A 120,189-nucleotide genomic window follows, 5' to 3' on the forward strand; every position below is an offset into this window, starting at 1 on the left:
GGCAGTTCAAATAAAATGAAGTTATGAATGTTAGGGTTGGCCAAGATGAAGCATGTAGGACCTAAAATTTGCTTAACAATTTCCTGATCGTGGATTTTATTTAAGAGTAATGATATTTTGACATCCATTTGATGACAACTTTGTTGACAAACTTGTTTTTCTCACTTCTTATTGGTCAAAAACAATGGAGAGAGAAAAAGGAAGAGAGAGAATAACAACATCATGTGAGTATGAGCGAGAAAGTTGTCCAAAAGTTGTCAAAAAGTGGTTGTCAAAATATCATTTCTCTTTATTTAATTATATAATCATAATTTAATTAGTTTGACTTGAATTTTTAGACTAAGATTATTGGTTTTATTCCTTCAATATATATATATATATATATATATATATATATATATATATATATATATATATATATATATATGAATTCCTTCAAGTTTTTATAAGAAAATACAAACAAAAGAGATCTAAAATGTTAAATAATTTTGGTCTAAATTAATCATTACTAGTATGTACTACTATTATTTTTCTTATTTTGATTTTTGTATTTGTTTGAATTGCTGGTGTAAAATAATATTACTACTATATGTGAGTCACTTTTAAGTCATTGTTACACTTTTCATTTATGATAAGAGTAATGATATTTTGACATCCATTTGATGACAACTTTGTTGACAACCTTGTTTTTCTCACTTCTTATTGGTCAAAAACAATTGAGAGAGAAAAAGGAAGAGAGAGGATAACAACATCATGTGAGTATGAGAGAGAAAGTTGTCCAAAAGTTGTCAAAAAGTGGTTGTTAAAATATCATTTCTCTTATGATAATGTTGAATATGAACCTATACTTTTTGACCAAATGAATATATATAAACACTTGAAAACAATAAGTTGATAATAAATGGAAAGATAGTATTTTTTTTCTTCAAAAATTTTTTATCTTTCCATTTATTTTACTTTTAAATTTGTGTGAAGCAAGCAAATGTGTGGTTATTGACTGGAATTGAGTTGAGTCTGTATAATAACTTTTCTTTCATGGTGGTAGAAATGGTCATTTCAATTTTTTTATGAGAAATTCTTGTATGGTCTTACCCTTAACACGTCATCCTTGAGCCCAACCAATCAAATAATTTCTATTACCAAAATAGGAATACAAAAATATTGCCTGCTAACCCACGGTGATGTTAATCTCTCTCTCTCTCTCTCTCTCTCTCTCTCTCTCTCTCTCTCTCTCTATCTCTCTCTCTCTCTCTCTCGGAACCACTCACGCTCCTTTTCTGTTACCTTGTCCATCTCTTTCATCGTACCAATAATTCAAGTCTCATGATTGTGTGGAGAATTCAGGTTTTTCTAATTCCAGTCTCATAAATAAATGCAAGCCCCCAAATCCAAATCTTCAATCCTTTTTCAATAGCAATTCACTTGTTTGACAAACAACTCCTCTCTCAACTACTACATACAATAGCTTTGCAGAAAAATCAACTGAACCAAAATGGAAGAAAAGTTGTATACCAATACACCACGTGAAATTGTATCTTTTAGCCTCAGTTTTGGGATTTCTAGGATGAAGTTTTTGTTGATTAAAAGTGTTTAAATTATTAAATTAAAGTGAAGTCAGACATGTTTGATCAGAAGTTTTCTTCAACAAAAAAAAATGTTTGATTAGAAGATGATGTTGTTGGTAGTGAACAGAATGTCTTTGAAACCATTTTAAGAGAAGTTGTTGAGGAATTGTAGGAAAGCACCGTTAAATTAGTGATATTGTTAAGTCATGTGGGTTTGAAAGAATGAGAGTGTATAGATCGTGTTGTATTTTCCTCAGAAAAATTATTATTTTTTTTATTTTATTAATTAATTAATTAATAGAAATTATTTAATTGGATGGGCTCAAGGATGACGTGTTAAGGGCAAGACCATGCAAGAATTTCTCTTTTTTTATATGAAATTCCGTTATTGAAGGTGTCTGTCCAAAAAAATACCGATTCGGTCTGGGTTCGTGGCAGTATATATTTTCTTGTTACCATAAATTAGTGGAAGGATTTTTATGTTAAAACACAATCGATTTTAGATAATAAAATAAAATTATAATACAATGAAAGCACAAAGAGAAAGAAACATTATCTATACCTTTTAATAAAGACAATACTTTTTTGGTGTAGCTTTTTTTTAAATGCCAAAAATGCCCTTTTCAGTTATTTTTTTTTCACACTTAAAAAAACTTCTCATGCCACTATCACAGTTTAATGCCGGTTACTTTCCATTAACCTCTCATCCCACATAAATGATTTTTTCCTTCCCACAAACTGACTTCGGGCCACACATTTTCTACATACACTAATTAATTCTACCATTTTTTTTCATCAACAACTGTTCTTTCCATTAATATTCCTGATTGCTTCTCTTTTGTTTCTTATCTCACGGTTTGTTTCCGTCAAATTATACATTGTGTATTGTTCAATATATGACTTAGTTTTTTATTTTGGTTACATATTCATGTCTGGGTTTTATAGAAAAACTAACTATTACGGAACTTCATTATAAAGAATTGCATATATTTATCCAGTTCTACCCTTAAATGTCATGTTATTCTTTCAATTGAATTGGTTTAGGTAAGAGAAAATATTTGCACAGTAATGAAGAGATTTGCAAAGCCTTTTAAAGAATTTTCTGCGCTAAATTGCCCGTATAGGTATAAGATTTTTTATACAACATTCCTTTTGATAAATTCTTTCAAAGAATTTATCAATAATGTTGTATCATATGAAGAGATTTTTGATGTTAAGAAGTCTTTTAACATGTTTTCTAAAAATCTAAAGATCTAATGCGTTGCACACCAATCATATACCACCTCATGCAAGGCTTATTCGTTTGCCATCATTTTCTCCAATTTCTTATGTTCGAGTTCAACATATTCTATTTGGTTGTTATTGATTGGACGCAGGGACTACGAGCAAATGAATTGGTTTTAGGAGAAGATTGCGAGGATGACTCAAACTAACTTTGGTGTGTATTTCTCTTTTGATATTAAAAAGTATAATTGATCTCTAGAATCAAGAGAGATGGGCTCGATAGGTAGTTTGGATTCGCAAGGAATGGCCTGAAGATAGCAAAAAGAGGAAGTAGTAGGAAATGTAACAGCAATCACCATTGCTGCAATCCGCACAACAGTTGTCGTTGGAACGGGATTTCACCTTTATCTTTTTGTAGTTTAAGGTTCTTTTTTTTAACAATCTCTATATATATAGATATATTTTTAAGAACAAATTATATTGTTTGTTTCTATTTCTGCTTATGTTTTCTAATCATTTGTTTCCATTGATTTTCATTTTCATCTTCTATTATTTTCTAGAAGATCAAGGGCCTGTTTGAAATAGTTTTTGTTTTCAGTTTTTGAAATATACAAGTCCTCTTCTCACAATAGTTATCCTTTTACATGTTTTAGTTTTTTAGTCCCCAAAACTAAAAAGAATTTTAATCAGTGATATTTTATTTTTAAGTTTTTGGATTATTATTATTATAGTAGTGTTTTGTCTGTGCAGGTTTTGATTAAATATTCATTAAAGTTTGTGTTTTCCCACAAACATATGATTCTTAACTGTTCTGTATTCCATTCATAAAACAATTAGCAGAGTGGTCTCCGTGTTGGAGTTCGTGCTTCATAGTTGCTCCCGAAGTAATTTCACTTTTAATCTGAATTATCAAGAAAGGATAAAGGTGATATGATTCGATATAGGTTATAGGTATCATAGAGGAGAGTTAATATAAATGCAATCATTCTATCCATTTTTTTCAATGGTACAAATTTATTCTACCTATTTTAAGATAACAAACAGATAGTGGCAATGCATTCTTTTTGGTGTGGCTTTCTAATCTTTCATTAAACAATTATTTGTTGCTGTTGGTGTGTCTTTTGGTTGTGTATTTTGTTTTGTGAATGCATTGATTCAAGAAATTATAAAATACAAATTTGAATCATTCATATTATAACATTGACACAACTTGGGTATATCCTTATAAGGAGAGGAGGAAAAAGGTATTTGATGCAAGAAGTGGTTCAGGACTAGAATCTCGGAGAAAGAGGAGTATAGACATAGTTTTTAATCAGTTTTAGTGGTTGTATGAAATAAATCTTTAACAATCAATAAAGGGGATTATCCCTTTATGCTTTGGCTTTTTCTCTTGAAAACTATACCCATACATGATTTTTATGATGAGAATGATTGTCTTACATCAGTTAAAACCAACGGTGCATGCAGACGGTTACTTAACTTCTTTATGTTTCGTTTCAAATCACAAGCAAAGAAGGAGCGACTCCGAGTGGTATATGTCCTTGACGGCAACGATATTGAAGACGAGATAGAGATAGATATGGATAAGTAAGGTAACAAATGAGGAAGCCTACACAGTGAAAGCAAGACAGTGCGACATGTCCATGGTGGCTGAGGAATTTTTTAAGGTTTTTTGCTTTTAAATTTTGTTTTAAGGATTTTGATTTCTGTTATCATGGCTACTTCTCTGTTATTTTTTTTTATTTCTTTTTGGATTTCAATTTGTATTTATTATTTTTGGATTTAAGGGATTTCAAGTTCACAAGTCAGTGAAGTCACCACACCCTCTCTTTTTCACTGTGTATATTCATTCTTCCTATAATACTTTTCCACTGTCAAGCAATTCAAAGTGAAAAAGTTCTGACAAATACACATTCGAAGCTTGAAAAGATCAGCCTCTTATCAGAGAGAACAAAAAACAGGGTGAGACGTAAAGAGAGAAGAACAAGAAGACAAGGATAACGGCAGTGAAAAAGGGCCATGGAAGAACGGTTATCCTTTTAGTATAACCATCAAATTTTCTCTAACCAAGGAAACACAAGGAGTAGATATTAGGAAACATAAGGTGTAGGGGAAAACTCAAAAGGTAAGTATACATGTTTTGAAATAAACTTTGATGAAGTGATTATGTAACAAACTTTATTCCTCTTCAGAAATGCAATGTCTTAAAGAAATTGTTTTTGAATGGCAAAGTGCTAAAAGATTAGTTGTGCATTTGGAATAACAATCAAAGGTTTTAGATATAGGCTTGATATGTCTAGAAGTCTTAACTCAACTGGAAAATGCCGAAATTGCAAGGCCGAACGTCGTGACTCGGGTTCGAACCCGGGACCTCACAGTTGTGTGTGAGTTTATTTTTAGTGGCTTACCACTTCATCTAAGACCAAAAAAAAAAAAGAAGATATAGGCTTGATATTATAATTTCCTTATGTTTTATTTATATTTCTATTTTATTGTGAGCATGTTTGGATAGTGTGTTAAGTGGGAGATATGTCAATTGCCTTATGTTGGAGTAACAATTACGGTGTCTTCATCAAACCCAACCCCATAAATGTCACTCATGTTTCATGCATATTCAACCTCCATAGATAGATGACTATGCATCACAAAACTAAGTATACATTAAGTAACTCCATGTTAAAGAAATTCATGAATTACATATCTTACATTTTTTATCAAGTTTGATCCTTCTTCTTTTGATCAAGCTTTATCATTCTTTTAATTCTAATAAATTTCTCCAAGCTATATCATGAAAAACTAAACCAACATTGATGTTGAAAAACATACTGTTTATTAGTTACATGCATTGGCGCAGTAGAAAGAGCGGACAGACGGGCACGAGAGTGCCCGTCTGGACGCTAGTTTTCTCGTGAAGGGAACATTCACTCTCTTATGATAGAAAAATATTCTCACCACCAAAGGATACAAGATATAGAGACGAAAACAATTGCATAAAAGTATCAAAAACATTAAAGAAATCCACTAATGGATTTTGGTATGTTTTCCGACTCTTTTATAGAAATTCATAACATGAGAATCATGATATCAAAATCTTAAATAAAATTTTGCTAATTAACACTCTTGCCCTACAAAAACCCGAGCCAAAGAGACCCTTATGTTACACCTCCTCTCCATTACCGGCAATCAACCCAAACCATTAAAATTCTGCGCTTCAATATTTTTTCACCTGTATCATAACAAATTTGGACATGGATCAATTTTAAATTCCAAATTTTACACTCTAATTTCCGATACATATGCAATAAAATGGGATAATCATGCAAAACATAAGAGAGGATAGCGTTGAAGAATCTACGACTTCTATTTACATTAACTTGTTGTTTCCTTTTCAAGAAAGGTGCTGAAATTCATGGTATTTCAACAATACAATAATTGATTTACGCCATAGAATTTTTTGTTAACTAAGCATTGAGTTTGAGAAGATATTTTCTACAAAACTTATGTTGTATTTCTTAGTATGATGAACATTTCTAACCTTTAGGGTGTGTTTGGATGGAGGGTTTAGGAGGGGAAGGGAGGGAGGGTTTAGATTTCATTTTTAAATTACGGACACCATAAAATATTTTTTGAAGAGCTAACATATTAACATGATAAATGATCATATAATACTTCAATCACACTTAATTTATTTTAGAGAAACATGTTATATAGTCCGTAATTTAGAAAAGAAAAACAAACCCTCCCCTCCATTCCCCTCCTAAACCCTCAATCCAAACACACCCTTAGTGTATGGGTAATTACTAGTAACTTTCTTAACTTTGTTTCTTAGTTGCAGTTGCAAATGGTCGAAGTGGACCCGTGAGTATGGGCTCGTCATCTCCAAATCCTTCATGCCCATTTGTTATGTGTGGATGGAGAAAATATCTCATATTGTCTATACTCTATACTCCCTCCGTCCTGGATTAACCGAATCAAAAACTCATTTCACACGTATTAAGAAAAATATATAAATGAAGGAGAGAGAAAAATAGTTTTAACTTTTAAGTGCACTCGTTAAGTATTGATGCATTTTCCACTATCATAAACGTAAAGTGGAATATATTGAATTGAGAATGATGAAAGTATTATTAGTTAAAGTTATAAAGGGAAAAAAGTAATTAATATTATATTGAAAAATGAAATGACTCAGTTATTTTGAGAATTTTTTTTTTTTTTTTTTTTTGCAAATGGCTCAGTTATTAGACGGAGGGAGTAGAAGACTAATACTTAAAAATCTTCGATTAAAGTTGTTTCTCATAACGATAGAGATGATGACTTAATCCATGTCAATTTGGCAAAAAATAACATGTTGGTGCCTTAGAAATAATCTTATAATTATATTTATTTTGTTTTCATCAAATCAATGCGAATGAAGTGATTGTATCAAATGTAAAGATGTGGACGACTCTGAACTTATAATCAAAGTCGACCAGGTTGGTCTTTTCAATTGTTTTTTTAGCAATTTTTAGATATTGATCCACAATTACACTATGTGGAACTTCTCCACCCTAACAATTGCATTTTTATGCATCCAACCAATATTCACTCTTGGCCGTTGCTGGTTTCTTGCAATCTAAATATAACCCTTACAATATTTTTGGAGTGAATTAAAGGTGTCATACGGATCAGGAGGTGGAATTTTCTTTGAGGGATCTCTTTCAACATTTGCTCTTTCATATGCAAAAACATGAAATTGAACTCTTCACGATATCGTTAAGAAACTCAATTATCCGTCAACTAACGGCGCGACACCATATTAGTAACGAGTTTGTATCATTTTGTATGTTCCATTCTTAAATGGTATATGCAGTGTGAGTGTGTGACCTTGACCTTACCCAATCCATACACCTTTTTCATTTACTAACTTGACCCACATAAATGCCTAATTAGCTAGCCATGTGTCAGTGTGAAAGTTACTATATCCTTGCTGATAAAGAGTCTCATGCTAAGAGTCTCACATCGGATATGAGATAGTTTGACAACGTGTTTATTAGTAGGAGCAATTCTCATCTCTCAAGTCGGTTTTGTGAGGTTGTGTTAGGCCTAACCATGATTTTTAAGACTTGCAAACAAAAAATCAATTTCGGATAGTAGCAACTAGCAAAGACACATTATTTAAGAAAAAAAATTAAGAAAACTCTTGCTCAATTGTTACTCAACATTTTGAGGACTAGTTGTTGAATTTGAAGGTACACATCGTATGGAAATTTTTTAAATTTGATACTTGATGTCTATTGTATCCATTTCTTATAATTATTTTTAAAACAAACCAAATATTAAATCTCAAGGTAACTTTGTTTAATAATAAGCTGCAGTATTCTTTTTTGGGTCAAGTACAAATAAGTACAACACTTCAATCTAAGAAGAAAAATATCATTGATAAATATATAAAAAAATCTGATAGTAAGCTGAAACTATAAGAGCATCTCCAATGGGGGGTCCTTACTTAACAAGGACCACTCCCCGTTAAGGACCCTCCATTGGAGGAAGAAAAAATGAGTCCCCGTTAAGGAACGGGTAACTATATAAGGACCCTCTCTCTCCTGGGTAACTAACGGGTCCCACGTTTAAAAAAGTAATAAAATGTGTACTACTTGGTCCCACTTGCATAAAGGAGTAATAAAATGTGTAGAGTAAATAGGCAATTTCCCCCCTGAAATTGCAAGGTTTGTCAAATACCCCCCTGTAGTTAACGAAACATTAATTACCCCCCTGAAATTGCATAACGTTAATCAATTTACTCCCTCCGTCAATTTTTCTGTTAACTGTTTACGGTTATGATCAATTACCCCCCTGAAATTTTACACTTATGTGCAAAATGCCCCCTGAACTTGAAAAATTAAAAAAAATTCTGGAAAAATATTAAAAAAATTAAAAAATTCTGGAAAAATGAAAAATCAATAAAAAAATTGAAAAAAAAATATTAAAAAATTCTGGAAAATTGAAAAATTAATAAAAATCTGAAAAAATTTAAAAATTCTGGAAAAATTAAAAAAATCTGAAAAAATTTAAAAATTCTGAAAAAATTAATAAAAATAAAAAATGATTAAAAAAATAAAATAATCTAATAAAATGAAAAAATTATGGAAAATAAAAAATATTCTGATTAGTATATATGTCGAAATTTCGAAATTCTGGAAAAAATGTATTTTTCGAAATTCCAAAATTTTGATTAGTATATATGTCGAGCTTAGGTTTTTTCAGTGTATTTTTTCCCTTATTCTCGGTTTATAAATACACAAAAATTCCCGGAAAAAATACTAATGAAAATTTCGAAATTTCGAAAAATACATAAAAAAATTTCCCTTTTTTATTTTTTTCATTATTTTTCATTTTATTAGATTATTTTATTTTTTTTAATTTTTCCAGATTTTTTAAATTTTTTCAGATTTTTTTTATTTTTATTAATTTTTCCAGATTTTTTTTCATTTTTATTCATTTTTCAATTTTCCAGAATTTTTTAATATTTTTTTTCAATTTTCTTATTGATTTTTCATTTTTCCAGAATTTTTTAATTTTTTTTTAATATTTTTCCAGAATTTTTTCAATTTTTTTTAATTTTTCAAAATACATAAAAAAATTTCCCTTTTTTATTTTTTCATTATTTTTCATTTTATTAGATTATTTTATTTTTTTTAATTTTTCCAGATTTTTTAAATTTTTTCAGATTTTTTTTATTTTTATTAATTTTTCCAGATTTTTTTTCATTTTTATTAATTTTTCAATTTTCCAGAATTTTTAAATATTTTTTTTCAATTTTTTTTATTGATTATTCATTTTTCCAGAATTTTTTAATTTTTTTTTTAATATTTTTCCAGAATTTTTTCAATTTTTTTAATTTTTCAAGTTCAGGGGGCATTTTGCACATAAGTGTAAAATTTCAAGGGGGTAATTGATCATAACCGTAAACAGTTAACAGAAAAATTGACGGAGGGGGTAAATTGATTAACGTTATGCAATTTCAGGGGGGTAATTGATGTTTCGTTAACTACAGGGGGTATTTGACAAACCTTGCAATTTCGGGGGGAAAATTGCCTATTTACTCAAAATGTGTACTACTTGGTCCCACTTGTAAAAAGGAGTAATTGATAAATTATTTTTGTTTAATGATATAAAGATAGTGGGACATATTTAAGTACTTTTCATTGGAGTCCTTATTAGTGTATTACCATTGGAGTCATTGAGTCCTTAATAGGTACTTTTATTTAAAAATTATAAATACGTGATGTGTCACGTGGGGTCTATTTAAAGAGTCCTTGTTAGGGAATTACCATTGTGGATGCTCTAAGCAAACGTTTTATCTAAGTGATAGCTATGGATCATAGGATTAACCAAGAACTGATTTTGGAATGAATATCTGATCGATCAGTTATATTCACCATGATGTCATAGAACTCAAAACAGGTGTCATGATATAACTTGCAGTTTTTAAAATACAATAATCAGGTTGAATATATATATATAAAAGATTCCTCAAATTTAAGGCTTTTAGCCACATGGCACGAGTTATTAATAATATTTGTTCTTTCTACATGCCTTTGTCCCCTATTATGGATAAACTGTGGGTGGCAGTGGCATCAGCGATAGAGAATGTATGTAGTGATAGGAAAGCTGTGGCATTATGGTACTGAAGATGGCTGCCTGCCAGTAATGGGAAGAGGATCAAGAGATTATGTAATATCAGTCTAACTCAATTTTATAAAATCAACTTTTCACGATCTAAATGTTATTTGGCTCCATGTCAACACATAATTGTGATATCATCTTAAAATTTTAAATAGAAATAAATTTAATTTAACTCTATAAAAATGTTTCAGGATGTGAAAGGTATCATATCACTAGAAATATGCTCCTTAGCAGTCGATTTAGCAATTGAAATTTTTTGATTTCTATATTAAATGAGTTAAGTCTCTTAATTGGTTGTAAATGAGTTTGCCACCAATTTGTTAAAGTCACTAATAACTCGTTTCAGGATCTCATTTTTGGCGTTCAGATGTATGTTTGACATAAAAGCAAAGAAGCTACAAAATAGATATACAACTTTATAGTTGATGCACATTTACTTTGTTTCACCGTAAAAACAAACAGCCAATATTTTAGGGACCGATTTGACATTTTTTGTATCTGAATCCATCACTAATTAACTTAATCACTGTATAACATTTTTCTTTTAGTTATAAGCTCTTTTAAAGCCTAATCTCCCTTCAATGTATACGTGAGACTTGATAATTTTTTAATACTACTTACTATTCATGATTTTGCAAAACCAATAAAAACAAAAATATCACCTCTAGCAGTATCTATCATCTATATATGCAAAAACCAGTGCAATTTATCGTAATTTGGTATATATGTAATTTTACCTGGCCCAAAAAATATATAAAATCCTATGGTGAACTATTCTTTGGACTGATTCCTAGAATGTCAACACCCGGGGTTGTTTTGTATAAGCAATAGCTATCTACTTTCTCTTACCCAATGGGAAGCAATTCATCCATTTCCCTCTTGTCCAGAATTTATCTATATCCATTTCCCTCTTGACAAGAATCTCAATTTTCACCTTTTGTTTTGTCCACAAAATGGTTATATAGCACATGAAATCCACATAATTTAATGCAAGTAGTTTGATACACAGTGTGTGAATGTTGTAAACCAATGAGAAATTTGGTTACGGTTTGAATTTGTTGATAAAATTATTGAAACACTACTATACCCCCCCGCATGTAATGGTTGATGAATTAGAAAAAGAAGAGAGGACAACAGAGAAGAGAATATGGGTAGAATACCACAGCCGGTGAGATGAAAGCAACCTACGGAGAGGGGACCTCAAATAGCAGACATTATTGAATTATTATACATGTAACACAACAAATATGTCTTATTCAAAATTTTAATGCACAAACCCTAATGGGTCCATAAGAAATCCTATAATTAAAAAGACAACCAATTAGAATTCAGAAAATAAGATTAACTTCAACTCTCTAGCCAATCAACACTAAGATGATACCAATTGGTAGGTCCCATTAACCTCCATTAATATTCCTGTAGCAAATTACCAAAAGTGCATGGGCAGAGAGGAAAAAAAAGTACCCACTGACACTAGTGTCTCCTTCATCACATTGTCTAGTTTCAACAAACACAAACCATTAATTGAATCATTTTTTTGACATTTCATTTCAATTCACTTGTAAGAAAAACAATATAGTTTAGTTATATTCTTCTATGATTACAGACATGAAAGGTGATGCAGATGCAGGTGCCTTGGGAGCCAAGACAGCAAGAGCATGTGATAGCTGTTTAAGAAGAAGAGCACGTTGGTTTTGTGCTGCAGATGATGCTTTCCTTTGTCATGGTTGTGACAATTTGGTTCACTCTGCAAATCTATTAGCAAGTAGACACGAAAGGGTTCGCCTTCAAACCGCGTCTGCTAAGGTAACAACAACAGCACAAGCATGGCACAGTGGATTCACAAGGAAAGCAAGAACGCCCCGTCACAACAAAAATTCGTCGATTCAACAACAACAGCAACGTCTCAAGGAAAAAGTTCTTTTCAATACTAGTTTTCTTCCACTTGTTCCTGAACTCGGAGGTGATGAAGAACAAGGACAAGAACTACTTGTTGATATTGATGAGGCTGATGAGGAGCAGTTGCTGTGTCGTGTGCCAGTTTTCGATGTCAGCCCTTTCGATTTAGAGACTTGTACTGTGAAAAATGATGCTGTTGATTTTGAGGAAATGTGTGACTTGGATAGTTTCTGTGAGTTTGATGTTGATCTTGCTGAATTTGCAGCTAATGTTGAAAGTTTACTTGGTGTTGGGAGTAGTGAGATTCGAGAGAATTCATCAGGACAAGTGTTTGATTATAAACAAGAGAATGAAATGGATGCATCCAAAAATGAAATGTTAAAGGTTAAGGATGAAGAACTTGATGATTTAGAATCAGTTTTTGACATGACAAGTGATGAGGTTTTTCATTGGAATATTGATCATAATCATGTATCACTAGCACAACAAGAGAAAGAGTTTATGCCTTTCAGTAATAGTAGTGTTGGTTACAGTGAGAGTGTTATTACTAAAGAAGAAACAAAGAGAGAGAGATTTTTGAGACTAAACTATGAAGAGGTTATTACTGAATGGAGCAGGCAAGGTTCTCCTTCTCCATGGACTACTGCAAACCCTCCTAAGTTCAATTGTGATGATGATTCATGGCAAAACTTATTGGTACTTCAACTTTTCATTTTTTTTTCAATGATCTCTCTCTTACACTACTAAAAAAGACATTAAATTAGTAACAAAAATTTAGTGATAACACAATTCAGATATTTTATTTTAAACGACAAGGGTTGAATCTCAGTAGATCGTGGTAGCAAAGTCACTGTACCACTTACTTGTTTATCACTGAATACATACATAGATTAGATACATGTATATGATATTTGACATGTAAGTTTTGTGAATATTGATTTCAGGGTTCAAGTGGTGTAGATGGAGAAGTAAGAAGCTTAAGGGGGCAATTAATGGGAAGTGGTGGAGATGGAGGAAGAGAAGCAAGAGTATCAAGGTACAGAGAGAAAAGAAGAACACGTTTATTTGCAAAGAAGATAAGATATGAAGTAAGGAAATTGAATGCAGAAAAGAGACCAAGAATGAAAGGACGTTTTGTTAAGAGGACAGCATGTTTTGCTGGAGGAGCTACTTCTTTTCCAACTAATTACCACTGACATGAAGAATATCATCAACTGGTTATTAATTAATTTCCATGTTTGCTTTTCTGCAAACTTGGATTGATTAATATTTGGTGCATGTGGCTGTGTATAGTATGTATTTTAATAATAATAATGTTTATTAATTACTTTACTAGAGTTAATTGCTTGGGATGTTTCAATCTATCTCTAGCTTCAGGTTTAATTAGTATAGTACTAATGGTAACCCTTCAATTATGAGCTAGTTGATGTGGCTGTTAGTTTTTGTAAGCCTATTATTATTGTTCCTTACAAGAAGTTCACATTCAAATGTTGATGTTATATATGGTTAATTGGTTACCTAGTTGGTTATTCCGGCAGGCTACTAATGAACTATGTTTAGCATTAGATTGACATGACTGTTAATTCTTGTAATGTTGAAAAACTTGATTGCAACGAGTGTATACACTTCAACTAGTGGTCCTCCTAACTAAGCTACTTAATCATAACAAGTTTTCAACTAATCATAACTATCTGTAACCGAATCTTAGTGTATGTTTGATATCACGGTGGTATGCCAGAATCACGCTAATCCACCGTAATTTTGCATAAGCTACTGTGTAATTTTTAAAAATTACAGACATGTTCACTGTGATACCAAAGAAGTTTAAACAATATTCAACTAATTATAACAATGGGTAGAAAAAGCTACCATTCCACAAAATGTTATTTTTGACATGTTTTAAAGTTTGAACATATTCTTCCTGGTTTGTTTGTGTTCTACAAATAAATTTGCTAGCCTTGTAAAATAATAACTTTTTTTTTTTATAAAATTCAACTGAATTTTCAGAGAATGAACTAGGAATCGATATTGTTCAAGAGTCTGTCAAGAATATCTAGTGTTAGAATTCCTATTGGACAGTACCTTTTCTATTTAGACCCTACTTACAGTTGCAAACAATTCAATTAAACTGTCGCACTCACACAACTATTATGGGCTAAGTCTAACGTTCACAATTTAGTGGATTCCATTTTCCAAGAATTAATGGAAGTCAAGAAAGATAGAATTAATCTTGTCAATCTAGCTAACAAATATTAAGTTGATCAGAGTGACACTGTGACACTGAACTTAAGTTTATTATGCATGATTTTGTGTTCATGTCTTGTAGATGGAAAAAATTGCGATTAAAATGAGAGACCTCATTGAAGATGGTTATATAAATTCTCGACGGAAATTAGTCATCGATATAGTAAGAATAAGTCATTGGTAAAGTTAGAAATCACTTCACACAGATAACGAGGTTAAAAATATCTTGTCAATCCAGCTCTATGGTTTCATAAAACCATACAAGATTAAGTGTGTGTTTGGTTCAGCTTTGAATATAATTGATTCTGACAGAATTGATTCTGATAGAATTGATTCTGACAGAATTGATTCTGAGAGAATTGATTTATGTTTGGATACAATTATGTAGAATTGATTAAACAAACTGATTTATGTTTGGATACAATTATGTAGAATTGCTTTTGAATGTATAATTACTAAAATAGACATAGCTAAAGGAGAATTGATAAAGAAGAAGAATTGATAAAGGGCAATAAAGGAAAATAATAGGTTGTAATAATAAAATATAATATTTACTGTTTATAATTGATTCTAGAAAAGCTAGAAGCTAGGATTTGTAGCTTCATGGAGAATTGCTTTTGGAGGATAAATGCAATTCTGAAAAGCCAAACCAAACACGTTGTTTTTGGCTAGAATTGCTTTTGACACTGTAGAGAATTGCTTTTGGCTGGGCAGAAGCTGAACCAAACAGGCCCTAAATGACATGCTAGTATATGTTACTACAATTGTCAAATATAGTTGGAATCTCTTCCAATGAGTGCATGAAAATAGATTCACTGATATTTTAATAATCTGCAAGAAGTTTTTTAATTAGAAGTAATGGGTACTTGTAATGACACGAGAGTCAAAAATAGAAGGTTTTATCTACAACCACATGATAATAATTAATATTGATGACCTCTTGTAAATAGAAAAAACCTTAAGATGATGTACATGTTTATGTCTTTATGATATCCCAAGAGGTACAGAAGCGACAGCTCCTGAAATGCAAGTTTTGTTCTCTTTTCTATAAAAGCATTGTGGTCCAAAAATTTGGGGTCAATGGGCCAGACTTTGTGAAAATGAAATAACAGAAACTTCAAAAAAGTGATGGCACAGAGCAGAAACTCAACATGGCTGATGGGGCCCTCATACAACATGTAATCATCATCATCATCATCATCGTGTCACCCTTTATAAGGTCCAGGTCATCAGAGACTACTTGCCTCCCATACCTAAGTATTTTATCTTAGGGTCATCTGCCCTTAGGGCACAAGTTAAGAAGCTAAAAAGGGAATTGAAACATAACTTTTGTATTGAAAAGATAAAATTTACAAATTTTAATTCATTGAATGCACAATTTTTAAGAAATTTTTTTTATGTTTAGTTTCTTAACTTATGCCCTAAGGGTACAAGTTAACATTTTCCTTTATCTTAATCTAAATTTTGATATATATTTAAGGTCAAATGCATCTAAAGGTCCTTTAAGTTTTTCATTTTACCCAAAGTGGTCCTTTAAGTTTCAAAAGTCTCAAACAAGTCCTTTTAGTTTTTGAATCGTTTCAAACAAGTCCTATTGTAGATAGCATAATTGGTAATTGCTTCCTTGAACTCATCTTTGGTACCAAATCTGGCTCCTAATAACACCCACTTAAAATTAGTCATCTTTTTAGGCATGACAAATGGTGGATAATGCTCTTTGTTGTTATCATCTGAATCATCACTATCATCCTCTAAAAGGACTTGTTTGAAACGATTTAAAAACTAAAAGGACTTGTTTGAGACTTTTGAAACTTAAAGGACTTGTTTGAGGCTTTTGAAACCTAAAGGACCACTTTAGGAAAAACGAAAAACTTAAAGACCTTTAGATGCAATTTGACCTATATTTAAAAACAAAAGGTATATGAATATGATAGTTTGAGTAAAAAAAAAAGAAGTATGATAGTCTCCTGCAAATATTTCCCACCAAAGTTGATGGTATTTATGTAAATATATCTATATATTTACTTACAATTTAAAGATTTAATGCTCGTATCTAAGGATAATTCAAATATCAAATGAGTTCAAAATTGTTTATCCACATATCTTAACAATCTCTATATTAAGCATCATTAACCACTATTATTTCAAATGAAATTAACTCGACTCATTTAATTTGTAAGATTGCAAGATCCTTTTGAATTCATAAGGTGCTTGATGATCCAATTAACTTCTTACTGAACGTTTTCTATATTTTACTAACACAAGATAGGATATCAACTTTAATTTTATGTTAAACAACCTAATCAATATATGCAAGCACCAATTGAAGATTATTACTTGGAAGCCATGGAAATTGCAAGTTCTGGTGTTTTCTTCAGCATCCAAACTATATATATTTGAAGAATTTAGTGATTCTTATTGGGCTACATGCCCTGAAACCAGAAAACCAGTAGCTAGTTATTTCAAGGTGTTAGTGTTCCTTGGACTGTCTTTGGTTTCTTGGAAGTCAAGGAAGCAACTTGTGAACTTCAATAACTCACCTTTACCTCAACTTCTCCTTGATGTTCTTTAGATTGGTCTAGAATTTCCATACTCCTCCAATGAATTACATTTATTATGACGTTGCATACCAATTTGTTCGAACCCCCAGCTTCTTTTAACGTTCTTTAGAGTCCATATCTGCAGCATGTGGTCGCATGCAAGTTGATTTTAATATGATATTTTTCACTTATATTGTTTTGTATATACTTATGGTCACTAGCTTGCTGGTATTTTATTAGTGTTAGTTACTAAATATTTGTTTGCATTGTGTGTTTGTTTGACAGGTTAAGTGTATCTATAAGAAGAGAATATATCCAATTTAATCCATACAATTGAAATACCGTATCTATCCATTCTTTCATGTTATCAAATCAAATATTCTAAAATAATCTCTAAAGTTCAAGAAACCCGAATTCAATTTCGGCGTTAAACAATTTTTTAACAATTTTTTTTGTCTAAGTAATTTAGTGGCTAGAAATTCTCCTTTTTAAGAAATCACAAATCGTGTCACGATGTTCGAACCCCCTGCATATATTATGCAATGTCTCTGCCAATTGAGCTAAGCGTATGAGAACATTTTTTAACAAATTTTATTTATCTCTTCTTCCGTCACGTTTTGCTAGTTCTCAAATACATTTCCGAAAATGCCCCAGCGTGACTTAAGTCACTCAGGTGTTAAACCCCACGTGAGTTAACTCGCACCGAACCCCACGTGAGTTAACTCACATTGTTTCCTTTAAGCTTGTTAATGTTGTTTATGAAAAAATAGTTTATAAAGGTACAATTTTCTTTAGTGAGAACTTTGAATTAAGATAAAAACTTATTTATCTTTTTGAAGGTACAATTTTTCATTATAAAGGTACAATTTTTATTCTTCTACTTTTTCATCTTTTTGAGTGTGTCTAAATCTTATGAGTAAACATAACTTTCTCTCAATTTAATTAAACACATAAAAATGACACCATATATAAATACGATACAAAATATTATATTCAATAATCAATTCAAATGTTTATTCATGTATAAATACCAAATAAAGGTATATTAAGTAATCAATTCAAATGTTTATTCGATTGAAAGAGAAAGAGAAAATTAATAAACAAAACAAAAATTGTATAAGAAGGAAGAGGAGGCATTGTGGTGGCCGGACAAGGAGAAGCGAGGCGAGGCGAGAAGAGGGGTAGCATTTCAGTGCCTTTGGGTGCCTTTGTTCCTATCTCTCTTAACCATTCATTCCCTCTCATCTAAATAATTTATTTTAATCATTCATCCAACATTACTCTCATCTAAAAAACAATTAAAGTCAAAGGCACCGAAACGCTACCCCGACTCCCGAGAAGAGATAGAGAAGAGAGGGATGAAGTTTCAAATGAAAAATTGAGAAAATGAAACTCAAAATGACGCATTTGCCCTTGCTATTGAGTTGATATAACAAAACTACCCTTAAGTCGAGTATTCGTCCTCTTTTTTTGTACAAATTTACATGTTTGCCCCTTTTTTTACTCAACCATATTATATTTAATACAATGACTCCTATTCATTTAGCAAAAAAAAAAAAAGAAAAAGAAGAGGTCTCTCGCAGTAGCATGTACCGGAGACAAAGCCAAATAACCACTAGATTATTAAGAGTGAAATGGTTTTATTAAACAAAAGTGAGTAAAAGTTGAATAGATTACGCATACCAATACATAATTTTGAACTTAAATATCTTGAATAATATATTAAAAAAATTATAAAAATTTGATATTTTGAAAATACACATCGAGACATTGAAGGGGAGAAAAACACAAGAAGGGGGGATTGAATTGTGTTGGACTTTTCTTCGGTTTCTCTTGAAACTCAGAACACTTAAGTTCAGAAGCTATAAGGACTGCTTCTGAACTGGGTGATCAGGAGCGTATGCAGCGGAATAAAACACAGAGAAGGGAAAGAAGAAAGACACGAAGCAATTATACAGGTTCCTTCCACAAACCGAAAGTAGTCCTGTCCCCCTTGCACTTCCAAGGAGAGTTCACTAAAATGTAATATCTGATTACAAATGCTCACTGCTAAAACTAACAAGAGACTTCAAATGCTCAAGCACACTTGCAAGAGACTTCCTATGCTCCTGAACACAATCAAGTAATTTGTTGTGCTTTTAAGTATGATCTTATTTTTGAATTGTGAAGTTTTATGTTAATTCATGATATGATTTTCCTTTCGTTATTTCGTTTTATGGCAGTGTTCATTATTTATTTTAATTTTTTTTTTGTCGCAATGGATTAATTGAACCATGCCTGGAGTTATGTATAGTTGATACGAACAGTCTATATTATTCATTGAAATACTAGGTTTCTCTGCTTGACTATTCTTTCTTGCATGATATATTAAAGTACTTACTTCATTAATATCTGACATGAACCTTGCTCTATTATTAGTGTTCCCTGCTTGATATAATTGAGTTTCATATGTTATGAATTGTTTTCCTGATTGGTTTAACTTTATTATCCATAACTAAGCTTTGAAAAGAACGTGGACCCTAAATCTAAAATATTCAACCTTTTTATATATGAATGGATAGATTATATTTAGTAGCAAGATGTTTTTGGTTATATATAATTAAGGTCCTTTTTGTTTTGAGATGCCGAGTCATTGCCTTGTATACCTACAGGTCCTTCACTTGCTAACTTCATTAAGATTGAAGATAATTTATATGTAGTATAATTTACTTACCAAAGTCGATACAAACCGTGATGTTGCTTATTTGATATTTTGACTTATTGATTTTTAATGACTGATTACATGTATATTATTTGTGTACATGTTCATTTATATTTTGGCTAGAGAATTACATACAAGTTCATTGAAGAGTTACTACTATTTTAATCCAAAAGAAGATATTCGTTTTTTTTAAGAGATATTTGATATGATAGTTATAATGAAATTATTTGTATTATTTTTAAATGTGTAATGATGAATTATATAAAGATGTGATATTTGAAGATGTGTAATTTAAAGATGTGTTATATAAAGATGTGTTATTTGAAGATGTGTGATTTAAGGATGGGTTATATAAAGATGTGATCTTGTTATTTATGCACTATATGTGTTAATTATGATGTTTATGATGATGCGATGTTTAAGATGTTGTTGATTATCATTTAATGCTGTTGTACTATGATGCTGATATGAGATGAATTATTTATATGCTGCATATACTGCTGAGTCTTATTTAAGATGTAAGTATCGGTCTAAGTCAAGGAGTTATAAGATGTTCATGAAGTTCTAAGACGTAAGATGTTGAGTCCATGCATACTCATTTAAAGATGAGGGCTCATGCCCTGGAGCTTTTGCTCAACCAGAGACGAGGGCTCATGCCCTAGGAGCTTTTGCTCAATAGCGACGAGGGCTTATGCCCTAGGAGTATATTTATGCTCATAAGCGACGAGGGCTTCTGCCCTAGATTGGTACCACATGCATTTGCATTTCATGATGATTCAAGATGGTATAAGACGATAAGAGTTGCATAGTCGAGTCTAGATGCATTGTCGAGTCAAGTTGTAAGTTGTGATGTTTTAACGAAGTATCTAATGATGAAATATTTGTATGATGTTATGTTACGATGATTATGACTGTTATATGATGATATATTGCTAAGATGGATTGATGTAACTATGTATTTGAATATAATTGTTGAATTATATGATGTTTAGGTTGTTAAATGTAAATGATGATTTATATACTTAATATTATTGTTTGAGAAATCTCACCCCTTCTGCTTGAAAATGTTGCTCTTTGTATGGGTAACTTGCAGGTAATCAAGATTAGGCGTGGTCGTGAGTGGACTCCTCACAAGTGTGTCTTTAGGTGCTCTGATACGTAACGGGATGGAAATTTTGACATTGTTTTCTATTCCTTTTGTATTGTCTTATGAGAATTTATAACGAAGTTGTTGAAATTGAACTTATTTTTATGTTTAGACTATTTATGAGACCTTGGTGCCTAAGACTATTTTTGGATGTTGAATAATTCCGCTGCCAGATATTAAGTACTTTGTTGATTGAATTTTTGAATGATAAATTATTATTTATTCATTTATGATTTTTATGAAATGTGACATTCCGTTTACGATGAATTACTCTGATTTTATTAAGAAATTTTTATGTTGGGAAAATGGGGTGTTACATGTTCCAACAAAATCTAACGACATCTTATATGATATTATTTATCTTTATATATTAGTAGAAAAATATGCTCAAAGTAAGTTATGTCAAAATTACAAATTTCAACTGGGTCATCTATTGTGGGACGGAGGGATTAAATTATTAGAAGGAAGAGAGAGAAGATGGTGTGGAATGTAAAAAGTAAAATAAAAAATAGAGTCCATAGTCTTGTAAAAAACTGGCACATGTAAGCTGTACTATTCTTATTAACATAGGGTGTTCATAGTCTTATTAAAAAACTGACACGTATAAGCCTTACTATTCTTCTCTACCATTTGGAATTAGGTTTCAAAGGGACTCAAGCGGCGGCTAGATCTGAAACTTTATCGGCGGCTAGATCTGAAACTTTATCGGCGGCTAGATCTGAAACTTTTCCAGATCACGAGGCAAGTTCAACTTTTTCTGTCTTAATTTTATATTACTGCGCATTTGGTAGATTTTCAACTCTATTCTATTCTCTTAAAAATGCACTAATTATGATCTAGTTAATTATATAAATACATCATTTTCGAAAATAATTAGGGAAGTTCTCTTTATTAAATTTAATATTATTGCACTTTTTTGCATAACTTCAAATTAGGCAAGTTCTCGGAACTTCAACTTTATTTCCTTAAAAATGATTTAAATTTTTTTTTTTCATCATTCGTATAGATACATTTTTTCACAGATCACTAGGAAAGTTTTATCTCAAATTTATTATTACGGCAATTTTTTCATATGATTTTAAAACACGCCATGATTTATTTTTACTGTATTATATTTGAAATTTATAAAGTTAATATTCCTGGCTATTTATTTGTTATGAATATGTTTATTTAGGAATGGCATTCAACGCTGTTAGAAGATGTTGTCAGGCTATCGTTTCATCCATAAGCTCGGTTAAACCCGTTCATAGGTAAATAACACTATCAATTAGCACTTACAAATATAGTAATTATAAATATTAACTATGTTTAACACTAGTGTAACGATCTGTGCCAAGCACGGGATACATTGATTTTAATTTTTTTTAATGAATTTTGTTCATTAAAATACAAAATGTGGCATAAAACCAACCGATACAAAAAATAGAATATTAATCACATATTTAGTTTTATTTTTTATTTTTTTCACAGTGGTATCTTTTTTATGATGTAGAAAACAGAGAGACAATAGATTACAATAAAGAAAAAAGTGGCAATTTTATTTTTGTAATTTAAGCCGCAAACCAAAAATTTGGCTAGCATTGTGGTATTTTAGATTCATTTTCAAAACTTGAGCAATAATTTGATAGACAAAAGTGCAATCAAGCCTAATTTTACAAAAAAACAATTAATTCAATTATAATTAGTAGGTAATTGTAATTGTGTAACGAACCAAAATTCAAAATGTAATTAATTCAAGTTTTTTATTGTAGTTTTGTAACATATAGAATTTTTAATGTACCATAAAAATCTAAATCGAAACGCCTATTACACTAATAAATATCTGAATCTAACTGACTTAGTATTTTATGATTATATATGGTTGTCCCAAAAAATTGTCAAACAAATAGTTGTTCAAATAACACACCTCATTTTTAGTTTGTATATAAAAAATATTAGATTTTATGATTATTTGATTTCGTTCAAAATTCAAAATATAATTTATTCAAGTTATTTATTATAGTTTTGTAACATACCGAATTTGTTAATATACCGTATAAATCTTAATCGAAATGCCTATTACACTAATAATTATTAAAACGTAACCGACTTAGTATTTTATGAAAAAAATTATTTGAAATAAAAAAAGGCCTTTAATTTTTATATATATTTTAGAATTTGTGTAAGGTTTAAAACACAAGTAAATTGTAAATTGATAATATGAAAATTAAAATATTTTTTCATTGAAGGGTCAATACATGCAAAAATAATGATTTTTTATTGGGTCAAGTAGCTTAGTGGCAAGATTCACACACATTATGTGTGGAGAAGTGGGGAATCCGGGGTTCGAACCCCGAACATTATGTGTGGAGAAGTGGGGAATCCGGGGTTCGAACCCCAGCCCTTGCATAAATATAAATTATCCCTAGTTGCTACCAACTGAGCTACACTTACGGGACGCAAAAATAATGATTTATTCAATTGATAATAGTAATTCCATGACATGGACCTTATTCTGGTGGATTAAAAACAGACATGGAACATTGTCATAATGGACAAATAACTTGAACGCAACAAAGTTATTTTTGAAGACACTATTTCTCCATCTTCACAATCTTTTTAACTGGTTGAAAAATTGCATCAAATGTTTCACAATCATCATTTGTTGGCAACATTATCTTCTTAGGAGGTGCAAATGATTCACAATCCAATTCAATAACACCTTTTGGATCCACAACTGCTAGAGTTGTGGGAATTGTTTCAGAAAACTTATGCATTAAATATCATACATTTGTTATTATTGGTTGTGTACAACTATGCATATCTAAGGTAAATATAATATTAGAGCTTTGTATTATAAAAAGGTTGAAAAAACATATACGATAATGTTGTTGGACTCAATAATGTCAGAACATGATTTATTAAGCAATCCAGAAACATCTCGATGAAATAAAACAAAAAGTGCACTCCCAATGTCATCAATCACTCGAATCATGATTTTGAACCTGCATCAAACGGTTGAATGTGTTAATAACAAACTTAAGGATAGTGCGTTATGCTAATTAAAAATCTCAACAAATTTAAGTTAGCATATACCTAGGTGTGACATTCACAACATGACGATCACACTTTTCGCAAAAGTACATGTTAGAATCAGCATACACATTTTTGTTGCGTGAGCAAGCGGTGTACCACCATCCATCCTCATCAATAATCTCACTTATTGTTTCCAAGACAATAAAAGAGGTGCCTTGCATCATCACCATACAAAATAATGTTATACTAAAAGGCGTACAAACCTTATCAAAATATATCGCTAATAAAAAAAAAAACTTATTAACATTCTTCAACTCCTCAATAGTGGTCCTAGGAGTAAGTTTGAGAAACTCCTCATTTACAGGTATGCGAGATGAATTTGGTAACTAGATCAACCCCGAAGCAGGAGAATTTGTATTTGCACTAAGAAAGCTGTAATAAAAAGTATATGTCAATAATATTATAATTTAATAAAAAATATATATTCAATAAATGAATTATGCAAAAATGTTATATATAAAAAAAAACCTTTTCTTTAGTTAATATGCTTCATCAATTTCAGGATTGAAGGTGATTCTAGTGGAAGAAAATGCATTTTGCAATGCTGGTTTTCCTATCATTAAGATACAAAAGTATATGATTTAAGTGTGTGTGTGTCTATATATATATATATATATATATATAGGTATAAACAAACAATCACAATTGCTAGTAATAAATTATTACCTTGAAACAATTTAACTTTTGTCAACATAATGGCTACAACAACATTTTGAGATTCACCGGACGATAGAAAAGAGTTCAACTTCTCAACATACTCTCCAATTTAAAACGATGCCTATTTAAAATTGTGAAAGATTATACAAATATTAATAAAAATGCAATAATATAGGTCTTAAATAATTACAATTACAAAAAAAAAATCAACGCTACCCATTTGAATCAAATTTAATGACATTCATCTTAGTTTTTACACCTTATCTTTCGTACTCTCTTTCAACACCAACTCCAGTTATGACTCCAATTACATCTGCATATATAACATAGATTAATATATCGATCAAATTACAATTTATTATTATAAGAATATAACGTATAATGGAATGATATTAAACAAAACATTTTATTAATTCAACCGTTAAAATAATTATATAACGACTATAAAATAAACTGTAACATTGAAAAATAAAACTATTTTCACAAAAAAATAATTAAATTATTGTGTTATTTTTGTAAACAAACAATAATATTTCTTCCAATTTACAGGAAGAAAATTATAGTCACTTACCAACCAAATTGTTGTTGTCGTAAGATTCATTGAAAATATCAAGTGCAGGTGTAAACGAATACATGTTTGTTGAGACCAAAGTAGTTTTAGATAGTTTGACTTTTGTGTTGATTGTGAAATTCAGTTTGTATTCGCTACGTTATGGTCGATACGAACCACAATTGCAAGCAACATCAAATGAGGAAATCGTGAACACCATTCCCTCTTGGAGTTGCTCCTTGAACTTGTAGATCAATGTTTTTCTTATAGACGCATCAATTCGATCGCCCTAGATAACAAACATTAAAACACTATACTTTAAACAAACAAAAAATACAAAAAAAAAATGATATGAAAAAAGTACCTTTCGATCCATTAGAACCAACTCCATGCAAAATGGTAGTTTTTTATTTTTGTAGTCTTGAACAAACCAAAAATGAACAACCCTCACAAAATGAACAACTCCATGTAAAATGGTAGTTTTTTTTATTTTTATTAGAAGGAAGAGAGAGAAGATGGTGTGGAATGTAAAAAGTAAAATAAAAAATAGAGTCCATAGTCTTGTAAAAAACTGGCACGTGTAAGCTGTACTATTCTTATTAACATAGGGTGTTCATAGTCTTATTAAAAAACTGACACGTGTAAGCTCTACTATTCTTCTCTACCATTTGGAATTAGGTTTCAAAGGGACTCAAGCGGCGGCTAGATCTGAAACTTTATCGGCGGCTAGATCTGAAACTTTTTTCAGATCACGAGGCAAGTTCAACTTTTTCTGTCTTAATTTTATATTACTGCGCATTTGGTAGATTTTCAACTCTATTCTATTCTCTTAAAAATGCACTAATTATGATCTAGTTAATTATATAAATACATCATTTTCGAAAATAATTAGGCAAGTTCTCTTTATTAAATTTAATATTATTGCACTTTTTTGCAGAACTTCAAATTAGGCAGGTTCTCGGAACTTCAACTTTATTTCCTTAAAAATGATTTAAAAAAAATTAATCATCATTCGTACATTTTTTCACAGATCACTAGGAAAGTTTTATCTCAAATTTATTATTACGACAATTTTTTCATATGATTTTAAAACATGCCATGATTTATTTTTACGGTATTATATTTGAAATTTATAAAGTTAATATTCCTGGCTATTTATTTGTTATGAATATGTTTATTTAGGAATGACATTCAATGCTGTTAGAAGATGCTGTCAGGCTATCGTTTCATCCATAAGCTCGGTTAAACCCGTTCCTAGGTAAATAACACTATCAATTAGCACTTACAAATATATTAATTATAAATATTAACTATGTTTAACACTATTGTAACGATCCGTGCCAAGCACGGGATACATTGATTTTAATTTTTTTTAATGAATTTTGTTCATTAAAATACAAAATGTGGCATAAAACCAACCGATACAAAAAATAGAATATTAATCGCATATTTAGTTTTATTTTTTATTGTTTTCACAGTGGTATCTTTTTTATGATGTAGAAAACAGAGAGACAATAGATTACAATAAAGAAAAAAGTGGCAATTTTATTTTTGTAATTTAAGCCGCAAACCAAAAATTTGGCTAGCATTGTGGTATTTTAGATTCATTTTCAAAACTTGAGCAATAATTTGATAGACAAAAGTGCAATCAAGCCTAATTTCACAAAAAAACAATTAATTCAATTATAATTAGTAGGTAATTGTAATTGTGTAACGAACCAAAATTCAAAATGTAATTAATTCAAGTTTTTTATTGTAGTTTTGTAACATATAGAATTTTTAATGTACCATAAAAATCTAAATCGAAACGCCTATTACACTAATAATTATCTGAATCTAACTGACTTAGTATTTTATGATTATATATGGTTGTCCCAAAAAATTGTCAAACAAATGGTTGTTCAAATAACACACCTCATTGTTAGTTTGTATATAAAAAATATTAGATTTTATGATTATTTGATTTCGTTCAAAATTCAAAATATAATTTATTCAAGTTATTTATTATAGTTTTGTAACATACCGAATTTGTCAATATACCGTATAAATCTTAATCGAAACGCCTATTACACTAATAATTATTAAAACGTAACCGACTTAGTATTTTATGAAAAAAATTATTTGAAATAAAAAAAAGGCCTTTAATTTTTATATATATTTTAGAATTTGTGTAAGGTTTAAAACAAAGTAAATTGTAAACTGATAATATGAAAATTAAAATATTTTTTCAGTGAAGGGTCAATACATGCAAAAATAATGATTTTTTATTGGGTCAAGTAGCCTAGTGGCAAGATTCACACACATTATGTGTGGAGAGCCTAGTGGCAAGATTCACACACATTATGTGTGGAGAAGTGGGGAATCCGGGGTTCGAACCCGGCCCTTGCATAAATTATCCCTAGTTGCTACCAACTGAGCTACACTTACGGGACGCAAAAATAATGATTTATTCAATTGATAATAGTAATTCCATGACATGGACCTTATTCCGGTGGATTAAAAACAGACATGGAACATTGTCATAATGGACAAATAACTTGAACGCAACAAAATTATTTTTGAAGACACTATTTCTCCATCTTCACAATCTTTTTAACTGGTTGAAAAATTGCATCAGATGTTTCACAATCATCATTTATTGGCAACATTATCTTCTTAGGAGGTGCAAATGATTCACAATCCAATTCAATAACACCTTTTGGATCCACAACTGCTAGAGTTGTGGGAATTGTTTCAGAAAACTTATGCATTAAATCCTATAATAAAAAATATGTCAATATAGAGTAAAATAAGTATATATTATAATCACAACCACCATTTTTTTCTTCCAAAAAATCAAATAAAATAAACTTTAAAATGTTATTAAATACCATGACAACATTGTCTTTCTCAATACCAACTGTCTTCGAATATAATATTAGAGTTGAATCCAAAAAGTTAGAGTTGAATCCAACACTCACGTCAACCTTAAACAATAACTCGGTACCAACCAATTGTTCAATCTCATTTGGTAAATCATTAGATAGATCACCCCGCCAAAATATCATAAGAATAAAAATATCATACATTTTTTTTGTTACCAAAAATATCATACATTTGTTATTATTGTTTGTGTACAACTATGCATATCTAAGGTAAATATAATATTAGAGCTTTGTATTATAAAAAGGTTGAAAAAACATATACGACAATGTTGTTGGACTCAATAATGTCAGAACATGATTTATTAAGCAATCCAGAAACATCTCGATCAAATAAAACAAAAAGTGCACTCCCAATGTCATCAATCACTTGAATCATGGTTTTGAACCTGCATCAAATGGTTGAATGTGTTAATAACAAACTTAAGGATAGTGCGTTATGCTAATTAAAAATCTCAACAAATTTAAGTTAGCATATACCTAGGCGTGACATGCACAACATGACGATCACACTTTTCGCAAAAGTACATGTTAGAATCAACATACACATTTTTGTTGCGTGAGCAAGCGGTGTACCACCATCCATCCTCATCAATAATCTCACTTATTGTTTCCAAGACAATAAAAGAGGTGCCTTGCATCATCACCATACAAAATAATGTTATACTAAAAGGCGTACAAACCTTATCAAAATAGATCGCTAATAAAAAAAAAAACCTTATTAACATTCTTCAACTCCTCAATAGTGGTCCTAGGAGTAAGTTTGAGAAACTCCTCATTCACAGGTATGCGAGATGAATTTGGTAACTGGATCAACCCCGATGCAGGAAAATTTGTATTTGCACTAAGAAAGCTGTAATAAAAAGTATTTTTCAATAATATTATAATTTAATAAAAAATATATATTCAATAAATGAATCATGCAAAAATGTTATATATAAAAAAAAACCTTTTCTTTAGTTAATTTGCTTCATCAATTTCAGGATTGAAGGTGATTCTAGTGGAAGAAAATGCATTTTGCAATGCTGGTTTTCCTATCATTAAGATACAAAAGTATATGATTTAAGTGTGTGTGTGTCTATATATATATATATATATATATATATATATATATATATATATATATATATATATATATATATATATATATATATATAGGTATAGGTATAAAAAAATAATCACAATTGCTAGTAATAAATTATTACCTTGAAACAATTTAACTTTTGCCAACATAATGGCTACAACATCATTTTGAGATGCACCGGACGATAGAAAAGAGTTCAACTTCTCAACATACTCTCCAATTTAAAACGATGCCTATTTAAAATTGTGAAAGATTATACAAATATTAATAAAAATGCAATAATATAGGTCTTAAATAATTACAATTACAAAAAAAAATCAACGCTACCCATTTGAATCAAATTTAATGACATTCATCTTAGTTTTTACACCTTATCTTTCGTACTCTCTTTCAACACCAACTCCAGTTATGACTCCAATTACATCTGCATATATAACATAGATTAATATATCGATCAAATTACAATTTATTATTATAAGAATATAACGTATAATGGAATGATATTAAACAAAACATTTTATTAATTCAACCGTTAAAATAATTATATAACGACTATAAAATAAACTGTAACATTGAAAAATAAAACTATTTTCACAAAAAAATAATTAAATTATTGTGTTATTTTTGTAAACAAACAATAATATTTGTTCCAATTTACAGGAAGAAAATTATAGTCACTTACCAACCAAGTTGTTGTTGTCGTAAGATTCATTGAAAATATCAAGTGCAGGTGTAAACGAATACACGTTTGTTGGGACCAAAGTAGTTTTAGATAGTTTGACTTTTGTGTTGATTGTGAAATTCAGTCTGTATTCACTACGTTATGGTCGATACGAACCACAATTGCAAGCAACATCAAATGAGGAAATCGTGAACACCATTCCCTCTTGGAGTTGCTCCTTGAACTTGTAGATCAATGTTTTTCTTGTAGACGCACCAATTCGATCGCCCTAGATAACAAACATTAAAACACTATACTTTAAACAAACAAAAAATACAAAAAAAAAATGATATGAAAAAAGTACCTTTCGATCCATTAGAACCAACTCAATGGAAAATGGTAGTTTTTTATTTTTGTAGTCTTGAACAAACCAAAAATGAACAACCCTCACAAAATAAACAACTCCATGGAAAATGGTGATTATGTTTAACTATGTTTAACATGTTTCAACTTAATTGTTAGGAGGAGTCCATACGATTTAAGGACTCCCAAGAACTTTGGGATGGTGATTATCCCAGGGAACAAAGCATACATGATTAAAAGAGGAGGAAACTACCAAAGCGATCTACGCTTTGTGTTCCATGTTCTCAACCCCCTTTTTGAAAGGGTGAGTGATGTCTTTGTGCTAGATGAGCAAACAATCACCGTTCCTGCAATGCCTTCCAATTCCATTGCTGCAAAGCCTCCTTCCAATTCCATTCCTGCAATGGATCTTACACTGAAGGTACAAATTCGTTGTACATTTATTTATTATTGGTAACATTAATATCATACACACATTGCTTCTTTTCAGTACCTATCCAACAGAGTTAGCTAGTGCTGTTGCCTCACAAAATAAAATAAACATAAACATTGCATTTAAATGCGTATATACATAGAATTCAAACTCTCTAGTAATTTTTACCAATAAGTTCAAATTGAAAGCAATCTCTAATTTCAATTGATGAATGGCTATTTTCTGGAAATGTGTGTCAAAATGATGAATTTTACGAGAGGAATGTAAGTTTTAAGAGGACTTGAAATATTTCCTCAACAGAATGATGATTTATTTCTTGCTTGGATATTTCGTTCAAGAATTTCATATTCCAAAGTGTTATTATCAAGTATTATCAAACACTCATATTAGAGAATTTAAAATGATCTTTCAAGAGGTAGAATTGGTGATATACTTCACCAGATTGTTCCTTTAAATCGCTTTTTTTCCTCTTGCTCATGTATTGCATCTCTCTCTGCCTCATCAGAATGATGACTCTCTTAACTCTTAGCACTGTGTTTTTCTTTCTATCACGTGCCAGCGTCACAACAACACACCTAGTATAAAAAAGGACAATGCAGTAGGGAAGAAGACCCCTAACTACCCATAAAGCAAAGCTACTTCAGAGAAAGGTATTTCTCTGCCCAAACCTTAAAAGGTTGAGGTTGAAATTGAAATTTCCGCAATGATCCCCCTTCTCCCTCTCTATTCAAAACCTAGTAGCATGTGATAGTCATGGAAGACGAGAGAGAGAGAGAGAGAGAGAGAGAGAGAGAGAGAGAGTGAGAGAGAGAGAATATCTCGGATATTCAGAATCTCAAATATTTGGTCCAGTTTGTATATTGAATTGAATATCTCATATATTCACAATCTCAAATATTTTACTCTTAACAATTCCTTATGCCTATATATCTATCAACAGACAGCTCAAAGGAGGACAGTGTGATTGCATATCAACATTTGTCATTGTATGGAAGTTACAGAAATTGGTTTCAAAATTACCTTGAAGAAATAGGACAGATCATGTTAAGCTGCGCAGTGAGGCAGATTGATGATGAAGGCAGGCAGGAAATTTCTGTTGGTGATTTCCAAAATAATGGAATCACTTTAGAACCAAAAGTTGTAACTCTTCATGGGAATCATTCATATACATTGGAACATTATTATTTATTGATAGATAATGAACCATGACATTGATTCAAGTGTATATGGTTGTAACATTTGGCAAAAGGGTGTTTAATGAACCATAGCATTGATTCAAGTGTATATGATCATAACCTTTGGCAAAGGGGTGCCTAATGAATCATAACATTGATTCAAGTCAAAGGGGTGTTTTCTCTCATGTGAAGAGTCATATAATGCACTATAAATGCTTGGCATTTGGGCATTAGTTGGATACACAAAAAACACAAAAACAACACAATTTTGGACAGAATTTTGTTAGATTAACAACATAATTCTCCCTCATTCTCTTACTCTAAATCATCCATCAATTCTCTAATGCATGAGTGAATTGCTGGAACCATAAATTTGTAAAATACTGTTAGGAGATACGCTTGGTGTGGTTGTGCAATACACGTCAAGGAACTCATAGTATCCTGAAGGGGATTCGCCGGTCATTCCTTATTGCATCCAATATACAGTTATTGGTGGGGGCGAATCGAACCTAAAGGTTAGTATGGCAACCCCATACGCTTTGAGTTTACATGCATAACTATTAAACTTTTCAGGTTTCAAGTGCAGCAGCCTCTTCCTAACAATCAAGATATACAACAATCTTTGGAATTTATGTGCACACTTCATCGTATTTATCTTCATCATCTTCTTGGTCAAGTTATTGCAGCAGACCCCCAACACAAGTTCCAACAATCTTTAGGTTCGATTTATGATTTACTTGTGACTAATGGCTGCAATTTTTAGGAGAGATGAAAGCTTACATTTTCTTCCATGACTACGGTGAACGGTAAACAAATTCCTTTTATGAATATATGTTATGGAAATTTATGGATAAATATTTCATATGTGATGTGTTTATGTTAAATTTACATGTGGTTGTAGATAATATATGCATGATAAATTTTGATATGTATGAAATTTATCGTTTGAAATTTGTTTGATGTTAATTTAAACATGAGATAATGTGCATATAAGTGATTACCTATTATGAAATATTTGGTGTTCTAAATGCATGTGTATAGTATCTAAGTAAATATGAATATGTTAGATTTAACATGTGGTGACATATATATACATGATTTAGAAATTGTTCAAGTATATGAATTTTGATGAGTATAGTAATATGTTAAGAATGTTTAAACACTATTTTATTTATGAAAGTAGTGTAGATAAATTGTCAAAATATCAAGTGGTTGCTTTAATGATATTATTTACTTTGTGTAAGAAATTATTATCATTAATATTGTGTTGATATCATAAGTACATGATAATATGAAAAGTAATGGTTAATTTCTTGTTTATCATGATATTAAAATAATTTGGGTATGTTTTGAATTATTGTAAGTTGATATATGTTCATGGAAGAAAGTCATAGAGAATATTAATGATTTTAGTTCATTGTTTATTTTCTTATGTGACTGTTTATTGATATTTAACATTGAACATATTTAAACATAAACTTGAATTTAACACAATGAATTTATGATATATGTATTAGTTATATGATAACTAAAATCAAAATTTTTGTGTTATATTTAATTTTATGTGGAGTATATGACTTACATGTTTAATCCCATCTTATTAAGTTTAGTAATGACATTCTTTTATGATCTAGTTTTATTTTGCTATGTATTTTTAATGCATTCAATGTATGATATATCTTGGCTAGATATAAAAGAAAAGTTGAAGTTGGAATTGAAATGCATGTTAAATATTGTTATAGCAAAGGTGTAATGACATAAAAGTTTGTGTACTATTACAATATACTCAATTGACGAAAGTGTCATGGTTTGATGATAGTTGGTAAATACTATCAAGAGTATATAAGTTGATCCATAGACATAGCTATGAGAATTAAAAATCTATGTGAAGAATTGAATATTCAAAGTTTATAAAAGTTAACAGAAAATCTTGCAATTATTTGACGAAATGATTGACAAGGAATGATGTCTTTGGAAATGATGTTGAATACATTGAAGACATTATTAGGGATGTGGTACAAACGCAAATCTAATTTATCACCAATGGTGGAAACTCAACCCACACTTGAGTAGCATCAAGTCTTGGGTTCAATGGTGAAAGTACACTATTAGAGTGATTGAAGTACTTGACAATAGATACATCCCAAGGGGTAAAAGTACTTGGACCATAAGAAGAAAAAGGGTAGGATGAGGTTTTCCTCTTAATGGACATATAGCATATATTTGCTGGAATGCATACTTATGGGGCATTTCCGATATAGTCTACCTATGTGAGAATGAAGTTTGGCCGCTTCACGGAGTTCAAGGGTTTGACTCTTAAATTCTCATGAAAAGGGATATATGACACAAGGCCTTCTTAATGTGTCATCTTACAAGTCTCTTTATCAATGGTACCGAGATTCTATGTGTAAGTTATGCACACTTGTTCTAATGAATAGTTGGTTCAAAGCTTGCCTACCATACTATTTGGGAATGAGCGAAAACTTAACTTACTAAGTAATGGTTCAAATCGCGAGATACCATTATCTGAAGGCATGGAGTTTCCGGATTTATGTGATTTAGTATTTTGAAAATGGTGGGGGATTGTTGGTGATTTCCAAAATAATGGAATCACTTTAGAACCAAAAGTTGTAACTCTTCATGGGAATCATTCATATACATTGGAACATTATTATTTATTGATAGATAATGAACCATGACATTGATTCAAGTGTATATGGTTGTAACATTTGGCAAAAGGGTGTTTAATGAACCATAGCATTGATTCAAGTGTATATGATCATAACCTTTGGCAAAGGGGTGCCTAATGAATCATAACATTGATTCAAGTCAAAGGGGTGTTTTCTCTCATGTCAAGAGTCATATAATGCACTATAAATGCTTGGCATTTGGGCATTAGTTGGATACACAAAAAACACAAAAACAACACAATTTTGGACAGAATTTTGTTAGATTAACAACATAATTCTCCCTCATTCTCTTACTCTAAATCATCCATCAATTCTCTAATGCATGAGTGAATTGCTGGAACCATAAATTTGTAAAATACTGTTAGGAGATACGCTTGGTGTGGTTGTGCAATACACGTCAAGGAACTCATAGTATCCTGAAGGGGATTCGCCGGTCATTCCTTATTGCATCCAATATACAGTTATTGGTGGGGGCGAATCGAACCTAAAGGTTAGTATGGCAACCCCATATGCTTTGAGTTTACATGCATAACTATTAAACTTTTCAGGTTTCAAGTGCAGCAGCCTCTTCCTAACAATCAAGATATACAACAATCTTTGGAATTTATGTGCACACTTCATCGTATTTATCTTCATCATCTTCTTGGTCAAGTTATTGCAGCAGACCCCCAACACAAGTTCCAACAATCTTTAGGTTCGATTTATGATTTACTTGTGACTAATGGCTGCAATTTTTAGGAGAGATGAAAGCTTACATTTTCTTCCATGACTACGGTGAACGGTAAACAAATTCCTTTTATGAATATATGTTATGGAAATTTATGGATAAATATTTCATATGTGATGTGTTTATGTTAAATTTACATGTGGTTGTAGATAATATATGCATGATAAATTTTGATATGTATGAAATTTATCGTTTGAAATTTGTTTGATGTTAATTTAAACATGAGATAATGTGCATATAAGTGATTACCTATTATGAAATATTTGGTGTTCTAAATGCATGTGTATAGTATCTAAGTAAATATGAATATGTTAGATTTAACATGTGGTGACATATATATACATGATTTAGAAATTGTTCAAGTATATGAATTTTGATGAGTATAGTAATATGTTAAGAATGTTTAAACACTATTTTATTTATGAAAGTAGTGTAGATAAATTGTCAAAATATCAAGTGGTTGCTTTAATGATATTATTTACTTTGTGTAAGAAATTATTATCATTAATATTGTGTTGATATCATAAGTACATGATAATATGAAAAGTAATGGTTAATTTCTTGTTTATCATGATATTAAAATAATTTGGGTATGTTTTGAATTATTGTAAGTTGATATATGTTCATGGAAGAAAGTCATAGAGAATATTAATGATTTTAGTTCATTGTTTATTTTCTTATGTGACTGTTTATTGATATTTAACATTGAACATATTTAAACATAAACTTGAATTTAACACAATGAATTTATGATATATGTATTAGTTATATGATAACTAAAATCAAAATTTTTGTGTTATATTTAATTTTATGTGGAGTATATGACTTACATGTTTAATCCCATCTTATTAAGTTTAGTAATGACATTCTTTTATGATCTAGTTTTATTTTGCTATGTATTTTTAATGCATTCAATGTATGATATATCTTGGCTAGATATAAAAGAAAAGTTGAAGTTGGAATTGAAATGCATGTTAAATATTGTTATAGCAAAGGTGTAATGACATAAAAGTTTGTGTACTATTACAATATACTCAATTGACGAAAGTGTCATGGTTTGATGATAGTTGGTAAATACTATCAAGAGTATATAAGTTGATCCATAGACATAGCTATGAGAATTAAAAATCTATGTGAAGAATTGAATATTCAAAGTTTATAAAAGTTAACAGAAAATCTTGCAATTATTTGACGAAATGATTGACAAGGAATGATGTCTTTGGAAATGATGTTGAATACATTGAAGACATTATTAGGGATGTGGTACAAACCCAAATCTAATTTATCACCAATGGTGGAAACTCAACCCACACTTGAGTAGCATCAAGTCTTGGGTTCAATGGTGAAAGTACACTATTAGAGTGATTGAAGTACTTGACAATAGATACATCCCAAGGGGTAAAAGTACTTGGACCATAAGAAGAAAAAGGGTAGGATGAGGTTTTCCTCTTAATGGACATATAGCATATATTTGCTGGAATGCATACTTATGGGGCATTTCCGATATAGTCTACCTATGTGAGAATGAAGTTTGGCCGCTTCACGGAGTTCAAGGGTTTGACTCTTAAATTCTCATGAAAAGGGATATATGACACAAGGCCTTCTTAATGTGTCATCTTACAAGTCTCTTTATCAATGGTACCGAAATTCTATGTGTAAGTTATGCACACTTGTTCTAATGAATAGTTGGTTCAAAGCTTGCCTACCATACTATTTGGGAATGAGCGAAAACTTAACTTACTAAGTAATGGTTCAAATCGCGAGATACCATTATCTGAAGGCATGGAGTTTCCGGATTTATGTGATTTAGTATTTTGAAAATGGTGGGGGATTGTTGGTGATTTCCAAAATAATGGAATCACTTTAGAACCAAAAGTTGTAACTCTTCATGGGAATCATTCATATACATTGGAACATTATTATTTATTGATAGATAATGAACCATGACATTGATTCAAGTGTATATGGTTGTAACATTTGGCAAAAGGGTGTTTAATGAACCATAGCATTGATTCAAGTGTATATGATCATAACCTTTGGCAAAGGGGTGCCTAATGAATCATAACATTGATTCAAGTCAAAGGGGTGTTTTCTCTCATGTGAAAAGTCATATAATGCATTATAAATGCTTGGCATTTGGGCATTAGTTGGATACACAAAAAACACAAAAACAACACAATTTTGGACAGAATTTTGTTAGATTAACAACATAATTCTCCCTCATTCTCTTACTCTAAATCATCCATCAATTCTCTAATGCATGAGTGAATTGCTGGAACCATAAATCTGTAAAATACTGTTAGGAGATACGCTTGGTGTGGTTGTGCAATACACGTCAAGGAACTCATAGTATCCTGAAGGGGATTCGCCGGTCATTCCTTATTGCATCCAATATACAGTTATTGGTGGGGGCGAATCGAACCTAAAGGTTAGTATGGCAACCCCATACGCTTTGAGTTTACATGCATAACTATTAAACTTTTCAGGTTTCAAGTGCAGCAGCCTCTTCCTAACAATCAAGATATACAACAATCTTTGGAATTTATGTGCACACTTCATCGTATTTATCTTCATCATCTTCTTGGTCAAGTTATTGCAGCAGACCCCCAACACAAGTTCCAACAATTTCCTCAAGGTTCCGTTGTACGTCGCATGGTTAACATCTTGGGGAGCTATGAATCCGAAATCCCATGTAGGTATCTACTGGGATGTAGAAAATCTGCAACTGCCAAAGAAAGTGACAGTTGAAGAGTTTCAGAAGGCAGTTTATTCAGTTATGGAAAAAAAATCAGGTTACAAAGGGAATGTCCGCCACCAAAGATAATGGCTTATGGACATTTGACCGGAACAAAGAAACTGAGAGAGAATATCACAGAAAATATAATGTACATACGTACATTACGAGGTAAAAACGTTGCAGATAAACAGATTAAAAAGGGAATTATAGCATGGGGGTTATCTAAGAAATGGGAAAGGAGATGTTCATGTTTCAAACTCTTCAACAAAGGAAAAGCAGAAGAACAATGGGTTGTGCTAATCTCAGGCGACAAAGACTATAAAAAACCGTTGAGTTATTTGAGAAAAATCGGGTATAAAATAATGCTGGTCTGTGACAAACTTCCAGACCAAATGAAACATCCAGATTTGCATGTGAAATGGAAAAAATTGTACAACGAAGGGCTTGGTGAAATGAGGTATGTAAGAGTCGTCAAGCATAAACCAAAGGAGTAGCCGGGTGATTTGAAAGGAAGATTGAAAATCAAGCTTGACAATTTCAAGAAAAACTTGCAAAACAAGCAGAGAATGTGAGTCAAATCATTTCCCTCCCTTATTTAAATTATAGAATTTAAATTAGATTGTTTTGGGTAAAAGATATTTCCTTCTTTATTTAATGGAAATTCTATTTTGATATTTTGTAACGCAAAATTGCAGACGGGAGGGAAAGATAAAAGTCCAACGGTTCGGAAGAGATAAGAAGTCCAAAGAAACAAACAAGAAAGAATGAGAGTTGTTACTGCTTTAGATTTTCTTTGACAATCCTACATCAATCATGCATTTTTATAATGATGCTTTGGAATATCTGGATTTTGGATTTATACATTTTGTGGAACCTAAGCTAATTTTTTTGTTTGATCGCGACGATATATTACCCCGTTAAGGTATATTAAACCTAGGTTTGTAAAGAGGTTTTCTGGTTTTCCCCTATATTTTAGGGAAAGGTAGGGGAGTCGGTTATTTTCTTTATTCTAAATGAAGAAAAATGAAAGATAGAATGGTAAAACTTCATAGGATGTTGTACCTTAGTCTTCTTATCTTCCCCACTGAATGCTTGTGGATTAGTGTGATACTTCCCTTCAACATCCTGAGCTTCATGGACTATAACTATAAGTTGACCTCCACCAGTAAAGTTAAAACAAATATTAGAAAATGAAATAGAAAATGTTTTCACAATGTGAATGGGGCCTTATATATTAGGTTGTTAAACTATTAATAAGAAAGGAAATCAAAAGCTATTTACATGTGATCATGTTGTTAAAACTTAAATGCTCAGACATTGGTCATTGATCATTCGCTGCAATGGCCCTTTGGTCTCCCGACAGATATTGGAAGTCAAGTTTATTTTTTAAACAACAATGACTCTGATGAGTTTTTTTAATGCAAGGGAAATCTATGTCAATAAGAGTATGCCAGTCAAATAAGGGACATGATTTCCAGATGCTTAGCAGTCCTTAATTCCTAAAAACAACTACTGATATATAAACTAGATACTTATAAATTTCAAGACCTCATGGGAACAAAATAGCATTTCAAATATTCGTGCAGCAAAAGAAGGCAGAAGAATATGATGAAATTATGCAATTTTTATAAGAAGGCACTGCATTGTGTATATGTAATGTATATAGAGATGTCAAAATGAAAGGCCTATTCCAACTCCTCCTTCCATTAAGAATCAAGACTGGAATTTTCTATCATCCAATAAGTGGTTCCTATCAACATAAATTCCAACTAGAAAGTATTCTTTTGTTGTCGAGATATGCTCAAAACAGGTGACAACCATCATCATAACACTATCAACTGATGTACTTATTTTGTCTTGTACTACAAATTCAAGTGGGCAAGCAGAGTAGGCTTTTTTGTGTATGTGTGCAGGGGGTAGAAAAGTCAACAATCACCAACCTTTTCCATGAGACCGACATAGATGTTGGCAAAGCAAGAAAACTTGGAACCAAAGGCTTCAGTGTAATGTGAGGCAAAAGAAAAACTTGCAAATCCACAACCTGGAAACTACAGATATTTTAGCATAAAAAGACAGAAAAAAAAAAAAAAAAAATCATTCGTTCTTTACTAACAAGCACACAAAAAAGTTACCTGAACAGTTGCTTTCAACCCAAATGCCTTAACAGAAATGGTGACATTGGGATTTCCAGCCCATTTTATAGAAGGCTCCATAATCAACTCCTCCTCATCAGTCGCATAAACTTTCATTCCTATTGAGAATGTTCATACAATATCACAAATATGTTATCAAGACAAAAATGGATTGTGTACAAAATAGCAAAGCGGTAATAAGTACATCCCTTTGTGAGCAGATATGAACTATGAAGACATAAAAATAGTATCTATAAGAATAGCATATATCCAATTTAATAAGAATAGCATATATCCAATTTAATCCATACAATTGAAATACTGTATCTATTAATTCTTTTATGTTATCAATATTCTAAAATGAGATCTCTAAAGTTCAGGAAACTCAAATTCAATATGTTACTTAGAACATAAGTTAGTATTTCCTTTTTTTTTTTTACAATATGTTACTTAGGTTTGCCTCTCAATCTGTTATCAAATGTATCACTAATATTATATGCATGATAACAATGAAGTATTAACTAGCATTAACAAATATAGCCTTCCAATTAAGGTTTTATGGTTCAATTTCAAATATAATCGGACAAAATGTGTGTGATTGTCCAACATTTTTTAGGGTCATGCTAACTTGTGTTCTAAGGGTAAAGCTTTCAAAATTAAAAATACACAATTTTCAAGATTTAATTTCTACTTTTGTTTCTTACCTTGTGTCTTAAAACATAAGTTAGTATTTCTTTTTCTTTTTTTACAAGTAAACGAAATGATAAACATAAGTTAGAAATTCACACATCTAATAACTAGATCTTGAATTCGAACCGGTAAAGATATAATTACATAAGGAGAATGCTAAAGAGTGTCCTTAGGGCATTGATTAAGCAACCAAAACAAGTAACTTTTTATTAAAATGAGTATAATTATTATTACCAGCCCCTTTCCATAATCATGTAAGTGATTCATAACACAAACCTTGGCATTCCATCACACTATTCTAATTCTATTACTTAAATTATTATTATTATTATTATTATTATTATTATTATTATTATTATTATTATTATTATTATTATTATTATTATTATTATTATTATTTTGGTCGTTTTTGTTCTATGTGGCGCTGGCGCGAAACGATTCATTGTGACGCACGGAGTCTTTCTCGGACCACTTTCCCTCTCTCTCCTTCCAAACTAACATTACCTAACACACTAACATTTTTATTTATTTTTTAAAACAATATTATTTTATTAATTAATTAATTAATTAAAAAACACATAATAATTACGTACAAAATCTACTGAATGCATGTTTTATTGATTCTCCTCAATCTCCACAACTACCATTCTTCATTCAACGTCAACATTCCCAGGTTTCATTGCATTTTCTTGTTTTTTCTCATTTTTTTTATAATTATTTTTATCACTTTTTACATTCTTTTTATGTTCCCCTAATATTTTATTCTCCAAAATTTTAATAATGTAACATTCTTCAAATGTAGACAAGTCAAATTTCAACATGTATGTTTTGTTCCTTCCTGGTAATTTGAATATTTTAAATAATTTATAAAAAAAATTGCATGCAAACAAAATAGTCCTCTTTACCCCGGAAATTTCTATGACCCCTTTTTCAAGTTTTATTCTTTTGGACGTTTCTTTTGTTTTTGTGACAAAACATTGATTAATTACGTTACAATACAAAAATTGTACATTTTATGTTCTTAAGGGTTCTTTGTTTAATCTTGTTTAGCTATCTAGTCCTTCCTTACTTGCTAATTTGACATAGATGGCTTTTTTAACCAATGAAAGGAATTGAGATAAAAAAAAAAAAAAAAAAAGAGTTTTTGTTGGTGGTAACTGCATATTGATGATTATGAGTACTGTCGAATAGCGGTTATAGCGTAGCGGAATTTGACCTAGTCGATATTGTTCTGTGCATAGTGTTGTCAAATAGGGCTGCTAACTGTTGTGCAGCATAGTTTGAACATACGCAATCGAAGAAACTGATTCAGAGTACCATGAATTGATATGAATTTCAGGCTTTGAAAAGTTCTTTGGGTGATATGACACAAAGGGAATTTCTTTGAAATGTATCTTTGTGGAAATCTTAGGTTGCTTGTCCCACTAGGAACCTAGTAATGAATTCCCCATCTGGCATAAAGACTACAGTACCCAGAGAATTGGGTAGTCCGAAGGACATTTTCAATGGAATTGATAGAATTGGGAATGTAGTAAACAGTCAATGTGAGGTGGAAGGTATGGTGATCATTGGACTTAAACTCTCTTTGTAATTTGCATATTATTCATTTATGCGTTGAATTTGAATTACTCTTCTTTATGAATATTTTCAGCTAAACATCGATCAGTTTTGGTCCAATGGTTAAATAGTCTTCTTCCTTCATTGGACTTCTCAACAAATGTCACAGATGGTGAGTTAAGAGCATGCTTGAGCAGTGGTACAGTTTTGTGCCAGATACTAAACAAACTACGACCTGGTCCCGTAACTATGGTAATACTTTCTTAACTTTCAGAGTTTCAATTTACTTCAACAATACATTGGACAATTTTGCTTTCAGAATTCAGGTATACCTTTCAATCTGGATTTTTTTGTTGTAGGTCAGTGAATCTGATCATTCTCTGCCATCACAATCAGAAAATGTTAAAACGTTTCTGAAAGCTTTGGATGGATTGGGATTGCCAAGGTTTGAAATATCAGACCTAGAGAAGGTATAAGATACCTAGCACCTATTTTTTTTGTACCGTGATTTTATGCATAGATTATTGTATCTGTTGATAATTTAAGATCTTCACGAGCTTATTGCACGCTCCTTGATGGGTTGCCACTGTCTCTTTTGTTGTTTAGGGATCTATGAAGCCTGTTGTGGATTGTCTTTTAATACTCAGAGCGAAAAGTTTGATGAATTCTTTGGGAGATAATGCTTCTTTAAGTAATTCCAATGCATCAAGCCCTCGTGGGTATGGATCTTCGAGTTTTCATTCTTCCCCACCATTTGGTGTGGACAACAGGAAGCTTACATCTGAGTCAAGGTTTCAACGTGTTATGAGTTTTAGCCCTTCTATGGCGGGTCCGGTGAATTTTATTAAACTCATCATCCCCTTCTTTCTGCATGTGCTTGTTGTACATAAGGAGATAATAAAATCCAATTTCATAAACACGGTGACATGTTAATGAGAAAACTTATCTAGGATGTATGTAATTTGAATTCCCTAAGCAATGTTATCTGGGAAGTCCTAACTTGTACTATAAAAACGAAACATTTAATTTTGTAAGACACACTTTTTCTTTGAACTTTAAATTCTTAATTATATATGTGTGTGACTATCTTTTTTCATTTAAATCCTTCTTTAGAAGAAGAGAGGAACGGAAGTGGTTATTTTCCCTTTGTGAAGGACATTTGTAGTGCTTGAAAGTTAAACATCTATGTTGATATTCATTAGACCGATTATATTGCGTTCTTGTATTTATAAGTGATTGGTTCTATTCATTTGAATCTTGTGCAGAACCATCAGCTTCATTAATATACCAGGTTGGTCATAAGTTCCACGAGGTTTTTCAAATTAAACCTGGAAGCTATTCAGATCTTCCTGCCGCAAAAATATCAGAAATGATGAAATCAAACAGTTTAGATGTAAGTTCCTGAAGTCAACCTTTAGATACATGTATTCAGATTAAAAAAATTGTGTGTACATGTGTATATAGATATGCGTGTATTCTTTGTTTGATTCATGACTGATTTATTTTATTGCCTGTTGTTGCAGAATGCTCCCACCCAGTCGCTATTAAGTGTTGTCAATGGTATTCTTGAAGAAAGCGTCGAGAGAAGAAACGGAGAAATACCTCATGTATGGCTTGCAAATGAAAATACAAGTATATATCCATGTGAATGACTTGCACCTCAAGCTCAAGTAATCCATACAGTTTCATAAATATTGTTTGTTATTTTTGTTTGTTTAGCGGGTGGCATGCTTGTTGAGAAAGGTTTCACAGGAGATCGAACGCCGCATATCAACACAAGCAGAACACATACGAACTGTATGTCCGTTACATCGTTCTTAACATCTATGTAATTTTGCTCTTCTCACTCAGTTTCCTCATGTCACTTTCTTACACTGTATTCAGCAAAGTAATCTTTTTAAGGCTCGGGAAGAAAAATATCAGTCAAGAATAAGAGTACTCGAGGCACTTGCATCTGGAACTAGAGAAGAGAGTGAGGTATCTCAAAATATCATTGTCTAGTCATATTTTTAAAAGTGGATCCTTATATATTCCTTCAAATTTTGAAAATTGGTACAAGTTCTATACTTATCAGAGCGAACTTTTGCAACAGATGATTTCTAGCCAGCTTCAACAGTTGAAGGTAATGATTTCATACTTTGCATCATAAGTAATAATATTGATATACTATAGACACGGGATAATACAAGAGGCTTTAATTAGACTATTTTCATGTTCCGACTCTTCAATATAGGATGAGAAGGTCACAGAGGAAGAAAAGAAGGAAAACGAAAAAGAAATAATTAGGTTGACGAAAATGCTAGAGGACAAAAATTTGGAAATTTCAGAATTGAAGCAAAAACTGGAAGCAACCAAAAAAACATATGAAGCGAAATGCTCACAGTTGGAAGAAGAAACCAGGGATGCTAAAGCAGAATTGAGACAGAAATCTCAAGAATATGAGTATCGACTCGAAGAACTGAGGAATGCAGTTAAGGAGATTGAGGATTCTTCGGATTCAAAATATCAGGAGTGGAGCGTGAAAGAGAACCAATTGCAGACTGTTATAAATTGTCAATTTAGTTCCCTACAGGTACACTTAAAAATGTGTCAATGTCAATGTTATAATTGTGGTGCCAAACATTACAATTTTGTGCTTGATTTGCAAACATCCAGAAACTGAAATCATTGTGGGAGTCCATTAAGCAAGATGCTATGAAAGGGAAAACCGTTTATGTAGAGGAGTGTAATCGATTACGTAAGCCTTTGTTGTTAGAATGTCATTTTAGTGCTCCCTTTCATATTCTTCTACTGGGATTTAACCTTTAATCATTTGAATGTAATTTGTTCAGGTGTAAATCTCAAACCACTCATACATGCATCTCAGAACTATCAAGCCGTCCTTGCTGAAAATAAAAAAATGTTTAATGAAGTTCAAGAATTAAAAGGTATCATTATCCATGTCTTTTTTCTCCCTTTTGTATATTATGTAAGTGTAATATGAATTCACACATTGTTTTATGATACAGGAAATATCAGAGTATTTTGTCGAATTAGACCATTCCTTATAGACAAAAAGGAAAAACAGTCTATTGTAGAAGACATAGGTGAAAGTGATTTGGTTGTGGTAAATCCCTCCAAAGAAGGGAAAGATGTACATCGATCATTTAAATTCAACAAGATTTTCGGCCCTGCCGCAACTCAAGGTTTATTTATATATTCTATTCCATTTTTGAGATTAGGCTATGGAGAAGTATTCCTTATATCCAGAGATGAAAATTTTGCATCATTATTCCTGTGTATCGATATTACAGTTTTTCCTTAGTTTTAGTTGTAATGTTTATATTCTGACGTTGTGCCATGATTCTACTCTGAATGATGCACAGGAGATGTATACGCTGACATTCAACCTTTTGTAAGATCGGTACTCGATGGATATAATGTATGTATATTCGCTTATGGCCAAACCGGGTCCGGAAAAACTTACACAATGGTATAAACCCTCTTGACATATTGATTTTATATTTTTCTTAATGCTATTAAAGAAATGCCTTATTGTACAAATCACCTTCTTTTCTCAGACTGGTCCAAATGGAGCAACAAGTGAGAAACTCGGTGTTAATTATCGAGCTCTAAATGACCTCTTCAGAATTTCCACAAGCAGAGGAAGCCTCATAGACTATGAGATTTGGGTTCAAATGGTTGAGATATATAACGAGCAAGTTCGTGACTTGTTATCAACTGAGGAATCTCCAAAAAGATATCCTTTTTTAAAAATATCTTTAGACAATTTTTTCTTTTTTTTGCATTAACTTTCCCTTATTAGCTTTTTCTTCTCTGGTTTCCTTGATTTGCACACACTTGGGATTTTGACTCAATCTCAATCATACGGTATAGCAGTACCAGATGCTAGCATGTTCCCCGTAAAATCACCTTCAGATGTCATTAAGTTGATGGACATTGGACTTAAAAATAGAGCAATCGGTTCAACTGCTATGAATGAAAGAAGTAGCCGTTCTCACAGGTTAAATCTTTTTTTTCTTTCCTTGAAATGAAAGCTTTTTATTATGATGACATGTATAAACATTACGTGCACAGTGTGGTCTCAATTCATGTTCGTGGGAAGGATTTCAAGTCTGGTTCTACCATGCATGGTAATCTTCATTTGGTAGATTTGGCTGGAAGTGAAAGAGTAGATCGATCTGATGTAACTGGGGATAGACTTAAGGAAGCACAACATATAAACAAATCGCTTTCTGCCCTCGGAGATGTAATCTTTGCCCTTTCTCAAAAGAGTCCCCATGTACCATATAGAAACAGCAAGCTTACTCAACTTCTGCAAACGTCTCTTGGTAAATCAATGTTCATCTGCTTAACTTTCGGTTTAGAATCTCTTTCAAGCTTCTACTATATTTTGATTTGAATATTGTCTTTGATTTTACTGCACAGGCGGTCAAGCAAAGACTCTCATGTTTGTCCAGATTAACTCAGACGTCAGTTCGTATTCTGAAACTTTGAGTACTTTAAAGTTTGCTGAGAGAGTTTCCTCAGTTGAACTAGGAGCTGCACGAAATAACAAGGAGACGAGAGAATTATTGGAACAGGTAATTTACCTTGTTCATGTAAATTGAATACGTCGGTGTGGTTATGCGGCGTACTTTCCTTTTGTTTCATGTACTCTGACAATTATTTTCTGCCTTGTCTTACTTTCAAGGTGACTTCTATGAAGAACACTATTTTGAAAAAAGATGAGGAGATTGAGAGGCTTAAATCACTGAACGCCTCCGTCAGTGGTATTTCTAAGAAAATTCAAAAAGTATCAAGTGGAAGTTTTAAGCACCTTGTTGAAGGTGATATCAAACAACGAATGGATGACCATAAAACTGAGTTTCTCCATTCGCCTGAAAAGGCTAGGCGAGTAACTCAAGGAGTCTCAGCTACAGATTTTCAACAAAGATCAAGTGATTTTTCTGACAACAAGGAGTCTCGGCTTAAATCACTGAGCGCGTCCGTCGGTGGTATTTCTAAGAGAATTCAAAAAGTATCAAGTGGAAGTTTTAAGCACCTTGTTGAAGGTGATATCAAACAACGAATGGATGACCATAAAACTGAGTTTCTCCGTTCACCTGAAAAGGCTAGGCGAGTAACTCAAGGAGTCTCAGCTACAGATTTTCAACAAAGATCAAGTGATTTTTCTGACAACAATAGTCTTGCTCTCGGCACAGAAACTGATGGTTCTTCTGATAGTTCCAGTATGAGTGAAGCCAAAAAGACTTCAGATAAGTCGAAGAAGTGAGTAGTGCTTATGCTAACTAACAGCATATTTTCAGAGGAACAACATATGCATCGCTTAGAATTCAAGTTTAAAATTAATGTATATGTGATATTTATTGTTAAAATTTTGATCTGTGTTTTGCAGGTCTAAAGTATTATCCAGAACTGTTCAAGCGGTAAGGAAATTTGGCCGAATGCCATCTACCACATCTGTAGCAAAGGACCCCCCAAAGAAATCATCAGGTATATGCAAGTTAAAATGAAATTGTCTCGATTTATGCTGTGTCTGTCATCCTTGCTCAGAGGTCATGCTATTCTTCACTTTGCTTTTAGTAAAGCATATGAATATTATACTAACAATGAATTTAACTCCTCTAAAGGACTTTTAGGAGATAAAAGTAAAATATATCGATAGTTAATGAATCATCGGTTAGTATTTAATTTGCATACATAACAAATTATAAATAGACTCAAATATCAATTGATGGTTCTCATCAATGATTCAAATATCTTAAAGTGATAATTTACTATATAGGTGTCAAACTAAGTAATCGTGAACTTCTTAAAATGTTTAAATTTTTCAACTTTCTTCACAATTTAATTTCAGGTACCATAAAAAGCCCTAGTATTGGAACACCTAAAGCTCCAAAACGGTGGCAATAAAATAGGAGGCAGTACTTGTAGCTACAATTAAATTGCATAGTCTTCACAATTTGGCACGTGCTATGTAAATACGGATTCAGATTCCACACAGCAACTGCGAGACGGAGTTACTAATCTTGATTGTTTGAACTCAAATCAATGATGAAGATTATTTGAAGATATGTTGGTGCAGGTGTGTAATGTATGTCAACCGATCTCAAATCGATTGCCGAGATCAATTAATGTGTATAATTGTGTCTTTTTTACTGCACTGAATCCAGATTCATGTAAATATAATCAAGTCATTGGTATGTTGGAACTTCTAATACTTGAATTCTTGTCACATTGGTGACATTTTGTGGATGATATTGTAACATATTTTGTATTCAAAACAAGTTCATTCATCTATACAAATGTCATGAGAATTTGCATCTTAAACATAATGCAAACCTGCAAGTTGTGCAAAATCCACAATATAATCTTACTTCATGAAAATGCATTATCACGTCACCAGCTTTAACAAAAGAAATAGACAGAGAGACTAACATGTCCGATGATTTACAATTTAATGGATGTATCTGTGTTTTCTCAAATTTTAAAAGGTAATTGCAAAATTTTAAAATATCAAGGAGTATTTTCCCATTTACTAAAAACAATGAAAAAGATAATTATTGACAAGATTAGTATATCATATCAACATTAGTCGGATGATATTGAAGTCTATTTCTAAACAATTTTTATATTACACAGGTGAAATCCAATTTTTTTTAACATAAATAAACCAAAATTCACTCATACCACAAGGACAAACCCTATTTTTCAGAAAACGCGGGTAAACACTCGTTAACCTTTTTTTTTTTTTTTTTTTATGCATGTTTCCACCAACCTTTAAAAAAACATATTATTTCCCCCAAAGTAAGTCAGGAACAGACAACAATACCGCCACCGCCGCTTTGATCCACGAGCATTGCTTCGCGTGTCCGTAAAGAGTATGTCTCCGGTAAGCCTCCCTGATGAACTTATCAGTGAGATTCTTTCCTTTTTCAATGTGAAATTTCTTATTCAAATGAGATGCGTCTGCAAATCGTGGAATTCTATTATTTCTGATCCTAAATTTGTTAAACTTCACCTTAACCGTTCTGCGCGAAACCCTTATTTGACACTATACTGTCCTACCAATAACATGGTTAGCAAAGTTCTTCCCTTCCCTGTGCGTCGTTTAATCGAGAACGAACATTTTATACGCCTTCCTATGAACCTTTGTTATCAATTTCAACAAGACGATTTTCGCTTTGCTATTGGATCTTGTAATGTGTCTTTTGTTGTTCCTTTTCTGAACCTCGACTACTCTGGTTCCGTTTCTGGAACCCTGTTTTAGGTATAACGTCAAGAAAGTTTGGTCATTTTTTGGCTAAAGCAGATATCGATAGACGGTACAAGTTTGCATGTCTTTATTATGATTCATCGGAGACTTATAAGGTTGTAATGTTAATGTTGAATGAAGCTGAAAATAGAACTCATGTTCAAGTTTTAAGTGTGGGTGTGGGTGAGGGTGATAATGTTTGGAAAACTATTCCAGACTTTCCCGCGGTTCCTCTTCCTTATCGCTATAATAGGCATGGTGGGAGTATTTATGGTGTTTATTTGAACGGTCGTCTTAACTGGTTGGCCATTCAAGATCGTCCTGTTAGTGTTTATGGTTGGCATTGGGAGAATGTGAAGGCAAATGAATTCGTGATTGTTTCACTTGATATGGGAACAGAGTTATAATATACGCAGTTGATGCCTCCCAGTCCTTGTGCTTCTGATGAAATGACATTTCTTAAGGCGCCATATGTATGTATATTGAAGGACTCCTTGTGCTTTTCTCATGATTTCAAAAGAACTGAATTTCATGATTATACTGACTTGGAAAATTGTCAATTGTTGCCATTGCACCTTTCTGATCACAGCAATACACTAATAATATTGGCTAATCATCAAGATTGGCGAGCAATTCTATATAATAATTTGAGGGATAATACAGCAACGCGGACTAAATTTATCGATGAAATAGTGTGGTTCTCTTCCATGGTTTATATATGTTGAAAGTTTGGTTTCTGGCATTTAGAAAGCAAGTCAAGCCATTTGTGGGATGGTTGGAGGAAAGGAAGAAAGAAGCTTGTTGGAGCTACGGTAGTTTCATTCAGTTACAATACTCACTTTGTACAAGCCATTTATGGTCGGTCACTTGGCGTCTTTCTTCGCAACTCTTCTATTTGTTTGGAAGCATGTGAATGTCACTAGTACATTTATTTATGCCTTTTAGTCCATTTCCTTATTCATTTCTTTACATGCCATCTCTATTTTTACTTTTCAACCATTAAGTTTTCAGTTTTTCCTTCTTTCTTGTAATGTAATTATATTGGTGAGTTCAACTGCATACTAGAGTGCCCCAAGTCACTTGTTAACCCTTTGCGTAAATAATGTGAGTTGCACTGGTAAAAGGAAAAGACAAATATATGTTGTACAAAGAACCATCAGAAGCTGTCACTAGATATTGAAACATTTTACTCAAAACTTAAGAACGTGCTGTAACTATCTCAACAATAAAAAATGTAACTAAAACTGGAACTGTTTCTTGTACTTTTATTTGAGGGGCTGTTTCTTGTACTTCATCATGCAATTTAACTTAACACAATCTAAGAATGTGCTGTAACTATCCCAACAATAAAAAATGTAACTAAAACTGGAATTAACTGTTTATTGTACTTGATGCAATTTAGTCCTAAGTTAAGTCCTTTTCCTAATTATAGCTTTTCACGTTGCAACTGGCAAGTGCAAGTGGCTATTTATGTCATAATTTGGCATTGCAGGCCAACTTGTCTGCTACTGAGTGTTATATGCTGTGAATGAAAAAGCCTTACGCAACTTCGCATCTCAACTTCACATGGTCCCATTAATGTTAATCAATAATACTCCCTCCGTTTCAAAATGAGTGTCGCTTTAGCCAAAAATAATTGTTTCAAAATGAGTATCGCTTTCAGTTTTCAATGCAATAATAACTTTTTCTTTTCAATTGTACCCTCCAATTAATATTATGTACACTACTTCCAAAGTATTACTTTTAAAACTAACCAATAGTTAATAAGGATAATTTGGTAAAATAACTATTCTCTTTCTCTTAATCATTGCATTTCTTAATATGTGTGTAAACACCTAAAACGACATTCATTTTGAAACGGAGGGAGTAATATAGTATCATGTTACAACATCAACCACTAACAATCAAACAAACCCACAACACATTTTGTGTCCTCCACACTCTCTCCTTCACATGCATTTCAGACATTGCTGACTCATCATCTCATCTTCAACTCACTTTATTTATACCCTTTCACATCACCAAAAATACTAATCCTCTTTTTCAAACAATTCAATCAACCACAAAATATTAAAATAAAATCCAAAGACCAAGCCCCTCAAATCTTACCACAAAATACGCTTTGATGCTTCCTAAGATCCTCCTCCTAAACCAATAGAATTTCTTTTTATTTATTTTTTAATTTCTTATGTCTTTCTCTTCAGAACACAGTCATGGAACACTAATAAACAGTCAAACATCCTAGATTTTTTTGAATGGTCGAATACATTTTATACAGAAACTTGTCTTTGAGATTATCAAATCAAATAGGCAACAACACCTTCAAAAAGGGCATCCACAAAAACTGATGATGGTAATAATACTAATATAATGTACAAAAATCCAAACATTTATCCTCAATTTCCTCCAGATTACAATTACATGGGAAGGATATGAGTGACAGACACATAACAACTTTAAACTCTCCACAAAACCTAATAACAAGACAGAAGAAAGTGGCTTTTTGCCTTGTTCTTTACCCTGCCTTGTCCTATTTTATTGATGATCGACACCAAACTCATTCATGAGCAACAAACTTGAACATCACAGTTATATACATCATACAGTAACTCTAACAACAGTGAATTATTAAGATTAGATCCTCTTTCCAAAGGAAACAAAAAAATTCCTCTGCTGATTCTTGGTATTGAGTACTCTCTATTATCTATTATCTGTTCTTCAAAATTGCATTAGGCAACAGCAGAGATACTGCAGTTGCTCCTCCTGTCTCTTCTAAGACAGTCAAAACCTTCAATCCTAACAGCAGCTGGGGTGTTGCCGAATTTCATCGGAACTCCACATCCTCGAGCCGATGGCGAAGGCGACGCCACCATGGTAAATGGACTACTAAAATTCCCATTACCAAATTGCTCATCTTGGATTACAGGGTTTGAGGCCCTGCTTGGTGGAGATCCAATGAAATATGGTGGCGACGATGCCAACAAATTAGCCGCCGCCGATCTCTCTGGATAGCAGCTTGTCTGCAAACAAATCAAAACAAATATGAACTATTAGGATAGACTCTTTAAAAAAGATACAATTCATAGACTTTGATAATAAATTATCAACAAAATTTGAGGTATCACAAGAAATCAACATAATTCATGTATACTAATTTGTTTCATAGGAAAATAATAGCACTAAGATAAATATGAACATTGCATAGAAAGTAAAACACACACACATGAGTATAAAGGATGTGAAAATTGATATAGAAATTAACCTTGGGATGGATGATTTCAAGAAGTTCTGCCCCAACTCCTGAATCTTCAATTTCAGATTGGTAGCTGATTTTCAAGAAACAAATAGTAAGAAAGACATGATTTTTATTAAAAAAATTAAATTAAAGAATCAACAAAAAACATGCTTAAAAAAAAAAAATAGAAAACTACCTAATAGGGCACCTCAAGGGTCTGATATGGTTGTTGATGGAAGAGTGATGATGGTTTGATAAACCCAACCTACGCGGCTTAGGACAAACCACTGATTCCATCCTCACCTCCTCATAGCTACTTGTCATTGTGTTCATTTGTGGATATCCATAGTAGCAATTCATCTTCACTTGAAAAAAAAATCACAGATCTTAACAAACACACCTGCAACCACAAATCAAATCATAACAAACAAAAAAACATCATTAAAATCACACAATTCACCAATAAAATAAACTAAATACAATAAAATCATAACCAATTTTTTTGATTTTGACCCACCTTGTTAAACCCTTTTCAACAGTTGAAAAAATGAATTAAAGCTTCAAAATTTAAAACTTTTTTCAATTACACATACACAAGTAGTTAAATTAAATTTATGAAACTCGTGCTATGTAATAAAGTGTGTGCAAAGTAGTACAAAACACAGAGAGAGATAAAGTTTACCTAAGAAAGAAGAAAGGAAAGGAGAGGTTGAAAGAGAAAGAGGATAGGAGAAAGGAGATAGTTGGGTGCTTGGTGGGTATTCATAGTCATAGATAGAGGAAGAAGAATACGCTACAGTGAGTGCATAGTAAGTGATGTAAGACCGCACTTGTTTGTTGTGTTGAGATCTGATGAGATTCTGATGAGTCAACGTCTGATCAACACGTTGAAGTGAATTGTGATTGGTCCTTTGTCTGTTTATATGATTTCTCATTTTTTACCCATTTCAGAGTCAGAGAGAAAGGGACATGACACTCTGTCAAAAACCATTGTGTTCGTGTCGTGCATTGTCCATTGATTCTAAAGCGTGCATATGCTTGATAACGTGAAGCTATTTATTGTGCCTCAAACTGCGACACTATTGTTTTTTTTTTTTTACATTACTCTCTCTTTTCCTCTATTATTATTATTTAAAGGGAAATGTTAACGAGTGTCCTGGGACACTTGTTAAGCACTTTAAATGGTAAGTTTTATATGAAAAGTTATGTATTGAATGCATTGAAAATTGTAATAGTTGACTTTTTAAAAAAATAATTTCTAAATTTGGTATGCTTAAAGAGTGCCCCGGGGCACTCGTTAACAAGACCCTTATTTAAAATATTAATTACTTTTTTGTAAATATTTTCTTATTTACGAGTGAGGACGTTAAAAATAAAATATTATACACAAAAATGTTTCTTTGCTCTCACAATGTTCTTAGAATTTGCAAATACAAAATGTCTCGAAATGATGAATTTGAAAATAAACTAACAACATTGAGTGTTTTTTTTTTTTTTGTATTTTTTGGTTGCCGAAAGTTTTGTGTTCATTGCACCAACTCGTCATAAATAATATTTGCCGTTTTAAAGAAAAAAACTCAATTATGATGAGTTGGTGCAATGAGCACAAAACTTTCGGCAACTAACAAATACAAAGGTGCCCCTTCATAAACGGCAAAAAACTTAGCACAACTCATCACAAAAATGATTGACAAAAAAATCCAAACAACATAATTCATACAAACCACTTTTGTTGTAATTGTATCAAAATATAAATCATTTTACATTCAACTCAATTTTAACTAAAATTAATTCCGGTGTTCTCCTTTTGCATTCCTTGTGCGGGGAGCAACACCGTTGGTTTAGTAATATATCTCATTTTGATTTGTTAAAAAAAAAAACTAAAATCAATTTAATTAAAATTAATTCTGGCCCCTGTATATCCGAACACACGCTTAGTTTTGTTTCTTGCGCTAAGGAGCTACCCATGAATATAGTATAGAACTAATTAAAGAACTATATAGTTTTCTAACAAAAAAAAACTATATAGTTCCCACATTCTTTTTTCTCAACCGTTGTATATGCAAGAGATAGTGAGTTAAAGAGACTTGTAACAAACTAGGAACATAAACTATCCAAGAATAATATGACATGGTTAACTAACTAAACCTTTGATGGTCAGGATGGGGAGACAGAATATGATACATTAATCATATCCTGCTGAAATCTCATGTTTGATGCACCAAAGGGATAGGATAAAATAAATCATTTTCCTATCATATCCTGACTTTCCTTTGTAATTTCTATCCTGAGTATAGGGTGGGTTAGAAATTATCCTGATGGGATTAGAAGATCATTCCTTATTTATTATCTTGATATTCTTCCATTTTTAAAATATTGTCATTTTTAAAATAAATGATAGCATGTATTTTCTATTATAATTAATAACATGCCATTTTTACAATATTTAATTAATTATGAGAGCAATTTTTTCATTTAATTACAATGATATCTTGTTTGTTATCATGTGCGCATCAAACACATGATAGAATTAATGTTTATCATGTCCTTATCATATCCTATCTCTATCCAGCTTTATATCATATCCTGCCGCTATCCTATCCTGACCATCAAACGGACTCTTAAGAACTATATGCATATTTGGGTAATGCCTATTCCATACTCATACTGTAAGAATTAAAGGAGGAATTATCCCAAATAGGCCGTGAAGAATTAAGGGGAATTAATGCCTATTACATACTAGAAAATGTATTCTTTTAAGAATCATAGGCAGTGAAGAACAAGAGAAGAAGAAGCATTGGTTTAACAGAGGAAGAAGAAGAATAGGACTAAGAATCAAAGGAGGAGAAGAAGAAGAAGCATTAGTGTTTAACAGAGGAAGAAGAAGAAGCTCAAGGTATGTTTTGTGAGACAATTCCAAAATGTGATTTTATTTAACTTCATTCTTCTACTGCTTTTGCAAATTATGTTCTTCAATTTAGAGGTAGACTTTGTTTTATAGGAGTCATGTAATTTTTGTTTCTAAAAAAATTGTTTGTGAGGAGGGTTGAAATGGTCAAATTTATGTCATTGTAGAAGTTAAATAGTTTTGATGCTCCTTGTGTTATTATGGTCTGAGAAAAAAATACAAATTTTGAACTGATTCTGGGTGTGTTTGTTTCAGCTTTAAAAAAAAAATAGATTTTATGTTAAAAGAATATAGAGATTTTTTTTTAGAGATTTTTAAAAAAATCTGAAGTTATTTTTGTTTGTCTACTACCCATAAAAATCAATTTTTTCTAAAAAATGAGTTTTAACTTGTACATGTGTTACCTCCTTGTTGTTGAAAAAAATAGATTTTGAGAAAAGCTAATCCTAATAGCTTTTCATTTTAGGATCAAAATAGATTTTTTTGATAAAATGATTTTTCTAAAAATCCAAAACAAACACTTAAAAATGAAAAAAGTGATTTTTTTAAAGGAAAAAATAGATTTTTTTTGGAAAAAATCCAAAACAAACGCACCCTCTATCGTTAAAATTTGAATTGATAGTCCTGATTGAAATTCTAGAAATCATGTCATGTGTAACTCTTGCTAATTAAATCAAGAGTATTTAGATGAAAACATAGTCTGAGATTATCCTTTAAATCTAATATTTTATGTTTCATGGTGATGATGTCTCGATAATTTTTGATGATTTTTCTGTATTTGATTGCTAATGAATTTACATAACTAGGAGAAGTGTGTTTGAGGAAGGATGCAATACCTATTCATCGAATGAATTATTAGAGACATTTACATTAGAATTATTTGTTTCCTTTCTAAGTATTTAGCCAATTTATTATTGATGTTGATGACCATATATATATAGGCACGCTCCATCTATGTATCAATAACAATTATAATTTCATCAATATCAGATTTTTTTCTATCATCAGAACAAGTTCCGTAATATGAATTACTGACTCAGTCCTTGCTATTGTAGATTTTGGTCAATATAATTGCCAAAACTAAGAAAATGCCAAAATGATTAATGAAATAAAAAATTCTCAATTACATTCTTTAGTCCATTTAGGTTGGTCAATTAATGCATAATCTTTTTTCAGAGTGTAAGTAATGTGGCTGATAATAATTTTCAATTTCAGGGATAAAAAATGGGGTACAAGCCGCCTGTTGATGATGACGACGTTGCTCCATCAGGTTGGAAAGTATTGATAGGCATCATAGCTTTTGGGTAAATAATTATATTAGAAGGTATAGAGCTCGCTCGCCGAGCACAAGATATGGCTTGCCAAGCTCAATATATGGCTCGTCGAGCTCAATATATGGGTCGTCTTGCGAGGCTGAAAGAGTTAACATATGATTCATCTCACCCTACTCAATTTGGAGAAACTAGTTGTGTGGTGTGTTTGGATGATTTTACAAACACAAACACTTCTCCATGTGAACATATATGTAAAGAAGGTAACATTTAGGGTACACAAATTGTAAAATTTGTGTACCCATACACAAGTAAACAAGCACCATAGATATACTAATTTAAAATTAAGTGGTTAGGATTGTTTAAGGGCAACCTAATGTATGAGTGGATTGGTGATAAAAAACCAATTTATAATATATACCCCACAAATATCAAGAATATAAATAGTCAAATTACACTTTGTACCCTACAGTTAGAGATAATTAAATTTTAATAAATCGATATATTTAATTGTAAAGATAACTTATTTACCCTTTTGGACAAAACTTATTTATCTTTTTATAAAGACTTAAATTTTTTTTTTGGTTACAAAGGCTAAAATAAAGACTTAACATATTAGTAACTTATTTATACAATTTATATTTTTAAAATAAAGGCTAAAATAAAGACTTAATAAATCGATATATTTAATTGTGAAGATGATTTTTTTTGACGTAACTTATTTATTTATCTTTTTATAAGGATAAAAAAAAAAAATTTGAAAGAAAGAATATAAGGATAAAAATTGATACGTAACTTATTTATGTTTTTAATGAAGATAATATTTTTTAAGACTTGATGTACGAAGATAACTTTCTTCCCTTTTTCTCTAGTGAGCTGTCATCAAAATTCTAGTTTCTTCTTCTTCATCCACCAAAGAGGGATGATTTATGGTCAATTTTTGACCCAAAGTCATCCCTATAACTCGTTTTTCTAATTTCCTTTTATTGAAATAAGTGATTTTCACATCTATTTCGTTTTTTTCGTGATTTCGTTGTCTTAGTGCGACGTTGTTTGTCTTTCTTGTTTCGTTCAGGTATTTGTTCGGTTCACAGATTGTTAGATCAGTTTCGATCACGTTGCAAATCCATAGACATGAGTATTCCGGGGACTTAAATATAGTCATATGTGTAAGCTTTAGTACTTTGCCGTTTTATGCTATTAACATGGATGCTTTGAGTTTGTTCACAGATTCATCCTTTTTGTTTTTAGCGAATTTTCATTGCATCAATGTACTCTATCAATTTGAATGAATGAATATCATTTATTTTTGTCAAAAAAAATGAAGATAATATTTTTTAAGAAATTATACGATTATTTATTTATTTAAGGGATAGCTGCCAATATATATACACACGTTTAAGGAATGATTTAAGAGTTTAATTGTGGTGAGTTCACAGTCCAAAACAGTTCTGCACACACAATTAATCAAAACATTCTCAATTGCCACGTTTGGCCCACATAAATTAAAATCATTAATTGATGTTGCAATTCAGAATGTTTTGATTGGTTGTGTGTGCAAAACTGTTTTGGACTGTCAACCCACCACAATTAAACTCATGAATTAATAATTACTTTTTTTTTTTGAGAGAATGAATTAATAGTTACTATTAGCACATATATTAGTAATATATTTTGAATTTAATTTATATACACACATTGTAAATTTGTTTCACACGTGCATTCAATTAAATCATGTCATAAAAATATTTATGAAAATTATAATCAATCAAAACTTTGGGAGATAACTTGATTTGACCAAGAATGAAGCATGAACTTAAAATGTGATTATCAAAATCTACGGCATAATTATATCTGACAAGCTATCTCTTTAAAAACTTATCAACATGGAAGGAAGCTTCTTCGTACACTATAACACATCCAACCGACTAACAGTGTCACATAGAATCGATCAAACTACTGGAGGTGACCTAATTTGAACAAGAATGAAGCATGAACTCATATTGTGATTATCAAAATCTTCGGTATAAGTATATCCGACAAATTACCCCTTTAGAAACTTAGTAAACAAGGAACGACGCTAATTCGTCGATTCAAACGCATCCAACCGACTAACGATTTCACATAGAATCAATCAAACTGTGGGAGATGACCTGATTTGACCAAGAATGAAGCATGAACTCAAATTGTGATTATCAAAATCTTCGGTATAATCATATCCGACAAGTTATCTCTTTGGAAACTTATCAACATGGAAGGACGCTTCTTCATACACTATAACACATCCAACTGACTAACCGTGTCACATAGAATCAATCAAACTGTGGGAGGTGACCTAATTTGAAGACCAAAACACTGTCAGACTAACCGTGACATCGAAGGCCAAAACATCCCCAAACACCGAGTAATCCCTCCGACTAACACTGTCAGACCAAAACAGACGAGTTAACTTTCCATCTTCATCCACCGTATGTTTCCAAAACATCATTTCGTCATTTGAACACATTTCGTGAAGAAAATCAAGTGCAATTTGAGCATCCGAATATTGCGTTCGCTTCTGCCTCACTTGCTCATTATACATATCACGTTTAGAATAACGAAGTTTATCAAATCCTCCTGCTTGCATAGCAAACAAACAGTAGATGTTGGGAGTCCTAATGCCAACTTTTCTCATCGTATGCATCTGCCTTTTGTCATAATCCGGCATCTCCCTATGTGCTGGTAGCATGCCAGAATACATATCATCCACAAATGCGTGATTGTGTACATCATTGAAATATTTGATATACCAGCGGCGACTACTCTCTTCAATGTGAACCACACATCTTGCCTCACAACCACATCTACTTTTTCGCTTCTGTTCTCGCTTTCTAGTCCCTGTTTTGTCATTCCTTTCTCGCCTTTGCCCTTCCCTATGACACACAAATGTCTGTTGTATTATTTCACCACCAGATTTCCTGACAATCCTACATTTTCTAGCTGAAAACCCTTGATTGCAACCATACCAATTATAAAATTGAAATGCCACCCCAACATCTGGAAAATGGAATCGAATCAATTCTTCTTCACTCATATTTTTAAAGTTAAATTTCCCTAAATCTTGAACACAGTTAATTGCACTTTCAGCATCAAAGTTACACCCACCCCCTGCCTACATTTAGTAAAAATATGTCACAACATTTCATCAATTTAATCAACATTTAGGACATTATTAAACACTATAGATAGGTTAATACACACCTCAGTATCTGAAGATGAACTTTCTGAATCATCCATTTTTATCACTGTTGTTATTAGAAAAGGAAATGCATTGATATTAATGACAAGTTTAACTAATAACATAAACATATAAGAGAATGACCCAAAAGAAAATAATGCTTATTATTCAATTATAGTGCTCAGGTTCACAACAAAACTCAACCAAAATTAAAAGAGGAAAGATGTTTGAAATATTGAAGTGGAAGTGTGATTCAAGAAAGATAGCTTACATATGTGATTCAAGATAGATGGATCTGCTGCGCTTTGCCCCTTTCCACTTAGTCTTCCTCAAAATCGTGATTTCGTCGACCTCCTTGTATGCATCACGTCTTCTGCTTTGGAACAAATATTTTCACTGTAATATATAATAGATATATGTGTATTTATTATATTTTATTAAGTGCAGAGAAATATATACAATTTTAGAAGTGTGGGGGAAACTTTTGCAGTATATTTTATTTTTCTGGGTCATGTCATAATTTATAGAAAAATGGGTCAAGATTTATTATTTGGGCTTTACAACCTGGTATTGCAAGTCAAAAGTTAAACAATCCTAGCCACTTAATTTTAAATACATAAATCAATGGTTTTGGTTTACTTGTGTATGGGTACACAAATTTTACAATTTGTGTACCCTAAATGTCACCTGTAAAGAATGTATGTTTACATACATATTAGAATATGATACATGCCCAGTTTGTAAGGTGAATATTCAGATATAAATAGTTTGCAGGAAAAATATTTTAAATTAGTTTTTATTTTATTTTTAAATTTAGATAGTTTGTTGTTCAAATATGATACTAGTTGTGCCATGTTTATATGGAAGATACATGACTCGTTTATGTCATTGTGTAATACAAAAATATTATGCAAGGTAGGTATTAAGAAAGTTTTTGATAGTCATATCTAATCTTCAGTTTGTCACTCCCTTCAAAATGAATTTTCTTAACTAACATGATATTTGATATTTTATGCATAATTTATTCAAATCAAGGAAGGTTTTATACTCCCTCCGGTTCTATTTACAAGAAACAATTGACCTTTTAAATTCATTGAATAATTGATGTATTTAGTCTATATTCTAGACCAGATATATAAATTATTCAATGAACCTAAAAGTCAATTGTTTCTTATAAATAGGACCGGAGAAAATATAGTACAGTACTAAGCAAGATGGCGTTCAAAGTGTATCATGCATATGGCTTATGATGCAAATTATTGAAGAATATTAGTTTTTCTTAAAAACAAAAGGGTTAAGGAAGGTATGAATAATAGTAATTGGTTTTATTCAGTACGGTGCATTAAAAAAAAGTAATTTAGGTCATTATTGCAACAAAAAAAAATATTAGACACACAGCACGCACGTGCACATGCACACATGTGCAGTGCGTTTCTGTGTGCGTGTGTAATCGTCTATTTATACCAACGCTTAATCATCAACAATTAAGAAATCATCAATATACATTTTATGTGAATAGTTTTTACAATCTAGCCTATCAATTTTTTTGATTAGAAAGACTTGTTATAGTTATTAAAATAAAAACCGAAAAACTTGAGATAATTATGAAATTGTTAACAACGTGGCTCTGTAGGCTTTGTATAAATGGTTTTCTTCAGTATTAAAAAATAAATAATTATCCTCGTGAACTTAACTCAAGTTGGAAGGAACGATGCAAAAAAAAAAACAAAAAAAAAAATTGACACTCAGAGCATTTTAAGCAGTAATAATTTTGGTCAAGAAAAGATTTCTGTTGATATATTCTTTATTTTATGAGGCACGACTTGTCCTTTTTCATAATCTAACCATTCAAAGTATTTTTGCAGCTTCTTGTGAGACCAATTCTATATTAAAAAGCACTTTTGTATTCATTTGTATCTACACCTGGTGTAAAATGTTAGTCATAAACCATATAAACAAAGCATCTACAAAGTTGTATCACCAGATCCCTTGAAGGCTCGGAGGGCGTGAAAATTGTTGCATCTCAACTCTTTCATGGATGAGAATGAACTGGTACCTCTTGTCTTGGTTTCCAGAACTTTAATCGACACAAATTAAGACAAAGTTTGGTTTATAATTTTTTTAATACTACTTATTATTAGTTTAACTTACATTGTAAGGATACTATAATGGGAGGTCCACTTTTAAGAGGTGTTTCAGATGGAAAATGGAAGAGTCTCTCTATTGCTTGTTGATGAGCCTACTACATTTCATGATTCAACCACAAACAACTTTCTTTTGGAAACTCCGTATTCCAGTATAGATTGATTTGGTAAGGAGAAATGTCTTACCAACCGGGTGCCTCTTTGAATTGTGCTTTTTGTGGTGGTGACGTGACGAGGAAATTAGTATTAAGAAATTTGGCATTTGCTCAAAACATTTTGATGGGTGAAATTCGGGAGATAGTTACTGCACTTGAGATATACATAATCTTAAAATACTTTTTCTAGGATATCATTCTAGAATCTTAAAATATTTTGATTATGGATATCCTAGAAATACGGAAGATAGTTACTGCACTTTGGATATCCTAACCAAACAAATTTAAGATCATGGATATCCATAACCTTAAAAAGCCAGACATTCTAGGGTGGTTATCCTTGCTTGCTTTTTTTCAGAAAGGTTATCAAATACCAACTCTCAACAAGCTTCGTCTCAAAAGCATTCTACAAGAGCTTCATTTGAACTCTAAATGAAAAACCATTTTTGTACTAGTCTCTTTCATCAATCTTTCTCATCCTTATCCTCTTCGGATGATAATCAAAATTTGATGTTAGAAACAATCCCATACTCTAAGATACTGAACTAAAAATGTGACGAATTCAAATGTAATAGTGTTTTTTCTTGGGGTTTTCTTCCCATCTTTATGACCAAATAAAAAGAGAAAGAAAACTAGGGATATCCTTGAAGGGTATTTGACCAAATGGATGGATACATACGGTTAATTGAATTCATCATTTGTGGTATTCTGGCTAATCTTATGCATCAAAAAATATGGCAAAATATATATAATCAAGGACGGGGAGCTTTGAGCATAATATATAAATCTTCAATGAGATTGGTGTTAACCCTTGACCTTTGTATGAGGAAGTCCCCCCATCTAATCTAAATTTTTCTTCATAAAAATTACAACCAGTGATTTAATTGCAGTCAACATCTAGAAATAGTATAGTTACAATTTATTACACAATTTTTGTATCACCTTCTACAAAACTTCACATACAACCACTTTGAGCATCAATAATAGAAGAATCTACACCAAATTGAAAGGAGTGGGAGATTCAGTGTCTTTACATGCTGCATCATTTACGCAACATCAGCTGCAGTTGCAGCACTTGATTTCTTTGTTCCGGAGGTAGGAGATTTATCTGCTCCGGTGTGAGACTCATGACCTGCTGAAGCAATGCCTTCTCCATGTCTGGTGTCAACTGCATGTAAGCAAGCAGAGAATATCAATAAGCTGCAGGACAATTTCAAGGGACTATTGCTAATTCACAATAATTACCGCAGGAGGCCGAGGAGGCTGATTAGCAGCACCGATCTGAGCAGAAACCATAGATGATGGTCCCTGAGGACCAGAATGCTGTGCTAGATTCTCCGAGGGACCAGGCATCCAAGAAGACCCTCTATCAATTTGCATTGCATTTCCAGCTTGACTGCTGAAATCAGACCCAAATGGTATATTTCCAACCTGACACAAAAAGCATGACTTCAGTTAAAATCAAAACAAAGTGTTGCTACTCATCATGACAGATGCTGCTTTTCAAGCCATTTTACTTAGATTTACTTGTTTACTTCTTACAGTTAAAATCACCAAAATCAACTTGGATTGAGGTCATTTACTTGTTTACTTCTTACAGTTAAAATCACCAAAATCAACTTGGATTGAGGTCAAAATCCAGCATGCTAGTTAATTAAACAAAACCGACTAACTCAATTGCGAAATAGAAATGCAGCAATGACAAATTTGTCAGGAATAATAGTGTATATTTTTCTCCTCCTTCCGGTGTTAATTGGTTTCAACCTTCAGAATCATCAGTACAATATGACAGCGGAAGAGCCCGTAATCTTCATATTGACATAAACCCATCTTTACCCCATTTCTGATCTATGCAACTCATCATTTTCTTCGTTTCCTTGTGATTTACCTTCTTTTTGTTTGACAGAAATCACATAGAATTTCTGTTAAATGTGATTGCTTTATTTCTGATGGCAGACTCTACCACCTGCATATTTCGCTGACAACTACGGCAATTCACAACCCACTCCTTTGCATCATCACACATCACAACAAACCTTGGTCTCAATTCTTTGGTCCATTTTTTTTTCCACTGCTACTTCACACTTCACAGTTTATGTTGTGAAAAATATATTTCTCTGTTCACATATTTTTAATTTCAGCTGTTTGTAGTCTTTAATTTGGGGTAATTCTGTATTTTTGAATATATTTAAATATAAGTTTAGTATAAATAATTTATCTTCAATATATATTTTTGACATGGCAGACATCCCATTAGGATCCATGTAGCCGACACCACTTGGTGGGATAAGGCTTTGGTTGTTGTTTGTTGTAGACATCCAATTATCTGTCATTCCACTATAGCATTTTCGGAATAAGCCACCAGGAGCAGCAACTCAAGATAAAAAACTATGGTTTCAACATTTCACCGTGAATCTAAAAGGTACTTTCCATGTAAACCAAAGATAATTTTGTTTGTATAAGCGCTACAATATAAGATGCTCCTAACATCGTCTGAAGTGTCACTACTATTAGGCATTAACAGATAGACAAAAAGATTCTGCTGCAGAAAAAATAGGATTGGACAAGTCATTGAATTCATGAATCCAAAACTCATGATGGTGTAAAGCCAATAATATATTTTGATGCCACAGAGCATGACAAACACCCATGGTACCAACATAGTTTTCAAGTCTAAACCAACAGTTGTAGCACAACATACCTGATAAGATGACTGAGATGATTGTTGACTTGGTAGTAGTGCCTGCCCTGGTGGGAACGTAGATCCAACACTAGGAGGTTTTGCACCAGCCTGAAAATTTCATCAATAAATACTGTTACAGTTCAACATGTCATTAGATCATAAATTGTAAACTGAAATATTTGGCTTACATGAAAGATAGGCGGAGGAAGGTTGTGAGAAGCACCACCAGCATGTTGAAAACCTAAATTGGCACCAATCGGTGGGGGATATTGGGGATGGAAGGTTTGCACTGAAGGTGGTCTGGGCTGCGGTGGCAATGGTGGTTGCAGAGGCATATGTGAAAATCCAGGAGTCTGCAATGGTTGATGCGCCTGACTCGAGGCAGTTGGCATTTGAGTTGGATGAAGTGGCTGTGAAGATGAATGAACAGAGGGTGGAGGTATATGTGGAAGTTGTGATGATTGTGGAACAGATGCTGGAGCTACTTGGGGAGTCAGATGCCCTTTAGGCTGTTGTGGCATTTGCAACGAATGTGCAGCTGTGGGTTGAGATTGATGACTCGTTGTAGGAACAGCAGCATATGAAACTGGCACTGAAGGCTGATTTTGGTGTTTCCTGGGAGGAATTTGAGTTTGAGATACACCTGCTTGATCTTGTATGCCACCTTGCACAGGCAATATTGGAGCAGGCTGAACACTTGGTCTTTGTGTCGGCTGTACTGGTTGCTGATTGTTTTGAGGAGCTATTGGTTGAACTTTTGGAACCTAGAAGCAACCATTTATTAGCATGCAAATCTATACCAAAGGTTGTGAAAATGACAGCAAAATAAAGAGAGGAAAATACCGCTTGTTGCGACTGCACCATTCCAAGCATGATTTGCGCCTGATTAGACAAAACAAAATGGACAAAAATCTCAAAGTTAAACAAATAACTCATGAAACTGAAATATTTAAATGAGAATAAATTTAAAATAAAAACAATTAAAATACACACACTACTCTGTTCATCAAAACAGTCTAAAAAAGTGAGCGGCTTTATTCGCATACAGTTGCATATATCAATAAGACAAACTATAATATAAAAAACAAGACAGCATACAGATTTGAAATCTGATTTATCCCTTATACAACTCAAACGACTCCCACTCTTCCAAAGTGTGCAATTCACTTTAGGGGGTCAAATAAGGAATCTTAATCATTGATAAAAAATCAACTGTTGATATGCATAAATAAGACAAACTATAGTATAAAAACAAGACAGCATACAGATTTGAAATCGGATTTATCCTTATATAACTCAAACGACTCCTGCTATTCCAAAGTGTGCAATTCAATTTGGGGGGTCAAGTAAGGAATCTTAATCATTGATGAAAAATCAACTTTTGATATGCATACACATGTATAAAGAATGGCAGATGAGTTAAAATTTCATCAATAGCTGAGATGTCTTACTTTACCGTCTAAAGTAAAATCTAACTTCAGAGGGCTAAATCCGACTGAAAGAGCGTCCGTGAAATAGATAGAAACATTAGGAAATGAGGCAGCCTAAAAAAATCTTCATGTGTAGAACAAATATTTTTGTTTTTGCAAAGGCAAAGAGAATAGCTCATTAAAGATAAATCCACAGCACAAGATGTGCACAAATGGAGACAAAGTACAACAACAACAACCAAGTCTTATCCCACTAAATGAGGTCGGCACAAATGGAGACAAAGTATATAAAAGCTTTTAACATTACAATACGACCCACCCAAAACATAACACAATCTACAACCGAATCCACCCAATCAAACTTCCATCAATATATTACCTCGTTACTGCATAATATTGCAGGAAAATTCATAGTCACAGCCCCTCAACCTAAATGTTATACATAGACTACCACAGCCCCTTTCTAGCAACACCTTTTTGCAACCATACCTTGCACAACCTTAGCTCAGCAACATCTATATTACAAATCAAATACTAATATGCATGCTTACACAAATATATGATCCAAAGTAAGCACAGGTTCGCTACTGCATAATACCTGCCTCGCTCATTAATGATAAAAAATCGATCTGGTTCTACCAAGATGTCTCCTAATCCTACAACAGAAACTATCCCAGCTGCATATGAACTGAACCACAATAAATTGCACTCCTAGCTGCACAAATACCGCACCGAAGAATCACAAAAATCCCTTAAAACTCCAAAGCTATAACCGACACATCACTAGCAATGCCCTATGGTTCCAAAATAAGCTAGTGGATTTACCATCCATTGTGAAATATTAAATTTTTCAAGCAGGGTATCTATACAACTAAGCCTTATCTCACTAAGTGGGGTCGGCTACATGGATCAAATTACGCCATAATGTTCTATCATAAACCATATTTAGATCCAACTCATTAATCTCTAAATCTCTCATAACCGTTTCTCTTATGTATTTCTAGGTCTTCGTCTACCTCTTGTAATTTGACTATCCTCCATCTGATCTACTCTTCTTACTACACACTACGGTTAATTTCTAGATACAAAATCGGAAAAAATGAGCAAAGTATCACCGACATATAGATACAAAACAGAAAACAACAGCAAAGCTAATCCAAACTATAACAACGATACAACTAAACTACATCATCAATGAATAACAAAAACACAGCCTAGTTCTAGAAAGAAACCTGGAAAAGTGCTTTGGTTAACATGGGGTTTTGGATGAGGATCTGTTTGGCTTGTTGCTGGTTCTGTTCGATCAAATTCTGAATAGAGAAAAACGAAAGGGTTAGCAATAGCAATAAGGAGGGTGAGAAAGAGAGAAAGAGGATAATTGATAAAATGTTACCTTCATCTGAGACATTATATCGTAAAGTTGATTCTTCGACATTCCGGCCAGGTTCGCTGATAAACCCTCGCCGCTTACTTGTTTTCCGGCCATTGCGAAGACCTCGTTGTCGCCGCAGCCTTTGCCGTCGTAAACCTGATTGCCGATGCAAAACCTCTCACAGTCCCTCCCGCTTCGTGCGTGCGATTCTTATGTTATTTCATTAATTTTTAATCTGTAAAGCTCTACATCCACTGGATTAATCCAAAGGGCTCAAAATAGTGAAGTAGACATTGCAGTATATATTACACCTCAAAATTTTACAATCTGAATGTGTAAAATGTTCCCTTCAAAAATTTTCAAGACTTTACACCTTCTGATTACACTATGCAGAGAAATAAAATGTCCACTTCGTGTCCTCGTGAGCTTAGCTTAGTTGGTATTGACAATGTATAAAATATGCAAAGTCTGAGGTTCGAACCTCGGCCACCACCAAAAAAAAAATGTCCACTTCGTCCCTAAAAAAAAAATTGTCCACTTTGAATTTTTTTTAAGATTTTTTACACTCGGAGTTTTATAATCCAAAATTAGAAAATGGTCGCTTCAAAATTTTCAAGACTTTTTAAATTTTCAAATTCTACAATCAGTCAGTATGTGTAAATTGTTTCAAAATTGTTTATACTTCTAAGTTTTATAATTCAGATGTGTAGAATGATCACTTCAAATTAATTTTAATATTGTACATCTTTCATGAAGATGCGCTTTCATAAAATTGTTGCAACTCGGTTTTAGTAGGTATGTTTGAGAGTTTGGAGGGAAAACAAGGGGAGAAGAAGACTTTGGTTTAGAAGGAGAGGATGAGAGAAAATTATTGAGAAATCTTGCATCTTTTTTATGATATAATTTTGTATTGAAAGATAAATCGATATTAATAATTAACATGATTTTTTTATAGAATCTAAATATTAAGAATATTATAAAAACATAAATTGGATTTGAAGAATTTATATAAATCATCCATTATCTTTAAACTCCTCCTCGAATACATTTTTTCAGTTAGCTCGTTTTTAGGAGAATTTTGTATTAAGAAAAAAACAAACTCCGTAAATAGGGGTGGGAATAGGCCAGGCCTCCCGTCAGGGGCCTATGACTCGGCCTACTAAAAGCCCGGCTCGGCCTAGCTCGTTTAATAAATGAGTCAAGCCTGAGCTTTTTAAAAAGCCTATTAACTTAATTAGGCCGGGCTTAGGCTTATAAAAAAGCCTATCAAGCCTATCAGGCTTGCCCGTATATAAGTATATTACATTTTTCCACATTTATTACACACACACGTGTGTGTGTGTGTATATATATATATATATATATATATATATATATATATATATATATATATATATATATATATCAGAAAGAATTACTGATCCTTCAAATTCTCGTACCACAATTATTATTATTTCAGTTTTTATTTATTTATTTTGTATTTGGGATACAACACAACTCTTGCTATTTCCCTCATATATCAGATGAAGTTCATCTAACGAGTCAAGAGTTACTCACACTAATTGTGTTTTATTAGTTTAATTTGTACTAATTAATGTTTATCTCTATATTAAGTATGTTGCACAAATTGAAAGGAAAAAAAATTGATGAACAAACTCTGTTTGAAATTTATAACACAAACTAGGCTTTTAAACAGGCTAATAGGTCAGGCTAGGCTTTTAAAAAGGCCAAGCCAGGCTTAAAATAAAGCCTTTGGCAGGTAAAAGGCCAAGGCTTAGGCCTTAGTTTTTTCAACCAGGCCTAGCCTATTTAAGCAAAGCCCAGCTCGCCCCCGGCTCATTCCCACCCGAATTCTGCTCTTTACCCAAACAGTTTTGCTCAGTCCCAAAGTAAAATACATATATACCCCTACGCATGTTAACATGTGCCACGTGAGTTAACATGCGCTGCGTGACTTAAGTCACGCAGCGTGAGTTAAGTCACGTTAAGTATCATTTTTCGTTCAAAACCTAGCAGGCAAGCACAAAGCACCATTTTTTCTTTCCCTCCACCTCCAAAAACCCAAAAAGTATGAATTTTTGGGTCAAAATCTTCATTTCAAATCATTGCAAATCGTCAGGAAGCAAGTTTCTACGCTCATCAAGCATCAATGAACAGGTAATGTATCCCCAAAACTCATCCTATTTTCCTGGTTTTTTTGCCTGTCACGTCATTTTGTTCAATAGGTGCTAGGGCTGAGCGTGAGTTAACTCACACTAGTTGTAAGTGCTGCGTGAGTTAACTTGCGCAGAAAGATAACACTAGCATGAGTTAACTCACGCTAGTGTGTTGCCCAGATTTCGAAATTTTGCGCCTCTTGTTTTACTTGCTTTGCTTGCCGCACAAGTCATTTATTTATTTTTTGTTTGTTTTTTTTTATTGAGTAGACATTGAGTGGCATGGTTGAAAATGTGGCGGAGGATGGCGTTGAGCCCAAACCGAGCAAAAACAAAGCTTCTGGTGAAGCTTCCAGCATAGGCAAACCAACCAATGATGTGAAGTTTAAAGTGAAAATTCCTTTTCAAGTTGAAGCTCACATACTTCACAATCAAGCAAAACCGGTACCTATCGGTAACTTTGAAGAGAAGCCTAAACCGGTACCTACCGGTATTCGTGTTATTCAAGTAAACACCGGTTCATTTTTACAACAAACGAGAGATGGAAAGATCGAGAAGAATTGCTTGGTTGGGTTCGTCGACAAGCGGTTAGGGCGGGATTTACTATTTCTATAGATAAATCTAGTACAATAGCGTCATACATGACGATGCAATGTGAGAGGAGTGGTGAATACAAGCCACCTAAGACGAGGAAGAAATCGAAGCTTGAAGGCACGGGATCAAGGAAGTGCAATTGTCCGTTTAGGTTGAAATGCTTCTTTGAAAAAAAAACACAAGAATGGTGGATTGCAATGCTTTATGGAGTTCACAACCATGACTTGGCCCCAAAGTTATCCAGCCACCTTCTTGCGGGTCAACTAAAAGGGGAGGAGAAGCAAAGAGTTATTGACATGACAAAGAGCTTGGCAAAGCCTAGGAATATTCTCACGGATTTGAAGGAAAAAAACAAAGAAAGTGTGACACTCATCAAGCAAGTGTAATGCACGAACTAGATGGCGCAAGGGGCAAAGAGAGGACAAGACCGAGTTGCAATACTTGATTACAAAGTTGGAGAAGCATCGGTATGTCTATTTCACAAGAGCAAATAGTGAGGAAACCACTCTTGAAGATTTATTCTTTGCTCATCCGGATTCAATTGATATGCTCAACACTTTTCCCATCGTTTTGGTCATGGACTCCACCTACAAAACCAATACATACCGAATGCCATTATTTGAGATTGTTGGTGTCACCTCTACCAAATTGACCTATTCGGTTGCGTTTGCCTTTCTTTCCTTTGAAAGAGAGAATAACTTCATATGGACACTTGAGATGTTGGTTGGTCTTTTGACCTCAAAACACAACATGCCTAAGGTGATTGTCACGGATAGGGACCCCGCTTTGATGAAAGCCGTTGCCGAAGTTCTCCCTAAAACGGACCATGTACTTTGCTATTTTCATATTGAGAAGAATATAAGATCTAGGTGCATCACGGATTGTAAAGTCAATGCCAAGCCTTCGAAAGGAAGAGGAAAAGTTGTTGCCAAAGAAGCAAAGGAAGCAGATGATGACAAGCAATGTGAGCTTGTTAAGAAAATAATGAGTGCTTGGAGAGATGTGGTTAACTCTCCTACAGAGGATTCATTTGCAATTGCATGGTTGACATTCAAAGATGAGGTATGCGGACCGTTTCCATTGTTTGTTAAATATGTTGAGGAAACTGTTTTGCCCCTTAAGAAGCATTTTGTGAGGGCATGGACGAATACATACTTGCATCTAGGGTGTTGGACCACCAACATTGTTGAATTGGCTCATGCACAATTGAAAAGATACTTGAGGAGTAATGTGGGAGATTTGGCATCATGTTGGGATGAAATTGACAAAATGTTGAAAAACCAATTCGGTGAGATACATGGGAGTTTTGGTAGGAGCAAAACCGTCATGGTGCACAAATACAAAAAAAAAAATAAGTTATTCTCCGAGTTGGAGGGTTATGTCTCTAAGGCCGCTTTGGGTTTCATCGATGAAGAATTTGAAAGGTCTATGAGATTTGGCTTTGCTAAAGAAGATTGTGGTTGTGTGCAAATGGCAACGTTTGGGTTGCCTTGTGCTTGTATTCTTGCCGAGAAGAGAAAGAAAAAATTGCCTATTCTTTTGGATGAAATACACCCTCATTGGCGAAGGTTAAGTGTAATTGGAGAAGAGGTTGATGCCAATTTTTCCGTTACGGAGGAATGGGACGTGGTTCAAGAACGTATCAAGAGGGCCCCTTACAAGATGAAACTCTTCATCAAATACAAATTGCGTGAACTAGGATTTTCGGAGGAAACAATGTTGAAGCCACCTTCGAGACAAGTGGCCACCAAGGGGGCACCTAAAAGGGTGAAGTCTACACCAAAAACGAGGTCCACCGGTCGAATCCCCTCTAGGTGGGAGACTATTGATGCTCAAAATCCCGATAGTCAATGCTCACATGACAAGAGTAAGTCTCAAAAGACTAAAGGTTCACGTCTTGGCACTTGCTCCCGCTCACAAACTTCAACTCCTACTTCAAAAAAACAACCTTATTTGCAAATACCATACATGTCACAAATTCCAAATCTCATGAGACCTTACGTTGAAGACATTGTGAATGTTAGAGGGGATGGTAATTGTGGTTTCCGGGTCGTAGCTAGGCACATGGGATTTAATGAGGAAGATCATGTTTTGGTTCGTCATGCACTTATTAATGAGTTGAAAACTCACAAGAGTGACTACTTGCCAATATATGCTACCGAGAGCCGTTACAAACTTATCTTGGATGGTTTACACCCTCCAACAAGTAAAAGTGGTATTGCACCTCCAGAGAAGTGGTTGACCACTCTGGATATGGGTCACATTATTGCTAGTTGCTACAATAGAGCGGTTGTTCTATTGACTTTGTCCGAATTGGGTGGTTCATGTGAGACATATTTTCCAATTCGGAGTGCTCCACCACTTAAGCCACATTCCAACATAATGTGTCTTCGCTTGATTCCGGACCACTTTCTTCATGTGAAGTTGAAAGAAAATTGTCCTCTACCACCTCCTCATAAGGAGTGGATGACTCACAAGATTGGAGATGCGGAGCAATGGCTTTTTGAGTTTTTGGATAGAAACGCCGCCTTCGATGAGCTCATGTTAAAGGAGCCGAAGCCGCCAAAGAAACCAACAAATGAGCACAATCCTAGTACTTTGGACACTCCAGAAAAGTCAAAGCAAGAGAACGATGTCATGGATGAAGATGAAGATTATGCATTATCACTAGTCTAGTTAGATGTGTTATGACACTTTTGGGTCGGTGGGTGTTCGTCCTATTTTTTGGTGGTATTACACCCCGACATATTTTTTGGTGGCCTATTGTGTAATTTTGATATTTATGGCCAATATGTAACTAATATTATATAAATATATGAAAAGAATTATTTTGGATCGTTTACGTGTCATTAAGTGTGTTTAAATTATTACGGGTCATTACCGGCGAATTTATGAAATTTGGACCGTTTGGATCGTTTATATGTGATTACGTGATTGTGAGAAAAACGATGTTTTTAAGTAATTTTGATCGATTATGTCGTATTATCCGATAAACTTCTTAAACTGACGTAATTTGGTTAAGTTATGAATATGGCGTGATTACGGTCTTTCTAGACTTTTCAAAAGTCTATTCTATTACTGCATGCATTTAATGCAGTTTCTGTTTCTGCTATGTTAACTCACGCACTGCATTACACTAACGCATATTAACATGCACAAAGTTTTTCTACAAATAACACTAACGCATGTTAACCTACGTAACATGAGTTAACGTACGTTAACATTTGCACTAGTGTGACTTAACATGCGTAGGGGCAATAAGGTCTTTTACTTTGGGCATGAGCAAAATCATTTGGGTAAAGAGCAGGATTCTTCCCACCCCAACCCACAAATCCCTCATCTTCAAAACCCTCTCTTTCTTCCTTACATTTTATGAAAACCCTCCCCTCCAAATCCCAGGTCTTTCAAATTACAAGATAAACATTATAAGCGGTGCAAACCAAACGTACAAATAAGTTATAAAAATATGACTTATTCCTTGTGGATAACACTTGTCTGTAATCTGCAATCTTAGTAACCACGTTAAAGACAAGGATCAATAAAAGACCCAAGGTGGACTCTTTATTCCATCAGCAGGAAAGGAATACATTCAAGCTTGGAAATAGAGGGATTTTGAGTCATAAGATTCATGTTTCAAAAACAAAACCTTGTCATGTTTCAACTTCTTCTAGAAGAATGTCATGCAATTCCTTTATAGAAAGTGAAGTTTGTGTTTGTCTGCCTATGCGTGTGGCTTGGTTTTGGTGTCTTTCTTTTCACTATAGAAGGTTGAGACACTATACTTTGTTAGTTAATCGAATTTGAACAATCAAATTAAGAAAATAATGATGGTATCAATATTTGTGTGACATATACTTAGATCAATTAAAATTAGAGTTTAAGCATGAAAAAATACCTGTTAAATGAACGAAAATATGTCAAACTCCGAAGTAATTAAATACCACCAAAGTCTTGCACAAGTGATTGATACGCATATGGGCTGAGTTTAATTCTTTCTTAATTATAAATAAAATAATTAAATATATGTTGAATTTAGACGCATCCATTTTATTTAGGGAGTTAGATGCCTCCATTGTTAACCTTAAAAACACAATAACTAAATAATAATAGATAGATAGGCACATAGATGCTATAGTAAGAAAGAAGCCAAGATTCATTAAAATAAGTAAATAAATAAAACCAAGATTGTCTAATCTTACTTAACTTGGTGGACTCAATTAATAAGATTAGAAAGTTTGCCATTGTGCTTAATTAAAGTACTTAACAATGGTGCAAACCAATTGAGGGATATTAGAGATTTTGACATTTTAAACAATGTGGCCTAACATCGATAAATATCATGAAAGCAACTTAAGCTAACTTTTTTTTTTTCCTTTGGTGTTGCTTTGTTTAGTGGTGGAGTCCTCTAATGTTCACTTTGTAACAACCACAAAGAAAATGCCATGTCCTCAAGAACAAACTCTTCTTAAACTCTTCAACAATGTCTCAACTTCTTTCCAGCTTCTTTTCTTAGTCCTATTTTCCATTGCCATTTTTCTTGTCACATTCTTAACCTTCACGGGTAGATTCCCCTTAATCCAAAGGTTTTGCTAATGCTCTTCTTTTTCTATCTACACCTCCCATTCAACTAGTACATTGATTTTGCCCATAACATTCTATTTGTATCTATTGCAGAGATCAACAGTATGACTATGTGTATTCCGATGATGAAGAAGATGAAGTAGACGAAGAAACCCGAGAAGAGTATTCTTGTGTCCATTCTTCGGATAAGGAAGAGCGTCAAAGGACTCATTCATCTCATTCAGAAGAATTCATTAGCCCACGAGAGAGCTTTGTGGAAGGATCAGAAGAAAATGATTGTTCTGAAACATTGTCTATGCATCAATCGCCGCAAGTTTCTGACTTCGAAAATGAGGAGGTGGAAGCGTTTCAAGAAAACTTTCAATCAAGAAATGTTGTTGATTCTGTTCCAAATTATGTTGAATTTGAAAGCAGCCCCACCTCTTCCATGATCAACCTGAACCTGTATAAAAGTAACAGACACTGTAACGGTATTTCACACCATATCTTATTTTATAATCTATACTATAGGCCTATTTTGATTAACTCATTTGAGTTTATCTATTGACATAAACACTTGACATAGCTTATGAAAACAATTTGACTTTATTTTATCTTTTACGCTAGAAATAACTTGTATGTAACCACTTATATGATAAACATTTATGATATAAGGGTTTAATTAAGATGTTTATCCAAATGATCTCTATATGGTACTAAAATGAAACACTGATTTAGTCATGAAATTGTAATGATTAGAGAGTTTAGTCTTGAAATTAACGAAATTCTAAAATGATCCTCAATCACATTTGTACTTTAGGACAATATTCAAGACTAAATTGATTGATCCAAAAATACCAATTGGAGATTTTTAATTTCACTCATTATGGTCATTGATATTATTCAAATGCAGATCAACACTTCTAGTTCAACTATGTGACACTACTTTATTATGCAGATGATCAAGTTGGTCATGGAATTATTAAAAATAAAAAGGTGCAAGAAACAAGCCACTCCAGGGATGAGAGATTCTTTGTTTTTGCTTCTAAACAATTGAACAGTAAAAAGTTGATTGTTGATGAAGAGAAAGATGATGATGATGATGACTTTGTCTACTCCTCTTCTGAATGTAAAAGTTCCACTCATTGCAGGGAATCAGAAACAGAAGATGAATTTTCTACCTCATCTAGAAGAAGTTGTCCCAAGTGGGAATCATATACTTTGTTCCAAGGATATGATGAAGATAATGCATTCTTAGAAAGAATTAGTGCACGAAACAAACGTCATGAAACTGGTAACTAACCCTTTTATAATACATAGTGAATTATATTAGCCTGTTTAGATTGACTTATTTGAATTTGTCTACTGAGTGACATGAGCACTTGTGAAACTGTTCGAGAGAGTTTAAGAAAACAGCTTATGCCGTGTCAATAAGATGTTTTAACCCTACTTCCATAACCTCTACAAGATAGCTTATTAAAACAACTTTATTTTATCTTTTGTTATAGAAATACTAACAAATACATAAGCACTTATATGATAAAACATTTATTTTGTAACCACATTTTCAGAGTCTTTAAGATCAATTCAAATGTCACCAAGATCAATATCAGAGCAAATTGCGAGCAAGCTTTCAAGTATAAACAAAAAGCCAACTGATGTAGGTCACAATCCATATAGTGAACTAGAGGCTGCATATGTTGCACAAATTTGCTTAACATGGGAAGCACTTAGCTGGAACTACACAAATTTCCGTTCCAAACATGCGTCACAATCGCGCCACGATTTTGATATCGGTTGTCTGGCCACCATTGCACAACAATTCCAGCAGTTTCAGGTTTTGTTGCAGAGATATGTAGAGAATGAGCCCTATGAGCATGGCAGGAGACCTGAAATTTATGCTAGAATGAGGCTTCTAGCACCAAAGTTGCTCCTAGTGCCGGAATATCACGGTAAGATAATGATAATTACTTTTTCTCCCTCTCTTTTAGAAGAAAATTTCAAATCAAAAGTTATAAGTTCAAATTCAAATCCAAGTAGTAACTAACTACAAATCATGGACATGGTTTTTAAATGGTGAGTATAATATAATCATGGACTCTAAAAATGAATACACAACATTGTTTTTATTGATAATTTTCTTGTTTTTGTTACAAAGATTCGGAGGAAGATCAGATGGATAGTGATTTTCACAGTAAGATATCCTCGGCTTCATTCCTTAAGATAATGGAAGGTGGGATCAGAACATTCATGAATTTTCTAAAGACTGATAAAGAAAAATCATGTCAGATCCTAACATATTACTTTAGGAGAAACAAAAGAGGCATGGTTGATCCAACACTACTCAAGCTAATGAAGAAAGTTAATCAAAAGGTATGTTGCAAATTTTGAATTAACTTTTCTGAAATATTTTTCACGTCATTTGAATTTAATTGATTCTCCTAACACAAATACAATGTATATATATGCAGAAAAGAGTGAAGGTTAAGGATCTTAGCCATTTAGGAAAAGGCTTGAGAAAGAGAAAGTTAAAGGTGGAAGAAGAGATTGAAATATTAATGGGCCTAATAGACCTAAAAGTGGTGTCAAGGGTTTTAAGAATGAAAGAGTTAAGTGAACAACAATTGCATTGGTGTGAAAAAAAGATGAGCAAAGTGAGAGTTGTGGAAGGGAAACTTTGTAGAGATTATTCAACTCCACTTTTCTTCCCCTCACGTTGATTGAACAATCATTTTGTATTATTTGATGACTGGATTATGAATGTACATGTGCATGACTGCACACACAAAAGAATATCAATATATAACACTCATCAAATAACAAACATGTGGAAGCATAGGCCTTTGGATCCTTAATTACAATGAAGAGGAGGGATAAAGATGAATATTTATGTTGCTGAAGCGTTTTGGAAGTGAAAGAGCTGAGTCCAGAGCCAGAAAATATGACATGAAGATACTAGACTAGTGAACTAGCTTTGCTTTTTTTATGTCAAATTTGAGCTGAATAAAGACAAGGATGGACAAGATTAAGCTGAATAAAATTGGCGAATAATATACACTCCAAGAATAACAAGCTAATAATTTTTTATTTTTTTTTTTGTATTTCCACTTGTAATACTAAATTTGTAAGAAGTATACTACATGTAACAAACAATTCACAATAATTTTTAGAATGATATATTAAAAATTGTATATTAATAATTTCTTGTTTTTCTAAAAAAAAAATTAGATGAGTTGGATTTTGGGGGCTTACATAGTTACTTATAGCCTATTTGGATACACGTTTTAGTTAGATTTCTCGCGTCCTGATACCATGTAGTTCTGATATTTTCAAAGCTACAAATTCAAGTTTCACATCATCACGCGTTTGAAGCATTTTTCAACATGGTTCCAAACGGCCACTTAATTAGTGTATGTTTATATGATGAGAAAAATGAATTTTAAGTGAATTGATTTAGTAAAATTGATTCTAGTTAAATTAAGTTGAAAGTAATTTGAGTGTAAAAATCAATTCTTGAGGCAAAATAAATTCTATTTTAAAGGAATCTAACATGTAAAAATCAATTCTACACAAATTTATTATTAAATAGCAACGTTAAATACAAATCAGTATCGATAATGTCATGGAATTGATATAAATACAAATTTATTAGGGAGACAGTAACTAGAAAAAAAGTTAATTAAATACCTGTAACTCATTTGCATATGATAAGGTAATTGAAAGGAAGAATGGAATCATCGGCCAGGCGAAGGGCTAGAAGGCCCCAAATTCCAGCCAGTAACTGATACAACAAAGAACACAAAAATAAATTTTATGATTTCTGCACGGATTAAGGATTAAAAGCTTATCCAAAGAAAACCATTTTAAAAGCACAATAAAAAGTTACTCGATAAATCTTACCAGCAACATGACGCTGGAAGAATGGATCTCCATACTCTGCCATCCAGTTATAGGAATCGAAAGCAGTGTGATGGACAGGAAAATCTGGGGAGAAAGGAAAGAGATTATTGTATCACATGTTTTCTATTTATTCTGATAGAATGTAGATACTATAACATTAGAAGCATATATTGTGCTGCAAACATTTAATTTTGTATTAAAAAACACAAGACATGCTCAAAGAGTCTGAGGAGTGATCATTATAATATATATGGTTCCTAGATGATTTGATTCATAGGATTGGTTTTTTCCAATCATTCTACTCACATTGAGGCACAATTTTGATGAGGTATGTACCTTTTCCATAATAAATATCAATGGATGGAACACCGGCATGTTGCACAAACGGAGCAAATTCGGAATCAACTCTACCAAGCCTTTGAATCTGTAATCGAACAAAACTAAAACTGCTAAGTGATGAGAATATGATATCACTTTTAATATACATGGCTGATATCGTCCTATATATGTACTATTAAAACAGCACGACTGAATCGACTGTTCATGGTTTCTAGGGAACTTCCCAACAACAATAATGTCAAAAACAAATGTGGCAAAAAAGCAAATTAATAAATGCAAACAAATACTTGAAAAGCAGTAACAAAAGTGTTACATTATTGCCTCCATTGGTAGCAGCCCATGATGTGTATACTGATACACCCTTAGAATCAGGATCCTTGACCTGAAATTAGATTAAATGTAGTGTCATGTTTAGAATTAATAAATTACCATGAGCAAGCAATGTGAATATGTGTGTCTGCACGTAAAGAAATATTTGTATGTACGTTTGGATACAAATTTTTCAATGATAGTTACTTAAATACCTTTTTTGTGATCTCCAGAATAAGACTGTCTAGCTGAGGAGTTGAGCCAACAAAGAAACCAGGGCCTTGAACAGCACAGTCCACATTAAGGTATGCTACAGCTTTGGAACCCAGATTGATAAGGTTTTGTTCAACCCATTCAGTGGATCCTATCTTCATAAACAGATAAGATTGATTTAGAGAGAATATTTCAGGAAATGACACCATAAGGGAAATAAAGCAAACACGTTTAATTGAATAATTATAATATTTGTCGATTGAAGAACGCATCCAACAATACCCTGAAGAAAACAGAAGTGAGTTGTAGCGCCGCCACATTAAATGTTTGTCATATTCTAATATTTTACGTCAGTGTCACGAGTTGTAATGCCACTATAATCAATGTTAGTTTCATTCCAATGTGCCAACATAAACAAAAGGTTCGAGCCAGTTACAAAAGTTGTTTACTTCTCAAGAGATTCGCTAGAACAGAAGTCATCTATTGCACCAGACCACGTGTCACTCTCCACCACTCGCATCAAACCTAGGTGACTCTAGGTAACGGAAGCTCAAATTTGGCGCTAGATATGATGATGGAGATGGACCCATATGGAAAAAAAACAAGCCCAATGATTGGATTTTCATAGAAAATGTCGGTTACACTTACAACTACCTTGGTGGAATAGACACATTTAAAGACATACAATGTTAAAAAGGAAATACTGCTCACCATGCCAAATTCCTCGGCATCCCAACTGCAGAGAACAATTGTCCTCCTTGGCTTCCACCCTGAATGCAGTAGGATAGAGTATCGTCGAGCAATGTCAAGTAGGGCAGCTGTCCCACTGCTGGGATCAACAGCACCATAAGTCCATGCATCTCTATGGTTCCCAAGCAGAACATGGCGAACAGGTTCTTCTGAACCTTTTATGACAGCAAAAACATTTTGAATAGTAGCCACTTTCTTTTCACCCTGAAAAACAGAAAACATGATGAAAAATACATGCAAAACACTATTATCATATTCAGCTCAACTGTTTTGTTCCTTTTTCTTTTTTTTTTCTAACACCACAGTTCATTTCTATTATTATCATCTACCAACCATAACAACCAGCTATTTTCTCACTAGACTAGATGGGTGAAATATGAAAAGACTTTTGACTCAACAAAAACAGAAACACAATTGAAAGTAGAATGAAATTAGATGGAATAAAGAGTAAAATAAAATTTCCATTTCATTGTTGTGATATTTTTTATGATTGAATATTTAATTCATCCCATGGTGAAATATTTCACACTTCAATTCCATTTTATCCATCCAATTTTGCACAATCCAAACAATGAAACCTAGTACCATTCCACCCCTATTTCATCTTTTTCCTTCAATTATTGAAGCGAGTCTCAAGAAGAAGAAAAATGTTACCGGTCGTGGTGGAATTCTGTTGATACCTCTGGCAGAAAGAAAATTGCTTTTCTGACATACAAACGTTCCTAATGACACATGTAATTTACTAAAAAGTTCCCGGCGGTAGTTAACTGCCGCTGGTGCCAACGGTAGTTAACTGTCGCTACGTGTTTGGTTCCATTTCCAGCAGCTCACTTTCCATTTTTCATACTTAAACAAATTCATCCAAAATTTTCATCCTTAACATGATAAACAAATTTTTTCATCCAATTGCAAATTCATGAATATAAAAATGTATGAAATAATATTTAACAGGATAAAATTAAAACGCAAGAAATAATATGAAACGTACGTATGTGCGTTACGAAAATGTGCGGAACATGTCATAATAATACATCACCATCATCATAGTCAAAAAGTACATAAAAAAAAGTATAATGATAATCAGCCCTACTGCCTACGATGCCTCTACCCCCCGCTGCCTGGCAATCTGATACGTAAGGCCAATCTGAATCACCTCCTGAACAATCTCCTCTTTAGTCATCTCCCCGCTCCTGGCCACAATATTATCAGCTATCTGCACCACATCTTGGATGATCATCAGTGTGTCAGGCAGCTCTCTGGCATGCTCCTCCTCTATGATCTGCTCCACATTCGCCGGCCTGGGAGGAGATCCTTCATCAGGTGGGAGAATACGAGGGTAAGAGACTTTGGCATACCAAGCCATGTAGCCAGGCTCATGATGTCATGGTCTCTGACACCTCTGTCTCCAATCAGGGTAGAACCACGCCTGAGCGTGTAGCAACACAGTGGTCAGCAACTGCGTAGGCATCTGAGCGACAGATGACGGGTGTCTGTGAAGTATGGGTACATGTAAAAAGGTGAGTGAAAATTGTGGTTTTCTCTTATATATTAATATGATAATATAGTATTATATGTGCATGAGTTTTTTTTTTTTTTTTGTAACCAACTATAATATTCGACTTTTTAAATTAACGTGATGTTTTTGTTGCCAGTTTGAAGAATTTAGCTTTATCATGTTATATATTATTATATAACAAAACTCGTGTTTTATTGACGTACTTGTACCATAATTTTTTTAAAATTGTCATATCGCACCGGACACCGTACCTATGCAACATAGAAACCTAGGTTCTTATCTATGTTAACTTGCACATGTTAATACTTAAGTAAACATATCAAAACTCTACATCAAGTATATATCTAAAGACTTTAGCAATGTTTTCAAAATAAGACTATTTTGAAACAGGTTTTCACTACAATTGGGTCATCACGTATGCACTAACATGTGCAAGTTAACATAGATAAGAACCTAGGCATTATTACGCAAATACTTCAATCTGCCTTCAAGAGGACACCCATCATTTTGTGTCTGAAAGTTTGGAATTCTCATCATCCCAATCGTTGTCTTTCGTATCATCAAAACCACCACCGTTACCACCAGATTCTTCACCTTCACTCTACAAACAACCAGCAGATAATTAATTGTCATTCTAATGAAAACTCGTTCTAATAAAAAGAGAAAAATAGATTTGTAATTGACGTATAAAAATTGAAACCTCGTGTCGTTGAATGGTTATTGAATGTTGCAATGCTTTTGTCTTCGTCAAAAGGTTCCTATGTCGTAGAGTAATGGGCCGCTTATAATCCTTTCCACGATAGTAGATAAGAGAGAATCCTTTGGGAAGTCTATCTATTGCTACTAGCATTCCACCACTCTTGTATTCCAGTAAACTAGCCGTTTTTTCAACAAAAGCAAGGGTCTTTTGCTTTGTTATTAATTTAACAAGTTCTCGCTGCCTCCAGTGCAAATGCATATTCTCAATGACACTATCAAAAACACCAAGTGTATCTACAGATTATCATAAGCAGCGGTCAGTATTTCATCATTGCAATATAGCAACTCTAATACAGCTGAAGATTACTCACCAAGTTGCAAGTACACCTTCAGTCTTAAACCAACCACACGGAACATAACACGTTCTTCATCTGTGATTGTTTCCCTCCTATTATCAGGACCAGCTGGAACCATAGATGAATCAATTTTAGCTAATAGTTTTTCTGCTCTTGACTTTTTGGTGTCGGACTGTTCATGTATCTAGAGGTGTAAATATGAATACAACAAATTAAATTGAATGTTCATAAGAAAACAGAAATCATAAAACACTCTTAGATATTTCATTTTATCCTTCAAATGTGTTATTACTGTAATACAGAAAGCTAATTCAGGCTTTGAAATTCACCATGTTGAATGCTAATATGGCATTTTGCACAAAATGAATTTCGAAGACTTTATGTACAAAATGAATTTAAAAGACTTTATGTACAAAATGAAGTTCCCATATTTCTGAGATTCAAAAATCCCTTGATGTCATGCCTGACTTCATAGACTGAACCAAAGGTTCATAAGATATGTTTTTCTGCACCATTACCAAACAGCCATACGCTCCAACTAATAGATATTCTATTTGATTTGGAAACCTAAATTTCAAGGTTCAGATATATATATAAAAAGAAATTTAAGCCCTAGCATCACAATGCCAAAGAACATAATGACTTCTCAACAGTTCCTCTTGGTGTGACACAACATCAATCTGATCGTACTTGGCAGACTAATTATATGAACATTAAAAAACTTCCCCTTGAAAGCAAACTGTTTGTGATTTCTATTCCAACAAGTGCTCTCAATCTAAATAAAACATAGCTACTTTCTCAACCATATATAAACTTCATAAAACAAGTAGATACTTACAACAGCTGGTTTACGTTCAATTTTTTTCATAAGCCTAACATTCTTGGCTTCAGCAGCCTCTTTCATCATCTCACATTCTTCAGTAGAAATTTCCCTTCCACAGAGTGCTTGAGCCTCATTGAACTCGGCCATTGATCCTGCTCGTGCAGATGTTTCATCTTCCCCGGATACATCAACAGCTCTGCATTGCACATTCTCCTGTCTTTCAGATAAAATGGCAGCCACACTGCTTGGAATGAAGTCTTTTCCGCGATATATTACGATGTAATATTTATTCCTTAGCAGTAAGGTACCTCCTGTTAATTTCTGGACCAGAGAAAAAACTTTTCAAATCAATTAATAGAACTACTGCATTATTCTCTTTTCTTCGAGTATAATGTGGCATGACAAGGGAACAAAGGAATGCACCATGTACCATGGGGGGTGCTGGGAAGGACTTGAGTAAACAGCTCACAATGTATCTCTTAGGAAATTTTTTAGCTTATTTTCATAAGCTCTCCATGAAAGTCACTTATAAAAATAGTTCAAACAAAGTTTATGTGAATTCCCTCTTTAATTATAGAAACAATTTATATATTAGCTATTAATCACACCCTCTGTCCCATAATATTTAAGTCATTCTAGCTAAAAAAATTGTCTAATTTATTTGTCCTTTTAAAATACCAATGAAGCATCAACTTTGTTTTTCCTATTAAACTCTTAACTATTTATTACCATTTCTTTTTCCAATTCTTGTAATTAATATATTTCCCATACCATTAATTTAATGGCAATTTTGTAAAGTAGTAATTCATAATTTTTCTTTCTTATACAAAATTAACTGTGTATCTTAATTTGTGAATCATACGCTAAAGTGACTTATATTTTGGGATGGAGGAAGTATAAGATAAACACTTTTTTTCAAAATTAAGGAAGGGGAAATTATCATTAATTAAAGTGGTACTAATGACTATTTTACAACTATCCCGGAGGATTTGAACTTTGTCCCACGAGGTTATAATGTCAAGCTCTTACCACTGAGCGGACACCTCATGGACAAATGTTGCGACTGCTGGGGCTCAAATTCACAACAGTGTTATGATAAATACTTACTAAATACACTTTATTATGTTATTAATCCAAACTCCACCTATGTAAATAAAGTTTAGCTTTATCCACGTTGCAAGTATGTTTGTTGCACTGTTACCGTGCATTCCAAAGCACATCCAATACCGAAGCAACAAAAAATTGTTGTGGACTTGACAGGCACTCAAGCTAAAAGAACACACTAACATGTATGTAGATTAAACGGAGATAATTAGATTAGTATCTTCAAATATGATACTCCCTCCGCCCCACAATGAGTGACCCAGTTTGACTATGTGCACTATTCACATAACATACATTGACCAGATTTTTCTACTAATATATAAAGACAAATGGTAGCATATAAGATGTCGGATTTGTCTTGATGAACATTTTCAAAATATCAACTTTTTATGATTTTTTGTAATAGATAATCAAAAATATTAAAGGTCAAAATTGTTAATTGTCATATATTAAAGATCAAAATTGTTCATTATCAAATATGAAACAGTCAACTGGGTCACTCATTGTAGGACAGATTTATTCATGCGGTAACATAAAAGTGTTTAAATATACCTCGTGAATTACATTTAGAGCATAATGGGAGAATACATAGTGTATCAATTCCTTTAAATTAGTCGTATCTTTGGTTTCTGATTAAACTAATAGAAAAGGAAACCAACTAGCTCTCTCAAAGATAGAATCATAAACCAATTTGGCGGATACACTGGGGTATTATCAAATAAAAGCATAGCCAACACTTCAAAGGACACTTAATTATACAAACAACCAAGCCTTTTCCCACTAAGTGGGATTGGCTATAGAAGGCACTTATTCATAACAAATGCAAAATTTTGTATGCACCATAATTTGATTGAATACTCAAGGGGTCTCAGACATATTAATTCCACTATTCATTCTAAAATATGCTTTCACTATTTTTAATCTAATCAGCTCTGTAGCATATTATACAGTTACATATCAACAGTCAATAATTGTCCATAATTCGATGGTACCAAACAAGGAACTGCAGATAACAAACCTTCAGTTCCAGAGCCATCAGTTCATTGTTTGTATTCTGGACACCAAGCTTGACAGCAATCTTTGCGACCAAACTTTTCTCCCACAGCTTAAGAATAGCACATGCCAGGCCTTGAAGATTTCTATTTCTCCCTTTATAAAAATTAGCACAAGATTCACATCAGCAAAAGGAAAGACAAATTTAATAAAATAGTTTAGCGGTTGAGTTTTGCTCACCCAGGGCAAAATGACAAGGAAGAGCTTTGGCAAGTTTCAGCATTTTCGTGTGCTCATCGTTGGTAAGTCGCGGATGCATTCTAGCAGGAAGAATCCTAAGCGGAGTTCTGTAACCGGGAATCGTAGGGAGGAGCAAATCAGCATCAATGGGAAGTATTCCTGTACCCCACCAGTCAACAAAACGGGGACCGAAATCATCAAGCATCCGGTTGAACTCTGCCTCCTCTGGCGTCATGTTCTCAGGCTGTTGTTGATTCAACACAACTGACTCACTCTTTTCATCACCTCCCTTTGATTCAAGTTGGTTCCCATTTGTTGGCCCTTGATAACTCTTACCACGATACACCCACATAACACTTCCTGACCTCCAAATAACTAATCCTCCAGTTCGCCGCTGTACAAATCTACAAAATTTGAGTTCACAAATTCAACACAAAAAATGCTATAATAATTAGGTACTACTGCTACTACTACTCGTTTCCTATTTATTTCTGCGCCTGCATCTGAGTTTCAAATATACAGACAAAACAATCAGCTTTTTATGAGAAGAGATGAAGTAGAGTTCACTGTGGAGTCAAAAGAAGAAGTTTTGCGAGTAAAGATGGTCCTGGCTTGTTATTCCTATTCAGCTGATAAAAACTGTTCGATGTATTCTTTTTAAGATGCTTAAAAAAATTCTAGTCATTACTTGAATTCATGTAACATTTGGATGAATAACAAATTTCAGAGCTTAATTGCATTTTGCTCCATACAAAAGTAACATATAATATTGCCCCCTTTAGCACTAGTTTTCGTTTAGCTCTTAAATGTCTTGGACAAAACCTCAAGCTATTGTTGTTACCACCAATAATTACTACTAGACTAGATAGATTGGGGGGTTTTCCTCAAGCTAATTTTGAAAAAAAATATGACATATTTGGTGAGGGGAAGTGTTGCGTCCATAATCTTGATGCCAGAATTGATGTGCACCTGAATGGTGAGTATTAACAGCATGCATCACCGAGATAATGTATATATGGGTCTACTGTTGTTTATAATATATGTTGTTGTAATATTCATATATCATAACACATACTAGGACGGTTTGATAAACGAAGCCATTATAGAAATCTTTCAAGTAATGTTGTGTGAAAGCTCAGTTTTCTTTGTTTGCAGGAATGATGAAGCTCAGAAATCACCATCCAGAAAGGTTTCTATTTCATCCTATAGGATAATTCTATATCACATGGTCACTGATCTGCGATTCGTTATCCTTCACTTTTTCTTTCATTGTCGAATTACAATTCCGGTGCCCAATGCATATTAATTGTGGTTTGTATCTGTTAGTTGCAAGATTTGGTTCGCCATATCCTAGCTATTATATGAACTCGAGTGGCATCTTGTCAACCGCAAAACATATATTTACAGACTTGCATTTGGGTAGTTGTTTTTATGTATTATGCATTTTTTCACATTGAAAAAGAAAGAAACCAATGACTTGCACGTACAGAGGAGCAGCTACCTCATGCAAGCCTGCCAATACATGTTTCGCGACCAACAGGATGCACTTTGGAATTGATCAAATAGTCAGGATATGACGAACCAAATCTCGCAACTAACAAATACAATCCATTGGGCACCAGATTTGTTATTCGATGATGAAAGAACAATGACCATGCGATATGGAATTATCCTAGAGGATGGAATAGAGGATAGTAGTTGCCGAGTTACATCATTCATAAAAACAATGAAAACTGAACTTTCATACAACATTAATTGAAAGATTTCTATAACAGCTTCGATTATCATACCATCTTGGTATGGGTCATGAATATGATATAATATTAAAACGTATTGTTAACAACAATAGCTTGATTGCCCAAGACGTTTAAGAGCAAAAACAAACTGGTACTAGTGCTGAAGGGGGGAATCCTGTATTTTATTTTTTGTATGGAGCAAAAAGCAATTAAGCTCTGAAATATGAGATCGGTCCAAATTTTGTTACATGAATTCAAGTAATTACTAGAAATTATATAAGCATCTTAAAAAGAGTATATCAAATTGTTTTTAATAACAAAAGAGGAATAGCAAGGGAAATCACTTTGTCTTTATAATTTGAAACTCAAACGCAAAAAGGAACCATTAGTGGTAGTACCAACACTATAATACAATACAATAATAATAAACATTTGTGTGCAGTGTATATCATTTTATGTAGCAGATACAATTACAGACACAAGTGTCGCAACACTGAAACATGTGATTTCATTGTGAGAGGCATAGATATGGTGTGCAGCATAGCATGAATATTAATGTAAAAGGAAGGTAGAAAGCAACCTGCACGATGTGATGAGCAAGATTCATATTCTGAGCAAGTAGCTCGTGAAATTTGAGCTTCACCAACTCATTGGTATTCCACTGATGATGGATTCTTTGAAGCACAGAACGCGTGAGGCCAGATTTAGGGATACTGATTTTCTCCTTCAGATGAATTCCCATTGCTCGCAATTGACTCAGTTCTTCTTTCGCCAAACAATGCGCCGTTACTTCCTTCTTCTTCTTCTTCTTCTTCTTCAATAATTTCTGTTCCACCTCCTTCTCCGACGGAATAACCGACTGGTCGGAGCGAATCCATTCACGGTTCAAAAAGTTATTTGGAAGTAGGGTTCGGATTGGTTCATCATCGTTTTGATCAGATAATTTGCGGAATCGGAGAAGGATTCGGTCGATGGCGTTGGATGGGGGTTTGTGTTGTTGTTCTTCTTCGTTGTAATTAGATTTGGCTGAGAGAGAAGAAAAAGAGAAAGAGTTGAAGAGAATGCAGCAAAGTCTGAATTTGAATTTGGCTGCAAAATTGAGTGGGTCCTTCGGTGATGAAGAGATCATTGGAAGTTCTTAGCAAGAACATGAAGTAAGGACGTTGTCCATCTATGTACCGCTACCATGACTAGGTGTGTAGGATTAAGGTGTTTTTTGGGTGGCACTTTGGTGACATTAATGTCACCGTGTCATTGCATCTGGACCACACAACACATCTAATGTCATCCAATGTGTGGCCCAGATTTAATGTCACCGTAACATTAATGTCACGCAAGTATTTCCCGTTTTTTTTGGACTAGGTGATTGGAAAATTTAAAAAAATATACCATGACTAGGTGTGTAGGATTACCGTGTTTTTGGACGAGGTAATTGAAAAATTTAAAAAAAATATAAAATTCTTGACAATTAAGATAATTCAATTAAATTACTTTTATTTTTTAATATTTTTGTTTGAAAAAATTCATTGTCATCATTTTTTGGCAAACTTTAATAAATTTTAATTTTTTTTAGCCAAATTTGAAAATTGAAATTTAGGGGTCAATTTGTAAATTTCTAAAAATTTGAGGGGTTGAATTATAATTTTTGAAAAATTTGAGGGGTCAATTTGAAATTTTTTGGGGTCAAATTGAAAATTTGAGGATCAAAATGTAAAATTTGAAAAATTATAACAACGAAGAATTTTGAAATTCTTAACTTTTAGGTACCATTTGAAATTCTCTAACTTAAACTTGAACAAAATACTTCATAAATTTTCATCATTTTGAAAATTCTTCAAATTATTATCCAAACAATGAAATTCACCTTAAATTATTTGAATTCCCTCAAAACATTCCCTCATCCAAACACATTCTTAAGGTAATAAATAAAATGTCATGCTAACTAATATCATTTTAGGGTTTAGGGTTTTTTGTCTAATCCTTGCTAACTAAAAGGATTTTTTGTCTAATGCCTAAATTAAGAAGGATTTCCATTTAACCCCTTTTTTAGGGTTTTAGAACGAATGAATCAATTTAGGGTTTTTTTGTCTAATCCTTGCATATTGAGATTGAGATGGGACAAGAATGTTATATCCTTGTTGTCGCTCAGATCATGGGCCTCCAACTCAAATAATTGTTGTTCATTCAAGCCCACGTTGTTGTCATGCTTATCTCATGATTGGTCGGGTAATAGTTTGATGCCTAGGTGACCCTCTATTTGATCCCTCTCGGGGAAAATTTCATAAGTACTTAATCCCCTCAATGTGTGGGTTTGACGTAAACTACTTTGTTTCATAGTAGTTTTACTACCATGCTTTTTTTTTTAAGAGACTAGTTTTACTACCATGCTACAACATGATTGATTGGTGGTGTGTCATGACCAAGCTTTTGGTGTTTAGGTTTAGGGTCAAGAGTGATGAATCAATTAGGGTTTCTGTTTAATCTCTCTATATATAGAGATTAGTGTGTGTGTGTGTGTGTGTGTGTGTGGGGTGGGGTGGGGTGGGGGGGCAAGAGCATTATATCCTCGTTATGGCACAGATCATGGGCCTCCAATTCGGTTATACTAGACCAAGTCCGAGATAAGCATGACAACAACTATCTGACGATAGAAACTCATTCCCGAATCACAAGGCTAAGTTCAAACTATATGACGATCCACAACCCCTCAAACACGAAGCCTATAAGAAAGAAGTGCTTAAGTCAGCGTCCTTAAAAAATTTAGCGTGTGGCGTATCACACCGAGTTGGTAGGGAAAGCGTCCAAGTTATGGCCAAGTTGATGTAAGATGTAGTCGAGTACGAGGAGCATGAGCAGAGATATATCTATGACAGTCCAATTGATAATACATTCACACTTCCTTACTCAATTCCCTTCAAATACATTTGCAGTATAATGTCATTATTACAATCATCAATGGATTATACATGTACTTATATATAATACTATATCATTATACAGATTGTGGAGTGCAGCTAGGAGAAGACTTGGATAATCATGTACAAAATTTGTGACCATTCTTACAAACACTACGTGACATGGAGAAATAATTTCAGCTAATAACAAAGTTTTTTTTTTTTTTTGAAGCAGCAGCTAATAACAATGTTAAATAGTGGTATGACACTAATCAGGATCAATTTCCACTTCCGTTGAGGGATGGAGAAGAATTTATGATCTCTTGGCCCAGTTCATTTATTTTGCTGATAAGAAGCATTTGCTCAGTCTCCAACTGGGCTATATACCCTTCTTGTGTATCCTCTAGAGTTTCTAACTCGCTCAAAGTTGTAGACAGTTCTTCCAGATTTCCATCCACTATTAAAGACCGAATCTTTTTTGTCATCTCCTTTATCTGATATATATAATGTACAATTTCAACAGTATGTGAGAAAAATGGTGTAATAAAAATGAGAATAATAATAATAATTCACACAACAAATGAGAGTGCAACTGATAAAAAGAAAATAATTGAGTTGATGAATGGATTGTTTCTATCAGAAAGGAACGTAAATTTATTCTACCAATGGTTTAGCAATAAGAGAAGTGCCCCCAAGAAATGGCATATAAACCAACTGGCTCAAAATTCTTGAAAACAGAGCAAATGTATGCATAGAAAAATGAACAGGGAAAATGAAGCTCAACACCAGAGATATTTCTACAAATTGTTAAATGGATAGCCTGTAAAATGTTGTCACATGCATTGCCTTTTAAGACAACGAATACAATACTTCATCATCAGAGCTGAAAAGGTAACCAAAGGTTATATTGTGTATCAGTGTGTTTTGGGAGATGCAAGATAATCTTACCTGGCTAGGAATCTGGTGTAATTTAGTCAAAGAAGGTACAGAGTCTGGAGATTGTCTTGTTTGAATCTCTGGAACTTTTCTTGTGATTTGGATGTGGATCTCGCCACTTTTCACCCCTTGGAGAGGTATCCACTTGTCTGACGTCTGGTTCGGAGGAAGGCTTTGATATTCTACAACACATTCACCTATACTTGATGTGGGTAGTAAAGCATTATGGTCCTTTACATGCAATGTCAGGGGACTTCCATCATCTAGGAACTCTAAGGTCTGGTCCCAACGAGGGTTGACAGTTTTGTGTACAACCTACCAGATAATGCCACAGTAAATTAAGCCTTACAAGTATGAAACAAATAATAACAGTTATGTAAGCAATCAATTGTGTCATGCCAGTATAAGTGTATAACACCATAAGAAGATATAATGTGATGGTAATAAAACTTGTAAATCGTAAGGATGTTTGGTTCACGCAAGAGGAATTTTGAATGAAGTTTCTAACCTTTGTTCTTTTCTTTAAGTTTCCATAGTTTACCCTCACAAAAGGATCACTTGTCCCTCTAAGATCAGCAGCAATAAGATCCCTCGCTTCAATAAGAACAAGTTCAATCCAACCATTCGTCATGCCCGATGGTGGACTCTGTGTCCATTTCAAAGGAGTAGGGCTTGTTAGAAGAAGAACGCCAGAGTTAAAAATTCTGCTTAGCACATTATTCAAACAATCATTGTTTTCCTATTAAAGAAGCATACCTTTGATCCCTCTTGGTTCTCCACCCAAATTGCTTCTATTTTAAGTCTTAATTCACCAGAACTCACTCCTTCAAGTGGGATCCATACGTCCCTGATTGACCCTTGTACCAGTCCTTCCAAATTTACATGTGCACTACCAATGTTTTCATCTCCAAAAATTTCTTCACTAAAGCATTTCACAATTAGGTATTCATCACCACTATTCTCATCTACCTCAAAAGTATCATTCCAGACAGCAGTTGGAGTAGTAGGAGGAGGAGCAATCTTTGTTTTCATGACAACCTGAACAGATTATCAATAACAGAATCAGGTAAAGTGTTATTATGAACTTACATTGCATCAAATTACATTTCAATATAAATATATTAAAAACCTTGGTTCATCAATACATGACATAGTGCTAAGACCTAAAACGAGTAAAACAGATATGTACCAGTACCTCTCACCTTTCCATACTGCAACTTAATGTAAGGGTCAAATTTTCCAAATCTGTCTTTTGCATCAAGATCCTTTGCTTCCACAACAGTTATCTTAAGTTTCCTTCCAGTTTTTGAAAGAAGATTTGATGATCCCTTAAGTGATTTCTGAGGACTGGCATGGAGGTTGGTCAAGCTATGAGAACCATCAGAGAATTGCCACTCTTTCACTACAATTCTCACCTTTAACTAAAAAACAGAATTAAAAAAAGTTAAAATGGATGAAACAGTCTGTTTACTAAAAAACTTATTTCAATCGGAAGAGGTACAACTACTTTCATTTTCAAGAGCGGAAATGTCTCTGCGGGGACAATTTGATAGTGACTCTATCATGAAACCCACGTTCGAAAAAAAAAAACAATGAAAAAAATTATGCCATGAAAGTATCTGGAACATCAAAAGGCTGCTTGATTTAGTAGAAATCACAGAATACAAACAATTTGATACGATAAACTCATTCGTCGTAGGATAACAAAATGCCATTGCAGATACAACTTGCAAACATTGCTCCAGAAAGATTATCAACGTGAAACTCTACCTCTCCATATTAAATGATTATATAATCATGTGTAACTGTAAGATATATAAAAACCACTTATGATTTTTCATCTACCAACTTAATTTGAATATCTGTCCTTGACATGACATCAGAGCTTTTGTGACCAAGGTGGTATAATCATGTTCCTTTTATAAATGGGCATGCAAGAAAGATAGAGTATGCTTGTTTCTTAGTACTCAAAGAGCGCATAAGTTCAAATCAAGAAAGAAGAACGGGCGCTTAAGCTTTGATTAGATGAAAATCCAACACTGGCAATGTAAGATAACCAAGCTATATCCACCATAAAGCAAAGAAAGCTTGACAGATGGGTAAATATTGTACCTCTGCTGATTTGTCCCCCTCAAATGGGACAAGCATTTCAACTTCCTCTCCACATAACTTTGCATGTTTTGCTATTACACCAGAATCAGGCCCTATTGCCCACACAATTGTTGAATCATCCTCCACATGCCTCATCTTCTCATCGACATACAGAAATAGGTTAGCGTTCAAATAGCATATATGAAGCTTTACCACGACGGTATTAAAAATAAGAGGAATGCTACAGACGACATTTTGACAATCGCTGGTAACAGTTGCTCAAATATTGAGCCACATCATTGCTCTGTTCTCGGTTACCGGCTATACAAGTTCAGTTTTTTTTTAGCCTTTTAAATTATCACCTAAAACAAACCAGACAAGGATTCAACAATATTTCTTCTCCATTACCTCTATTCCAAAAATGTTATCCTCTTGCCCAGAAAAACTCGTCGTTGCCATGAATTCACAAAAACTTCCCCTATTGCATCCATATTAATTTGTCGTGAAGTTTATAGGTGAGGTGTAGATTTTTTTGACAGCTGATATTGCAAATAATAAAGCTAAAAACTCATAGATTGATCCGTGTTCAAATTAGACGTTTTACCATTGCATTTCAAAAGTTAAATTCATAGATGGATTTGAATCATGTGACACTTTGGATCTATAGGCATGTGTGACCATGGGTGGTGGTGTACATATTTATAAAGGATGGGGAAAAGCTGTTGGCTTAGATGATTGTAGTGGGGGTTTGGCTAGGATGGAGTTGGTTGTGGGTACGAGATGGTGTGGTCTTTAGCAAAGTCAAAGATTAAGGAAGGGGGTGAGAGTTATTTTGCAGATAGGTTTATGTAAAAAACAATTAAGGAAAAAAAAAAGCGTTAGAAATGCTTAATTTGAAGATCCGGTAAACCAGTAACCAGTTTTAAAAACACGATGCCGTGGCACAATAGTTGAGAGTGTCTTAACTAGCGAGTGTTAAAGTGTCTGTCAATAGCATTGCTCTAAAAATAAAATTGCTTGTCCAAAAACCATATATACATATTGACAGCCGATTAATAATCCAATTGCTAGCACACAAAAACAAACATCTATGGATGACAATACCTTAATTTCACAAGATGCTAGGTAGTCATACTTCACACTGTCAGGGGGGCACTGATAAAGATTGAAGCGAACTATTCCTGTATTATCATGTAAAACCATATTAAATGTCGTATCCCATCTTGGAGTTGAACCAAAACGCACACCTGTTCTCCTTGTCAGCTCCTCCGCTTCTACCTCTACAAATGTCTGCAAGTCCTTGTCGCTCACGTTTTCTTCTAAACAGCCATTACTTGTGCCATTTTGTTGCCTCCCCTTGAAGCAACTCCTAGAAAGTTTGTTTCCAGAAATCACTGAAACATATATTGTGCCTCCAACAGCATACTTCCTTAAATCAACTGCAGGCAAACTGAAACAGCGGCGCCGAGGTTCCACCATGGTCTTTACCAAAGTGTCAGTAAAAAGTTTAACCTGTATGGAAGGTAACTACTATTAGCATGAAACATCATATGACACAGCACTGGGGAAAATTCAGAGAGAAAACTAACGAAAGATACTTGAAACATCAAGGAATGTTCCAAGAATGAATGAGCATGGGAGAGGCAAAGAATGAAAAGGACATGATTTTTATAGACAACGGATCCTAATCACTTAATTCAAACTGCGCCAGAAATTATAGACATCAAGTTTTTCTATAAATTTTGACTAATTTGAACATACCAGCCAAGGAGAAACACCAGGCAACTCAGTGGCTGATTGGCTTCCCCCGCTTCCAAAGGCAATTCCTATTCTAACCTCAGGTGTAGATACAAATGAATACAAAAGTGCTTTTCCATCTAGTATTGGTGTCACAACAAGCTGCAAAAATAATTTGAATGATTAGATTATAGAAAAGGACAAGTGGTGCCTCAGAAAATAAAGAATGTATCACAGAAAATAATTTTCTTCAAAACTGCAGTATACCAGTAATCATATTTATAGTTCTACATTAGCAAGCAATCTAAACTACTAATTTGTTTTCATTTCTGCTACTTTCTTTAGTATATATAGCTCTATTGCATGTCTAAGGAGCATAAATGCAAAGGGTGTTATTTCACATACATCACCCTTAATATGAAGACTGTTAATCACAATTCTGGCAGTACCAACGGAAAGCTTAGCAACCATCAAAATGCTCATCTCATTCGTGTCCCAATCAAAACCCATTTTCAGGAGTCGCTGTCAATACCAATAGAATTCTATATTAAAATCTCATATAAGTGGAATATATATAAGCACTTAAGGGAAGAAAAGCATTCGCCATAATAGACCTTAAATAAACAAAGTATCTATAAAGTTATACAGAAGCGACATCTGAAATGTGATGCAAAATAAAACCTGATCACCAGAGGTTGACCATCTAATCCCTTGAAGGCCCAAACTGGGAGGGCGTGATCCAAGTGAAAATTCCAGCACTTCAACCCTTTCCTGCGGAAATTATTTCTTTAGTTCAGTTCAGCAGGATTTATTAAATTGGATGTTCAAACTTTTTTGGTAAACAAATGTGAAACTCTTCCACCAAAGAAAATGATCAATACTCACTATAAATCTTGGTTTGCGCAGCTTTAACCGTTTCTGAGACACAAAAGAAAAAAAAAATTGATAAGTTGATTAATTCCACACTCACCGACTAACTCAAAACTCCAATACATAAGAAAAGACGGAAATTTCACCTCTACTATGGCTGATAACCTTGTTGAAAGCTTAGGATTAAAATAATTGGACCATATTTGTGACAACAATAGATTCAACCACTCACATTGTTCCAATGTTGTGACAGGCTACAATGTACAAAGAAAATAAGTTGAAATAAACATGATAAAAGCTCATTCATAAAATGCCAAAAAGACAATTGGAGTGAAAAACATACCGAAGTATTGACTATGATACGATTCCATTTCTTGTTCAAGTCCTCCTCAAGTATTTTCCGCTGGTAATTCCCATACTGCAAAATAAAGATGAAGAATCAGTAATAATTGAAACACTATTTCGTTGAGAGAGAGAGAGAGAGAGAGAGAGAGATTACATACTTGTGTAGATGCAAAGAGAAGAAGGATAATTGGAAGGCAATTGGAGAAAGAGAAGATCCATTTGTGAATAAGCCAAGCAATGAAAACGAGAATAAGAAAGTACGAAATCCGTGAATTTTGCTTCACTTTCACTAATTGGTTTAACAAATTCACTGAAGCTTCTTCCAAATTATTGGTAATGATCAAACTTTTCTTACTGCTACTCATTGCAGGCAGTGATAAAAGAAAAATAGTTTCTATTGATTTTACTACTTGCTGCTAAACATGATCATGATCATGATGGGTCATAAAAAAGGAAATATAACAGAGCAAGAAATGAATATTCATAATATGTTGGTAGAAAGAAAAGAAAAGAAAAGAGAAAGGTACCCAATTTCTCTGTGGTTCATAAATTCTTCTTGGGTTCGGTTCCATTATCACTATCTTTCAACACAAAAATTTATCTCATGTACTTCAACTATTCATAAATGTTACTGCACTGGTTAATTCTCCTTGAATAAAGAGTAAACTAATAAAGAAATTGAACCTCATTTTTTAACTCCCTCACATGACTAATTTATGAGTGATTGATTGATTGTGTAAAAAGTTTTACTGAAGATTATATCAAATTTATTTTCTTATAAAAATATTAAACTGTTGACAGACTTTGAGATATTTGTAGAGGATTAAAAATCTTAATTCTGGTTTTTTTTTTTATAGTTCAAATTTAATAATATTTACTATCAATATTCCTTACATATAGGAGACACAACATTCTAGTTTCTTTGGAAAAAAAAAAAAAAACATTCTAGTTGTATTATATTTTAAAAAGTAAAAATTTACCAAAAAATTAAAAAGTTCTTTTAAAGCAACATGTCCTAGCTCAACTAGCAAATGTCAAAATTGCAAGGCCAAATGTCGTAACTCGGGTTCGAACCCGGGACCTCACAGTTGTGTGTGAGTTTATTTTAAGTGAATTGCCACTTCATTCAAGACAAAAAAAAACATGGTATTCAATCTTTTATGCATTGAGTATGTGTGACTTTTGTTATTATTTAACAAAAAAATAAATAAATAAAAGAATTAAATAGACTCTAAGTAGATGTTGGTGTCATTTAAACTAAGTGGATGATTTTTAATGAAAATGAGGATTTTTTTTTTTTGACGAGAAGATGTGAGGGATTAATATTTCAATGAAAAAAATTGTAAGTTAGCAAACCATATATATATATATATGCGTGCGAGCGCGCGCGTGTGCGCGTATGTATATAATATTTGTATTTATCTCTCTCCCGTTATTTTCTCTCTCTATTGATCTTTTTTTCTCTTTCTTAATTTTCTCTCTAAAATATAAAGAAAGATAAATACAATTTGGTGAAAGAGAGACAAGGAGAAAATAAAGGAAAAGAGATAATCCAAATCCATTTTCAACCACTTGAGTTAGATGAGGCCAAGGGATGTTAACATCCTTTTAAGTTTGTCTGTAGGTAGAAAAATATGATGATAAGTAACTTATATCCTACAAAATATTCATTCATACACGAAGTAATTACACGCATCTAAATCTTAATATATTATGTATCTTGTTAAGATGTGAAGATTTGACCTCATAGAATATTCAAAGAGAAAGAGACAGAGAATAAGAAAGAATTACTAAATAAAGACTTCTTCATTTGATGAAACTCCAAAACTAAAAGTTGGAAATACAGAGGGAAAACCCTGATATATGAAACGAAGGATTAACTAAAGTTAGGGTAAACACCTTTTATTTATTTATTTTTTGACTTAATTGCATGTTTGATCCCTTATATTTATTTTAGGTTTTAAGTTGGTCTCTTATTTAAGAATTGCATGGTACCGATCTACCCGAAGAGAATCATAGTAATGATCCACCTGAAGATACTCAAGATAAGAGTTTTTTTTATGGAATGTTAATGTTAGGAGCAATAGTTTTTATATTTTGTATGCTTGTACTATATCTCATTATAGATAATTTTAAGGCTCATCGAGCACTTTTTAAAAGAGTTGATGTGTCAATATATGATTCCTTAAATCTCAGACAAAGTATTTAGTGAAATCAGTTGTCCTATATGTATAGAAGATTTTGTAAACGGAGAAATCCTTTATGGTCTACAATGTAGACATATCTACCGTAAGAAATGTCTACCTAAACATGTAATATCCCATAATAATAGAAGATGCCCTGTTTGTAGGGTAAATATTTTTGATTAAGTTTTCTTTTTTGTAATTTTTTTTATGAAATCTTATGTATGACACCTATAATCTATAACATTCCTTCAAAAAAGATCTATAATCTATAACATCTAATTCTAATCTAATTATTTTGTTAGATAATAATTTTTTTTGTTGAAGAAATGTTATAGAACATAAATGTCATACGGAATATAGAAGATTTCATAAAAAAATTACAAAAAAAAACTTAACCAAAAATATTTACCCAGGGCATCTTCAATTATTATGGGATATTACATGTGTAGACATACATTTTTTATGGTAGATACGTCTACATGGTAAACCATAAAGGATTTTTTCCCTTTACAAAATCTTCTATCTAGTTTCACTAAATACTTGGGTGGGGTTTAAGAAATCATATATTGACTTATTCACTCTCTTAAAAAGTGCTTGGTGAGCCCTAAATTTATCTATAATTACATATAATACAAGCATAAAAAATACAAAAACTAATGCCCCTAACATCAACATTCCATATAAAAAAAACTCTTATCATGAGCATCTTTGGATAGATCATTACTATGATGTTATGTTTTCTCTATGGGTAGATCGATACCATGATGGGTAGTTCCCTAGGGAGAGAGAGGGAGAGAGAGAGAACAAATGTCTTGACTCAAAGCATTTCAATCGATAAAAAACATTTAAAAAACAAAAATTAAATAAACGTAAAAGAATTCATTTGGATATGAATGACATTATCTTGAAGTTATCAAGGGATATCGAATGTCTTGTCTTGAAGGACATTTTTTTTATTACTTTATTTTTTTCTATCTATTTCATTTTGTCTGACTTTTAATATATGTGTATCTATATGTATGTAGGCTGCGCGCGTGCGTGCGTGCGCATACATACATATAAATACACGTAAACAAAGAAAGACCGAATCAAAAAGAAAATACTATGAGAAGACCAAATCACTCCCTCACTTTCTAGGATACTCACAATTAGAGGCAACCTTTTCATCCTTTTTTTCCAAATCCCATTTTTTTGTATGCATCTCTATTTTCCCAATTACCCAACACTTTCTTTCCAATGACATTTCATTTGGTATCTCTTTCCAATCCTGATGGCCTCTGCTTGATGCAATCCAACGTACGAATCGCAGTTTTCTTTTAATAAATGTTTTATTTGTAAGTTTTTTTTTTTTATTTTATGATTGGGAAGATCTTTTCATAACAATTCACATAATATTCACACACAAACATAAAACTTGAAACAAAATTAGTTAAAAAATAAAATTTAAAACAAAAACGTAAACTATAACTTATGAACTTTTTAAGATAAAGAGGGTTGTAAATTGGCCACCAAACACTGCAACTGGTTTGGTGTTTTTAGTTCACTCTCTTTTATTATGTTTATTGACCACATTTTTACTAGGTTTATTTGAGGGCTTGCCCATTCTTTTAAGATGTTTATTGATCAATTTTTTTATTGACGAGGAATGTTTATTCATCGATCAATACTTTAAGGATCCGTTAAATTAGGTTATTTTAGAACTTATACAAAACAACAATATTATTTACATAAGCTTTTACTGCATCTCTAAGATTTCTAAGAAACAATTTCATTTCACATTAAGGAGATACTGACACTAGTGGCGGTAATTATAATAATACAGCCTATGATTTTGTAAGTTTTATTTTAACTACAGAATTTGTTAATATGTAAATGGCAAGGACAACAACTACCCTATGCCTTTTCTCACTTGGTGTGGGTGGTGTAAATGAATAAAAAGAGTCCTATATAATGAAATGTTTGTAAATATGAAGTCTGCCTTAACCCAATCTCATAATTTTTCATTTAAAAACTAAAATGAAGGGTTGTAGTTTTTTCAAGATAAACATAATTTTGGTAATATTGTGCTTCTTCACAAACTTGAGGATGGGTTTGGGTGATATGAATGGAATTTGGAGAGCAGCCACTGTCAAAGATTGTCGTTCACAAGACCATTCTTGCGCTCCACATTCTGCCTCCATTACTGCTTCCCCCTTTTTACTTGGCAATAATATACACTAAATTTTAATATATATATAACATATTATTTTCTTCCCTGTTTGATTGATATGTATAACCTATTTATTTGATTTTCATTTATCAACAAATGTTTAGATTACAGTTTTAAAATGATTGGCGAAAATTAATTAATGAAATTGAAATAATACTTTTTTTAGAACAAAATTTAAATAATAATACTTGAACCTTAATATTTTTCTCTTCAGGGAACGATCCATCATGGTACCGATCTACCTGAAGAGAAAACATATCATCGTAGTAATGATTTATCTGAAGATGCTCATGATAAGAGTTTTTTTTATATGGAATGTTAATGTTAGGATGAAGTTTTACATCACACCCCAACAATTGTCTTGAAAGTATCAAGGGATAACGAATGCCTTGTCTTAAAGGACACTTTTTTTATTACTTTATCTTTTTTCTATCTATTTTGTTTTGTCGACTTTTAATGTGTGTGTATCTATACGTATGTATATGTACGCGCACGCGTACACATACATACATGCACGCGCACACGTACACACATATATATATATATATATATATATATATATATATATATATATATATATATAAACACACAAATAAAGAAAGACCAAATCAAAGAGAAAATACTATGAGAAGATCAAATCACTCCCTTACTTTCTAGGCTACTCACAATCAGGAGGCAACCTTTTCATCCTTTTTTTTTTTTTCTTTTTCCAAATCCCATTTTTTTGTATGCATCTCTATTTTCCCAATTACCCAACACTATCCTTCCAATGACATTTCATTAGGTATCTTTTTCCAATCCTGATGGCCTCTGCTTGATGCAATCCAACGTACGAATCGCAGTTTTCTTTTAATAAATGTTTTATTTGTAAGTTTTTTTTTTTTAATTTTATGATTGGGAAGATCTTTTCATAACAATTCGCATAATATTCACACACAAACATAAAACTTGAAACAAAATTAGTTAAAAAATAAAACTTAAAACAAAAACGTAAACTATAACTTAGACCATCTTCATTGGGAGGGTCTTAACTATTTAAAACCCGGTACCTATTAGGTATCTCCAATGGAGAGAATCTGTTTCAGGGTCTTATAAGACCCGGAGTCTTACTTAAGACCTCCACTTTTAAGCGGGATACACACTCTTTTAATATTAAAAAATTGAAATATAATGATATAAAGTTATTGATAGTTGATTAATGGGTCTCATTTAAGAACTTTGTGTGAGATCTGAGTTGGAGTGATTGAGTGCTTATTAGGTACTACTATTAACTTGTCAAAAAAAAAAGTACTACTATTAAAAAATTATAAATAAGTGATGTGTACACGTGGAACCCATTTAAGAACCCAAAAATGGGCGTCTCCATTGTGGATGCTCTTATGAACTTGCAAAATAATCTAGGATTTATAGGTTCAAGTATTTATAATCTAGGATTGTGCGCTTCACACTCGCAAAATAATCTCATTTGAAACTACTCAAATGTGCTTCACACTTGCAAAATAATCTCATTTGAAACTACTCAAATGTGCTTCACACCCGCAAAAGAAAACTTGAATTAGGGTGTCTAATCTCATAATTTAGACATAGTCAATTAAGTTAAGTTTTCTTTTTTGAAAAAGTTAAGCTAAGTTTTTTTCAATAGTTTTTTTTAATAGTTTTAATCACTATTCAACAAAAAAAGTTTTTCTTTCAAAAAAACAAAAAAAGTTTTAATCACTATGCATTCACGTGAGTTGAAGTATTTTTTTATTATAAAATTTAAATTTTATTCATGTATGTAATGTAATATTTTATGATAATTTTAGTTATTTTTAGGAGAATTGATAATTTTATTTTATTATAATATTAACAAGATTTATTTTTTAATTTGTCGGTGCTTTTACACTAAAGTTATTTTTCTTTCAAAATGATTTTTGTAGCAAAGTAATTTGTTGTGAATAACTGAAATAGAGAGCACTATCGATTCAATCAAAAAATAATATATAATGCTTACATTTTTTTTTCTCTCTCTCTTCAACCAACATTTAGTTAAAACTCTATAAATTAATAATATCAGGACCGGAGAAATTTATTAATTTAGAGAGTTATTAATTTATCGATAAATTAATAATTATTAATTTAAAGAGTTTTTAAGTAATTATACTGTACATACCAAACAAAAAGACAAATTAGTCTATGCCTCTTAGAATTACGTTGCAGCGAACCTTGAGACTCAACGTAAATTAGTAACTACTGTGTTCATATGCATTGAAAATAAATAATGACTTTTGAAGTACGGTAAATGTAAACAAGAGGAACAAATGTGTTCAATGTATTCTTAATATATTTTTTTCTTCAGTTTCTATGAATTATTAATTTATGATTTTCTTGGGACCGAAAATTATAAAGGGATCTCCCGAGTTTTTATAAAGGGACCGAAAAATTATTATCTTATTATTTTATCGAGTTTTTCAATTTTTTGCATTGGCCCAAGTCGGAACCGGACAAATTTATTATTTTAGAGAGTTTATTAATTTACCGAGTATTAAATTAAAGAGTTTCGCCTGTATCTTCCTAGTAACGATATAACTGAAGAGGATCAAGACAAGTCTTTTTTTTTTTTATGGAATGTTATTGTTAGGATTAATAGTTTTTATATTTTTTATGCTTGTATCACCCGTATCTTATTATAGATACTTGTAGGGCTCGTCGAACACTTTCTAAAAGAGTAAATAACTCAATATATGACTCTCTAAATCCCACTGAAACCAATTGTCCGATATGTATAGAAGACTTTATAAATGGAGAAATCTTTTATGGTCTACAATGTAGACATGTATACCATATAAAAAATGTTTATCTGAACGTGTAATATCGTATGAAAATAAAAGATGCCTTGTTTGTAGGGTAAAATTTTTTGGTTAAATTTTCTTTTTTTTAAATTTTTTTTTTGTATGAAATCATCTATCTAAAATCTATAACCACGGTTACAATGGATAAAATTAATTAATTAACCATGGTGAATTAGTGATGATGAAATATAGAATAAAGATATAATTGACAGTGTGTTGCCATATTTACCCTCAGGAGAAAGTAAAATGACACGAAAGTCTCTTCTGATCTAAACAACTCTGTGTCGAAGACGACGACGACGACGAATCCTCGAAGCTAAACTCAATTGCCGCGGCGGTGTTGCATCGAAATTGGAATATTTCACAAGAAATAGAAAATAAAAATGATGACGTGTTCTTCGGATACGATCAACATCGCTGCGAGAACTCAGAAAGTCGATGTTGATAATCGATTTTCGCTTCGTATCTACTACAGGATCGCCGATAATATCCTCAAACAGGTATTCATATTTCAAATCAATTCAATCCACCCACACTTATTTCATTTAGTTTTTTATGAATTATTGACTTCTATCATCATGAAATTAAACTGTTACTTAGGTTATATTTCAATTTCTATTAAATAATGGTTTGTTCAAATTCTGCAATACTATTATTGTGCTACTATTTGAGGACATTTTACCTTGTTATTTATGGTTTTCAATTTAGAAGCGTTTGATAGTAGGTTAGCACTGATAAGTAAAATTACATGCACAGATTTCACCATATATAGTTTTCATTCATACTATCATATTTGGCTTTTACTTTACAGTCATGTTATATATTCTGCAACATGATGCGGTTATGTTTCTGTCTAAAAAACAAAATTTCTAGTTACTTGCTTTGCATGGCTTCTAATATCCAAATTTTGATTTTCATATTGTAGGCTGATATTTTCCGTGCAGAGAAAAATATTATTGATCTATATATCATGCTCCTAAGATATTCCAGGTAATACAACAATATAGCTTGTATTGTTATTTGACTCATAATACTGTCTGTAGTAAATTTGTTTGAAAATTGAAATAGGAGGAATTCATTCTATTTCATATCTTTGTTATCTAACTGAACTGAGGTTCTTTTTCCTTGGTTGGTGTTAGTTTGGTCTCTGAGACAATACCACGGCACCGAGATTATAGAACATCTCCACAGAGCAAGAAAGAATTATTGAGAAAGGTTAACTTTCAATTCTCTTCCTCAAACGATAACAAACATGTTACACATTTTTTAATGTAATCTGATGTTTAGGTTCTTCCTATCATTACAGAAATTGTTAACTTCTGTGATTGAACTGGAGAAGTTGAAACCACTGGCACAACAGAAGATCAATGAGCTTAACAGCAGGAAATCATATCAACAGAGTGGGAGGGACACATTTCGTTCAAATTATTCGACTGCTTTTTCCCCAGTGAAAAAGCAAACTATGGCTAGTTACGATCAAATAAAGGTAAAATTTATTAGAGAATTTATATTGAAGGCTGTAGCTCGTGGGTGATAAAGTTTCCTAACAGTTATATCTGTTCTTTTGGCTGAACACATTTTTTACTGTTTCTGTCCTCTCCACCTCCCCTGAAGAAGTTTTATATAAATAGTATTTATATGATATTTTATACATGACCAGGCAGTCAGACAAACTGCAGGAGAGTTTGTCTACCGAGGATCAAAGGCCCAGCAGTATCCTTATGCAAGGCCTGTGGAAGATAGTATGAAAAGACTGTAAGTTTCGAAATTTTCCGTCATTAATGATTGGCCTTCTTATGTTGGTTACTTCTGCATAAATTAGCTCACTTTGCTTTCTCCACTGGCATGAAGTTATACAAAGATGTACTTGCAGTGAGTGCAATATCGATAACTAGGGTTAGTATCTGTTTAGGTTATGCCTTGAGAATCCTCTCAAGGTGGGTATTTATATCCTTTCTTGGGCTTTTATTCCCGTGATTTAAGCCCCAAGTCACACCTTTTATGTTCATTGCATGTTCTAGATGCTTCTAGAAGTCATTAAAGGCGGTGATGAGGGAAGGGCGCGCCCTAGGGTTAATTGTCCTTTACGAGAGGATGCTGAGCCCTTAATATAATATTGGTGGTCCAGAAGACTTTGCTAATATGCTGGGTTATATTTTGCCTGTCATATGAGATTTCTTTTATTATGAAAGTAGATATTGCTACATGGACTTCTTTGCTTGATAACCCTTTTAACTATGTTTCTTACTGTAGATCTCTAACTCTCCCACCCCCAAAGGATGAAACTCTCTCCAGACATTCTATTCTAGGTCCAAATGGCCTTAAAGGGCCGTGGCAACCACCTACAAGTGATAAAGGGGTATGATAGTGTTTATCTGTATCTTTCAATGACTTTAAAAGATCATCCTCCTGACTGTTCTTTATGGATGTAGGTGACGTATCCAACTATCATAGATCTGTCTCCAGTTGAAATTCCAAGGTTGTGGCTTATGATTATTTTATTTACAACTATTTTCTTTTGTTGTCCTAGTCATTTTAAGAAGAAAGTGATGGTTGTTCCCAACCTTTCTCAATAATTGTACCTCATTTGAAGACTTTTAAAAAATCATTCACTGCTAAAATTCTGAGGTCTGTCGTACATGAAGCATTTTTTAGCTGGTTTATCTATTTACTTATATATAGTAACTACATTTCTTCTGTTGGATTCTCTATCTGAACTAACAGCCTTCATCAATCCTTGGAAGATGGATCACAGAATAAAAAGGATAATAGCATTTCAGAACACAATAAATCAGACGTAGAATCTACTCTTACTCAGAGTGAGGACTGCCAGGTCAAACATGCTGATGAAACTCCTTCGCTTATCTCTTTTGAAGAAACAGAAGACTCTGCTCCTATAAAAGTTATCAGACAGCCTTCTCCTCCACCTGTACTTGCAGAAGTACAAGATTTGGTTCCTACAGTATCACCTCATGTTGATGAGGCAGGATGTAAGACAGAGACTCCATCGTCAGATAGTTTTGGCCGTGCTGAGTCTCCTCTTCAATTGCACATCGTGAGAGTCAAAAAGCATTTTTTCATTAATCTTTGATGCAAACTTCTTTTTGGTTCATTTCTGGGGAAGAATTTATCAGTTCATTTTGAGTATTTAGTTTCTTTGCTTGCATACTCACCTTTCCCAAAATTTAACCGTTGGAACGTCACTATTCCCTCTTTTCCTTATAATTGTTTCTGTTTGCAGTCAACTGCAATGATGGGGAGTTTTATGAAGCTTGCCAAGTCTAACACTGACAAAAATTTAGAGACTTGTGGTATCCTTGCAGGCTCGCTTGTAAGTGTTCTTTACATTTTTTGTCTTAAAGTAATCAGCAAGAATAGGTACAAGATGAGTTGCCAAGTTGGAATGCTAATATTAATTTATGCATCAACTGTAGAATTTTCTTTTCATGTTAAATTTTTTGGCAGTGTGCATTATTTACTTATATTAGATACAAAAGTTAACCCATTGCTGGAATTGCTTCAACAAAGATGATATTTGAACATTCCGTCTCATGTAATATACAGATCATGTATGTTTTTGTGCATGAGCTTGCTTTATGTCTGGTGTTTTTATGTAATGGGTTTTAAAATTTTTACCAATGTCTTTTATCCTTGGATCTATCTCTCCTAGTGCATACATCAACTGTGAGATATTGATTGTTCTTTTCCAACTTCAACTGATTTGCAGAAAAATAGAAAATTTTATATCACAGCTCTAATAATCCCCAAGCAGGAGGCAACATCAAGTTCTGTAAGTACTCATTCAATATAATCGCTTGAGTAACATCTATTATGATTATGTTCTCTAAAAATGCTACCTTTCCTGAACAGTGTCAAGCTACAAATGAAGAGGAAATATTTGAAGCACAAGATAAGCGATCACTTTTTCCCCTTGGATGGATCCATGTGAGTTTTGGTTAAGGAGTGGGTCCATGTTATTTAGTGGGACCCGCTCAAGATTTCACTATAATAATTGGTGTTGACAATAAAATGAATGTGTGTGTTTTACTTGTTAGCATTCCTCGGTTTCATTTGTATCATATCCAAAAAATTTACTTCAATTTTTTTTTTTGAAGGAACTTTTTACTTTTACTTTTACTTTGATATTCTTCCCATTTTCTTGCTGCAATACTGACATATAATTCTGAATATGCAGACACACCCTACACAATCTTGTTTCATGTCATCAATTGATGTACACACCCATTACTCATATCAGGTGAGTTATAATGAACCTGAGGCCTGAAGAATCAAGCTAATTAGATTCGGTATTTCTTTGCATTTGAGTTTTAATCCTATTGAATGCTTTTCTCTATAGATTATGCTGCCAGAAGCTGTTGCAATAGTCATGGCACCAACAGACAGTTCAAGGTAACATCATATGTCCCAAATGTGTTTTGATAGGAAATTAGAGAAGAAAGCATATTCATATCATATATAAGTTAGCGAAACCGTGAAAGTAAATTTGATATAATTATCAAACGAGACTGCTTTAGACTATTCAGTAATGGCTATTTATGCCAGCCGGTTGATATTTTGTTCATAATAATCACATTAGTTTGAATCCTAGGACTCCTCATTGTCTGGTGATATGCAATATCACTGTAAAAAGGCTGACAGCTTGCCTTAGTTAGCATTGTAATGCCTGCAATATCCTGTACTTTTATGTACCAAAATGAAAAGAAGGAAATTGATAGCTAATAATGTAGGAAGCACATAAAAGATATATATAAACCTAGACAAACAAGTAGAGTCCTTTATAGAATAACGGTAACCCATTTAGAGATGTTTGTAGAACTCTGACTATATGATAATTCTAATCTTCCAATACAATCCTTGTTTAGAAATAAACTCTCCAAAAATTCACCATGAAAGAACATAAAAAGAATGGCTCGTCTCTTTGTTCTCCTTCTACATTAGCATAATAGCATGTCTACTTCAATTCTCCACTAAAAAGAAATTAGTCAGAATATTCTTAGATAGACAGATAAAGAATGTACTGAATTTGGGTACTGAAAGATTTTGTCTATTTTGGAATAACTTGTGTCTATTTACATGTAACAGAACTCATGGTATTTTTCGGTTGACAACCCCTGGTGGCATGTCGGTCATTAGACAATGCCAGCAACGAGGCTTTCATCCACATGATCCGCCTCCAGATGGTGGTCCCATTTACGATACATGTACAGATGTTTACTTGAACCCCGATTTAAAATTTGATGTCATTGATCTTCGATGATAATATTTTTTTGTTTCTAGATGGGTAAAAATCTAATCATTGAATTGTCCATATTATCATACTTTCTAAGATATATAGGTTTTACCATTTATCCAGCAATGGACATCATAATGTCTGTCTATAGTCTCGGCTATTTGTAAAAGAAGAAATGTTGCTCATTGATTGTTTATTCTTGGCTTCTACAACTCTGTATTTTGTAACTATTCACCAATGGCCTATTTACCATTGTTCTGTGTGAAATCCTAAACTTCCTGGACAGATATACTTATGACTATTGCCTTGTGGCGAGTATTATATAAGGTAATAGTTCTCAAGTTAGCTTGGGAACTTATTAAAATAACAACACGTATCATAAAAGAAACTCAAGTTCTTCTAAATACTCGAGTGTAGGGGTGTTCATGGTTCTAAACTGCATTGGAACTGAACCACGTTAATGGATACAATTCAGTTTTTAAAACCACTTTAAAAAAAACTGGTTTATTTTTAAAAACAATTCAGTTCAGGTTTAAAACCAGTTCAAAACCGGTTTAATATATTTGAACCGTATTTTATATTAAAGCCTGTTTTTTTATGGGGAATTAGTCACTTTAGTCCCTGAATGGGGAACGATTCGTCAATTTAGTCCCTGAATGCAGATAAATTGCAAAATAGTCCCTGAATGTAGACTTTGTTAGTCAATTTAGTCCCTGAATGCAGACTCCGTTAGTCAATTTAGTCCCTGAATGTAGACTTCGTTAGTCACTTTAGTCCCTGAAATTGACCATGCAGGGACTGTTTTGCATATTATCTGCATTCAGGGACTAAATTGACGAATCGTTCCCCATTCAGGGACTAAAGTGACTAATTCCCCTTTTTTTATTGATAGATTTTTTTTTTTGGTGCACTTTTTTTCCTTTAGATTTTATTTTAGAGGAATGCTAGGGACACACTCCTATAACACACTCCAATCACAATTGGCCACATCATCCACTTTTTATTTTAATTTACCTGTTAACCGGCTATACAGGTATGCCCTTTATTAAAAAACAAATTAACAGAGTTGTTTGCAACTTTTTAATAAAACAAACTGCCATCTTCAGGTCTGTAATGTAACACCGTAGCTCTCTATAAACTACTTCCAATCTATGTTGCACACTGTTATTGTCATTGTCTATGTCCCCCAAGGACTCATGTAATCATGTTTGAAACATCTCCATTGCAAGCCCAGTTGTCTTTTTTGCGAGATTCAATCTCCCCCATCTTTCTCTCTCTATTGGCCACCACCTTATAGAACTGCGATAAGATTAAGTGGCATTTTCTGTGTCTATCATTTGCAAGCAGCTGTGGCCACCGATTTCTGAACGATCTAAACCGTTTTTGAGATATGGGTTCAATTTTTCTTGTGAAGTTTTTAATCTAGGGTTATTAAGGAAAAAATCATCGACGTTTGATTCAGTTGTGAGATTCTCTTTTGTGTTGTTTAATCTGGGTTCAATGGTCTGACTTTTAATCTTTTATGTTCCCTGCAACTTTGTGGCCAAAGTAAAAATGGTGGAATGTGAAAACACGGTGGAAGAAACTAGTGGGAGGTTGCAATTGCAGAGGAAGACAAAAAGTTAAATCTAAATAATAAAAAAAAATGGTTACACATTCTATTCAGTGAACCGGTAGCAAGTAAACTAACATAAAAAAGTGGATGATGTGGCCAATTATGATTGGAGTGTGTTAGGGAGTGTGTTAGAGGGTGTGTCCTTAGCATTTCTCTTTATTTTAATTAAATAATTTAAATTAATAATATAATATTTATAAAAATAAAAGAGAGGGTGGCAGGTGGTGGGAGAGTGGCCGGCGGTGATCTGAGGCGGAGCTCCGGTGGCCACCACGGCGGTGCTTAGTGGAGGCGCCAGCAAGATGAAGAGTTGGCTGTCATTTTAAATTATAAAAGAGAGGGTGGCAGGTGGTGGGAGAGTGGCCGGCGGTGATCTGAGGCGGAGCTCCGGTGACCACCACGGCGGTGCTTAGTGGAGGCGCCAGCAAGATGAAGAGTTGGCCGTCATTTTAAATTAATTTAAATAGTCATTTAAATTAAAAGTTATCCAACATGGGAGTTATCCAAATTTTAAATAGTCATTTAAATAGTCATTTAGGCGGTGCTTAGTGGAGGCGCCAGCAAGATGAAGAGTTGGCCGTCATTTTAAATTAATTTAAATAGTCATTTAAATTAAAAGTTATCCAACATGGGAGTTATCCAAATTTTAAATAGTCATTTAAATTAAAAGTTATCCATATCCAACATGGGAGTTGAACACAAGACCTTCTCTTCTTCTTCTCTTAAAGACAACATTACAAACCCAAAAACCACTACACCAATATAACTTATGTGACAATATTTTATTCTTTTTATATGTAAATCTGTTCTGATTATAACTTTGTAAAAAACCTTAAAATAATTATTGATTAAACATTTGTAAAAAAAAAATATTAAAGAGTTCAAAACAAGTTAAAACCAGTTTTTGAATTAAGTTTGGTTAACTGAATTGGTTTAAATTTGTGGTTCAGTTCATAAACCATTTAATATGGTTCAGTTTTTTTATGATTCAGTTTGGTTCAGTTTGTAGATACAATTCAATTAACCATATTTCTGCACACCCCTACTCAGGTGTGATACTCACTAAACAAAAGTTTACTCAAAACATATCTGTATTTTTACTCACATGTTTTTTACTCTATCCATTCAAATAAAAATCATTTTTTGAAACTTATTTTTACATCAGTTCTATTGCATACGTTTGGTTTCACGTTACCAGCACTCAAACGAATGTTTATGGTCTTAAACGTGATTATAGAAGGTTACAAAGTTGTAAAGTTGTTTGGAATACCAAGAGAGAAGCAATTTTATTTTCCTAAAATTGATTCTAACCGAAGCACCGTTTTGTAGCTTCTGCGGTACTTAAAATCGATTCAGCGTTAATAAATGTTGGCTACAATGTATGTTCTCTAATTTGACCCTTACTCTCTGCCTCTGGCCTCTGCTACTCTTTTTAATAAGATATCTTATTAAAAAGAAAACCAGTAAAATTCCTTAAAAAAAAACTAGTAAAATGCAATCAGGATATGTAAACCATTTTTACATTTCGTTGAATTTCTTTTTTTGGTGTGATCATCATTAGTAAAATCAGCACCATTTATTTTAATTATTAAATCATAACCTATATATAATTTTTAATAGAAATAAATCAAATTGTTGACGTAAGGTAGGAACATTTTGTTATATGTAATTGTTAGAGTTCAAACCTCGGATTTCTTACTTTTTCACATAACATGTGATTTTAGTCGTTATGATTTTTTGAATAAGCTAAATTAGCCAACGTCAACCCAAGTGCGTTGATTTTAGTCATTATGTTGTTTGACGAAATAAAAAAAAAAACTAATTTTAAGCATATATTGATACCCATTTTAGTCATTTTGCATTCAAAATCAATTTTGATCTAAATTATCCAAACAACCTGAATTTATACGAATCACTTTTAAAATAATGTATCCAAACATAGATGAATTCACATCCAACTCAATTTTAACTAAAATCAATTCAATTATATCAAAATCAATTATATTAGAATCAATTCTTTCCGCCGTAAAACCAAACACACAAGTAATAATCGGTTGAATGGGAGGTATCAATCAGTTCAGCCTAACTTTTCAACAATGTTTTTATGGGCCAACTAGTCAGCTAAGATATTAGAGTTCAATAAAAAGATACTATTATATACTTACCAAATAGAAGTCAAATAATCTTGAATAATAAAAAGGAAAATTTACCTTGCACCCCAACATTTATACCTCCACCCATACAAATTATAAAAAATACCAATTTTAACCTTTTTCAAGATTACACCCATCCACCCAACCATGTGTTTCCAGAATGAAAGAAGTTAATAAGTTTTTCAGAATTGATCCTCATACCAGAAAGCTTATAGAATATCTCTATTAATTCAGGTTGTCACAATAATTCAACAATTATGCTCGATTTTATAGTTGTCTTCTTAATCACGATTCCAACAAATTAATCATTAAGATTATTGTAAAAATAACAGAGGGGGAAAATGGTGAAAAGCTAAGGATTGAGAAAGATTGAAATACATAGGGTATGTGTTCATGTATAATCATTAATCATAACATAGCCCAAGCGTTAGATCTATTCAATTTAATTTTTGACTAATTATTACAAACTATAACAGATCATTATCATGATCATAACCTAAAATAACTTGTTTTCTAGACATGAACAAAGGGAGGCACCATTGGAGCCGACGTAAAGGAGATTATAGATTAAAATTCCGGTATAGTTTTCTTTTGAAGAATAAATTCCGGTATAGTTATAAATTCTGAAAAACTTGCCAATTGATTTTCGATATAGCTATAAATTCTGAAAACTTAGACCATTTTCAATTCTAAAACACACTATGGAGGTGGAAGGGTGTGATTTTGAAAAGGTTAAAATCGGTATGTTTGGTCATTTGTAGGGTAGGAGTATAACAAATTTGTTGGGGTGTGAGGTAAAATGTTCTAATAAAAACTGCAGAAGACAAAATTAATGATGCTGGACTATAACAAATTCGTTGTTTGTATTTGGAAATGTCATTCCCTTAAAATAAAATATCATAATGAAATGGGAGTATTTATCATGATTGATAATTGCAGTAACTTCTATGGGATGTAGGTGAAGCTACCCTCAAATTAATTTAATAACTAGTCTGAAATACGTCATCTTGGATAACTTTGGAAGAATAGTCAGTGCTAGTGTTTAAAATTGTCCAGAAATTTCAATACAGCTTATTAATTACTATTATAGAAAAATATTTGACTTGAGCGATTCCATTATGTTTGTGATGGGGGAATATATAAGGGTCTTGTTAACGAGTGTCCTAGGCACTTTTAAGCATCTCAAATTTAATAATTATTCTTTTAAAAAGTTAAAATTTTACAAAAAAAATTATTAAAAATTTACTATTTAAAGTACTTAAAAAGTGTCCGGGACACTCGTTAACATTTCCCAATATATAATAGTCAATGAGCGGAGGTAGTTGCATCTGTTGCTGATGTAATTAGGATATAATGAAATTATTAATTTTTTTTTAAACAATGAAATTATTAAACTTTGATATAATGGTAGTGGTTATTAATAATGAACAAAAAAATGATACTATTCTATGAGTATGATCAAATCAAATGGATGGTGTTTCAACACTAGCCGTTGTTTGCAAGTCTTCGAAACTCATTGTCATTGATTTTCTCTTATTTATGAACATATATATCACACAATAAAAAACATTATCCCAAGTCTCTTCAATTTCCCCTGCAAGAATTTGGGTTTGGAAAATTTCAACTTTCTATTAGTGAAAGAAGTTATTATCAACTTTTGGGGGAACACTTTCAGCCATTGAAAACCTATTTCTTAACACATGTACAAGACATCTTTATAGGGTACCACCACCACCTATATAATTGAACCATTATATACGAGTGATCTATTGTTTGTTGTTGTCGTGTCTTATATCTCCTCTATGGGTCCATAAGATCAATCACAACCAAGTTTCTACACCATCTAACGAAGATAGGTCTCACACCCACCCAACGTGCATGGCTTTTGGGCAGATTATGGATGTGGTTACATATTTTCGTACCCGAAAAATGTTGAGTAATGATATTTTGACATCCATTTGATGACAACTTTGTTGACAATCTTGTTTTTCTCACTTCTTATTGGTCAAAAACAATGGAGAGAGAAAAAAAAGAGAGAGGATTGTTGGGTACCAGAGTAACAAAATATTATCACGCAGCTAAAATAAGAGACAAAAAAAGAGGAACTGAACACACAATATTTTACGTGGAAACCCCTCAACAAATAAGGGGAAAAAACCACGGGGCAAGAGTAGAAACTTTTACTAAGTGGAAGAAATTACAGGATCATTCTCTCTAAATACAAGGAGAGTACAATTAACACTCTCTCTTATAAATAAGAGAATACTAACTAACACAAACTAGGAGAAACCTCACAGAAGAAACTAATTTTTCTCTCTATATTTTTCTCTCACAAACTATGTTTATTGTTTGTGTAGTTATTGATTGTTGTTGGGATGATTCTGCTTGTTGCAAGGGACGTCTATTTATAGCCTGCAAAATACATGCCTCAACCATTTTTTATTCATGGAATGGCAGACAATTATGCCAACCAATTTGATATTGGCACCGAAAGTATATTGCCATTGTGAACAAAAGTCAAAAGTGGCTTTACCACCAATTTTTTTTTAATGTTCACAATCTCCCACTTAAAGTCACTTTTGTGAGCTCTCGAAACCTCTCTACCTTGCCAACTTCAGTTGCTACGTTTCCAATAGGCCATATGAGGATCGACACCATACAAACTTGTCAGCGTTGATCGGCTTTGTCATTACATCTGCTAGGTTATTATTGGTGTGAATCTTTTGCATGTCCACACTTCCCTCCTCCACTACTTCTCGAACAAAATGATATTGAACGCCTATGTGTTTTGTCCTTGAATGAAAAGCTGGATTCCTTGCAATGTGCAAGGCACTCTGACTGTCACAATACACAGTAATTTGTTCCTGCTTGTGCCCGAGTTCCTCCATTAACCTTTGCATCCAAATAGCTTCCTTACACGCCTGGGTAGCTGCCATGTACTCAGCTTCTGTCGTTGACAGAGCTACAACAGTTTGTAACTTGGACAACCAACTGACTGCTCCTCCAGCAAGCGTGAACACATAACCAGTAGTAGATTTTCTTTTATCAAGATCACCTGCAAAATCTGAATCAACATAACCCCTGACAGTTAACTCTGATCCTCCGAAACATACCGCAACACCTGAGGTTCCTTTAATGTACCTCATGATTCTTTTAACAGCATTCCAATGCTCTTTACCCGGATCCGCCATAAACCGACTAACCACTCCCACTGCTTGTGCAATGTCTGGTCTTGTACATATCATGGCATACATAAGGCTTCCCACCGCCGATGCATACGGTACTCGAGACATTTCCATCCTCTCCGCTTCATTGCTAGGGCTCATACCTGAGGATAATTTAAAATTCACAGGAAGTGGGGTAGAGATTGGCTTACAGTCTTGCATGTTGAAGCGGCGCAAGACTTTCCTTAGATAATTCTTTTGAGAAAGCCAAATCTTCCTGTCTTTTCTGTCTCGGTGAATTTGCATCCCTAAAATCTTGTTTGCTGGTCCCAAGTCTTTCATATCGAACTCCCTAGCCAACTGTGTCTTCAATTCCTGGACTCGATCTTTGTTGGGGCCTACCACCAACATGTCATCCACATACAACAGCAAAATGATATAATCATTATCATCAAACCTTTTGTAGTACGTACAATGGTCTGAACTCAGCCTATTGTAATCGAGACTAATTATGAAAGAATCAAATCTCTTGTACCAAAATCTGGGCGCCTGCTTTAGACCATACAGAGATTTGGTCAACCTGCAAACCAAGTTTTCTTTTCCTTGTTCCTTAAATCCTTCCGGTTGGAGCATATAAATTTCTTCTTCAAGTTCTCCATGAAGAAAAGCAGTCTTTACATCCAGCTGTTCAAGATGTAAATCCAATGCAGCACACATTGCCAACACTACTCTGATAGTAGTAAGTCTGACAACTGGAGAAAATATCTCATTGAAGTCAATACCTTCTTTCTGAGCATATCCTTTTACCACCAGTCTTGCACGATATCGTTCCACTTGATCATTGCCATCACGTTTGATCTTGTATACCCATTTGTTTCCAATGGATTTCCGACCCTTTGGAAGTTCAACAAGTTCCCATGTCTTGTTCCTATGTAAGGTCTCCATTTCTTCATGCATTGCTGTCATCCATTGAGAAGCATCTGAACCCTTCAACGCCTCTTGAAAAGTAGAAGGTTCATCTTCTTCAGTTAGAAGACAATATGCATCGTGGCTCGTCATAACATAGTCTGATTGCCAAACTGGTTTCTGCGTCTGACGCGTTGAACGACGAACACCATCATTGACCTGATCTGGTTCTTGTTCTTCGTGCATCAGTTCAGCTTCAGAAGAATCACTTTCTTTGGATTTTTCTTCCAACTGCACTATCACAGTGTCTTTAGAAGTGCTGTCATTTTTCTGCTCACTTTGCATTTCATTTTCTGCAAAGACTACATCTCTGCTAACAACAACCTTGCGGGCAGTGGGATCCCACAGGCGATACCCCTTAACATTGTCAGCATAACCCAAGAAGATACATTTCCTGGACTTTGGGTCCAACTTCGTTCTTTCTTGGGAGTTGTACATTACGTACACAGGACAACCAAACACATGTAGAGAAGAATAATCTGCTGGCTTTCCTTTCCACATCTCCATCGGTGTCTTCAAATCAATCGCCGTTGATGGTGATCGATTTATTACATAACAGGCGGTTTTCACTGCTTCTGCCCAGAACGACTTGGCCATTCCCGCTGTTTTCAGCATAGCTCTTGTTCTTTCTAGGAGAGTTCTATTCATCCGCTCTGCCACACCATTCTGCTGAGGTGTATGTGCAACAGTGAATTGCCTTATGTAACAGCCCGGGGCCCACCCGGTCTCACTATTACTCACAAGCTTAATCACTACCCCCCTTCTCTAGTAGTGTTTTTGCCTCCCGTGGGAATCGAACCTAGTACCTGGGGATAAGTACTACTTCAATGCATTCCCACTACCAATTGAGCTACTAGCTCAATTGGTAGTGGGAATGCATTGAAGTAGTACTTATCCCCAGGTACTAGGTTCGATTCCCACGGGAGGCAAAAACACTACTAGAGAAGGGGGGTAGTGATTAAGCTTGTGAGTAATAGTGAGACCGGGTGGGCCCCGGGCTGTTACACCTTACAATACCCTCTTGTTTACAAAATGTTAGAAACTCGCCATCTACATATTCTCCTCCATTATCTGTCCTCAAGCACTTAATTTTCTTCCCAGTTTCAAGCTCTATTTGTGCTTTGAATGCCTTGAATACTGGAAACACATCTGACTTCTTCTTGATCGGGTACACCCATAATCTTCTGGAATAGTCATCAATGAATGACACGAAGTATCTTGCTCCTCCCAGAGATACTTCTGGTGACTCCCATACATCAGAATGTATCAAGTCTAGTATGTGTTTGCTTCTAGTAGTTACTCTAGCAAACTTCAATCTATGTTGCTTACTTATCACACAGTGCTCACAGAATGATAAATTTACTGTCTTGAGCCCGTGAAGGAGATTGCGTTCCGCAAGGACTTTCAAGCCACGTTTTGACATATGGCCTAGTCTTTGATGCCATATCATCGTTGTTTCTTCTTGGCTTGCCGCTGCAACTGATGCATCTGCCTCTTGCAATGTATCTCCCAGTAGCATGTATAGATTACTTGTGATCTTTTCTGCTTTCATCACCACAAGATTGCCTTTCACTACTTTCAAGATTCCACTTTCAGTATGGATCTTACACCCGAGATCATCCAATTGTCCAACAGACAATAAATTCTTCTTTAACCCCTTTACATGACGCACTCCTTGTATTTTTCGAACAGTACCATCATGCATCTTTAATCTGATAGTACCGATTCCAGCAATTTCTAAGGCATGGTCATTTCCCATGTACACTGACCCTTCCGAGATAGGCTCATAAGAGTAAAACTAATCTCGGTGTGGAGTCATGTGCCATGTTGCACCTGAATCCATTATCCAGACATCGTTGAGTCGTCTTCCGCCTTTAGAATTGGCTGCTGCTTCGCTATACAGAATTTCCCCGTCATCTGAGGTACTTGCAACACATCCTTGAGATGTTGAAGCTTCAGAATTCTTCTCTCCATTCTTCTTAATATTCCAACACTCCTTCTTTACGTGCCCTTTCATGCCACAACCGTAGCATTTGATATTCTTCATTCTCCGAGATTTTGACCTACCATGATTTTGACTCCCACTGGGGCCACGTTCCGTTGATCTGCCTCTCGTCATCGTCAAAGCCTCTGCTTGCTTTGAACTCTCTGACCTTTCTTCCTTGTTCTTGCGCCTGGATTCTTCTTCAAGGATTGCACCGGCGACATCATCAAAGTGAAGAGTGTCAGCTATGTTATTATTTGTAATGTTGATGATGAGCTGATCATACGAATCTGGTAAACTCTGAAGTAGAAGTTCAGCACGCTCATTTTCCGCTATTGTGAAATCAGAAGCCGTGAGTTGAGAAAATAGCGTATTCAGGGTGTTGATGTGATCCGTTACTGATGTGGATTCACCCATTCGAAGAGTGTAGAGCTTTCTCTTTAAGAATATTCTGTTGTGGAGTGACTTGACCTCATACAATTTTATTAGAGTATCCCAGATCTCCTTTGCTGTCTTCTTTTCAGCAATACTTGACAATACTGAGTCTGCCATTGCTAGG

At 33.2% G+C, this 120,189-nt stretch overlaps 12 protein-coding genes, 1 long non-coding RNA gene and 4 pseudogenes across 25 annotated transcripts; 8 read left to right on the forward strand and 9 right to left on the reverse strand.

The window, feature by feature from the left end:
- The first annotated feature begins 2,311 nt into the window (after nt 1-2,311).
- Nucleotides 2,312-5,013, forward strand: LOC146934606 (uncharacterized). The gene is made up of 2 exons (XR_015007827.1): nt 2,312-4,456; nt 4,577-5,013. It is a non-coding gene; the product is annotated as an uncharacterized LOC146934606 (long non-coding RNA).
- Nucleotides 5,014-11,893: 6,880 nt separating this feature from the next.
- LOC146934607 (zinc finger protein CONSTANS-LIKE 16-like) lies at nt 11,894-13,984 on the forward strand. Its single transcript, XM_085706514.1, has 2 exons — nt 11,894-13,049; nt 13,298-13,984. The coding sequence occupies exons 1-2, from the start codon at nt 12,051-12,053 to the stop codon at nt 13,547-13,549; spliced, it is 1,251 nt and encodes a 416-aa protein (XP_085562640.1). The 5' UTR covers nt 11,894-12,050; the 3' UTR covers nt 13,550-13,984.
- A 10,370-nt stretch (nt 13,985-24,354) lies between these two features.
- LOC146934608 (uncharacterized) lies at nt 24,355-27,186 on the reverse strand (annotated as a pseudogene).
- Nucleotides 27,187-28,963: 1,777 nt separating this feature from the next.
- LOC146934609 (uncharacterized) lies at nt 28,964-30,387 on the reverse strand (annotated as a pseudogene).
- A 13-nt stretch (nt 30,388-30,400) lies between these two features.
- Nucleotides 30,401-40,464, reverse strand: LOC146934610 (synaptotagmin-1-like). Of its 10 annotated transcripts, XR_015007830.1 has the most exons (5): nt 40,191-40,464; nt 39,999-40,099; nt 39,121-39,197; nt 31,750-38,040; nt 30,401-30,711 (listed from the first exon to the last, which is right to left on the reverse strand). XR_015007830.1 is itself a non-coding variant. In XM_085706517.1 (4 exons), the coding sequence occupies exons 1-4, from the start codon at nt 40,305-40,307 to the stop codon at nt 30,619-30,621; spliced, it is 378 nt and encodes a 125-aa protein (XP_085562643.1). In that variant the 5' UTR covers nt 40,308-40,464; the 3' UTR covers nt 30,402-30,618. The 10 variants fall into 10 exon arrangements, 4 of the variants coding, with proteins under 4 accessions (XP_085562643.1, XP_085562642.1, XP_085562641.1 ...); XR_015007828.1 differs by having other exon boundaries at nt 39,121-40,099; XR_015007829.1 differs by having other exon boundaries at nt 39,121-40,106.
- Nucleotides 40,465-41,475: 1,011 nt separating this feature from the next.
- On the forward strand, nt 41,476-48,770 carry LOC146934611 (kinesin-like protein KIN-14C). Of its 2 annotated transcripts, XM_085706521.1 has the most exons (22): nt 41,476-41,553; nt 42,220-42,436; nt 42,532-42,689; nt 42,797-42,907; nt 43,044-43,266; nt 43,703-43,830; nt 43,961-44,044; nt 44,157-44,234; nt 44,322-44,414; nt 44,530-44,559; nt 44,671-45,009; nt 45,093-45,174; nt 45,269-45,364; nt 45,446-45,622; nt 45,803-45,909; nt 45,998-46,176; nt 46,276-46,440; nt 46,515-46,768; nt 46,866-47,020; nt 47,131-47,708; nt 47,836-47,933; nt 48,298-48,770. In XM_085706521.1, the coding sequence occupies exons 2-22, from the start codon at nt 42,319-42,321 to the stop codon at nt 48,351-48,353; spliced, it is 3,309 nt and encodes a 1,102-aa protein (XP_085562647.1). In that variant the 5' UTR covers nt 41,476-41,553; nt 42,220-42,318; the 3' UTR covers nt 48,354-48,770. The 2 variants fall into 2 exon arrangements, with proteins under 2 accessions (XP_085562647.1, XP_085562646.1); XM_085706520.1 differs by lacking the exon at nt 41,476-41,553 and having other exon boundaries at nt 41,747-42,436.
- A 474-nt stretch (nt 48,771-49,244) lies between these two features.
- Nucleotides 49,245-50,540, forward strand: LOC146934612 (F-box/kelch-repeat protein At3g23880-like; annotated as a pseudogene).
- Nucleotides 50,541-52,029: 1,489 nt separating this feature from the next.
- LOC146934613 (uncharacterized) lies at nt 52,030-53,661 on the reverse strand. Of its 2 annotated transcripts, none has more exons than XM_085706522.1 (4): nt 53,613-53,661; nt 53,127-53,330; nt 52,958-53,021; nt 52,030-52,715 (listed from the first exon to the last, which is right to left on the reverse strand). In XM_085706522.1, the coding sequence occupies exons 2-4, from the start codon at nt 53,288-53,290 to the stop codon at nt 52,425-52,427; spliced, it is 519 nt and encodes a 172-aa protein (XP_085562648.1). In that variant the 5' UTR covers nt 53,291-53,330; nt 53,613-53,661; the 3' UTR covers nt 52,030-52,424. The 2 variants fall into 2 exon arrangements, with proteins under 2 accessions (XP_085562648.1, XP_085562649.1); XM_085706523.1 differs by having other exon boundaries at nt 53,448-53,661.
- A 5,243-nt stretch (nt 53,662-58,904) lies between these two features.
- On the reverse strand, nt 58,905-60,937 carry LOC146934614 (putative protein FAR1-RELATED SEQUENCE 10). Its single transcript, XM_085708438.1, has 3 exons — nt 60,598-60,937; nt 60,350-60,393; nt 58,905-60,260 (listed from the first exon to the last, which is right to left on the reverse strand). Exons 2-3 carry the CDS (start codon nt 60,383-60,385, stop codon nt 59,445-59,447), a joined length of 852 nt encoding a protein of 283 aa, XP_085564564.1. The 5' UTR covers nt 60,386-60,393; nt 60,598-60,937; the 3' UTR covers nt 58,905-59,444.
- Nucleotides 60,938-63,374: 2,437 nt separating this feature from the next.
- ESP1 (hydroxyproline-rich glycoprotein family protein) lies at nt 63,375-68,292 on the reverse strand. Its single transcript, XM_085706524.1, has 7 exons — nt 68,132-68,292; nt 67,971-68,048; nt 66,152-66,190; nt 65,497-66,072; nt 65,327-65,416; nt 63,871-64,056; nt 63,375-63,793 (listed from the first exon to the last, which is right to left on the reverse strand). Exons 1-7 carry the CDS (start codon nt 68,222-68,224, stop codon nt 63,668-63,670), a joined length of 1,188 nt encoding a protein of 395 aa, XP_085562650.1. The 5' UTR covers nt 68,225-68,292; the 3' UTR covers nt 63,375-63,667.
- A 2,256-nt stretch (nt 68,293-70,548) lies between these two features.
- Nucleotides 70,549-71,246, forward strand: LOC146934616 (uncharacterized; annotated as a pseudogene).
- Nucleotides 71,247-71,436: 190 nt separating this feature from the next.
- Nucleotides 71,437-73,536, forward strand: LOC146934617 (uncharacterized). The gene has a single exon (XM_085707928.1). The coding sequence runs from the start codon at nt 71,437-71,439 to the stop codon at nt 73,534-73,536; it is 2,100 nt and encodes a 699-aa protein (XP_085564054.1).
- Nucleotides 73,537-75,047: 1,511 nt separating this feature from the next.
- LOC146934618 (uncharacterized) lies at nt 75,048-78,617 on the forward strand. Its single transcript, XM_085706526.1, has 6 exons — nt 75,048-75,443; nt 75,535-75,911; nt 76,379-76,714; nt 76,992-77,372; nt 77,579-77,793; nt 77,892-78,617. The coding sequence occupies exons 1-6, from the start codon at nt 75,298-75,300 to the stop codon at nt 78,138-78,140; spliced, it is 1,704 nt and encodes a 567-aa protein (XP_085562652.1). The 5' UTR covers nt 75,048-75,297; the 3' UTR covers nt 78,141-78,617.
- LOC146934619 (putative glutamate carboxypeptidase VP8) lies at nt 75,748-81,259 on the reverse strand. Of its 2 annotated transcripts, none has more exons than XM_085706528.1 (7): nt 80,893-81,259; nt 80,184-80,336; nt 79,973-80,041; nt 79,657-79,744; nt 79,321-79,404; nt 79,108-79,201; nt 75,748-75,883 (listed from the first exon to the last, which is right to left on the reverse strand). In XM_085706528.1, the coding sequence occupies exons 1-6, from the start codon at nt 81,151-81,153 to the stop codon at nt 79,155-79,157; spliced, it is 702 nt and encodes a 233-aa protein (XP_085562654.1). In that variant the 5' UTR covers nt 81,154-81,259; the 3' UTR covers nt 75,748-75,883; nt 79,108-79,154. The 2 variants fall into 2 exon arrangements, with proteins under 2 accessions (XP_085562654.1, XP_085562653.1); XM_085706527.1 differs by lacking the exon at nt 75,748-75,883 and adding an exon at nt 77,176-77,309.
- Nucleotides 81,260-82,753: 1,494 nt separating this feature from the next.
- LOC146934620 (CRM-domain containing factor CFM3, chloroplastic/mitochondrial-like) lies at nt 82,754-89,541 on the reverse strand. The gene is made up of 7 exons (XM_085706525.1): nt 88,979-89,541; nt 86,663-87,056; nt 86,448-86,578; nt 84,341-84,646; nt 83,518-83,686; nt 83,148-83,440; nt 82,754-83,048 (listed from the first exon to the last, which is right to left on the reverse strand). Exons 1-7 carry the CDS (start codon nt 89,525-89,527, stop codon nt 82,950-82,952), a joined length of 1,941 nt encoding a protein of 646 aa, XP_085562651.1. The 5' UTR covers nt 89,528-89,541; the 3' UTR covers nt 82,754-82,949.
- A 1,735-nt stretch (nt 89,542-91,276) lies between these two features.
- Nucleotides 91,277-97,818, reverse strand: LOC146934621 (uncharacterized). The gene is made up of 14 exons (XM_085706529.1): nt 97,430-97,818; nt 97,270-97,344; nt 97,073-97,180; nt 96,942-96,974; nt 96,738-96,827; nt 96,462-96,578; nt 96,081-96,218; nt 95,424-95,831; nt 94,341-94,475; nt 93,431-93,649; nt 92,985-93,266; nt 92,737-92,874; nt 92,241-92,543; nt 91,277-91,786 (listed from the first exon to the last, which is right to left on the reverse strand). Exons 1-14 carry the CDS (start codon nt 97,634-97,636, stop codon nt 91,571-91,573), a joined length of 2,469 nt encoding a protein of 822 aa, XP_085562655.1. The 5' UTR covers nt 97,637-97,818; the 3' UTR covers nt 91,277-91,570.
- A 6,930-nt stretch (nt 97,819-104,748) lies between these two features.
- On the forward strand, nt 104,749-110,015 carry AMSH1 (associated molecule with the SH3 domain of STAM 1). The gene is made up of 14 exons (XM_085706531.1): nt 104,749-104,997; nt 105,423-105,487; nt 105,637-105,712; nt 105,804-105,983; nt 106,158-106,252; nt 106,751-106,856; nt 106,930-106,976; nt 107,222-107,552; nt 107,739-107,828; nt 108,225-108,287; nt 108,368-108,442; nt 108,693-108,755; nt 108,855-108,907; nt 109,601-110,015. The coding sequence occupies exons 1-14, from the start codon at nt 104,881-104,883 to the stop codon at nt 109,773-109,775; spliced, it is 1,536 nt and encodes a 511-aa protein (XP_085562657.1). The 5' UTR covers nt 104,749-104,880; the 3' UTR covers nt 109,776-110,015.
- The last annotated feature ends 10,174 nt before the right edge of the window (nt 110,016-120,189 follow it).

This window comes from Medicago sativa, chromosome 4, assembly GCF_051527215.1.
Source record: "Medicago sativa cultivar Bolivia chromosome 4, Bolivia_mono, whole genome shotgun sequence".
NCBI lineage: Eukaryota > Viridiplantae > Streptophyta > Magnoliopsida > Fabales > Fabaceae > Medicago > Medicago sativa.

Bases quoted from the DNA above. Each gene is read 5' to 3' on its own strand.
- LOC146934607 (XM_085706514.1), top strand. From the start codon at position 12,051: ATGATTACAGACATGAAAGGTGATGCAGATGCAGGTGCCTTGGGAGCC. The intron at 13,050-13,297 runs GTACTTCAACTT...TATTGATTTCAG, and splicing joins ATTCATGGCAAAACTTATTG to GGTTCAAGTGGTGTAGATGG.
- LOC146934610 (XM_085706515.1), bottom strand. From the start codon at position 40,307: ATGAAAGTTTATGCGACTGATGAGGAGGAGTTGATTATGGAGCCTTCT. The intron at 39,198-39,998 runs GTTGGTGATTGT...TTATAGTTATAG, and splicing joins ATGTCGGTCTCATGGAAAAG to TCCATGAAGCTCAGGATGTT. The intron at 31,305-39,120 runs GTACAACATCCT...TTTTTATACTAG, and splicing joins GGGAAGATAAGAAGACTAAG to GTGTGTTGTTGTGACGCTGG.
- LOC146934611 (XM_085706521.1), top strand. From the start codon at position 42,319: ATGAATTCCCCATCTGGCATAAAGACTACAGTACCCAGAGAATTGGGT. The intron at 44,415-44,529 runs GTATCTCAAAAT...CTTTTGCAACAG, and splicing joins GAACTAGAGAAGAGAGTGAG to ATGATTTCTAGCCAGCTTCA. The intron at 45,623-45,802 runs GTTTATTTATAT...AATGATGCACAG, and splicing joins CGGCCCTGCCGCAACTCAAG to GAGATGTATACGCTGACATT.
- LOC146934613 (XM_085706522.1), bottom strand. From the start codon at position 53,290: ATGAATTGCTACTATGGATATCCACAAATGAACACAATGACAAGTAGC. The intron at 53,022-53,126 runs GTAGTTTTCTAT...CTTGAAAATCAG, and splicing joins CCCTTGAGGTGCCCTATTAG to CTACCAATCTGAAATTGAAG. The intron at 52,716-52,957 runs GTTAATTTCTAT...ATTTGTTTGCAG, and splicing joins TTGAAATCATCCATCCCAAG to ACAAGCTGCTATCCAGAGAG.
- LOC146934614 (XM_085708438.1), bottom strand. From the start codon at position 60,385: ATGGATGATTCAGAAAGTTCATCTTCAGATACTGAG. The intron at 60,261-60,349 runs GTGTGTATTAAC...TACTAAATGTAG, and splicing joins GTTCATCTTCAGATACTGAG to GCAGGGGGTGGGTGTAACTT.
- ESP1 (XM_085706524.1), bottom strand. From the start codon at position 68,224: ATGGCCGGAAAACAAGTAAGCGGCGAGGGTTTATCAGCGAACCTGGCC. The intron at 65,417-65,496 runs GTAAGCCAAATA...TGAAATTTTCAG, and splicing joins TTCCTCCGCCTATCTTTCAT to GCTGGTGCAAAACCTCCTAG. The intron at 64,057-65,326 runs GTATGTTGTGCT...TTTTTGTGTCAG, and splicing joins CATCTCAGTCATCTTATCAG to GTTGGAAATATACCATTTGG.
- LOC146934617 (XM_085707928.1), top strand. From the start codon at position 71,437: ATGGACTCCACCTACAAAACCAATACATACCGAATGCCATTATTTGAG.
- LOC146934618 (XM_085706526.1), top strand. From the start codon at position 75,298: ATGCCATGTCCTCAAGAACAAACTCTTCTTAAACTCTTCAACAATGTC. The intron at 76,715-76,991 runs GTAACTAACCCT...CCACATTTTCAG, and splicing joins AAACAAACGTCATGAAACTG to AGTCTTTAAGATCAATTCAA. The intron at 77,794-77,891 runs GTATGTTGCAAA...ATATATATGCAG, and splicing joins TGAAGAAAGTTAATCAAAAG to AAAAGAGTGAAGGTTAAGGA.
- LOC146934619 (XM_085706528.1), bottom strand. From the start codon at position 81,153: ATGTTTTCTGTTTTTCAGGGTGAAAAGAAAGTGGCTACTATTCAAAAT. The intron at 79,745-79,972 runs GTAACACTTTTG...GTTCGATTACAG, and splicing joins CTACCAATGGAGGCAATAAT to ATTCAAAGGCTTGGTAGAGT. The intron at 79,405-79,656 runs GTACATACCTCA...CTTTCTCCCCAG, and splicing joins TGATATTTATTATGGAAAAG to ATTTTCCTGTCCATCACACT.
- LOC146934620 (XM_085706525.1), bottom strand. From the start codon at position 89,527: ATGATCTCTTCATCACCGAAGGACCCACTCAATTTTGCAGCCAAATTC. The intron at 87,057-88,978 runs GTTGCTTTCTAC...AGATTTGTACAG, and splicing joins TTGCTCATCACATCGTGCAG to CGGCGAACTGGAGGATTAGT. The intron at 86,579-86,662 runs GTGAGCAAAACT...ATTTTTATAAAG, and splicing joins TCCTTGTCATTTTGCCCTGG to GGAGAAATAGAAATCTTCAA.
- LOC146934621 (XM_085706529.1), bottom strand. From the start codon at position 97,636: ATGAGTAGCAGTAAGAAAAGTTTGATCATTACCAATAATTTGGAAGAA. The intron at 94,476-95,423 runs GTATTGTCATCC...GTCGATGAGAAG, and splicing joins TAGCATCTTGTGAAATTAAG to ATGAGGCATGTGGAGGATGA. The intron at 92,875-92,984 runs GTATGCTTCTTT...AAATGGACACAG, and splicing joins AGAACCAAGAGGGATCAAAG to AGTCCACCATCGGGCATGAC.
- AMSH1 (XM_085706531.1), top strand. From the start codon at position 104,881: ATGATGACGTGTTCTTCGGATACGATCAACATCGCTGCGAGAACTCAG. The intron at 108,288-108,367 runs GTAAGTACTCAT...TTTCCTGAACAG, and splicing joins AGGAGGCAACATCAAGTTCT to TGTCAAGCTACAAATGAAGA. The intron at 108,908-109,600 runs GTAACATCATAT...TACATGTAACAG, and splicing joins GCACCAACAGACAGTTCAAG to AACTCATGGTATTTTTCGGT.